This window comes from Scaptodrosophila lebanonensis, unplaced genomic scaffold, assembly GCF_003285725.1.
Source record: "Scaptodrosophila lebanonensis strain 11010-0011.00,11010-0021.00 unplaced genomic scaffold, SlebRS2 tig00000105-arrow-arrow-pilon, whole genome shotgun sequence".
NCBI classification, from domain to species: domain Eukaryota; kingdom Metazoa; phylum Arthropoda; class Insecta; order Diptera; family Drosophilidae; genus Scaptodrosophila; species Scaptodrosophila lebanonensis.
Window position 1 is genome coordinate 155,872 of NW_022060570.1, and position 144,179 is coordinate 300,050.

At 36.6% G+C, this 144,179-nt stretch overlaps 5 protein-coding genes and 7 long non-coding RNA genes across 12 annotated transcripts; all 12 read left to right on the forward strand.

Annotated features, from left to right (window-relative positions):
• The first annotated feature begins 14,938 nt into the window (after positions 1–14,938).
• Positions 14,939–15,424, forward strand: LOC115628143 (zinc finger CCHC domain-containing protein 13-like). Its single transcript, XM_030524115.1, has 2 exons — positions 14,939–15,196; positions 15,262–15,424. Exons 1-2 carry the CDS (start codon positions 15,023–15,025, stop codon positions 15,268–15,270), a joined length of 183 nt encoding a protein of 60 aa, XP_030379975.1. The 5' UTR covers positions 14,939–15,022; the 3' UTR covers positions 15,271–15,424.
• Positions 15,425–22,282: 6,858 nt separating this feature from the next.
• LOC115628140 lies at positions 22,283–22,699 on the forward strand. The gene is made up of 2 exons (XR_003995762.1): positions 22,283–22,471; positions 22,537–22,699. It is a non-coding gene; the product is annotated as an uncharacterized LOC115628140 (long non-coding RNA).
• A 5,513-nt stretch (positions 22,700–28,212) lies between these two features.
• LOC115628134 (zinc finger CCHC domain-containing protein 13-like) lies at positions 28,213–28,629 on the forward strand. The gene is made up of 2 exons (XM_030524111.1): positions 28,213–28,401; positions 28,467–28,629. The coding sequence occupies exons 1-2, from the start codon at positions 28,228–28,230 to the stop codon at positions 28,473–28,475; spliced, it is 183 nt and encodes a 60-aa protein (XP_030379971.1). The 5' UTR covers positions 28,213–28,227; the 3' UTR covers positions 28,476–28,629.
• A 2,737-nt stretch (positions 28,630–31,366) lies between these two features.
• LOC115628135 (zinc finger CCHC domain-containing protein 13-like) lies at positions 31,367–31,852 on the forward strand. Its single transcript, XM_030524112.1, has 2 exons — positions 31,367–31,624; positions 31,690–31,852. The coding sequence occupies exons 1-2, from the start codon at positions 31,451–31,453 to the stop codon at positions 31,696–31,698; spliced, it is 183 nt and encodes a 60-aa protein (XP_030379972.1). The 5' UTR covers positions 31,367–31,450; the 3' UTR covers positions 31,699–31,852.
• A 2,717-nt stretch (positions 31,853–34,569) lies between these two features.
• LOC115628137 (zinc finger CCHC domain-containing protein 13-like) lies at positions 34,570–35,055 on the forward strand. Its single transcript, XM_030524113.1, has 2 exons — positions 34,570–34,827; positions 34,893–35,055. The coding sequence occupies exons 1-2, from the start codon at positions 34,654–34,656 to the stop codon at positions 34,899–34,901; spliced, it is 183 nt and encodes a 60-aa protein (XP_030379973.1). The 5' UTR covers positions 34,570–34,653; the 3' UTR covers positions 34,902–35,055.
• A 2,800-nt stretch (positions 35,056–37,855) lies between these two features.
• On the forward strand, positions 37,856–38,258 carry LOC115628139. Its single transcript, XR_003995761.1, has 2 exons — positions 37,856–38,030; positions 38,096–38,258. It is a non-coding gene; the product is annotated as an uncharacterized LOC115628139 (long non-coding RNA).
• Positions 38,259–41,065: 2,807 nt separating this feature from the next.
• LOC115628138 lies at positions 41,066–41,468 on the forward strand. The gene is made up of 2 exons (XR_003995760.1): positions 41,066–41,240; positions 41,306–41,468. It is a non-coding gene; the product is annotated as an uncharacterized LOC115628138 (long non-coding RNA).
• A 2,650-nt stretch (positions 41,469–44,118) lies between these two features.
• LOC115628132 lies at positions 44,119–44,671 on the forward strand. Its single transcript, XR_003995758.1, has 2 exons — positions 44,119–44,443; positions 44,509–44,671. It is a non-coding gene; the product is annotated as an uncharacterized LOC115628132 (long non-coding RNA).
• A 2,328-nt stretch (positions 44,672–46,999) lies between these two features.
• Positions 47,000–47,402, forward strand: LOC115628141. Its single transcript, XR_003995763.1, has 2 exons — positions 47,000–47,174; positions 47,240–47,402. It is a non-coding gene; the product is annotated as an uncharacterized LOC115628141 (long non-coding RNA).
• Positions 47,403–49,511: 2,109 nt separating this feature from the next.
• LOC115628133 lies at positions 49,512–50,064 on the forward strand. The gene is made up of 2 exons (XR_003995759.1): positions 49,512–49,836; positions 49,902–50,064. It is a non-coding gene; the product is annotated as an uncharacterized LOC115628133 (long non-coding RNA).
• A 5,880-nt stretch (positions 50,065–55,944) lies between these two features.
• LOC115628144 lies at positions 55,945–56,322 on the forward strand. Its single transcript, XR_003995764.1, has 2 exons — positions 55,945–56,094; positions 56,160–56,322. It is a non-coding gene; the product is annotated as an uncharacterized LOC115628144 (long non-coding RNA).
• A 3,003-nt stretch (positions 56,323–59,325) lies between these two features.
• Positions 59,326–59,736, forward strand: LOC115628142 (zinc finger CCHC domain-containing protein 13-like). Its single transcript, XM_030524114.1, has 2 exons — positions 59,326–59,508; positions 59,574–59,736. Exons 1-2 carry the CDS (start codon positions 59,335–59,337, stop codon positions 59,580–59,582), a joined length of 183 nt encoding a protein of 60 aa, XP_030379974.1. The 5' UTR covers positions 59,326–59,334; the 3' UTR covers positions 59,583–59,736.
• The last annotated feature ends 84,443 nt before the right edge of the window (positions 59,737–144,179 follow it).

The window sequence follows — 144,179 nt, forward strand, 5'->3', positions numbered from 1 at the left end:
CTAGTTTAGAACTAGATTTAGCTACTACTTGTTGCTTCTCAGATTCCGACATGGTAGAGATTAACCAAAATAAACTCTAAACAAGTTGCAAATCAAAGAAAATGAAAGCCGAACTTTCCTAACAGCCCTCGCAAATAACAACGCGCTAAAACAGCAAGAGACAAACTGAAATGCACGCAGATTACGTACACACGCACTCAATACAGTATGCACGCAAGCAAAGTAGCAGTCCAAGCGACCGCACAAACAACAACGAAATCTGCAAGCAGTCTCAGCTGTACTCAGAAAATAGGCGTCGATTACCGCAAGCACGCTTGTAGGCAACGCTAATCCAAACGGGTAGCGGGGGGAAGTTCGTTGGCCCAGCGACAAGTGTAGCCGAAAAAGGGCGCGCACAAAGGAGAGAGCGACAAAAATTGCGCTAGCGGCGCAAGCAACAACAAAGGCTATGTTTCTATGTATGCAGCTGATGCATCAAATCTTCACCAAAAAACCAACACAATAGAACCAAAATAACTTCAAAATATTTGTTTTCTATGTTAAAAATCAGCTTAACAGCCCTTTTTTAATTATTGTTGTTTGTTTTGCCTCGAGGTTTTGTTAATAATTATGTTTATGAGGGTGTATAATGTGTTAAATTGTGCAAGGTATGACGTATGTATGTATATAATATGTATTTGTGTATGTAATGTGGTTGCACAAATAATTTAAGTGCCAAAAATTGAGCCCGCATAAGCATACACGTACTATATATACATATGTATGTATGTACGTATGTGACTAGGTTTAGACAACTTTCGCTTGCACAAATTTGCAGCAATTAAACTTCTTAGAGTTTTATGTTCAATTGTTGGCACAGAATACCTGTAAGCTCTCAAAGGAGTCCACTGAAACTTCCCTGGATTCCGAGCGACGATCACCCATTAGCCAAGCCAAACGATGCGCAAGTAGGGCAGACAGCAGCTCCACAATACAAACGAGCAGCTGTAGTTGATTGTATCCAGAACACCAAGCTCCAAATCCAAATAAATGTACCAGGATGGTATCCAATCGACACCAGCCTCAAACAAACGAAAAGTTTTCACACGACCGCGCACAAAAACCAAGCCACAAAGACCGCAAACAAACGAGGAAATAATCTTCTGAAAACCGATGTCCCTGCTCGGGCGCCAATGAAAAATCGCTAGCTTTTTAGCGATTGCAAATAACAATATTTAACTAGTTATAAATGACACGCGGTATTCTTTCGATTATTAATATGGCTTTTAATGGCTTGGATAATTGTACAACGAGGTTCAACGTGCGAGAATTACTTAGCAAGTGATTTGCCTGCTGCCGCTACAAGTCAGCGGGCCGGCATAAGACAAGTAATGCACAAAGAGAGCGCAGTAGAGAGCGCAGTAAAGGGCGCGATAGAGAGCGCAAAGAAAAACGCTTAGAAGCTAAGTAGGGTGCTCCAACAGGTATAACAGTAAATACATACATTGTGACACTTTGTCATAATAATCATAAATATACAAATACACAAAAGACTTTTTTAATTGTGTAATCATACCAGCGCATATGTAATACGATCCACCGCTTATAAACAAGCCGATCGTAGAAATGCTGGGCGTGCACTTTGCAGCTCAAGTGGTCAAATATATATATAACACATGCACTCCTTCTGCATACATATGAACACAATAATATAAACATACAAATATGTAGATACTAGCAGGTATTGCCCGTCTTAACCCGGCTCAATATAATGTTTCCAATTGTATTTATTTTGTGTGTGCATAACCTACCCATATGTTTTCACCTTAAAGGTTACCAGTAGGAAGACATTTAAGGTATTTAAATGAACATTTTCTGTTCTTGACAAAAAATTGTTCAATAGTCCGTTACATTTTTGTTCTTGCCAAACTATTTCGTTAAACGAACATGACCAATATAACTAATATTTTTTAAAGCTCGTTTTCCCCCCTTTGGAGCTAGAATTTTCAAAAAGCCTTTCTTAGTGTGCTCCTACACTATGATGGATACTATGAAAGGATTCTTGAGTCCAAATTTAAATTAACATTTGAGTCTTTTCGTGTCATATTTAGTCAATACGGTCACGCACAAACTCGGAATATGAAACACGGCTGCCGTGCAGCCATGAGCCACGATCAAAAAGCACTGGCACCGATACCATCAAAATATCGAAGTTTGAATGCAATAAGCAGAATATTTAAATAATAAAATCGAATTATTTATAGAGATCAATAAGAACAAATCATATACATACATACATACATCTGCCCGCAATGCGAAGCAGAATATGCGTAGCTCCGATATTCGGTTTCTGCTTTACTATCGCTTACGCAGTCGTTGCTTAGCAATGGTAACTGTAAACTTTTGGCGTTTTACCTTTGCAATTAACATTAAATGGTCAAAACGAAAGAAGAAGAGCGAGCTAATGACTTGCAGTTGTTGTTGTTTTTAGAGCATTATTTTATTTACAATCAAACAACTGTGTTCGATTGCCCAATGTATATATTAATACGAATGTACATACATACATGCTATATTCATACACAGGCACACATAGACACGAACTGTTGCTTGTTGTTATGTGATGTCCCCAACTATTTGATATTTGTTGTTGCTGCATAAAGCTATTAATGAAAACACTAATGCCAAATGCACTACACAAAGACAAAATTACTTTTAACAAGAGAGAACGCTACAGTCGAGCAAGCCCGACAGTGTAATACCCTGTACCCAGGTAAACTTCCGTCACTGAGTTATATGCGCCCATAGCAGCAGCAAAAAGAGGAAGAAGAAGAGCGAACTTGTTGCTGCAGTTTGTGGGGGTTTTACTGGCGAGAATTTGTTTCGCTAATAACTTTTCTTAGAATTGACCGAATTGCATACAATTTTGAACAACAGTAGACAATTATATATAAATTATGTGTGCAAAGTTTGGTTTAGGTAGCATTTGAAATGTGGACGCTATTCTGCAGCGGGGGAAGGGGGGAAAAATTAAAAAAACAAAAATAAACTCGTCCTTACTCGGACCTAGGAGAATCTGGATGCCAACTTTGGTTATTCTAGCTTTTATAGTTTCTGAGATCCTCGCGTTCATCCAGACGGACAGACGGACGGACATGTCTAGATCGATTTCTCTCATCATGCTGATCAAGAATATATATACTTTATGGGGTCGGAGATGCTTCCTTCTGTATGTTACATACTTTGCACAAACCTAATATACCCTTTTTACCCTACGGGTACAGGGTATAATAACTATCTTTTCCACGTCTCTGGCGCTGAGTATTTATACTCAAGTAAAATAATAATAAGTAAAATCGCTGCTCATGCGCTGCCTCTGTCGGCAGCGCTGCCCGCAGCTGTTGTTGTTGTTGCTGCTTTGGTTCAACTTTGTGCTGCATACACGCATATAAACACGCATCGGTAAGTGATGTAAATGTATGCTGTTAAAACTGAACATAAACATGTATTCTAATTTAATTAATTATTAAATTAATTCCATTTTTTAATACAAAAAAATAATTATTGAATTGAATTATTTGGGTTTTTATATTTCATCACTTTTTAAAAAAAAAAAGTTTGTGTTATTAATGTTGTCCGATAGATTTCAAATTTGGTAATCAACATTACCATATCTACAAATTGGCATTCAACGATTTTCGGAATATAGAAATATGTTTTTTACTTGCCGAATGTAGCAACAATAAATAACAAAGAGCGGAAAATATCAAACAGTTGGGGACATCACAAACACACTTACACAGTGACACACTCACAGACACAAACAGAGATGGGCAGAGATCGGTGCTCGGTGGACACGAGTGCACAAAGTCTATCTTAAAACATTGTGTTATGTACATACATGTATTTTATTGTTGAAAAAAGCAAGGGATTTGGAGCGCATAGCCAAAAAATAACACTGTTAATTTGCATAAAATAAATTAATATTTTATGAAAAAGTAATATCATGTACATATATCATATATCGGGTCTTGGAAATTGGACTACCATATAAACATGTATACAAGCATAAATTAAATATCGACATTCTCCTAATTTTTCAATTTACAAAGAAAAATTTGTGTATCCATTCACTGTGCATACGGATTCGTGATGCCCATCGATACATGCCCATCTCTAGCACCTCTGCTGATCGCATATTTACAAGCGATTTACCGTTTGTCTTAAAAGGTTCAGAAAAAACGTTCCAAATGTATTCTGAAGAATTATTTCGATTTACAAAAGCAGCAACACGTCTTTTACACTCAAAACATTCATATTCAAAAAACACATATGAATAAGTGTTCAACAGTACAATTGAATACATACACTTATATCTATATATATGTAGGTTTGAAATACAAATTAGTTTATTTGGGATATTGTCTTGTAGTGTACATAAGTTTTAAAGTTACATGAACAACACTTCAAACTGGCCTTGGCAACAACTATTGTCTTTTTTAATACTCAACAAGAACACTCACTGTCTACACACAGCCACTCCACTCAAGCGAATGAATTATTCTCCTCTTGTGTTCGATTCTTAAGCCTATCGATGTGGTCTCCAATATTTCCGTAGTGTCGAAATCAACCAAGAGACGACGTAGTATGATTATGTTTAATAGTTTTTAATAATATAGGTTTATTTAGATGTAATAACAATGTTTGTTTGTGTAATTATTATATATAAGTACTTTAATGAATAACTTTATATATATGTATGTAATTAGGCTTCACTGATACGTGCGTAGCCCACGAGATTCTGGCACCGACTGAATAATTGCTCGCTCTTTTTTAGCATTTTGCTCTCTCGGCTCTCGCGGTAGAGGTTTTACAAGGACCTTCTCCATCTCCTACTTTCTCCACCTCATATCTGCCATGATTATGAATCTTTACAATCTTATACGGACCTAGATATTTTCCCTTAAGCTTCAACCCTACTCCATACTGAGTACGCTTAATCGCCACTAGATCATCAATCTTGTATCGCTTTTCTCCTTTCCTTTTCCCATCAAATGATCGTTTATTCTCTTTTTGCAATACCTTTATATTTTCTCTTGATTCTTTCCTTACTTGTTCACGTTCGTCATCTAACTCCTCTATAAGTGATTGCTGTACTAACTACTTAATTTCTGAATTTCCTGAACAACGCATGTCACAACCTGTCAAAATTTTAAACGGGGTTATCTTTGTACTTCTTGGTTCGGTATTATTTATTAGTTGTTGTACTCTACCTACGTGCTTGTACCAACAACATGGGTTTTCTAAGCTCAGCTTTGACAACATAGGCACTACTATTCTGTGCATTCGTTCGACTTGTCCATTGCCGCGTGGTACTCCTGTTGTTATCAAACAATGCTAAATCTTTTGCCTAACACAGTATTCTTGGAACATATTAGCTGTGAAAGCTGCACCTCTATCTGACACAATTCTATACGGGTTACCAAAAATAACAGCCGGTCGTTCTAAGCGATTGATAACTTCTTCGACTCCTGTGCTACGGGTTGGATACAACCAGACATATTTGGAAAATCCATCGACAATTACTAAAATGTTATTATATCTTTTCTTGGTTAGCTCCATTGGACCTACGTGATCAATATGATACGTTACCAATGGTTTATCACCTTTCTCTATCGTAGCTAGATATCCTTCTTGCCTACCAGCCTTTGAATTAACCAAAATGCACTCGACACAATTTCCAACTACTACACTCACTTTCTCTCTCAGCTTTGGAATAAAATAAAATTTCTCCACTAAATGAACAAATTTTCTAAAATACTATGTCAATCCAAGAAAACGTTGTACATCTTTTTTATCATGTGGTATTGTAAAATTTGCTACCGCACTCGTTTTCTCCTCACTTGGCCTAATAGTGCTGTTTTCTATAATGTACCCTAAGAAGTTAACCTTGTTCTGCAAAACCCGACATTTACTCCAATTAATTCTCAACCCATTCCTTGCCGCAACTTCAAGTACTTTTTCCAATTTCTGCAACCCTTCATCAACATCCTTACTAGTTATGATAATATCATCCATATACACGATTGCATCACCATAATTAATTAATTCGCGCATAACAGACATAATAAAACGAGTGAACACTGCGGGAGAATTTGAAATGCCAAACGGTACATACAAAAATTCATACTGCCCTTTCTGTGTTACAAAGGATGTATATTTTTGCGACTCTTCCTCAACTGGTACGTGGAAATAACCATTAGTCAAACCTAACGAAGTAAAAATGTGAGCCCCTTGTAACTTCTCTATAACGCTGTCCATTTGTACCATTGGAAAGTTATCACGCACTATCTTTTCATTCAATTTACGATAATCACAGCAAAGCCGTTTCTTTCCGTTTATCTTTGCCACCAGTACAATAGGTGAAGCATATTCTGAAGTACTCGGCTTTATAATTTTCTCCGCGAGCCATTCTTCTATTTGGTCATCGACTATTTGCTGCTCACATGGCATGTTGGTAAACTGGCAACTCATCTGTCAGACATATTTTCATTTTTACTGGACAATTTATATTTCTCTTCGGATTATACCCATTTATCATTCGCTTCACGTCGCTCTTTTCCATCTCTGATAAATCTGATAAAACAACATCTATATTATCATCACTTTGCTCTGAGCTCAACATGCATAAGCTTTTAAATTCCTTCATCAGTTCACTACATGACCCTTTTGCGTTCTGTTCACCATATATTTTGCATTCTTCATTACCTGCTGGTCTGCGTACAAACTCTGTTCCATTTTTCGTTACTTTCATGTTTATATTTTCCAGTATTGTTCTGCCTAAGATAGCTTCAAATGCCATGTCTTCGTCAGCAATGACGTGAAATTCAACACTCATTTCGATGCCATCTATCTGCACTGGGATTGTCAAACTACCAAATGTAACTATCTGACTCTCACCAAATCCAGTCAAACATTTTTCGGGACCTTTCAAGTTATCGACTCCTAATTTTACAAAAACGTTACGACGCAACAAACACAAATCTGCTCCTGTATCTACAAGTCCTTTAAAAATAACCCTTGAGTGCACTACAGACTTCAATTCCAGTCCGGAAGAGGTAAATATGCTTACTGGCTTTACTTTATCCTGAACAAGGTTTGTTAATTATACTCTGTACATGAAATGTACAAGAGTATATTAGGTTTGCGGGAGCTGAAAAATGTAACAGGCAGAAGGAGGCGTGGCAGACCCCACAAAGTATATATATTCTTGATCAGCATGACGAGACGAGTCGATCTAGCCCTGTCTGTTTGTCTTTCCGTCTGTCCGCCCGTATGAACACCTAGATCTCAGAGACTATAAGAGATAGAGACACCAAATTTTGGACAAAGACGCGTATGTGTGTATTCTATACGAGTTTGTTTTATTTTTTTGATTTTCCCCCCCACTTCCCCCCTATGGGGGTTTTCCCGATTTTCCATTCGTATAATCGCCTATATCTCGGAGACTATAAGACCTAGGAACACCAAATTTTAGTCCCAGATGCCTTATGTGAATACGCAGAAAATGTATATTTTGAATTCCCCTCCCTCCCCCCTCTACCATGCAAATCGTAACTCCCGTAATTCTTGGAATTTCGAATTTTTGAAATACTCCCAGTTGGTTATTATGTGTCCGTATGCCAAATTTCATTATGATAGACCGATTTAACAAGAAGTTATAGCCATAAATATATTTGCTGATGCAGCGCTGCTCAAGCGCTGCCCGCGGCTGTTGTTGATGTTGCTGTTTGGTTGACTGCGAAAATGCTTACACAGACACGAATAGATGCGCATAGGCATACATACACTCACACAGACGCAATTGATATGTAAATGTGCAATTATACACCCTTTACGTGAGTTCGAATACCGAGAGAGGTAAAATCGATCAAATTTTTTTTTTATTTTCTTAATATTTTTATTTTCTATAATTATTGTAAACATATGTACAGAGTATTTCAAAGTCGGGACACCCGACTTTAGCTTTTTTACTTGTTTTTCTTGCTTTGGTTGTACTTGAACTTTACATTGGGCCGCTCTATGCCCCGGTTGATTACACGGAAAACATTTAAACTCATTTCTTGGACAATCTTTTCGTTGATGCGACTCATCACCACACTTGAAACATTTCTTAACTGGTTCTGAACCTTTTCCTGAGTCTTTCTCATTTCTGTCGACCTGCGAGCCATAATTGGTTAACTGCTTAAATGGCCCTCGCATTTTCTGATACGTTTCGATCTGCATCTTCAACTGCTTCATGTTTCTAGCCTGATACAAAATTGCTTTATTTGCTCTCGAGTCTGGAATACCATTTATAAAATATTCTATTAAGCTTTCATCTTCGAAATCAATCGGCTTAGCTATTTCCATCAGAGAATACAAATACTCATGCAATGTTTCGCCCTTCTTCTGATGACGTCTATTAAGTTTGCGATGTATTTCTGCTGATGATACCCTTACACCAAATTCATCGCACAATGCGGCTTTCAAAGAACTCCAATCTCGAATATCGCGCTAGCTACGTATAAACAAATTTGCTGCACCACTAAGTAACTGCTTTGCATAAATGAACAACTGTAACTGACTCCACTCTACCGTGAGTGCACATTCCTCCAGTTCTTCTATCCACTGATTAATGTCTGGGGAATTTGAACCAGAAAATTGTATTACGCTACCTTCTACGTCCTTCAATGTAAACCATGACCTAGTCAAGCCTAGAGCTTGCGGGTTCTGAACTAATTCATTTCTACCTTGATTCGATCCATTTCCATTCACCGTTGTGTACGACTCCTCATCTTCCTCGCTAGCATTTCTTTCCTCATTATTCGCCGAAAGACCAGCAAGACGAGCAAGCAGCCGATTCTGCAATTCTGATTTCCGACCGCTTGAACTAAGTACAATTTCAGTTAATTTTGCGCGCAAATCCACCACGAGCAATGCCAAGATCTCGTCTCTATTCATTTTTCAGCTTTAAAAACAAGATAGAACGCTACAGTCGAGCAAGCCCGACAGTAAAATAACCTGTACTCTCCACAAAAACGAAAAATTAAAAAAAAAAATGTTAATAAAATTAAATTATTAAAAAAAATGAATGAATTAATTAATTAAAATAACTAATTAAATTAAATTAGAATACATGTTTATGATCAGTTTAAACAGCATACATTTACATCACGTACCTATGCGTGTATGTATACAAAGTTGAACAAAAGCAGCAACAACAACAACAGCTGCGGGCAGCGCTGCCGACAGAGCCGCAGGCTATAACTTTCTTCAGAATTGACCTATCATGATGAAATTTAGCACACGGACACATTAGTACTAACTGGATGTACCTACAAATTTGATTTTACAATTCTGAGAATTACGGAAGTTATAAGAAAAAATACGAATTGCAGGGTAGTGGGGGGGGGGGGGTGTATCAGAAAAAATAAACAAACTCGTTCTGCCTAGGGGTTATAGGAACCTTGATACCAATTTTGGTTATCCTAGCTCTTGTACTTACTGAGATCCTTGCGCTCATACAGACAGACGGTCAGACAGACATGGCTATATCGACTCGTCTTCTCATCCTGATCAAGAATATATATACTTTGTGGGGTCTGCCACGCCTCCTTCTGTGTGTTACATACATGCGCACAAAACTAGTATAGCCTTTCACCCTTTGGGTACAGGCTATAAAAACAAAAATCAAGTTATTTTTCAGCAGATATTCACCACCTCCATTTGTGTTGAATACGTCAACTGCCACCGCTGCCAAGTTTCTGCTCTCTTCGCTTCTTAAGCCTTTTGCCGCCGCTTCTATTACACGCTTCTTCTTTATCAGTTCACCACAGCACTAACACACCAGCCTCTTCCTTGCGTTGTCTGTATACACACAAATCGTCGTGTCTCTTTCAGTAACGGTAAATGCTTCTCCTTTATCGTCTTCTTCGTTGCCGTTTGAGTCGGTTTCTCGTCGCTTCTGTTTCTTGGAATTTCACAATGTCACCAGAAATTATCAGCACTATTGCTATCTCGCTCTCTTAAATGTTATTGCATTACAAATTTTTGCATACTTTCAGCAACAAATTTTAACTTTGTAACTTTTACATTTACAAAAGTTCACAGCCACTACAGCACCGTTACAATTACACACATGTCTTTTTATCACACTTGTTATTAAGAATCAATTCAAATCGCGGTTGAGCCCCCAAAATGTGGTCTACAATATTTCCGTAGTGTCGAAAACAACCAAGAGACGACGTAGTATTATTATGTTTAAGAGTTTTTAATATTATAGGTTTATTTAGATGTAATAACAATGTTTGTTTGTGTGTGTGTATGTTTGTGTAATTATTATATATAAGTACTTTAATGAATAACTTTATATATATGTATGTATGTAATTAGGCTTCACTGATACGTGCGTAGCTCACGAGATTCTGGCACCGACTGACTAATTGCTCGCTCTCTTTTAGCATTTTGCTCTCTCGGCTCTCGTCGTAACGACGGCCACTTCGCGTTGCACGTTCGGTTGCTTGCTCTTCTGGAACTTTCCCGATTCCTACATCGATACTCGCCGATGCCATATTAGACCAGGGCATTCTATTCCCGCCTTATTCCCCACATCCTACATTCGGCCTTCCTGACAACACCATTTTTTTTACAAACTCTGCTGCTGTTGTTGTTAAGTTTGGTCCCTCCCGATTGCCAACTTTTTGAACTTCATAGCGTCCAAGAAACTTTGGTCTTAACTTCATGCCTGTGCCATATTGTGTTCTTTTAATCCAGTTCCAGTTCTCTTATACCAGTTCCCCTACTTTATAAGTTTCTTGGACTTGGAAGGACAATTCTATGAATGCGTTCTACCTGTCCGTTACCTCTAGGCATACCTGTTGTAATGTGTAGGAGTTGGATGCCCTCATTCTCACAATATTGTTTAAATACATTTGATGTAAACGCTGTGCCTCTATCAGTAACTACTCTTTTGGGGTTACCAAAAATATACGCCTGTTTTTGGAGCTTATCTATGACTTCATCTGTTCCCGTCGACTTAGTGGGGTAAAGCCAAACAAATTTCGAAAAGGCGTCTACCACTGTTAAAATATGTATATTTTTTTTGTACTCGTGAGAGGACCGGCGTGATCTATATGATATGTTCCCAATGGATCTTGGTACTAAAAGTCCTTCTTTTTTGCCTCGTTTTGCATCTGATATAAGACATTCAACACAACTACGGACCACTTTGCCTACTCTTTCTTGCATATTGTAAAAAAAATATTGTTTACTCAGCAAGTCGACAGTCTTCTTTGTGCCTAAATGGCCCTCGCGGCCAACTCGCACTGGTACATCGTCTTTCTTAACTGTCATCGCAAAAGCATTGCAGTCCGTCACAATTTTGAATTTTATGCCTAATAGGTATATTCACCACTTTTTGATTGCTGTTATAACTGCCACGATTTCCAATTCGTAAGAACTGTACTTTTCTACGCACGGATTTGTTTTCTTGCTTATAAATTCTATCGTGTGGAAGACTTGATCTTCTGAGCCCATCTGCATCAAAAGCAACGAGGCCCTTTTGATCTAACTCAATTTTTCTATTATTCCCTTTTGGATTGTCTCTACGAAGCATGTCTGTTAACGGCTTGGCCTCTAGTGCATAGTTTTTAATGAAGCGTAAATGTGATGTGAGACCCAAGAATCGTTGAAGAGCATTTTTGCTTTTAGGTACTGGGAAATTTACTACCGCATCAATTTTGTCCCGTGTTGGCGAAATGGTTGCGTTTTCAATAACATACCCTAAAAATTGAATTTTCTTTCTGAGATACTGTCCTTTTTCCCATTTTATACGTAAACCAGCCCTACCTGCGACTTGCAACAACTCTTTTACCATTTCTATACCCTCATTCTCGTCCCTTGATGGAATAATTATGTCGTCCATGTAAATAATTATTTTCTTCGCTTGCAACAGATCTCTAAGTACAACGCTAATATATCGACAGACTACAGCTGGTGAATTTGTAATACCAAAGGGTACGTGTGTGAACTCGTACTTTCCATTGTGGGTTCCGTTTGTAAGATCTAGTGTGGTAAACACTTTCGAACTCTGTAAGCGATCTAACTCGTCATCAATGAGCGCCATTGGAAAATTGTCTTTTTTAATTTTTAAGTTTAGCTTCCTATAGTCGCAGCAGAACCTCTTCGACCCATCTTTTTTCGACACTAGCACAACTGGAGCAGCATATTCTGAAGAGCTTGGTACTCATCCCTCATCTAACCATTGCTGAACTTGTTTTTCAATAATCATTCTGTTTCTAGAACTATCTTCATTTTAACTGGTGACTTAATGACCTTTTTGGGAGAGTAATTGTTTATCAACCCCTCTACTACAAACTTCTGTTCTTCCTTCAGGTGACTTAAATCGACCCTGTCTGACCTCTACATCAGTTGTGAAATACCCTATAGTAGTTAATTCGCCCTTGCCTATGCCTCGTAATTGTTTACTGTCCTGCACCAAATTCACTCCTTCCAATCTTCCCACTAAATCTTCTCTCATAAGACACAAATCGCAGCCAGTATCGACCATCGCTAAAAACGGCATGTCCTTGATGACAAACTGTTTATAGGTTAAGCCTCTTCTCACTGATTCCAATCCGGCAAATCTTTTTTTACTTTCTGTTCACAATTTTTGGCGAGGTGGCCCGGCTTGTTGCAATTATAGCATGTTGATGGTTCCTTGCATTCCCTTGCCTGATGACCTTCTTTATTGCATTTAAAGCATCTCTTAGTATTGTAAACAAATCATTACTATTTAAATCAAATTAATATTGTATAGTATATACTTGGACATTGTGCAATAAATTATAAATCACTAAAATTAAGAATAATTATACATACTAAAAAATACTACGTTAAATTAAAATAATACATAAGCAAACAATATGGTAACGCCTGTAAAAAGAACAAGCTGGCAACTCAAAATGATAAAAAAGGGGAGTTGAGTTTGGAAAGCAGAAGCGTACGCATGTAAGGAAGGAGAGCTGCTTACAAAAAAAAACGGAAATTAATTAATAAACTGAAATAAAGTATAAGAAAAATCATAAAAGAACCATAAGGGCAAAGCTTTTTATTCACCCTTACAATAATCAGAAATGGTGCAGAATCAAATAAACAATCGCCTACTCAACGCCAAAACGCATTTATAAAAAGAAAATAATGAAAATGATGAGTGACAAGGATTTTGACAATTACGCCGCCGACGGCCTAAGACGGCTGTTAAAAACATATAACTGTCCAACGAATGGAAATAAATCTGAATTAATTCAGAGACTGATCGATGCCCAAAAGAATGACGAAATATTGCGAAATAAGCACAGCAAGACAACATGTTTAGCGAATAAATTCTGAGTAATTACCATAGCCAAACACCGTTAAGCAAATACAATGATATGAGTGACATCGTCATAGTAAACGAAAAAGGCACAAACGAAAATGATAAAAGCAACGATATTAAGACCAGGGATGACAAAGTAAATAAGTTTTCCAACACAGAAACACCGAAACGAGATAATACGGAAACTACAACAAGCAACAACAAAAACAAGATAGAACGCTACAGTCGAGCAAGCCCGACAGTAAAATACTCTCCACAAAAAGGAAAAATTAAATTATTAAAAAAAATGAATGAATTAATTAATTAAAATAATTAATTAAATTAAATTAGAACACATGTTTATGTTCAGTTTAAACAGCATACATTTACATCACGTACCTATGCGTGTTTATATGCGTGTATGTATGCAGCACAAAGTTGAACAAAAGCAGCAACATCAACAACAGCTGCGGGCAGCGCTGCCGACAGAGCTGCAGGCAGCGCATGAGCAGCGATTTTACTTATGGCTATAACTTTCTTCAGAATTGACCTATCACGATGAAATTTGGCACACGGACACATTAGTACTAACTGGATGTACCTACCAAATTTTAAAATTCCAAGAATTACGGAAGTTATAAGAAAAAATACGAATTGCGGGGGAGTGGGGGGTGTATCAGAAAAAATAAACAAACTCGTTCTGCCTAGGGCTTATAGGAACCTTGATACCAATTTTGGTTATCCTAGCTCTTGTACTTACTGAGATCCTTGCGCTCATACAGACAGACGGACAGACAGACAGACGGACATGGCTATATCGACTCGTCTTCTCATCCCGAACAAGAATATATATACTTTGTGGGGTCTGCCACGCCTCCTTCTGTGTGTTACATACATGCGCACAAAACTAGTATAGCCTTTCACCCTTTGGGTACAGGCTATAATAACATTGTAAGAGCGAAATCTGAAAAAGAGGATTTATTGCTAAGGGAGATAGAGGTATTAAAACGAGAACAACAAGCCACAATGCGCGAAAACGAAATATTACAATTATTGATCAACAACAGTGCAGCATCATGCAAAAGCATTCCCTTTACACAACTCAAGGAATTAGTGTCTGAATTTGATCCAATGGGAGGTGACACAGACATTCAATTGTTCAAGCAGCAGATTTTTCCGGTACGATCTATGTATAATTTGGACGAAAACAACGTACGTGCACTCATCGCCAACCGTCTCAAAGGCAAAGCCGTAAAATGGTTGCAAATCCGAATCGATTTGATGACAATCCCAATCAACGAATTGCTCAATGAGATGGAAACTGTTTTTCAAAACAGAGAAAGTCTCCTATCACTTAAACGTAAGTTTGAAAAGAAGACCTGGCAACTTAATGAGTCTTTCCAAGAATATTTTTACGAAAAATTAAGATTATCAACTAAATTAAACGTCGACAAAATTGAGTTACTCGAGCATATAATTGATGGCATTCCAAACTATAATCTACGTACTCAAACCCGTATGCAACGTTTTAAAAATACAACGGAACTACTTGATGCTTTCAAAAGCATACAACTGAAACCAGATTACACACACAAGATGGATAACAAGTAGAATATCGAGCCTTTAGCCAACGCAAATAGTCGTGAAATGGTCGTCAAATGCTTCAACTGTAACTCCAAAGGACATATGGCCCCTGAATGTCGCAAGCCCAAAAGAACACCTGGAGCGTGTTTCGTTTGCAATGAAATGGGCCACATTTCAATAAACTGTAGCAAACGCAACGACTTGGAACTACGAGAAAATATGAAAACCAGCAACAAAGTATGTAAGACTTATAGAGTACTTATTTATCAACAATACTAATGACATCATTAAACACCCTTTAGAAACACTAATTGACACTGGAAGCCCTATCAGTTTAATATGTGAGGAGAAGGTACCCAAGAAACTTATTGAAGACTATTCTTTTGTTCAAAATTATTACGGAATAAATAAAAGTAAACTTATAATCATTGGAGTAATAAAATAAAGAGAATAAATAAAAGAGAATACGTTTGAACAAAATCTTTCCATTTGTCAAAACGAGGTCACGGTTATATGCAACATACGCAAACAATTAGAAGAAAAAGAAAGCAATCTGTATGAAATGAGAAACGGACTAATTTTCCGCAAATTCAAAGGCAGAATACTATTTTATGTACCTAATAATATGGAACGAAACATTTTAACACTTTATCATGACCAAATGGGACACAGAGAGTGTGAAAAAGTATACAATGCAATAACAAAGTTCCCATAAAAACACAAAAAGGACAAAAAAGACATGTACTACTAGCAGTGGATGCCTTTTCGAAGTTTGTTAAACTGTATGAAACAAAATCTACGGACTCTAAAAGTACAATTTAACATTTATCCGATTATTTCAAAGCATATAGCAGACCCAAGACTATAGTTTCTGACCGTGGAAGTGCATTCACTTCAAAGGATTTCGAAGAATTTTTATTGGCTAACAACGTAAAACACATAAAAGTAGCAACAGGTTCTCCACAAGCGAATGGACAAGTGGAACGTATAAATAAATGTTTAGGACCAATGTTGGCTAAATTAACAAGTGCTGGAACCACAAAATCATTAGTTAATATACTTCCAGAAATAGAGTTTGTCTTAAACAACACTTTGCACAAAAGCACGGGCACCACCCCAAGTGAGTTATTATTCGGAGTAAGTCAAAGAGGAATTATCATAGACTTCTTAAAAGAACAGCTAGACGACAGAAAACAAAATAGAAATCTTATTGAAAGTAGGTCCAAGGCTAGAGAAATTATGGAAAAAAGTCAAAAGTACAATGAACTATATAAAAACAAGATAGAACGCTACAGTCGAGCAAGCAAATAGCCTGTACTCTCCACAAAAAGGAAAAATTTAAAAAAAAAAAAAAAAATTAAAAGAAAATTAAAAAAATGAATGAATTAATTAATTAAAATAATTAATTAAATAAAATTAGAATACATGATTATGTTCAGATTAAACAGCATACATTTACATCACGTACCTATGCGTGTTTATATGCGTGTATTTATGCAGCACAAAGTTAAACCAAAGCAGCAACAACAACAACAGCTGCGGGCAGCGCTGCCGACAGAGGCAGCGCATGAGCAGCGATTTTACTTATGGCTATAACTTTCTTCAGAATTGACCTATAATGATGAAATTTAGCACACGGACACATTAGTACTAACTGGATGTACCTACCAAAATTGAATTTCAGGCGAGTGGGGGGGGGGGGGGGTGTATCAGAAAAAATAAACAAACTCGTTCTGCCTAGGGGTTATAGGAACCTTGATACCAATTTTGGTTATCCTAGCTCTTGTACTTACTGAGATCCTTGCGCTCATACAGACAGACGGACAGACGGTCAGACGGACATGGCTATATCGACTCGTCTTCTCATCCTGATCAAGAATATATATACTTTGTAGGGTCTGCCACGCCTCCTTCTGTGTGTTACATACATGCGCACAAAACTAGTATAGCCTTTCACCCTTTGGGTACAGGCTATAAAAACAAAAATCAAGTTATTTTTCAGCAGATATTCACCACCTCCATTTGTGTTGAATACGTCAACTGCCACCGCTGCCAAGTTTCTGCTCTCTTCGCTTCTTAAGCCTTTTGCCGCCGCTTCTATTACACGCTTCTTCTTTATCAGTTCACCACAGCACTAACACACCAGCCTCTTCCTTGCGTTGTCTGTATACACACAAGTCGTCGTGTCTCTTTCAGTAACGGTAAATGCTTCTCCTTTATCGTCTTCTTCGTTGCCGTTTGAGTCGGTTTCTCGTCGCTTCTGTTTCTTGGAATTTCACAATGTCACCAGAAATTATCAGCACTATTGCTATCTCGCTCTCTTAAATGTTATTGCATTACAAATTTTTGCATACTTTCAGGAACAAATTTTAACTTTGTAACTTTTACATTTACAAAAGTTCACAGCCACTACAGCACCGTTACAATTACACACATGTCTTTTTATCACACTTGTTATTAAGAATCAATTCAAATCGCGGTTGAGCCCCCAAAATGTGGTCTACAATATTTCCGTAGTGTCGAAAACAACCAAGAGACGACGTAGTATTATTATGTTTAAGAGTTTTTAATATTATAGGTTTATTTAGATGTAATAACAATGTTTGTTTGTGTGTGTGTATGTTTGTGTAATTATTATATATAAGTACTTTAATGAATAACTTTATATATATGTATGTAATTAGGCTTCACTGATACGTGCGTAGCTCACGAGATTCTGGCACCGACTGACTAATTGCTCGCTCTCTTTTAGCATTTTGCTCTCTCGGCTCTCGTCGTAACGACGGCCACTTCGCGTTGCACGTTCGGTTGCTTGCTCTTCTGGAACTTTCCCGATTCCTACATCGATACTCGCCGATGCCATATTAGACCGGGGCATTCTATTCCCGCCTTATTCCCCACATCCTACATTCGGCCTTCCTGACAACACCATTTTTTTTACAAACTCTGCGGCTGTTGTTGTTAAGTTTGGTCCCTCCCGATTGCCAACTTTTTGAACTTCATAGCGCCCATGTTTCATTATCTTCGTTATCTTATACGGTCCAAGAAACTTTGGTCTTAACTTCATGCCTGTGCCATATTGTGTTCTTTTAATCCAGTTCCAGTTCTCTTATACCAGTTCCCCTACTTTATAAGTTTCTTGGACTTGGAAGGACAATTCTATGAATGCGTTCTACCTGTCCGTTACCCCTAGGCATACCTGTTGTAATGTGTAGGAGTTGGATGCCCTCATTCTCACAATATTGTTTAAATACATTTGATGTAAACGCTGTGCCTCTATCAGTAACTACTCTTTTGGGGTTACCAAAAATATACGCCTGTTTTTGGAGCTTATCTATGACTTCATCTGTTCCCGTCGACTTAGTGGGGTAAAGCCAAACAAATTTCGAAAAGGCGTCTACCACTGTTAAAATATGTATATTTTTTTTGTACTCGTGAGAGGACCGGCGTGATCTATATGATATGTTCCCAATGGATCTTGGGCCTTGTCAATAGGTACTAAAAGTCCTTCTTTTTTGCCTCGTTTTGCATCTGATATAAGACATTCAACACAACTACGGACCACTTTGCCTACTCTTTCTTGCATATTGTAAAAAAAATATTGTTTACTCAGCAAGTCGACAGTCTTCTTTGTGCCTAAATGGCCCTCGCGGCCAACTCGCACTGGTACATCGTCTTTCTTAACTGTCATCGCAAAAGCATTGCAGTCCGTCACAATTTTGAATTTTATGCCTAATAGGTATATTCACCACTTTTTGATTGCTGTTATAACTGCCACGATTTCCAATTCGTAAGAACTGTACTTTTCTACGCACGGATTTGTTTTCTTGCTTATAAATTCTATCGTGTGGAAGACTTGATCTTCTGAGCCCATCTGCATCAAAAGCAACGAGGCCCTTTTGATCTAACTCAATTTTTCTATTATTCCCTTTTGGATTGTCTCTACGAAGCATGTCTGTTAACGGCTTGGCCTCTAGTGCATAGTTTTTAATGAAGCGTAAATGTGATGTGAGACCCAAGAATCGTTGAAGAGCATTTTTGCTTTTAGGTACTGGGAAATTTACTACCGCATCAATTTTGTCCCGTGTTGGCGAAATGGTTGCGTTTTCAATAACATACCCTAAAAATTGAATTTTCTTTCTGAGATACTGTCCTTTTTCCCATTTTATACGTAAACCAGCCCTACCTGCGACTTGCAACAACTCTTTTACCATTTCTATACCCTCATTCTCGTCCCTTGATGGAATAATTATGTCGTCCATGTAAATAATTATTTTCTTCGCTTGCAACAGATCTCTAAGTACAACGCTAATATATCGACAGACTACAGCTGGTGAATTTGTAATACCAAAGGGTACGTGTGTGAACTCGTACTTTCCATTGTGGGTTCCGTTTGTAAGATCTAGTGTGGTAAACACTTTCGAACTCTGTAAGCGATCTAACTCGTCATCAATGAGCGCCATTGGAAAATTGTCTTTTTTAATTTTTAAGTTTAGCTTCCTATAGTCGCAGCAGAACCTCTTCGACCCATCTTTTTTCGACACTAGCACAACTGGAGCAGCATATTCTGAAGAGCTTGGTACTCATCCCTCATCTAACCATTGCTGAACTTGTTTTTCAATAATCATTCTGTTTCTAGAACTATCTTCATTTTAACTGGTGACTTAATGACCTTTTTGGGAGAGTAATTGTTTATCAACCCCTCTACTACAAACTTCTGTTCTTCCTTCAGGTGACTTAAATCGACCCTGTCTGACCTCTACATCAGTTGTGAAATACCCTATAGTAGTTAATTCGCCCTTGCCTATGCCTCGTAATTGTTTACTGTCCTGCACCAAATTCACTCCTTCCAATCTTCCCACTAAATCTTCTCTCATAAGACACAAATCGCAGCCAGTATCGACCATCGCTAAAAACGGCATGTCCTTGATGACAAACTGTTTATAGGTTAAGCTTCTTCTCACTGATTCCAATCCGGCAAATCTTTTTTCCTTTCTGTTCACAATTTTTGGCGAGGTGGCCCGGCTTGTTGCAATTATAGCATGTTGATGGTTCCTTGCATTCCCTTGCCTGATGACCTTCTTTATTGCATTTAAAGCATCTCTTAGTATTGTAAACAAATCATTACTATTTAAATCAAATTAATATTGTATAGTATATACTTGGACATTGTGCAATAAATTATAAATCACTAAAATTAAGAATAATTATACATACTAAAAAATACTACGTTAAATTAAAATAATACATAAGCAAACAATATGGTAACGCCTGTAAAAAGAACAAGCTGGCAACTCAAAATGATAAAGAAGGGGAGTTGAGTTTGGAAAGCAGAAGCGTACGCATGTAAGGAAGGAGAGCTGCTTACAAAAAAAAACGGAAATTAATTAATAAACTGAAATAAAGTATAAGAAAAATCATAAAAGAACCATAAGGGCAAAGCTTTTTATTCACCCTTACAATAATCAGAAATGGTGCAGAATCAAATAAACAATCGCCTACTCAACGCCAAAACGCATTTATAAAAAGAAAATAATGAAAATGATGAGTGACAAGGATTTTGACAATTACGCCGCCGACGGCCTAAGACGGCTGTTAAAAACATATAACTGTCCAACGAATGGAAATAAATCTGAATTAATTCAGAGACTGATCGATGCCCAAAAGAATGACGAAATATTGCGAAATAAGCACAGCAAGACAACATGTTTAGCGAATAAATTCTGAGTAATTACCATAGCCAAACACCGTTAAGCAAATACAATGATATGAGTGACATCGTCATAGTAAACGAAAAAGGCACAAACGAAAATGATAAAAGCAACGATATTAAGACCAGGGATGACAAAGTAAATAAGTTTTCCAACACAGAAACACCGAAACGAGATAATACGGAAACTACAACAAGCAACAACAAAAACAAGATAGAACGCTACAGTCGAGCAAGCCCGACAGTAAAATACTCTCCACAAAAAGGAAAAATTAAATTATTAAAAAAATGAATGAATTAATTAATTAAAATAATTAATTAAATTAAATTAGAATACATGTTTATGTTCAGTTTAAACAGCATACATTTACATCACGTACCTATGCGTGTTTATATGCGTGTATGTATGCAGCACAAAGTTGAACAAAAGCAGCAACATCAACAACAGCTGCGGGCAGCGCTGCCGACAGAGCTGCAGGCAGCGCATGAGCAGCGATTTTACTTATGGCTATAACTTTCTTCAGAATTGACCTATCACGATGAAATTTGGCACACGGACACATTAGTACTAACTGGATGTACCTACCAAATTTTAAAATTCCAAGAATTACGGAAGTTATAAGAAAAAATACGAATTGCGGGGGAGTGGGGGGTGTATCAGAAAAAATAAACAAACTCGTTCTGCCTAGGGCTTATAGGAACCTTGATACCAATTTTGGTTATCCTAGCTCTTGTACTTACTGAGATCCTTGCGCTCATACAGACAGACGGACAGACAGACAGACGGACATGGCTATATCGACTCGTCTTCTCATCCCGATCAAGAATATATATACTTTGTGGGGTCTGCCACGCCTCCTTCTGTGTGTTACATACATGCGCACAAAACTAGTATAGCCTTTCACCCTTTGGGTACAGGCTATAATAACATTGTAAGAGCGAAATCTGAAAAAGAGGATTTATTGCTAAGGGAGATAGAGGTATTAAAACGAGAACAACAAGCCACAATGCGCGAAAACGAAATATTACAATTATTGATCAACAACAGTGCAGCATCATGCAAAAGCATTCCCTTTACACAACTCAAGGAATTAGTGTCTGAATTTGATCCAATGGGAGGTGACACAGACATTCAATTGTTCAAGCAGCAGATTTTTCCGGTACGATCTATGTAGAATTTGGACGAAAACAACGTACGTGCACTCATCGCCAACCGTCTCAAAGGCAAAGCCGTAAAATGGTTACAAATCCGAATCGATTTGATGACAATCCCAATCAACGAATTGCTCAATGAGATGGAAACTGTTTTTCAAAACAGAGAAAGTCTCCTATCACTTAAACGTAAGTTTGAAAAGAAGACCTGGCAACTTAATGAGTCTTTCCAAGAATATTTTTACGAAAAATTAAGATTATCAACTAAATTAAACGTCGGCAAAATTGAGTTACTCGAGCATATAATTGATGGCATTCCAAACTATAATCTACGTACTCAAACCCGTATGCAACGTTTTAAAAATACAACGGAACTACTTGATGCTTTCAAAAGCATACAATTGAAACCAGATTACACACACAAGATGGATAACAAGTAGAATATCGAGCCTTTAGCCAACGCAAATAGTCGTGAAATGGTCGTCAAATGCTTCAACTGTAACTCCAAAGGACATATGGCCCCTGAATGTCGCAAGCCCAAAAGAACACCTGGAGCGTGTTTCGTTTGCAATGAAATGGGCCACATTTCAATAAACTGTAGCAAACGCAACGACTTGGAACTACGAGAAAATATGAAAACCAGCAACAAAGTATGTAAGACTTATATAGTATTTATTTATCAACAATACTAATGACATCATTAAACACCCTTTAGAAACACTAATTGACACTGGAAGCCCTATCAGTTTAATATGTGAGGAGAAGGTACCCAAGAAACTTATTGAAGACTATTCTTTTGTTCAAAATTATTACGGAATAAATAAAAGTAAACTTATAATCATTGGAGTAATAAAATAAAGAGAATAAATAAAAGAGAATACGTTTGAACAAAATCTTTCCATTTGTCAAAACGAGGACACGGTTATATGCAACATACGCAAACAATTAGAAGAAAAAGAAAACAATCTGTATGAAATGAGAAACGGACTAATTTTCCGCAAATTCAAAGGCAAAATACTATTTTATGTACCTAATAATATGGAACGAAACATTTTAACACTTTATCATGACCAAATGGGACACAGAGAGTGTGAAAAAGTATACAATGCAATAACAAAGTTCCCATAAAAACACAAAAAGGACAAAAAAGACATGTACTACTAGCAGTGGATGCCTTTTCGAAGTTTGTTAAACTGTATGAAACAAAATCTACGGACTCTAAAAGTACAATTTAACATTTATCCGATTATTTCAAAGCATATAGCAGACCCAAGACTATAGTTTCTGACCGTGGAAGTGCATTCACTTCAAAGGATTTCGAAGAATTTTTATTGGCTAACAACGTAAAACACATAAAAGTAGCAACAGGTTCTCCACAAGCGAATGGACAAGTGGAACGTATAAATAAATGTTTAGGACCAATGTTGGCTAAATTAACAAGTGCTGGAACCACAAAATCATTAGATAATATACTTCCAGAAATAGAGTTTGCCTTAAACAACACTTTGCACAAAAGCACGGGCACCACCCCAAGTGAGTTATTATTCGGAGTAAGTCAAAGAGGAATTATCATAGACTTCTTAAAAGAACAGCTAGACGACAGAAAACAAAATAGAAATCTTATTGAAAGTAGGTCCAAGGCTAGAGAAATTATGGAAAAAAGTCAAAAGTACAATGAACTATATAAAAACAAGATAGAACGCTACAGTCGAGCAAGCAAATAGCCTGTACTCTCCACAAAAAGGAAAAATTTAAAAAAAAAAAAAAAAAATTAAAAGAAAATTAAAAAAATGAATGAATGAATTAATTAAAATAATTAATTAAATTAAATTAGAATACATGATTATGTTCAGATTAAACAGCATACATTTACATCACGTACCTATGCGTGTTTATATGCGTGTATGTATGCAGCACAAAGTTAAACCAAAGCAGCAACAACAACAACAGCTGCGGGCAGCGCTGCCGACAGAGGCAGCGCATGAGCAGCGATTTTACTTATGGCTATAACTTTCTTCAGAATTGACCTATAATGATGAAATTTAGCACACGGACACATTAGTACTAACTGGATGTACCTACCAAAATTGATTTTTAAATTCTGAGAATTACGGAAGTTATAAGAAAAAATACGAATTGCCGGGGAGTGGGGGGGTGTATCAGAAAAAATAAACAAACTCGTTCTGCCTAGGGGTTATAGGAACCTTGATACCAATTTTGGTTATCCTAGCTCTTGTACTTACTGAGATCCTTGCGCTCATACAGACAGACGGACAGACGGTCAGACGGACATGGCTATATCGACTCGTCTTCTCATCCTGATCAAGAATATATATACTTTGTGGGGTCTGCCACGCCTCCTTCTGTGTGTTACATACATGCGCACAAAACTAGTATAGCCTTTCACCCTTTGGGTACAGGCTATAAAAACAAAAATCAAGTTATTTTTCAGCAGATATTCACCACCTCCATTTGTGTTGAATACGTCAACTGCCACCGCTGCCAAGTTTCTGCTCTCTTCGCTTCTTAAGCCTTTTGCCGCCGCTTCTATTACACGCTTCTTCTTTATCAGTTCACCACAGCACTAACACACCAGCCTCTTCCTTGCGTTGTCTGTATACACACAAGTCGTCGTGTCTCTTTCAGTAACGGTAAATGCTTCTCCTTTATCGTCTTCTTCGTTGCCGTTTGAGTCGGTTTCTCGTCGCTTCTGTTTCTTGGAATTTCACAATGTCACCAGAAATTATCAGCACTATTGCTATCTCGCTCTCTTAAATGTTATTGCATTACAAATTTTTGCATACTTTCAGGAACAAATTTTAACTTTGTAACTTTTACATTTACAAAAGTTCACAGCCACTACAGCACCGTTACAATTACACACATGTCTTTTTATCACACTTGTTATTAAGAATCAATTCAAATCGCGGTTGAGCCCCCAAAATGTGGTCTACAATATTTCCGTAGTGTCGAAAACAACCAAGAGACGACGTAGTATTATTATGTTTAAGAGTTTTTAATATTATAGGTTTATTTAGATGTAATAACAATGTTTGTTTGTGTGTGTGTATGTTTGTGTAATTATTATATATAAGTACTTTAATGAATAACTTTATATATATGTATGTAATTAGGCTTCACTGATACGTGCGTAGCTCACGAGATTCTGGCACCGACTGACTAATTGCTCGCTCTCTTTTAGCATTTTGCTCTCTCGGCTCTCGTCGTAACGACGGCCACTTCGCGTTGCACGTTCGGTTGCTTGCTCTTCTGGAACTTTCCCGATTCCTACATCGATACTCGCCGATGCCATATTAGACCAGGGCATTCTATTCCCGCCTTATTCCCCACATCCTACATTCGGCCTTCCTGACAACACCATTTTTTTTACAAACTCTGCGGCTGTTGTTAAGTTTGGTCCCTCCCGATTGCCAACTTTTTGAACTTCATAGCGCCCATGTTTCATTATCTTCGTTATCTTATACGGTCCAAGAAACTTTGGTCTTAACTTCATGCCTGTGCCATATTGTGTTCTTTTAATCCAGTTCCAGTTCTCTTATACCAGTTCCCCTACTTTATAAGTTTCTTGGACTTGGAAGGACAATTCTATGAATGCGTTCTACCTGTCCGTTACCCCTAGGCATACCTGTTGTAATGTGTAGGAGTTGGATGCCCTCATTCTCACAATATTGTTTAAATACATTTGATGTAAACGCTGTGCCTCTATCAGTAACTACTCTTTTGGGGTTACCAAAAATATACGCCTGTTTTTGGAGCTTATCTATGACTTCATCTGTTCCCGTCGACTTAGTGGGGTAAAGCCAAACAAATTTCGAAAAGGCGTCTACCACTGTTAAAATATGTATATTTTTTTTGTACTCGTGAGAGGACCGGCGTGATCTATATGATATGTTCCCAATGGATCTTGGGCCTTGTCAATAGGTACTAAAAGTCCTTCTTTTTTGCCTCGTTTTGCATCTGATATAAGACATTCAACACAACTACGGACCACTTTGCCTACTCTTTCTTGCATATTGTAAAAAAAATATTGTTTACTCAGCAAGTCGACAGTCTTCTTTGTGCCTAAATGGCCCTCGCGGCCAACTCGCACTGGTACATCGTCTTTCTTAACTGTCATCGCAAAAGCATTGCAGTCCGTCACAATTTTGAATTTTTAATGAAGCGTAAATGTGATGTGAGACCCAAGAATCGTTGAAGAGCATTTTTGCTTTTAGGTACTGGGAAATTTACTACCGCATCAATTTTGTCCCGTGTTGGCGAAATGGTTGCGTTTTCAATAACATACCCTAAAAATTGAATTTTCTTTCTGAGATACTGTCCTTTTTCCCATTTTATACGTAAACCAGCCCTACCTGCGACTTGCAACAACTCTTTTAGCATTTCTATACCCTCATTCTCGTCCCTTGTTGGAATAATTATGTCGTCCATGTAAATAATTATTTTCTTCGCTTGCAACAGATCTCTAAGTACAACGCTAATATATCGACAGACTACAGCTGGTGAATTTGTAATACCAAAGGGTACGTGTGTGAACTCGTACTTTCCATTGTGGGTTCCGTTTGTAAGATCTAGTGTGGTAAGAAAATGATGAGTGACAAGGATTTTGACAATTACGCCGCCGACGGCCTAAGACGGCTGTTAAAAACATATAACTGTCCAACGAATGGAAATAAATCTGAATTAATTCAGAGACTGATCGATGCCCAAAAGAATGACGAAATATTGCGAAATAAGCACAGCAAGACAACATGTTTAGCGAATAAATTCTGAGTAATTACCATAGCCAAACACCGTTAAGCAAATACAATGATATGAGTGACATCGTCATAGTAAACGAAAAAGGCACAAACGAAAATGATAAAAGCAACGATATTAAGACCAGGGATGACAAAGTAAATAAGTTTTCCAACACAGAAACACCGAAACGAGATAATACGGAAACTACAACAAGCAACAACAAAAACAAGATAGAACGCTACAGTCGAGCAAGCCCGACAGTAAAATACTCTCCACAAAAAGGAAAAATTAAATTATTAAAAAAAATGAATGAATTAATTAATTAAAATAATTAATTAAATTAAATTAGAATACATGTTTATGTTCAGTTTAAACAGCATACATTTACATCACGTACCTATGCGTGTTTATATGCGTGTATGTATGCAGCACAAAGTTGAACCAAAGCAGCAACATCAACAACAGCTGCGGGCAGCGCTGCCGACAGAGCTGCAGGCAGCGCATGAGCAGCGATTTTACTTATATAACTTATAACTTTCTTCAGAATTGACCTATCACGATGAAATTTGGCACACGGACACATTAGTACTAACTGGATGTACCTACCAAATTTTAAAATTCCAAGAATTACGGAAGTTATAAGAAAAAATACGAATTGCGGGGGAGTGGGGGGTGTATCAGAAAAAATAAACAAACTCGTTCTGCCTAGGGCTTATAGGAACCTTGATACCAATTTTGGTTATCCTAGCTCTTGTACTTACTGAGATCCTTGCGCTCATACAGACAGACGGACAGACAGACAGACGGACATGGCTATATCGACTCGTCTTCTCATCCTGATCAAGAATATATATACTTTGTGGGGTCTGCCACGCCTCCTTCTGTGTGTTACATACATGCGCACAAAACTAGTATAGCCTTTCACCCTTTGGGTACAGGCTATAATAACATTGTAAGAGCGAAATCTGAAAAAGAGGATTTATTGCTAAGGGAGATAGAGGTATTAAAACGAGAACAACAAGCCACAATGCGCGAAAACGAAATATTACAATTATTGATCAACAACAGTGCAGCATCATGCAAAAGCATTCCCTTTACACAACTCAAGGAATTAGTGTCTGAATTTGATCCAATGGGAGGTGACACAGACATTCAATTGTTCAAGCAGCAGATTTTTCCGGTACGATCTATGTATAATTTGGACGAAAACAACGTACGTGCACTCATCGCCAACCGTCTCAAAGGCAAAGCCGTAAAATGGTTACAAATCCGAATCGATTTGATGACAATCCCAATCAACGAATTGCTCAATGAGATGGAAACTGTTTTTCAAAACAGAGAAAGTCTCCTATCACTTAAACGTAAGTTTGAAAAGAAGACCTGGCAACTTAATGAGTCTTTCCAAGAATATTTTTACGAAAAATTAAGATTATCAACTAAATTAAACGTCGACAAAATTGAGTTACTCGAGCATATAATTGATGGCATTCCAAACTATAATCTACGTACTCAAACCCGTATGCAACGTTTTAAAAATACAACGGAACTACTTGATGCTTTCAAAAGCATACAATTGAAACCAGATTACACACACAAGATGGATAACAAGTAGAATATCGAGCCTTTAGCCAACGCAAATAGTCGTGAAATGGTCGTCAAATGCTTCAACTGTAACTCCAAAGGACATATGGCCCCTGAATGTCGCAAGCCCAAAAGAACACCTGGAGCGTGTTTCGTTTGCAATGAAATGGGCCACATTTCAATAAACTGTAGCAAACGCAACGACTTGGAACTACGAGAAAATATGAAAACCAGCAACAAAGTATGTAAGACTTATAGAGTACTTATTTATCAACAATACTAATGACATCATTAAACACCCTTTAGAAACACTAATTGACACTGGAAGCCCTATCAGTTTAATATGTGAGGAGAAGGTACCCAAGAAACTTATTGAAGACTATTCTTTTGTTCAAAATTATTACGGAATAAATAAAAGTAAACTTATAATCATTGGAGTAATAAAATAAAGAGAATAAATAAAAGAGAATACGTTTGAACAAAATCTTTCCATTTGTCAAAACGAGGACACGGTTATATGCAACATACGCAAACAATTAGAAGAAAAAGAAAGCAATCTGTATGAAATGAGAAACGGACTAATTTTCCGCAAATTCAAAGGCAGAATACTATTTTATGTACCTAATAATATGGAACGAAACATTTTAACACTTTATCATGACCAAATGGGACACAGAGAGTGTGAAAAAGTATACAATGCAATAACAAAGTTCCCATAAAAACACAAAAAGGACAAAAAAGACATGTACTACTAGCATTGGATGCCTTTTCGAAGTTTGTTAAACTGTATGAAACAAAATCTACGGACTCTAAAAGTACAATTTAACATTTATCCGATTATTTCAAAGCATATAGCAGACCCAAGACTATAGTTTCTGACCGTGGAAGTGCATTCACTTCAAAGGATTTCGAAGAATTTTTATTGGCTAACAACGTAAAACACATAAAAGTAGCAACAGGTTCTCCACAAGCGAATGGACAAGTGGAACGTATAAATAAATGTTTAGGACCAATGTTGGCTAAATTAACAAGTGCTGGAACCACAAAATCATTAGATAATATACTTTCAGAAATAGAGTTTGCCTTAAACAACACTTTGCACAAAAGCACGGGCACCACCCCAAGTGAGTTATTATTCGGAGTAAGTCAAAGAGGAATTATCATAGACTTCTTAAAAGAACAGCTAGACGACAGAAAACAAGATAGAAATCTTATTGAAAGTAGGTCCAAGGCTAGAGAAATTATGGAAAAAAGTCAAAAGTACAATGAACTATATAAAAACAAGATAGAACGCTACAGTCGAGCAAGCAAATAGCCTGTACTCTCCACAAAAAGGAAAAATTAAAAAAAAAAAAAAAAAAATTAAAAGAAAATTAAACAAGAGGGAACGCTACAGTCGAGCAAGCCCGACAGTGTAATACCCTGTACCCAGGTAAACTTCCGTCACTGAGTTATATGCGCCCATAGCAGCAGCAAAAAGAGGAAGAAGAAGAGCGAACTTGTTGCTGCAGTTTGTGGGGGTTGTACTGGGGAGAATTTGTTTTGCTAATAACTTTTCTTAGAATTGACCAAATTGAATAAAATTTTATACAACAGTAGACAATTATATATTAATTATGTGTGCAAAGTTTGGTTTAGGTAGCATTTGAAATGTGGACGCTATTGACGAAATTCTGTAGCGGGGGAAGGGGGGGAAAATTAAAAACAAAAACATAAACTCGTCCTTACTCGGACCTAGGAGAAGCTGGATGCCAACTTTGGTTATTCTAGCTTTTATAGTTTCTGAGATCCTCGCGTTCATCCAGACGGACGGACAGACGGACGGACAGACGGACGGACATGTCTAGATCGATTTCTCTCGTCATGCTGATCTAGAATATATATACTTTATGGGGTCGGAGATGCTTCCTTCTGTATGTTACATACTTTGCACAAACCTAATATACCCTTTTTACCCTACGGGTACAGGGTATAAAAAATGAATGAATTAATTAATTAAAATAATTAATTAAATTAAATTAGAATACATGTTTATGTTCAGATTAAACAGCATACATTTACATCACGTACCTATGCGTGTTTATATGCGTGTATGTATGCAGCACAAAGTTAAACCAAAGCAGCAACAACAACAACAGCTGCGGGCAGCGCTGCCGACAGAGGCAGCGCATGAGCAGCGATTTTACTTATGGCTATAACTTTCTTCAGAATTGACCTATCATGATGAAATTTAGCACACGGACACATTAGTACTAACTGGATGTACCTACCAAAATTGATTTTTAAATTCCGAGAATTACGGAAGTTATAAGAAAAAATACGAATTGCGGGGGAGTGGGGGGTGTATCAGAAAAAATAAACAAACTCGTTCTGCCTAGGGCTTATAGGAACCTTGATACCAATTTTGGTTATCCTAGCTCTTGTACTTACTGAGATCCTTGCGCTCATACAGACAGACGGACAGACGGTCAGACGGACATGGCTATATCGACTCGTCTTCTCATCCTGATCAAGAATATATATACTTTGTGGGGTCTGCCACACCTCCTTCTGTGTGTTACATACATGCGCACAAAACTAGTATAGCCTTTCACCCTTTGGGTACAGGCTATAATAACATTGTAAGAGCGAAATCTGAAAAAGAGGATTTATTGCTAAGGGAGATAGAGGTATTAAAACGAGAACAACAAGCCACAATGCGCGAAAACGAAATATTACAATTATTGATCAACAACAGTGCAGCATCATGCAAAAGCATTCCCTTTACACAACTCAAGGAATTAGTGTCTGAATTTGATCCAATGGGAGGTGACACAGACATTCAATTGTTCAAGCAGCAGATTTTTCCGGTACGATCTATGTATAATTTCGCCAACCGTCTCAAAGGCAAAGCCGTAAAATGGTTACAAATCCGAATCGATTTGATGACAATCCCAATCAACGAATTGCTCAATGAGATGGAAACTGTTTTTCAAAACAGAGAAAGTCTCCTATCACTTAAACGTAAGTTTGAAAAGAAGACCTGGCAACTTAATGAGTCTTTCCAAGAATATTTTTACGAAAAATTAAGATTATCAACTAAATTAAACGTCGACAAAATTGAGTTACTCGAGCATATAATTGATGGCATTCCAAACTATAATTTACGTACTCAAACCCGTATGCAACGTTTTAAAAATACAACGGAACTACTTGATGCTTTCAAAAGCATACAACTGAAACCAGATTACACACACAAGATGGATAACAAGTAGAATATCGAGCCTTTAGCCAACGCAAATAGTCGTGAAATGGTCGTCAAATGCTTCAACTGTAACTCCAAAGGACATATGGCCCCTGAATGTCGCAAGCCCAAAAGAACACCTGGAGCGTGTTTCGTTTGCAATGAAATGGGCCACATTTCAATAAACTGTAGCAAACGCAACGACTTGGAACTACGAGAAAATATGAAAACCAGCAACAAAGTATGTAAGACTTATAGAGTACTTATTTATCAACAATACTAATGACATCATTAAACACCCTTTAGAAACACTAATTGACACTGGAAGCCCTATCAGTTTAATATGTGAGGAGAAGGTACCCAAGAAACTTATTGAAGACTATTCTTTTGTTCAAAATTATTACGGAATAAATAAAAGTAAACTTATAATCATTGGAGTAATAAAATAAAGAGAATAAATAAAAGAGAATACGTTTGAACAAAATCTTTCCATTTGTCAAAACGAGGACACGGTTATATGCAACATACGCAAACAATTAGAAGAAAAAGAAAGCAATCTGTATGAAATGAGAAACGGACTAATTTTCCGCAAATTCAAAGGCAGAATACTATTTTATGTACCTAATAATATGGAACGAAACATTTTAACACTTTATCATGACCAAATGGGACACAGAGAGTGTGAAAAAGTATACAATGCAATAACAAAGTTCCCATAAAAACACAAAAAGGACAAAAAAGACATGTACTACTAGCAGTGGATGCCTTTTCGAAGTTTGTTAAACTGTATGAAACAAAATCTACGGACTCTAAAAGTACAATTTAACATTTATCCGATTATTTCAAAGCATATAGCAGACCCAAGACTATAGTTTCTGACCGTGGAAGTGCATTCACTTCAAAGGATTTCGAAGAATTTTTATTGGCTAACAACGTAAAACACATAAAAGTAGCAACAGGTTCTCCACAAGCGAATGGACAAGTGGAACGTATAAATAAATGTTTAGGACCAATGTTGGCTAAATTAACAAGTGCTGGAACCACAAAATCATTAGATAATATACTTCCAGAAATAGAGTTTGCCTTAAACAACACTTTGCACAAAAGCACGGGCACCACCCCAAGTGAGTTATTATTCGGAGTAAGTCAAAGAGGAATTATCATAGACTTCTTAAAAGAACAGCTAGACGACAGAAAACAAAATAGAAATCTTATTGAAAGTAGGTCCAAGGCTAGAGAAATTATGGAAAAAAGTCAACAGTACAATGAACTATATAAAAACAAGATAGAACGCTACAGTCGAGCAAGCAAATAGCCTGTACTCTCCACAAAAAGGAAAAATTTAAAAAAAAAATTAAAAGAAAATTAAGCAAGAGGGAACGCTACAGTCGAGCAAGCCCGACAGTGTAATACCCTGTACCCAGGTAAACTTCCGTCACTGAGTTATATGCGCCCATAGCAGCAGCAAAAAGAGGAAGAAGAAGAGCGAACTTGTTGCTGCAGTTTGTGGGGGTTGTACTGGGGAGAATTTGTTTTGCTAATAACTTTTCTTAGAATTGACCAAATTGAATAAAATTTTATACAACAGTAGACAATTATATATTAATTATGTGTGCAAAGTTTGGTTTAGGTAGCATTTGAAATGTGGACGCTATTGACGAAATTCTGTAGCGGGGGAAGGGGGGGAAAATTAAAAACAAAAACATAAACTCGTCCTTACTCGGACCTAGGAGAAGCTGGATGCCAACTTTGGTTATTCTAGCTTTTATAGTTTCTGAGATCCTCGCGTTCATCCAGACGGACGGACAGACGGACGGACATGTCTAGATCGATTTCTCTCGTCATGCTGATCTAGAATATATATACTTTATGGGGTCGGAGATGCTTCCTTCTGTATGTTACATACTTTGCACAAACCTAATATACCCTTTTTACCCTACGGGTACAGGGTATAAAAAATGAATGAATGAATTAATTAAAATAATTAATTAAATTAAATTAGAATACATGTTTATGTTCAGATTAAACAGCATACATTTACATCACGTACCTATGCGTGTTTATATGCGTGTATGTATGCAGCACAAAGTTAAACCAAAGCAGCAACAACAACAACAGCTGCGGGCAGCGCTGCCGACAGAGGCAGCGCATGAGCAGCGATTTTACTTATGGCTATAACTTTCTTCAGAATTGACCTATCATGATGAAATTTAGCACACGGACACATTAGTACTAACTGGATGTACCTACCAAAATTGATTTTTAAATTCCGAGAATTACGGAAGTTATAAGAAAAAATACGAATTGCGGGGGAGTGGGGGGTGTATCAGAAAAAATAAACAAACTCGTTCTGCCTAGGGCTTATAGGAACCTTGATACCAATTTTGGTTATCCTAGCTCTTGTACTTACTGAGATCCTTGCGCTCATACAGACAGACGGACAGACGGTCAGACGGACATGGCTATATCGACTCGTCTTCTCATCCTGATCAAGAATATATATACTTTGTGGGGTCTGCCACACCTCCTTCTGTGTGTTACATACATGCGCACAAAACTAGTATAGCCTTTCACCCTTTGGGTACAGGCTATAATAACATTGTAAGAGCGAAATCTGAAAAAGAGGATTTATTGCTAAGGGAGATAGAGGTATTAAAACGAGAACAACAAGCCACAATGCGCGAAAACGAAATATTACAATTATTGATCAACAACAGTGCAGCATCATGCAAAAGCATTCCCTTTACACAACTCAAGGAATTAGTGTCTGAATTTGATCCAATGGGAGGTGACACAGACATTCAATTGTTCAAGCAGCAGATTTTTCCGGTACGATCTATGTATAATTTCGCCAACCGTCTCAAAGGCAAAGCCGTAAAATGGTTACAAATCCGAATCGATTTGATGACAATCCCAATCAACGAATTGCTCAATGAGATGGAAACTGTTTTTCAAAACAGAGAAAGTCTCCTATCACTTAAACGTAAGTTTGAAAAGAAGACCTGGCAACTTAATGAGTCTTTCCAAGAATATTTTTACGAAAAATTAAGATTATCAACTAAATTAAACGTCGACAAAATTGAGTTACTCGAGCATATAATTGATGGCATTCCAAACTATAATTTACGTACTCAAACCCGTATGCAACGTTTTAAAAATACAACGGAACTACTTGATGCTTTCAAAAGCATACAACTGAAACCAGATTACACACACAAGATGGATAACAAGTAGAATATCGAGCCTTTAGCCAACGCAAATAGTCGTGAAATGGTCGTCAAATGCTTCAACTGTAACTCCAAAGGACATATGGCCCCTGAATGTCGCAAGCCCAAAAGAACACCTGGAGCGTGTTTCGTTTGCAATGAAATGGGCCACATTTCAATAAACTGTAGCAAACGCAACGACTTGGAACTACGAGAAAATATGAAAACCAGCAACAAAGTATGTAAGACTTATAGAGTACTTATTTATCAACAATACTAATGACATCATTAAACACCCTTTAGAAACACTAATTGACACTGGAAGCCCTATCAGTTTAATATGTGAGGAGAAGGTACCCAAGAAACTTATTGAAGACTATTCTTTTGTTCAAAATTATTACGGAATAAATAAAAGTAAACTTATAATCATTGGAGTAATAAAATAAAGAGAATAAATAAAAGAGAATACGTTTGAACAAAATCTTTCCATTTGTCAAAACGAGGACACGGTTATATGCAACATACGCAAACAATTAGAAGAAAAAGAAAGCAATCTGTATGAAATGAGAAACGGACTAATTTTCCGCAAATTCAAAGGCAGAATACTATTTTATGTACCTAATAATATGGAACGAAACATTTTAACACTTTATCATGACCAAATGGGACACAGAGAGTGTGAAAAAGTATACAATGCAATAACAAAGTTCCCATAAAAACACAAAAAGGACAAAAAAGACATGTACTACTAGCAGTGGATGCCTTTTCGAAGTTTGTTAAACTGTATGAAACAAAATCTACGGACTCTAAAAGTACAATTTAACATTTATCCGATTATTTCAAAGCATATAGCAGACCCAAGACTATAGTTTCTGACCGTGGAAGTGCATTCACTTCAAAGGATTTCGAAGAATTTTTATTGGCTAACAACGTAAAACACATAAAAGTAGCAACAGGTTCTCCACAAGCGAATGGACAAGTGGAACGTATAAATAAATGTTTAGGACCAATGTTGGCTAAATTAACAAGTGCTGGAACCACAAAATCATTAGATAATATACTTCCAGAAATAGAGTTTGCCTTAAACAACACTTTGCACAAAAGCACGGGCACCACCCCAAGTGAGTTATTATTCGGAGTAAGTCAAAGAGGAATTATCATAGACTTCTTAAAAGAACAGCTAGACGACAGAAAACAAAATAGAAATCTTATTGAAAGTAGGTCCAAGGCTAGAGAAATTATGGAAAAAAGTCAACAGTACAATGAACTATATAAAAACAAGATAGAACGCTACAGTCGAGCAAGCAAATAGCCTGTACTCTCCACAAAAAGGAAAAATTTAAAAAAAAAATTAAAAGAAAATTAAGCAAGAGGGAACGCTACAGTCGAGCAAGCCCGACAGTGTAATACCCTGTACCCAGGTAAACTTCCGTCACTGAGTTATATGCGCCCATAGCAGCAGCAAAAAGAGGAAGAAGAAGAGCGAACTTGTTGCTGCAGTTTGTGGGGGTTGTACTGGGGAGAATTTGTTTTGCTAATAACTTTTCTTAGAATTGACCAAATTGAATAAAATTTTATACAACAGTAGACAATTATATATTAATTATGTGTGCAAAGTTTGGTTTAGGTAGCATTTGAAATGTGGACGCTATTGACGAAATTCTGTAGCGGGGGAAGGGGGGGAAAATTAAAAACAAAAACATAAACTCGTCCTTACTCGGACCTAGGAGAAGCTGGATGCCAACTTTGGTTATTCTAGCTTTTATAGTTTCTGAGATCCTCGCGTTCATCCAGACGGACGGACAGACGGACGGACATGTCTAGATCGATTTCTCTCGTCATGCTGATCTAGAATATATATACTTTATGGGGTCGGAGATGCTTCCTTCTGTATGTTACATACTTTGCACAAACCTAATATACCCTTTTTACCCTACGGGTACAGGGTATAAAAAATGAATGAATGAATTAATTAAAATAATTAATTAAATTAAATTAGAATACATGTTTATGTTCAGATTAAACAGCATACATTTACATCACGTACCTATGCGTGTTTATATGCGTGTATGTATGCAGCACAAAGTTAAACCAAAGCAGCAACAACAACAACAGCTGCGGGCAGCGCTGCCGACAGAGGCAGCGCATGAGCAGCGATTTTACTTATGGCTATAACTTTCTTCAGAATTGACCTATCATGATGAAATTTAGCACACGGACACATTAGTACTAACTGGATGTACCTACCAAAATTGATTTTTAAATTCCGAGAATTACGGAAGTTATAAGAAAAAATACGAATTGCGGGGGAGTGGGGGGTGTATCAGAAAAAATAAACAAACTCGTTCTGCCTAGGGCTTATAGGAACCTTGATACCAATTTTGGTTATCCTAGCTCTTGTACTTACTGAGATCCTTGCGCTCATACAGACAGACGGACAGACGGTCAGACGGACATGGCTATATCGACTCGTCTTCTCATCCTGATCAAGAATATATATACTTTGTGGGGTCTGCCACACCTCCTTCTGTGTGTTACATACATGCGCACAAAACTAGTATAGCCTTTCACCCTTTGGGTACAGGCTATAATAACATTGTAAGAGCGAAATCTGAAAAAGAGGATTTATTGCTAAGGGAGATAGAGGTATTAAAACGAGAACAACAAGCCACAATGCGCGAAAACGAAATATTACAATTATTGATCAACAACAGTGCAGCATCATGCAAAAGCATTCCCTTTACACAACTCAAGGAATTAGTGTCTGAATTTGATCCAATGGGAGGTGACACAGACATTCAATTGTTCAAGCAGCAGATTTTTCCGGTACGATCTATGTATAATTTCGCCAACCGTCTCAAAGGCAAAGCCGTAAAATGGTTACAAATCCGAATCGATTTGATGACAATCCCAATCAACGAATTGCTCAATGAGATGGAAACTGTTTTTCAAAACAGAGAAAGTCTCCTATCACTTAAACGTAAGTTTGAAAAGAAGACCTGGCAACTTAATGAGTCTTTCCAAGAATATTTTTACGAAAAATTAAGATTATCAACTAAATTAAACGTCGACAAAATTGAGTTACTCGAGCATATAATTGATGGCATTCCAAACTATAATTTACGTACTCAAACCCGTATGCAACGTTTTAAAAATACAACGGAACTACTTGATGCTTTCAAAAGCATACAATTGAAACCAGATTACACACACAAGATGGATAACAAGTAGAATATCGAGCCTTTAGCCAACGCAAATAGTCGTGAAATGGTCGTCAAATGCTTCAACTGTAACTCCAAAGGACATATGGCCCCTGAATGTCGCAAGCCCAAAAGAACACCTGGAGCGTGTTTCGTTTGCAATGAAATGGGCCACATTTCAATAAACTGTAGCAAACGCAACGACTTGGAACTACGAGAAAATATGAAAACCAGCAACAAAGTATGTAAGACTTATAGAGTACTTATTTATCAACAATACTAATGACATCATTAAACACCCTTTAGAAACACTAATTGACACTGGAAGCCCTATCAGTTTAATATGTGAGGAGAAGGTACCCAAGAAACTTATTGAAGACTATTCTTTTGTTCAAAATTATTACGGAATAAATAAAAGTAAACTTATAATCATTGGAGTAATAAAATAAAGAGAATAAATAAAAGAGAATACGTTTGAACAAAATCTTTCCATTTGTCAAAACGAGGACACGGTTATATGCAACATACGCAAACAATTAGAAGAAAAAGAAAGCAATCTGTATGAAATGAGAAACGGACTAATTTTCCGCAAATTCAAAGGCAGAATACTATTTTATGTACCTAATAATATGGAACGAAACATTTTAACACTTTATCATGACCAAATGGGACACAGAGAGTGTGAAAAAGTATACAATGCAATAACAAAGTTCCCATAAAAACACAAAAAGGACAAAAAAGACATGTACTACTAGCAGTGGATGCCTTTTCGAAGTTTGTTAAACTGTATGAAACAAAATCTACGGACTCTAAAAGTACAATTTAACATTTATCCGATTATTTCAAAGCATATAGCAGACCCAAGACTATAGTTTCTGACCGTGGAAGTGCATTCACTTCAAAGGATTTCGAAGAATTTTTATTGGCTAACAACGTAAAACACATAAAAGTAGCAACAGGTTCTCCACAAGCGAATGGACAAGTGGAACGTATAAATAAATGTTTAGGACCAATGTTGGCTAAATTAACAAGTGCTGGAACCACAAAATCATTAGATAATATACTTCCAGAAATAGAGTTTGCCTTAAACAACACTTTGCACAAAAGCACGGGCACCACCCCAAGTGAGTTATTATTCGGAGTAAGTCAAAGAGGAATTATCATAGACTTCTTAAAAGAACAGCTAGACGACAGAAAACAAAATAGAAATCTTATTGAAAGTAGGTCCAAGGCTAGAGAAATTATGGAAAAAAGTCAACAGTACAATGAACTATATAAAAACAAGATAGAACGCTACAGTCGAGCAAGCAAATAGCCTGTACTCTCCACAAAAAGGAAAAATTAAAAAAAAAAAAAAAAAATTAAAAGAAAATTAAACAAGAGGGAACGCTACAGTCGAGCAAGCCCGACAGTGTAATACCCTGTACCCAGGTAAACTTCCGTCACTGAGTTATATGCGCCCATAGCAGCAGCAAAAAGAGGAAGAAGAAGAGCGAACTTGTTGCTGCAGTTTGTGGGGGTTGTACTGGGGAGAATTTGTTTTGCTAATAACTTTTCTTAGAATTGACCAAATTGAATAAAATTTTATACAACAGTAGACAATTATATATTAATTATGTGTGCAAAGTTTGGTTTAGGTAGCATTTGAAATGTGGACGCTATTGACGAAATTCTGTAGCGGGGGAAGGGGGGGAAAATTAAAAACAAAAACATAAACTCGTCCTTACTCGGACCTAGGAGAAGCTGGATGCCAACTTTGGTTATTCTAGCTTTTATAGTTTCTGAGATCCTCGCGTTCATCCAGACGGACGGACAGACGGACGGACATGCCTAGATCGATTTCTCTCGTCATGCTGATCTAGAATATATATACTTTATGGGGTCGGAGATGCTTCCTTCTGTATGTTACATACTTTGCACAAACCTAATATACCCTTTTTACCCTACGGGTACAGGGTATAAAAAATGAATGAATTAATTAATTAAAATAATTAATTAAATTAAATTAGAATACATGTTTATGTTCAGATTAAACAGCATACATTTACATCACGTACCTATGCGTGTTTATATGCGTGTATGTATGCAGCACAAAGTTAAACCAAAGCAGCAACAACAACAACAGCTGCGGGCAGCGCTGCCGACAGAGGCAGCGCATGAGCAGCGATTTTACTTATGGCTATAACTTTCTTCAGAATTGACCTATCATGATGAAATTTAGCACACGGACACATTAGTACTAACTGGATGTACCTACCAAAATTGATTTTTAAATTCCGAGAATTACGGAAGTTATAAGAAAAAATACGAATTGCGGGGGAGTGGGGGGTGTATCAGAAAAAATAAACAAACTCGTTCTGCCTAGGGCTTATAGGAACCTTGATACCAATTTTGGTTATCCTAGCTCTTGTACTTACTGAGATCCTTGCGCTCATACAGACAGACGGACAGACGGTCAGACGGACATGGCTATATCGACTCGTCTTCTCATCCTGATCAAGAATATATATACTTTGTGGGGTCTGCCACACCTCCTTCTGTGTGTTACATACATGCGCACAAAACTAGTATAGCCTTTCACCCTTTGGGTACAGGCTATAATAACATTGTAAGAGCGAAATCTGAAAAAGAGGATTTATTGCTAAGGGAGATAGAGGTATTAAAACGAGAACAACAAGCCACAATGCGCGAAAACGAAATATTACAATTATTGATCAACAACAGTGCAGCATCATGCAAAAGCATTCCCTTTACACAACTCAAGGAATTAGTGTCTGAATTTGATCCAATGGGAGGTGACACAGACATTCAATTGTTCAAGCAGCAGATTTTTCCGGTACGATCTATGTATAATTTCGCCAACCGTCTCAAAGGCAAAGCCGTAAAATGGTTACAAATCCGAATCGATTTGATGACAATCCCAATCAACGAATTGCTCAATGAGATGGAAACTGTTTTTCAAAACAGAGAAAGTCTCCTATCACTTAAACGTAAGTTTGAAAAGAAGACCTGGCAACTTAATGAGTCTTTCCAAGAATATTTTTACGAAAAATTAAGATTATCAACTAAATTAAACGTCGACAAAATTGAGTTACTCGAGCATATAATTGATGGCATTCCAAACTATAATTTACGTACTCAAACCCGTATGCAACGTTTTAAAAATACAACGGAACTACTTGATGCTTTCAAAAGCATACAATTGAAACCAGATTACACACACAAGATGGATAACAAGTAGAATATCGAGCCTTTAGCCAACGCAAATAGTCGTGAAATGGTCGTCAAATGCTTCAACTGTAACTCCAAAGGACATATGGCCCCTGAATGTCGCAAGCCCAAAAGAACACCTGGAGCGTGTTTCGTTTGCAATGAAATGGGCCACATTTCAATAAACTGTAGCAAACGCAACGACTTGGAACTACGAGAAAATATGAAAACCAGCAACAAAGTATGTAAGACTTATAGAGTACTTATTTATCAACAATACTAATGACATCATTAAACACCCTTTAGAAACACTAATTGACACTGGAAGCCCTATCAGTTTAATATGTGAGGAGAAGGTACCCAAGAAACTTATTGAAGACTATTCTTTTGTTCAAAATTATTACGGAATAAATAAAAGTAAACTTATAATCATTGGAGTAATAAAATAAAGAGAATAAATAAAAGAGAATACGTTTGAACAAAATCTTTCCATTTGTCAAAACGAGGACACGGTTATATGCAACATACGCAAACAATTAGAAGAAAAAGAAAGCAATCTGTATGAAATGAGAAACGGACTAATTTTCCGCAAATTCAAAGGCAGAATACTATTTTATGTACCTAATAATATGGAACGAAACATTTTAACACTTTATCATGACCAAATGGGACACAGAGAGTGTGAAAAAGTATACAATGCAATAACAAAGTTCCCATAAAAACACAAAAAGGACAAAAAAGACATGTACTACTAGCATTGGATGCCTTTTCGAAGTTTGTTAAACTGTATGAAACAAAATCTACGGACTCTAAAAGTACAATTTAACATTTATCCGATTATTTCAAAGCATATAGCAGACCCAAGACTATAGTTTCTGACCGTGGAAGTGCATTCACTTCAAAGGATTTCGAAGAATTTTTATTGGCTAACAACGTAAAACACATAAAAGTAGCAACAGGTTCTCCACAAGCGAATGGACAAGTGGAACGTATAAATAAATGTTTAGGACCAATGTTGGCTAAATTAACAAGTGCTGGAACCACAAAATCATTAGATAATATACTTCCAGAAATAGAGTTTGCCTTAAACAACACTTTGCACAAAAGCACGGGCACCACCCCAAGTGAGTTATTATTCGGAGTAAGTCAAAGAGGAATTATCATAGACTTCTTAAAAGAACAGCTAGACGACAGAAAACAAAATAGAAATCTTATTGAAAGTAGGTCCAAGGCTAGAGAAATTATGGAAAAAAGTCAACAGTACAATGAACTATATAAAAACAAGATAGAACGCTACAGTCGAGCAAGCAAATAGCCTGTACTCTCCACAAAAAGGAAAAATTTAAAAAAAAAATTAAAAGAAAATTAAACAAGAGGGAACGCTACAGTCGAGCAAGCCCGACAGTGTAATACCCTGTACCCAGGTAAACTTCCGTCACTGAGTTATATGCGCCCATAGCAGCAGCAAAAAGAGGAAGAAGAAGAGCGAACTTGTTGCTGCAGTTTGTGGGGGTTGTACTGGGGAGAATTTGTTTTGCTAATAACTTTTCTTAGAATTGACCAAATTGAATAAAATTTTATACAACAGTAGACAATTATATATTAATTATGTGTGCAAAGTTTGGTTTAGGTAGCATTTGAAATGTGGACGCTATTGACGAAATTCTGTAGCGGGGGAAGGGGGGGAAAATTAAAAACAAAAACATAAACTCGTCCTTACTCGGACCTAGGAGAAGCTGGATGCCAACTTTGGTTATTCTAGCTTTTATAGTTTCTGAGATCCTCGCGTTCATCCAGACGGACGGACAGACGGACGGACATGTCTAGATCGATTTCTCTCGTCATGCTGATCTAGAATATATATACTTTATGGGGTCGGAGATGCTTCCTTCTGTATGTTACATACTTTGCACAAACCTAATATACCCTTTTTACCCTACGGGTACAGGGTATAAAAAATGAATGAATTAATTAATTAAAATAATTAATTAAATTAAATTAGAATACATGTTTATGTTCAGATTAAACAGCATACATTTACATCACGTACCTATGCGTGTTTATATGCGTGTATGTATGCAGCACAAAGTTAAACCAAAGCAGCAACAACAACAACAGCTGCGGGCAGCGCTGCCGACAGAGGCAGCGCATGAGCAGCGATTTTACTTATGGCTATAACTTTCTTCAGAATTGACCTATCATGATGAAATTTAGCACACGGACACATTAGTACTAATGGATGTACCTACCAAAATTGATTTTTAAATTCCGAGAATTACGGAAGTTATAAGAAAAAATACGAATTGCGGGGGAGTGGGGGGGTGTATCAGAAAAAATAAACAAACTCGTTCTGCCTAGGGCTTATAGGAACCTTGATCCCAATTTTGGTTATCCTAGCTCTTGTACTTACTGAGATCCTTGCGCTCATACAGACAGACGGACAGACGGTCAGACGGACATGGCTATATCGACTCGTCTTCTCATCCTGATCAAGAATATATATACTTTGTGGGGTCTGCCACACCTCCTTCTGTGTGTTACATACATGCGCACAAAACTAGTATAGCCTTTCACCCTTTGGGTACAGGCTATAATAACATTGTAAGAGCGAAATCTGAAAAAGAGGATTTATTGCTAAGGGAGATAGAGGTATTAAAACGAGAACAACAAGCCACAATGCGCGAAAACGAAATATTACAATTATTGATCAACAACAGTGCAGCATCATGCAAAAGCATTCCCTTTACACAACTCAAGGAATTAGTGTCTGAATTTGATCCAATGGGAGGTGACACAGACATTCAATTGTTCAAGCAGCAGATTTTTCCGGTACGATCTATGTATAATTTCGCCAACCGTCTCAAAGGCAAAGCCGTAAAATGGTTACAAATCCGAATAGATTTGATGACAATCCCAATCAACGAATTGCTCAATGAGATGGAAACTGTTTTTCAAAACAGAGAAAGTCTCCTATCACTTAAACGTAAGTTTGAAAAGAAGACCTGGCAACTTAATGAGTCTTTCCAAGAATATTTTTACGAAAAATTAAGATTATCAACTAAATTAAACGTCGACAAAATTGAGTTACTCGAGCATATAATTGATGGCATTCCAAACTATAATCTACGTACTCAAACCCGTATGCAACGTTTTAAAAATACAACGGAACTACTTGATGCTTTCAAAAGCATACAATTGAAACCAGATTACACACACAAGATGGATAACAAGTAGAATATCGAGCCTTTAGCCAACGCAAATAGTCGAGAAATGGTCGTCAAATGCTTCAACTGTAACTCCAAAGGACATATGGCCCCTGAATGTCGCAAGCCCAAAAGAACACCTGGAGCGTGTTTCGTTTGCAATGAAATGGGCCACATTTCAATAAACTGTAGCAAACGCAACGACTTGGAACTACGAGAAAATATGAAAACCAGCAACAAAGTATGTAAGACTTATAGAGTACTTATTTATCAACAATACTAATGACATCATTAAACACCCTTTAGAAACACTAATTGACACTGGAAGCCCTATCAGTTTAATATGTGAGGAGAAGGTACCCAAGAAACTTATTGAAGACTATTCTTTTGTTCAAAATTATTACGGAATAAATAAAAGTAAACTTATAATCATTGGAGTAATAAAATAAAGAGAATAAATAAAAGAGAATACGTTTGAACAAAATCTTTCCATTTGTCAAAACGAGGACACGGTTATATGCAACATACGCAAACAATTAGAAGAAAAAGAAAGCAATCTGTATGAAATGAGAAACGGACTAATTTTCCGCAAATTCAAAGGCAGAATACTATTTTATGTACCTAATAATATGGAACGAAACATTTTAACACTTTATCATGACCAAATGGGACACAGAGAGTGTGAAAAAGTATACAATGCAATAACAAAGTTCCCATAAAAACACAAAAAGGACAAAAAAGACATGTACAACTAGCAGTGGATGCCTTTTCGAAGTTTGTTAAACTGTATGAAACAAAATCTACGGACTCTAAAAGTACAATTTAACATTTATCCGATTATTTCAAAGCATATAGCAGACCCAAGACTATAGTTTCTGACCGTGGAAGTGCATTCACTTCAAAGGATTTCGAAGAATTTTTATTGGCTAACAACGTAAAACACATAAAAGTAGCAACAGGTTCTCCACAAGCGAATGGACAAGTGGAACGTATAAATAAATGTTTAGGACCAATGTTGGCTAAATTAACAAGTGCTGGAACCACAAAATCATTAGATAATATACTTCCAGAAATAGAGTTTGCCTTAAACAACACTTTGCACAAAAGCACGGGCACCACCCCAAGTGAGTTATTATTCGGAGTAAGTCAAAGAGGAATTATCATAGACTTCTTAAAAGAACAGCTAGACGACAGAAAACAAAATAGAAATCTTATTGAAAGTAGGTCCAAGGCTAGAGAAATTATGGAAAAAAGTCAAAAGTACAATGAACTATATAAAAACAAGATAGAACGCTACAGTCGAGCAAGCCCGACAGTAAAATAGCCTGTACTCTCCACAAAAAGGAAAAATTTAAAAAAAAAAAAATTAAAAGAAAATTAAAAAAATGAATGAATTAATTAATTAAAATAATTAATTAAATTAAATTAGAATACATGTTTATGTTCAGATTAAACAGCATACATTTACATCACGTACCTATGCGTGTTTATATGCGTGTATGTATGCAGCACAGAGTTAAACCAAAGCAGCAACAACAACAACAGCTGCGGGCAGCGCTGCCGACAGAGGCAGCGCATGAGCAGCGATTTTACTTATGGCTATAACTTTCTTCAGAATTGACCTATCATGATGAAATTTAGCACACGGACACATTAGTACTAACTGGATGTACCTACCAAAATTGATTTTTAAATTCCGAGAATTACGGAAGTTATAAGAAAAAATACGAATTGAGGGGGGGGGGGGGGGGGTGTATCAGAAAAAATAAACAAACTCGTTCTGCCTAGGGGTTATAGGAACCATGATACCAATTTTGGTTATCCTAGCTCTTGTACTTACTGAGATCCTTGCGCTCATACAGACAGACGGACAGACGGTCAGACGGACATGGCTATATCGACTCGTCTTCTCATCCTGATCAAGAATATATATACTTTGTGGGGTCTGCCACACCTCCTTCTGTGTGTTACATACATGCGCACAAAACTAGTATAGCCTTTCACCCTTTGGGTACAGGCTATAATAACATTGTAAGAGCGAAATCTGAAAAAGAGGATTTATTGCTAAGGGAGATAGAGGTATTAAAACGAGAACAACAAGCCACAATGCGCGAAAACGAAATATTACAATTATTGATCAACAACAGTGCAGCATCATGCAAAAGCATTCCCTTTACTCAACTCAAGGAATTAGTGTCTGAATTTGATCCAATGGGAGGTGACACAGACATTCAATTGTTCAAGCAGCAGATTTTTCCGGTACGATCTATGTATAATTTGGACGAAAACAACGTACGTGCACTCATCGCCAACCGTCTCAAAGGCAAAGCCGTAAAATGGTTACAAATCCGAATCGAAACAACGTACGTGCACTCATCGCCAACCGTCTCAAAGGCAAAGCCGTAAAATGGTTACAAATCCGAATCGATTTGATGACAATCCCAATCAACGAATTGCTCAATGAGATGGAAACTGTTTTTCAAAACAGAGAAAGTCTCCTATCACTTAAACGTAAGTTTGAAAAGAAGACCTGGCAACTTAATGAGTCTTTCCAAGAATATTTTTACGAAAAATTAAGATTATCAACTAAATTAAACGTCGACAAAATTGAGTTACTCGAGCATATAATTGATGGCATTCCAAACTATAATTTACGTACTCAAACCCGTATGCAACGTTTTAAAAATACAACGGAACTACTTGATGCTTTCAAAAGCATACAATTGAAACCAGATTACACACACAAGATGGATAACAAGTAGAATATCGAGCCTTTAGCCAACGCAAATAGTCGTGAAATGGTCGTCAAATGCTTCAACTGTAACTCCAAAGGACATATGGCCCCTGAATGTCGCAAGCCCAAAAGAACACCTGGAGCGTGTTTCGTTTGCAATGAAATGGGCCACATTTCAATAAACTGTAGCAAACGCAACGACTTGGAACTACGAGAAAATATGAAAACCAGCAACAAAGTATGTAAGACTTATAGAGTACTTATTTATCAACAATACTAATGACATCATTAAACACCCTTTAGAAACACTAATTGACACTGGAAGCCCTATCAGTTTAATATGTGAGGAGAAGGTACCCAAGAAACTTATTGAAGACTATTCTTTTGTTCAAAATTATTACGGAATAAATAAAAGTAAACTTATAATCATTGGAGTAATAAAATAAAGAGAATAAATAAAAGAGAATACGTTTGAACAAAATCTTTCCATTTGTCAAAACGAGGACACGGTTATATGCAACATACGCAAACAATTAGAAGAAAAAGAAAGCAATCTGTATGAAATGAGAAACGGACTAATTTTCCGCAAATTCAAAGGCAGAATACTATTTTATGTACCTAATAATATGGAACGAAACATTTTAACACTTTATCATGACCAAATGGGACACAGAGAGTGTGAAAAAGTATACAATGCAATAACAAAGTTCCCATAAAAACACAAAAAGGACAAAAAAGACATGTACTACTAGCAGTGGATGCCTTTTCGAAGTTTGTTAAACTGTATGAAACAAAATCTACGGACTCTAAAAGTACAATTTAACATTTATCCGATTATTTCAAAGCATATAGCAGACCCAAGACTATAGTTTCTGACCGTGGAAGTGCATTCACTTCAAAGGATTTCGAAGAATTTTTATTGGCTAACAACGTAAACCACATAAAAGTAGCAACAGGTTCTCCACAAGCGAATGGACAAGTGGAACGTATAAATAAATGTTTAGGACCAATGTTGGCTAAATTAACAAGTGCTGGAACCACAAAATCATTAGATAATATACTTCCAGAAATAGAGTTTGCCTTAAACAACACTTTGCACAAAAGCACGGGCACCACCCCAAGTGAGTTATTATTCGGAGTAAGTCAAAGAGGAATTATCATAGACTTCTTAAAAGAACAGCTAGACGACAGAAAACAAAATAGAAATCTTATTGAAAGTAGGTCCAAGGCTAGAGAAATTATGGAAAAAAGTCAAAAGTACAATGAACTATATAAAAACAAGATAGAACGCTACAGTCGAGCAAGCCCGACAGTAAAATAGCCTGTACTCTCAACAAAAAAGAAAAATTAAAAAAAAAAAAATTAAAAAAAAAAAAATTAAATTATTAAAAAAAAATGAATGAATGAATTAATTAATTAAATTAAATGAGAATACATGTTTATGTTCAGTTTTAACAGCATACATTTACATCACGTACCTATGCGTGTTTATATGCGTGTATGTATGCAGCACAAAGTTGAACCAAAGCAGCAACAACAACAACAGCTGCGGGCAGCGCTGCCGACAGAGGCAGCGCATGAGCAGCGATTTTACTTATGGCTATAACTTTCTTCAGAATTGACCTATCACGATGAAATTTAGCACACGGACACATTAGTACTAACTGGATGTACCTACCAAAATTGATTTTTAAATTCCGAGAATTACGGAAGTTATAAGAAAAAATACGAATTGCGGGGGAGTGGGGGGGTGTATCAGAAAAAATAAACAAACTCGTTCTGCCTAGGGGTTATAGGAACCATGATACCAATTTTGGTTATCCTAGCTCTTGTACTTACTGAGATCCTTGCGCTCATACAGACAGACGGACAGACGGTCAGACGGACATGGCTATATCGACTCGTCTTCTCATCCTGATCAAGAATATATATACTTTGTGGGGTCTGCCACGCCTCCTTCTGTGTGTTACATACATGCGCACAAAACTAGTATAGCCTTTCACCCTTTGGGTACAGGCTATAATAACATTGTAAGAGCGAAATCTGAAAAAGAGGATTTATTGCTAAGGGAGATAGAGGTATTAAAACGAGAACAACAAGCCACAATGCGCGAAAACGAAATATTACAATTATTGATCAACAACAGTGCAGCATCATGCAAAAGCATTCCCTTTACACAACTCAAGGAATTAGTGTCTGAATTTGATCCAATGGGAGGTGACACAGACATTCAATTGTTCAAGCAGCAGATTTTTCCGGTACGATCTATGTATAATTTGGACGAAAACAACGTACGTGCACTCATCGCCAACCGTCTCAAAGGCAAAGCCGTAAAATGGTTACAAATCCGAATCGATTTGATGACAATCCCAATCAACGAATTGCTCAATGAGATGGAAACTGTTTTTCAAAACAGAGAAAGTCTCCTATCACTTAAACGTAAGTTTGAAAAGAAGACCTGGCAACTTAATGAGTCTTTCCAAGAATATTTTTACGAAAAATTAAGATTATCAACTAAATTAAACGTCGACAAAATTGAGTTACTCGAGCATATAATTGATGGCATTCCAAACTATAATCTACGTACTCAAACCCGTATGCAACGTTTTAAAAATACAACGGAACTACTTGATGCTTTCAAAAGCATACAATTGAAACCAGATTACACACACAAGATGGATAACAAGTAGAATATCGAGCCTTTAGCCAACGCAAATAGTCGAGAAATGGTCGTCAAATGCTTCAACTGTAACTCCAAAGGACATATGGCCCCTGAATGTCGCAAGCCCAAAAGAACACCTGGAGCGTGTTTCGTTTGCAATGAAATGGGCCACATTTCAATAAACTGTAGCAAACGCAACGACTTGGAACTACGAGAAAATATGAAAACCAGCAACAAAGTATGTAAGACTTATAGAGTACTTATTTATCAACAATACTAATGACATCATTAAACACCCTTTAGAAACACTAATTGACACTGGAAGCCCTATCAGTTTAATATGTGAGGAGAAGGTACCCAAGAAACTTATTGAAGACTATTCTTTTGTTCAAAATTATTACGGAATAAATAAAAGTAAACTTATAATCATTGGAGTAATAAAATAAAGAGAATAAATAAAAGAGAATACGTTTGAACAAAATCTTTCCATTTGTGAAAACGAGGACACGGTTATATGCAACATACGCAAACAATTAGAAGAAAAAGAAAGCAATCTGTATGAAATGAGAAACGGACTAATTTTCCGCAAATTCAAAGGCAGAATACTATTTTATGTACCTAATAATATGGAACGAAACATTTTAACACTTTATCATGACCAAATGGGACACAGAGAGTGTGAAAAAGTATACAATGCAATAACAAAGTTCCCATAAAAACACAAAAAGGACAAAAAAGACATGTACAACTAGCAGTGGATGCCTTTTCGAAGTTTGTTAAACTGTATGAAACAAAATCTACGGACTCTAAAAGTACAATTTAACATTTATCCGATTATTTCAAAGCATATAGCAGACCCAAGACTATAGTTTCTGACCGTGGAAGTGCATTCACTTCAAAGGATTTCGAAGAATTTTTATTGGCTAACAACGTAAAACACATAAAAGTAGCAACAGGTTCTCCACAAGCGAATGGACAAGTGGAACGTATAAATAAATGTTTAGGACCAATGTTGGCTAAATTAACAAGTGCTGGAACCACAAAATCATTAGATAATATACTTCCAGAAATAGAGTTTGCCTTAAACAACACTTTGCACAAAAGCACGGGCACCACCCCAAGTGAGTTATTATTCGGAGTAAGTCAAAGAGGAATTATCATAGACTTCTTAAAAGAACAGCTAGACGACAGAAAACAAAATAGAAATCTTATTGAAAGTAGGTCCAAGGCTAGAGAAATTATGGAAAAAAGTCAAAAGTACAATGAACTATATAAAAACAAGATAGAACGCTACAGTCGAGCAAGCCCGACAGTAAAATAGCCTGTACTCTCCACAAAAAGGAAAAATTAAAAAAAAAAAAAAAAAAAAAATTAAAAGAAAATTAAAAACATGAATGAATTAATTAATTAAAATAATTAATTAAATTAAATTAGAATACATGTTTATGTTCAGATTAAACAGCATACATTTACATCACGTACCTATGCGTGTTTATATGCGTGTATGTATGCAGCACAGAGTTAAACCAAAGCAGCAACAACAACAACAGCTGCGGGCAGCGCTGCCGACAGAGGCAGCGCATGAGCAGCGATTTTACTTATGGCTATAACTTTCTTCAGAATTGACCTATCATGATGAAATTTAGCACACTGACACATTAGTACTAACTGGATGTACCTAAATGTACCTAAATTGATTTTTAAATTCCGAGAATTACGGAAGTTATAAGAAAAAATACGAATTTCAGGCGAGTGGGGGGGGGGGGGGTGTATCAGAAAAAATAAACAAACTCGTTCTGCCTAGGGGTTATAGGAACCATGATACCAATTTTGGTTATCCTAGCTCTTGTACTTACTGAGATCCTTGCGCTCATACAGACAGACGGACAGACGGTCAGACGGACATGGCTATATCGACTCGTCTTCTCATCCTGATCAAGAATATATATACTTTGTGGGGTCTGCCACGCCTCCTTCTGTGTGTTACATACATCCGCACAAAACTAGTATAGCCTTTCACCCTTTGGGTACAGGCTATAATAACATTGTAAGAGCGAAATCTGAAAAAGAGGATTTATTGCTAAGGGAGATAGAGGTATTAAAACGAGAACAACAAGCCACAATGCGCGAAAACGAAATATTACAATTATTGATCAACAACAGTGCAGCATCATGCAAAAGCATTCCCTTTACACAACTCAAGGAATTAGTGTCTGAATTTGATCCAATGGGAGGTGACACAGACATTCAATTGTTCAAGCAGCAGATTTTTCCGGTACGATCTATGTATAATTTGGACGAAAACAACGTACGTGCACTCATCGCCAACCGTCTCAAAGGCAAAGCCGTAAAATGGTTACAAATCCGAATCGAAACAACGTACGTGCACTCATCGCCAACCGTCTCAAAGGCAAAGCCGTAAAATGGTTACAAATCCGAATCGATTTGATGACAATCCCAATCAACGAATTGCTCAATGAGATGGAAACTGTTTTTCAAAACAGAGAAAGTCTCCTATCACTTAAACGTAAGTTTGAAAAGAAGACCTGGCAACTTAATGAGTCTTTCCAAGAATATTTTTACGAAAAATTAAGATTATCAACTAAATTAAACGTCGACAAAATTGAGTTACTCGAGCATATAATTGATGGCATTCCAAACTATAATCTACGTACTCAAACCCGTATGCAACGTTTTAAAAATACAACGGAACTACTTGATGCTTTCAAAAGCATACAATTGAAACCAGATTACACACACAAGATGGATAACAAGTAGAATATCGAGCCTTTAGCCAACGCAAATAGTCGAGAAATGGTCGTCAAATGCTTCAACTGTAACTCCAAAGGACATATGGCCCCTGAATGTCGCAAGCCCAAAAGAACACCTGGAGCGTGTTTCGTTTGCAATGAAATGGGCCACATTTCAATAAACTGTAGCAAACGCAACGACTTGGAACTACGAGAAAATATGAAACCAGCAACAAAGTATGTAAGACTTATAGAGTACTTATTTATCAACAATACTAATGACATCATTAAACACCCTTTAGAAACACTAATTGACACTGGAAGCCCTATCAGTTTAATATGTGAGGAGAAGGTACCCAAGAAACTTATTGAAGACTATTCTTTTGTTCAAAATTATTACGGAATAAATAAAAGTAAACTTATAATCATTGGAGTAATAAATAAAGAGAATAAATAAAAGAGAATACGTTTGAACAAAATCTTTCCATTTGTGAAAACGAGGACACGGTTATATGCAACATACGCAAACAATTAGAAGAAAAAGAAAGCAATCTGTATGAAATGAGAAACGGACTAATTTTCCGCAAATTCAAAGGCAGAATACTATTTTATGTACCTAATAATATGGAACGAAACATTTTAACACTTTATCATGACCAAATGGGACACAGAGAGTGTGAAAAAGTATACAATGCAATAACAAAGTTCCCATAAAAACACAAAAAGGACAAAAAAGACATGTACAACTAGCAGTGGATGCCTTTTCGAAGTTTGTTAAACTGTATGAAACAAAATCTACGGACTCTAAAAGTACAATTTAACATTTATCCGATTATTTCAAAGCATATAGCAGACCCAAGACTATAGTTTCTGACCGTGGAAGTGCATTCACTTCAAAGGATTTCGAAGAATTTTTATTGGCTAACAACGTAAAACACATAAAAGTAGCAACAGGTTCTCCACAAGCGAATGGACAAGTGGAACGTATAAATAAATGTTTAGGACCAATGTTGGCTAAATTAACAAGTGCTGGAACCACAAAATCATTAGATAATATACTTCCAGAAATAGAGTTTGCCTTAAACAACACTTTGCACAAAAGCACGGGCACCACCCCAAGTGAGTTATTATTCGGAGTAAGTCAAAGAGGAATTATCATAGACTTCTTAAAGAACAGCTAGACGACAGAAAACAAAATAGAAATCTTATTGAAAGTAGGTCCAAGGCTAGAGAAATTATGGAAAAAAGTCAAAAGTACAATGAACTATATAAAAACAAGATAGAACGCTACAGTCGAGCAAGCCCGACAGTAAAATAGCCTGTACTCTCCACAAAAAGGAAAAATTAAAAAAAAAAAAAAAAAAAAATTAAAAGAAAATTAAAAACATGAATGAATTAATTAATTAAAATAATTAATTAAATTAAATTAGAATACATGTTTATGTTCAGATTAAACAGCATACATTTACATCACGTACCTATGCGTGTTTATATGCGTGTATGTATGCAGCACAGAGTTAAACCAAAGCAGCAACAACAACAACAGCTGCGGGCAGCGCTGCCGACAGAGGCAGCGCATGAGCAGCGATTTTACTTATGGCTATAACTTTCTTCAGAATTGACCTATCATGATGAAATTTAGCACACTGACACATTAGTACTAACTGGATGTACCTAAATGTACCTAAATTGATTTTTAAATTCCGAGAATTACGGAAGTTATAAGAAAAAATACGAATTTCAGGCGAGTGGGGGGGGGGGGGGGTGTATCAGAAAAAATAAACAAACTCGTTCTGCCTAGGGGTTATAGGAACCATGATACCAATTTTGGTTATCCTAGCTCTTGTACTTACTGAGATCCTTGCGCTCATACAGACAGACGGACAGACGGTCAGACGGACATGGCTATATCGACTCGTCTTCTCATCCTGATCAAGAATATATATACTTTGTGGGGTCTGCCACGCCTCCTTCTGTGTGTTACATACATGCGCACAAAACTAGTATAGCCTTTCACCCTTTGGGTACAGGCTATAATAACATTGTAAGAGCGAAATCTGAAAAAGAGGATTTATTGCTAAGGGAGATAGAGGTATTAAAACGAGAACAACAAGCCACAATGCGCGAAAACGAAATATTACAATTATTGATCAACAACAGTGCAGCATCATGCAAAAGCATTCCCTTTACACAACTCAAGGAATTAGTGTCTGAATTTGATCCAATGGGAGGTGACACAGACATTCAATTGTTCAAGCAGCAGATTTTTTCCGGTACGATCTATGTATAATTTGGACGAAAAAACGTACGTGCACTCATCGCCAACCGTCTCAAAGGCAAAGCCGTAAAATGGTTACAAATCCGAATCGAAACAACGTACGTGCACTCATCGCCAACCGTCTCAAGGCAAAGCCGTAAAATGGTTACAAATCCGAATCGATTTGATGACAATCCCAATCAACGAATTGCTCAATGAGATGGAAACTGTTTTTCAAAACAGAGAAAGTCTCCTATCACTTAAACGTAAGTTTGAAAAGAAGACCTGGCAACTTAATGAGTCTTTCCAAGAATATTTTTACGACCAATTTTGGTTATCCTAGCTCTTGTACTTACTGAGATCCTTGCGCTCATACAGACAGACGGACAGACGGTCAGACGGACATGGCTATATCGACTCGTCTTCTCATCTGATCAAGAATATATATACTTTGTGGGGTCTGCCACGCCTCCTTCTGTGTGTTACATACATGCGCACAAAAACTAGTATAGCCTTTCACCCTTTGGGTACAGGCTATAATAACATTGTAAGAGCGAAATCTGAAAAAGAGGATTTATTGCTAAGGGAGATAGAGGTATTAAAACGAGAACAACAAGCCACAATGCGCGAAAACGAAATATTACAATTATTGATCAACAACAGTTGCAGCATCATGCAAAAGCATTCCCTTTACACAACTCAAGGAATTAGTGTCTGAATTTGATCCAATGGGAGGTGACACAGACATTTCAATTGTTCAAGCAGCAGATTTTTCCGGTACGATCTATGTATAATTTGGACGAAAACAACGTACGTGCACTCATCGCCAACCGTCTCAAAGGCAAAGCCGTAAAATGGTTACAATCCGAATCGAAACAACGTACGTGCACTCATCGCCAACCGTCTCAAGGCAAAGCCCGTAAAATGGTTACAAATCCGAATCGATTTGATGACAATCCCAATCAACGAATTGCTCAATGAGATGGAAACTGTTTTTCAAAACAGAGAAAGTCTCCTATCACTTAAACGTAAGTTTGAAAAGAAGACCTGGCAACTTAATGAGTCTTTCCAAGAATATTTTTACGAAAAATTAAGATTATCAACTAAATTAAACGTCGACAAAATTGAGTTACTCGAGCATATAATTGATGGCATTCCAAACTATAATCTACGTACTCAAACCCGTATGCAACGTTTTAAAAATACAACGGAACTACTTGATGCTTTCAAAAGCATACAATTGAAACCAGATTACACACACAAGATGGATAACAAGTAGAATATCGAGCCTTTAGCCAACGCAAATAGTCGTGAAATGGTCGTCAAATGCCTCAACTGTAACTCCAAAGGACATATGGCCCCTGAATGTCGCAAGCCCAAAAGAACACCTGGAGCGTGTTTCGTTTGCAATGAAATGGGCCACATTTCAATAAACTGTAGCAAACGCAACGACTTGGAACTACGAGAAAATATGAAAACCAGCAACAAAGTATGTAAGACTTATAGAGTACTTATTTATCAACAATACTAATGACATCATTAAACACCCTTTAGAAACACTAATTGACACTGGAAGCCCTATCAGTTTAATATGTGAGGAGAAGGTACCCAAGAAACTTATTGAAGACTATTCTTTTGTTCAAAATTATTACGGAATAAATAAAAGTAAACTTATAATCATTGGAGTAATAAAATAAAGAGAATAAATAAAAGAGAATACGTTTGAACAAAATCTTTCCATTTGTCAAAACGAGGACACGGTTATATGCAACATACGCAAACAATTAGAAGAAAAAGAAAGCAATCTGTATGAAATGAGAAACGGACTAATTTTCCGCAAATTCAAAGGCAGAATACTATTTTATGTACCTAATAATATGGAACGAAACATTTTAACACTTTATCATGACCAAATGGGACACAGAGAGTGTGAAAAAGTATACAATGCAATAACAAAGTTCCCATAAAAACACAAAAAGGACAAAAAAGACATGTACAACTAGCAGTGGATGCCTTTTCGAAGTTTGTTAAACTGTATGAAACAAAATCTACGGACTCTAAAAGTACAATTTAACATTTATCCGATTATTTCAAAGCATATAGCAGACCCAAGACTATGGTTTCTGACCGTGGAAGTGCATTCACTTCAAAGGATTTCGAAGAATTTTTATTGGCTAACAACGTAAACCACATAAAAGTAGCAACAGGTTCTCCACAAGCGAATGGACAAGTGGAACGTATAAATAAATGTTTAGGACCAATGTTGGCTAAATTAACAAGTGCTGGAACCACAAAATCATTAGATAATATACTTCCAGAAATAGAGTTTGCCTTAAACAACACTTTGCACAAAAGCACGGGCACCACCCCAAGTGAGTTATTATTCGGAGTAAGTCAAAGAGGAATTATCATAGACTTCTTAAAAGAACAGCTAGACGACAGAAAACAAAATAGAAATCTTATTGAAAGTAGGTCCAAGGCTAGAGAAATTATGGAAAAAAGTCAAAAGTACAATGAACTATATAAAAACAAGATAGAACGCTACAGTCGAGCAAGCCCGACAGTAAAATAGCCTGTACTCTCCACAAAAAGGAAAAATTAAAAAAAAAAAAAAAAATTTAAAAGAAAATTAAAACAAGATAGAACGCTACAGTCGAGCAAGCCCGACAGTAAAATAGCCTGTACTCTCAACAAAAAAGAAAAATTAAAAAAAAAAAAATTAAAAAAAAAAATTAAATTATTAAAAAAAATGAATGAATGAATTAATTAATTAAATTAAATGAGAATACATGTTTATGTTCAGTTTTAACAGCATACATTTACATCACGTACCTATGCGTGTTTATATGCGTGTATGTATGCAGCACAAAGTTGAACCAAAGCAGCAACAACAACAACAGCTGCGGGCAGCGCTGCCGACAGAGGCAGCGCATGAGCAGCGATTTTACTTATGGCTATAACTTTCTTCAGAATTGACCTATCATGATGAAATTTAGCATACGGACACATTAGTACTAACTGGATGTACCTACCAAAATTGATTTCAAAATTCCGAGAATTACGGAAGTTATAAGAAAAAACACGAATTGCGGGGGAGTGGGGGGGTGCATCGAAAAAAAACTCAAACTCGTACTTTCTCGGTCTTAGGAGAATATGGAAACCAAGTTTGGTTATTCTAGCTCTTATACTTTCTGAGATCCTTGCGTTCATACGGACAGACGGACAGACAGACGGACAGACGGACGGACGGACAAGGCTATATCGACTCGGCTTCTCATCCTGATCAAGAATATATATACTTTGTGGGGTCTGCCATGCCTCCTTCTGTGTGTTACATACATGCGCACAAAACTAGTATAGCCTTTCACCCTTTGGGTACAGGCTATAAAAAATGAATGAATGAATTAATTAAAATAATTAATTAAATTAAATTAGAATACATGTTTATGTTCAGATTAAACAGCATACATTTACATCACGTACCTATGCGTGTTTATATGCGTGTATGTATGCAGCACAAAGTTAAACCAAAGCAGCAACAACAACAACAGCTGCGGGCAGCGCTGCCGACAGAGGCAGCGCATGAGCAGCGATTTTACTTATGGCTATAACTTTCTTCAGAATTGACCTATAATGATGAAATTTAGCACACGGACACATTAGTACTAACTGGATGTACCTACCAAAATTGATTTTTAAATTCCGAGAATTACGGAAGTTATAAGAAAAAATACGAATTGCGGGGGAGTGGGGGGTGTATCAGAAAAAATAAACAAACTCGTTCTGCCTAGGGGTTATAGGAACCATGATACCAATTTTGGTTATCCTAGCTCTTGTACTTACTGAGATCCTTGCGCTCATACAGACAGACGGACAGACGGTCAGACGGACATGGCTATATCGACTCGTCTTCTCATCCTGATCAAGAATATATATACTTTGTGGGGTCTGCCACGCCTCCTTCTGTGTGTTACATACATGCGCACAAAACTAGTATAGCCTTTCACCCTTTGGGTACAGGCTATAATAACATTGTAAGAGCGAAATCTGAAAAAGAGGATTTATTGCTAAGGGAGATAGAGGTATTAAAACGAGAACAACAAGCCACAATGCGCGAAAACGAAATATTACAATTATTGATCAACAACAGTGCAGCATCATGCAAAAGCATTCCCTTTACACAACTCAAGGAATTAGTGTCTGAATTTGATCCAATGGGAGGTGACACAGACATTCAATTGTTCAAGCAGCAGATTTTTCCGGTACGATCTATGTATAATTTGGACGAAAACAACGTACGTGCACTCATCGCCAACCGTCTCAAAGGCAAAGCCGTAAAATGGTTACAAATCCGAATCGATTTGATGACAATCCCAATCAACGAATTGCTCAATGAGATGGAAACTGTTTTTCAAAACAGAGAAAGTCTCCTATCACTTAAACGTAAGTTTGAAAAGAAGACCTGGCAACTTAATGAGTCTTTCCAAGAATATTTTTACGAAAAATTAAGATTATCAACTAAATTAAACGTCGACAAAATTGAGTTACTCGAGCATATAATTGATGGCATTCCAAACTATAATCTACGTACTCAAACCCGTATGCAACGTTTAAAAATACAACGGAACTACTTGATGCTTTCAAAAGCATACAATTGAAACCAGATTACACACACAAAATGGATAACAAGTAGAATATCGAGCCTTTAGCCAACGCAAATAGTCGAGAAATGGTCGTCAAATGCTTCAACTGTAACTCCAAAGGACATATGGCCCCTGAATGTCGCAAGCCCAAAAGAACACCTGGAGCGTGTTTCGTTTGCAATGAAATGGGCCACATTTCAATAAACTGTAGCAAACGCAACGACTTGGAACTACGAGAAAATATGAAAACCAGCAACAAAGTATGTAAGACTTATAGAGTACTTATTTATCAACAATACTAATGACATCATTAAACACCCTTTAGAAACACTAATTGACACTGGAAGCCCTATCAGTTTAATATGTGAGGAGAAGGTACCCAAGAAACTTATTGAAGACTATTCTTTTGTTCAAAATTATTACGGAATAAATAAAAGTAAACTTATAATCATTGGAGTAATAAAATAAAGAGAATAAATAAAAGAGAATACGTTTGAACAAAATCTTTCCATTTGTCAAAACGAGGACACGGTTATATGCAACATACGCAAACAATTAGAAGAAAAAGAAAGCAATCTGTATGAAATGAGAAACGGACTAATTTTCCGCAAATTCAAAGGCAGAATACTATTTTATGTACCTAATAATATGGAACGAAACATTTTAACACTTTATCATGACCAAATGGGACACAGAGAGTGTGAAAAAGTATACAATGCAATAACAAAGTTCCCATAAAAACACAAAAAGGACAAAAAAGACATGTACTACTAGCAGTGGATGCCTTTTCGAAGTTTGTTAAACTGTATGAAACAAAATCTACGGACTCTAAAAGTACAATTTAACATTTATCCGATTATTTCAAAGCATATAGCAGACCCAAGACTATAGTTTCTGACCGTGGAAGTGCATTCACTTCAAAGGATTTCGAAGAATTTTTATTGGCTAACAACGTAAAACACATAAAAGTAGCAACAGGTTCTCCACAAGCGAATGGACAAGTGGAACGTATAAATAAATGTTTAGGACCAATGTTGGCTAAATTAACAAGTGCTGGAACCACAAAATCATTAGATAATATACTTCCAGAAATAGAGTTTGCCTTAAACAACACTTTGCACAAAAGCACGGGCACCACCCCAAGTGAGTTATTATTCGGAGTAAGTCAAAGAGGAATTATCATAGACTTCTTAAAAGAACAGCTAGACGACAGAAAACAAAATAGAAATCTTATTGAAAGTAGGTCCAAGGCTAGAGAAATTATGGAAAAAAGTCAACAGTACAATGAACTATATAAAAACAAGATAGAACGCTACAGTCGAGCAAGCAAATAGCCTGTACTCTCCACAAAAAGGAAAAATTTAAAAAAAAAATTAAAAGAAAATTAAACAAGAGGGAACGCTACAGTCGAGCAAGCCCGACAGTGTAATACCCTGTACCCAGGTAAACTTCCGTCACTGAGTTATATGCGCCCATAGCAGCAGCAAAAAGAGGAAGAAGAAGAGCGAACTTGTTGCTGCAGTTTGTGGGGGTTGTACTGGGGAGAATTTGTTTTGCTAATAACTTTTCTTAGAATTGACCAAATTGAATAAAATTTTATACAACAGTAGACAATTATATATTAATTATGTGTGCAAAGTTTGGTTTAGGTAGCATTTGAAATGTGGACGCTATTGACGAAATTCTGTAGCGGGGGAAGGGGGGGAAAATTAAAAACAAAAACATAAACTCGTCCTTACTCGGACCTAGGAGAAGCTGGATGCCAACTTTGGTTATTCTAGCTTTTATAGTTTCTGAGATCCTCGCGTTCATCCAGACGGACGGACAGACGGACGGACATGTCTAGATCGATTTCTCTCGTCATGCTGATCTAGAATATATATACTTTATGGGGTCGGAGATGCTTCCTTCTGTATGTTACATACTTTGCACAAACCTAATATACCCTTTTTACCCTACGGGTACAGGGTATAAAAAATGAATGAATTAATTAATTAAAATAATTAATTAAATTAAATTAGAATACATGTTTATGTTCAGATTAAACAGCATACATTTACATCACGTACCTATGCGTGTTTATATGCGTGTATGTATGCAGCACAAAGTTAAACCAAAGCAGCAACAACAACAACAGCTGCGGGCAGCGCTGCCGACAGAGGCAGCGCATGAGCAGCGATTTTACTTATGGCTATAACTTTCTTCAGAATTGACCTATAATGATGAAATTTAGCACACGGACACATTAGTACTAACTGGATGTACCTACCAAAATTGATTTTTAAATTCCGAGAATTACGGAAGTTATAAGAAAAAATACGAATTGCGGGGGAGTGGGGGGTGTATCAGAAAAAATAAACAAACTCGTTCTGCCTAGGGGTTATAGGAACCATGATACCAATTTTGGTTATCCTAGCTCTTGTACTTACTGAGATCCTTGCGCTCATACAGACAGACGGACAGACGGTCAGACGGACATGGCTATATCGACTCGTCTTCTCATCCTGATCAAGAATATATATACTTTGTGGGGTCTGCCACGCCTCCTTCTGTGTGTTACATACATGCGCACAAAACTAGTATAGCCTTTCACCCTTTGGGTACAGGCTATAAAAACAAACGTAGAATCCATAAAAAATATAGAAAAAAATTTAAAAAATTTTATAAGCATACCCGGAGCATGCAAAAAAAATAATTCCAAAATATATAGGACCGTACAAAGTTAATGATATACTACCAAATAACAGATATGTTGTATCATATGTCGAAGGATTTCAATTAGCACAGGTGCCTTACAAAAGAATCTGGGAGCCAATATGAAACCATGGATGAATATGGAAAATCATACGTCAGAAAAAGTAAGTGAAAAGTCAGATTCAGTGGAAGAAATTGAAAGTTATATGTCAGAAAAAGTAAGTGAAAAGTCAGATTCAGAGGAAGAAATTGAAAGTTATGTGTCAGAAAAAGTAAGTGAAAAGTCAGATTCAGAGGAAGAAATTGAAAGTTATATGTCAGAAAAAGTAAGTGAAAAGCCAGATTCAGAGGAAGAAACAGAATATTATATGTCAGATAAAGCGAGTGAAAAATTAGATAAAAAAGAAGAAAAAGAAAAGACAATGTCAAGTAAGGGAAGAATAAAATCAGGAAATAGGAATACTAAACCAATATTAGAAAAGAAAGATAATGTAGCGCAAAATGTAGTAAAAGAAGTCGAAGCTGGTGAACCAACAAAATCAATCAAAGGATCAATAGTAGATATAGGAAATCCTAAACCTGAGTCAGAATATGAATCTTACAATTCAGACGAAGAAAGTGAAAAGGCTAGTTTAAAAAACAGGTGCAAAAAATCTAAAAAAAAAATACGAGACACTGTAAATAGTTCCTTGCTATACAGCTAGAAACTATTCACTATCAGAGTGTAGCCTCTGTGCCGTGTAGAGCATCTATGAGAGAACAAAAAAGGAAACAAACTAATGCTTAAATTTCCAATTTCATTCTGATTTTATTTCTGAAATTCCTTCAGTATTTATACAATTTTTGTCTTATTTACTAGGTTTTTCCTTATAATTCAATATTTGACACTTTCTTATTTTCTAAACATTGTACTTACTCTAATTTTACATTTTTCGTCTTATTCCATCCTAACGGTGTCAAGTGGATTTCCCCTCCATATGTATATTCCAAGCCTTTCTTAAACGCAGTGTGCACCCACCCTTAAACGCTGTCGCGGTCCTATTTGCCTATGCATGGTCCTTGTTACCTACTATGCGTTGGTCTGTACCTGCATGCGGCTATTTTTAGACCGAGATTTGTTGTTTAGCCTACCTACTGCTTGTGCTCCCTATGCTAACTTCTGAGCTCTTGTTCACTTTTGTGAACATCTTGCGCAGGGCAAACCTAACTGTAGCTGGCGACTAAAACTATGTTCACCTTTGTGAACAGCTACTATGGGCTCAGAGGACTTTTCCAATTCGAAAGAGGCTAATTGTGTGCCTATTTCCTCACAATGATTGAAGTTGCCTTCTTTCTCAGTCTTTTCTTTTGGCACTTTCCAAAAACACCTAAATTTAGGAAACTCTATCGTTTCCTTTAAGGCCTTTTCTGAGACTTCATTTATAACATCAAACTTAGGAACATCTATCTCTTCAGTAGCTTTCTTTGAGACTTCCCAAAACTTTTCTAAGTTCACTGTTACGGCTTCTATTCTATCTGCCTGTGGGGTTTTAACTGGCGCTGATAAAATCCATCCTAAGTTCGTTTTTTGTGCTAGGATAGACCCATCTTGTCTTACTCCTTGCATTATTATTTCTGGCAACATATTGCTGCCTATCAAAATGTCGATCCTACTTTTCTTATTAAATAGCGGATCTGCTAGCATTTCATTCTGCCTTTGGCTTTTGTTATATTCGAAGCTAGATTGTGGTTGTGGATTTAATATCCGAGGCATTACTAATGCTTCCGACTCAATCACCACTGGGCTAGGAAATCTTGGCCTAATTTTTATATTTATCAGTGAGTTTGAGACTCCAGCCAAGGATCGCAAGGATTGCAAGGATCGTTGTTGTTGATGCCTTTGCAATCTAATGGATGTCCTATAAGTTTCCAATATGGGCATGTTGTTTGTGGGTAGTTCCTACTTGTTTCTTTTGGATAACTCCTGAACGGTTCTTCAAAAACCTTTTGTTTGAATGTCTTTGTTTGCATTGTTTGTATTGTTCGAGAAACTCCAAAACCTCTTCTAAGGTTTGGATTTCTTTTGTTCTCCTAGTGTACTGTTCATACTGTTGTAGTCCTGCCCTATCGAATTTTCTTAAAACTATCCTAGCCCATACTATATCTGCTTCTTTTATTCCTGTATCCATGCCGTTTATGGCATGAATACATTAATAAATGTTTAGGACCAATGTTGGCTAAATTGACAAGTGCTGGAACCACAAAATCATTAGATAATATACTTCCAGAAATAGAGTTTGCCTTAAACAACACTTTGCACAAAATCACGGGCACCACCCCAAGTGAGTTATTATTCGGAGTAAGTCAAAGAGGAATTATCATAGACTTCTTAAAAGAACAGCTAGACGACAGAAAACAAAATAGAAATCTTATTGAAAGTAGGTCCAAGGCTAGAGAAATTATGGAAAAAAGTCAAAAGTACAATGAACTATATAAAAACAAGATAGAACGCTACAGTCGAGCAAGCCCGACAGTAAAATAGCCTGTACTCTCCACAAAAAGAAAAAATTTAAAAAAAAATAAAAAAAAAATTTAAAAAAAATTAAAAAAATGAATGAATTAATTAATTAAAATAATTAATTAAATTAAATTAGAATACATGTTTATGTTCAGATTAAACAGCATACATTTACATCACGTACCTATGCGTGTTTATATGCGTGTATGTATGCAGCACAAAGTTAAACCAAAGCAGCAACAACAACAACAGCTGCGGGCAGCGCTGCCGACAGAGGCAGCGCATGAGCAGCGATTTTACTTATGGCTATAACTTTCTTCAGAATTGACCTATCATGATGAAATTTAGCACACGGACACATTAGTACTAACTGGATGTACCTACCAAAATTGATTTTTAAATTCCGAGAATTACGGAAGTTATAAGAAAAAATACGAATTGCGGGGGAGTGGGGGGGTGTATCAGAAAAAATAAACAAACTCGTTCTGCCTAGGGGTTATAGGAACCATGATACCAATTTTGGTTATCCTAGCTCTTGTACTTACTGAGATCCTTGCGCTCATACAGACAGACGGACAGACGGTCAGACGGACATGGCTATATCGACTCGTCTTCTCATCCTGATCAAGAATATATATACTTTGTGGGGTCTGCCACACCTCCTTCTGTGTGTTACATACATGCGCACAAAACTAGTATAGCCTTTCACCCTTTGGGTACAGGCTATAAAAACAAACGTAGAATCCATAAAAAATATAGAAAAGGAGACTATGTAGCTTTAAAAAATTTTATAAGCATACCCGGAGCATGCAAAAAAAATAATTCCAAAATATATAGGACCGTACAAAGTTAATGATATACTACCAAATAACAGATATGTTGTATCATATGTCGAAGGATTTCAATTAGCACAGGTGCCTTACAAAGGAATCTGGGAGCCAATATGAAACCATGGATGAATATGGAAAATCATACGTCAGAAAAAGTAAGTGAAAAGTCAGATTCAGTGGAAGAAATTGAAAGTTATGTGTCAGAAAAAGTAAGTGAAAAGTCAGATTCAGAGGAAGAAATTGAAAGTTATGTGTCAGAAAAAGTAAGTGAAAAGTCAGATTCAGAGGAAGAAATTGAAAGTTATATGTCAGAAAAAAGTAAGTGAAAAGCCAGATTCAGAGGAAGAAACAGAATATTATATGTCAGATAAAGCGAGTGAAAAATTAGATAAAAAGAAGAAAAAGAAAAGACAATGTCAAGTAAGGGAAGAATAAAATCAGGAAATAGGAATACTAAACCAATATTAGAAAAGAAAGATAATGTAGCGCAAAATGTAGTAAAGAAGTCGAAGCTGGTGAACCAACAAAATCAATCAAAGGATCAATAGTAGATATAGGAAATCCTAAACCTGAGTCAGAATATGAATCTTACAATTCAGACGAAGAAAGTGAAAAGGCTAGTTTAAAAAACAGGTGCAAAAAATCTAAAAAAAAAATACGAGACACTGTAAATAGTTCCTTGCTATACAGCTAGAAAACTGTTCACTATCAGAGTGTAGCCTCTGTGCCGTGTAGAGCATCTATGAGAGAACAAAAAAGGAAACAAACTAATGCTTAAATTTCCAATTTCATTCTGATTTTATTTCTGAAATTCCTTCAGTATTTATACAATTTTTGTCTTATTTACTAGGTTTTTCCTTATAATTCAATATTTGACTCTTTCTTATTTTCTAAACATTGTACTTACTCTAATTTTACATTTTTCGTCTTATTCCATCCTAACGGTGTCAAGTGGATTTCCCCTCCATATGTATATTCCAAGCCTTTCTTAAACGCAGTGTGCACCCACCCTTAAACGCTGTCGCGGTCCTATTTGCCTATGCATGGTCCTTCTTACCTACTATGCGTTGGTCTGTACCTGCATGCGGCTATTTTTAGACCGAGATTTGTTGTTTAGCCTACCTACTGCTTGTGCTCCCTATGCTAACTTCTGAGCTCTTGTTCACTTTTGTGAACATCTTGCGCAGGGCAAACATAACTGTAGCTGGCGACTAAAACTATGTTCACCTTTGTGAACAGCTACTATGGGCTCAGAGGACTTTTCCAATTCGAAAGAGGCTAATTGTATGCCTATTTCCTCACAATGATTGAAGTTGCCTTCTTTCTCAGTCTTTTCTTTTGGCACTTTCCAAAAACACCTAAATTTAGGAAACTCTATCGTTTCCTTTAAGGCCTTTTCTGAGACTTCATTTATAACATCAAACTTAGGAACATCTATCTCTTCAGTAGCTTTCTTTGAGACTTCCCAAAACTTTTCTAAGTTCACTGTTACGGCTTCTATTCTATCTGCCTGTGGGGTTTTAACTGGCGCTGATAAAATCCATCCTAAGTTCGTTTTTTGTGCTAGGATAGACCTATCTTGTCTTACTCCTTGCATTATTATTTCTGGCAACATATTGCTGCCTATCAAAATGTCGATCCTACTTTTCTTATTAAATAGCGGATCTGCTAGCATTTTATTCTGCCTTTGGCTTTTGTTATATTCGAAGCTAGATTGTGGTTGTGGATTTAATATCCGAGGCATTACTAATGCTTCCGACTCAATCACCACTGGGCTAGGAAATCTTGGCCTAATTTTTATATTTATCAGTGAGTTTGAGACTCCAGCCAAGGATCGCAAGGATTGCAAGGATCGTTGTTGTTGATGCCTTTGCAATCTAATGGATGTCCTATAAGTTTCCAATATGGGCATGTTGTTTGTGGGTAGTTCCTACTTGTTTCTTTTGGATAACTCCTGAACGGTTCTTCAAAAACCTTTTGTTTGAATGTCTTTGTTTGCATTGTTTGTATTGTTCGAGAAACTCCAAAACCTCTTCTAAGGTTTGGATTTCTTTTGTTCTCCTAGTGTACTGTTCATACTGTTGTAGTCCTGCCCTATCGAATTTTCTTAAAACTATCCTAGCCCATACTATATCTGCTTCTTTTATTCCTGTATCCATGCCGTTTATGGCATGAATACATTAAATAAATGTTTAGGACCAATGTTGGCTAAATTAACAAGTGCTGGAACCACAAAATCATTAGATAATATACTTCCAGAAATAGAGTTTGCCTTAAACAACACTTTGCACAAAAGCACGGGCACCACCCCAAGTGAGTTATTATTCGGAGTAAGTCAAAGAGGAATTATCATAGACTTCTTAAAAGAACAGCTAGACGACAGAAAACAAAATAGAAATCTTATTGAAAGTAGGTCCAAGGCTAGAGAAATTATGGAAAAAAGTCAAAAGTACAATGAACTATATAAAAATAAGATAGAACGCTACAGTCGAGCAAGCCCGACAGTAAAATAGCCTGTACTCTCCACAAAAAGAAAAAATTAAAAAAAAAATAAAAAAAAAATTTAAAAAAAATGAATGAATTAATTAATTAAAATAATTAATTAAATTAAATTAGAATACATGTTTATGTTCAGATTAAACAGCATACATTTACATCACGTACCTATGCGTGTTTATATGCGTGTATGTATGCAGCACAAAGTTAAACCAAAGCAGCAACAACAACAACAGCTGCGGGCAGCGCAGCCGACAGAGGCAGCGCATGAGCAGCGATTTTACTTATGGCTATAACTTTCTTCAGAATTGACCTATCATGATGAAATTTAGCACACGGACACATTAGTACTAACTGGATGTACCTACCAAAATTGATTTTTAAATTCCGAGAATTACGGAAGTTATAAGAAAAAATACGAATTGTGGGGGAGTGGGGGGGTGTATCAGAAAAAATAAACAAACTCGTTCTGCCTAGGGCTTATAGGAACCTTGATACCAATTTTGGTTATCCTAGCTCTTGTACTTACTGAGATCCTTGCGCTCATACAGACAGACGGACAGACGGTCAGACGGACATGGCTATATCGACTCGTCTTCTCATCCTGATCAAGAATATATATACTTTGTGGGGTCTGCCACGCCTCCTTCTGTGTGTTACATACATGCGCACAAAACTAGTATAGCCTTTCACCCTTTGGGTACAGGCTATAAAAACAAACGTAGAATCCATAAAAAATATAGAAAAGGAGACTATGTAGCTTTAAAAAATTTATAAGCATACCCGGAGCATGCAAAAAAAATAATTCCAAAATATATAGGACCGTACAAAGTTAATGATATACTACCAAATAACAGATATGTTGTATCATATGTCGAAGGATTTCAATTAGCACAGGTGCCTTACAAAGGAATCTGGGAGCCAATATGAAACCATGGATGAATATGGAAAATCATACGTCAGAAAAAGTAAGTGAAAAGTCAGATTCAGTGGAAGAAATTGAAAGTTATGTGTCAGAAAAAGTAAGTGAAAAGTCAGATTCAGAGGAAGAAATTGAAAGTTATGTGTCAGAAAAAGTAAGTGAAAAGTCAGATTCAGAGGAAGAAATTGAAAGTTATATGTCAGAAAAAGTAAGTGAAAAGCCAGATTCAGAGGAAGAAACAGAATATTATATGTCAGATAAAGCGAGTGAAAAATTAGATAAAAAAGAAGAAAAAGAAAAGACAATGTCAAGTAAGGGAAGAATAAAATCAGGAAATAGGAATACTAAACCAATATTAGAAAAGAAAGATAATGTAGCGCAAAATGTAGTGAAAGAAGTCGAAGCTGGTGAACCAACAAAATCAATCAAAGGATCAATAGTAGATATAGGAAATCCTAAACCTGAGTCAGAATATGAATCTTACAATTCAGACGAAGAAAGTGAAAAGGCTAGTTTAAAAAACAGGTGCAAAAAATCTAAAAAAAAAATACGAGACACTGTAAATAGTTCCTTGCTATACAGCTAGAAACTGTTCACTATCAGAGTGTAGCCTCTGTGCCGTGTAGAGCATCTATGAGAGAACAAAAAAGGAAACAAACTAATGCTTAAATTTCCAATTTCATTCTGATTTTATTTCTGAAATTCCTTCAGTATTTATACAATTTTTGTCTTATTTACTAGGTTTTTCCTTATAATTCAATATTTGACTCTTTCTTATTTTCTAAACATTGTACTTACTCTAATTTTACATTTTTCGTCTTATTCCATCCTAACGGTGTCAAGTGGATTTCCCCTCCATATGTATATTCCAAGCCTTTCTTAAACGCAGTGTGCACCCACCCTTAAACGCTGTCGCGGTCCTATTTGCCTATGCATGGTCCTTCTTACCTACTATTCGTTGGTCTGTACCTGCATGCGGCTATTTTTAGACCGAGATTTGTTGTTTAGCCTACCTACTGCTTGTGCTCCCTATGCTAACTTCTGAGCTCTTGTTCACTTTTGTGAACATCTTGCGCAGGGCAAACATAACTGTAGCTGGCGACTAAAACTATGTTCACCTTTGTGAACAGCTACTATGGGCTCAGAGGACTTTTCCAATTCGAAAGAGGCTAATTGTATGCCTATTTCCTCACAATGATTGAAGTTGCCTTCTTTCTCAGTCTTTTCTTTTGGCACTTTCCAAAAACACCTAAATTTAGGAAACTCTATCGTTTCCTTTAAGGCCTTTTCTGAGACTTCATTTATAACATCAAACTTAGGAACATCTATCTCTTCAGTAGCTTTCTTTGAGACTTCCCAAAACTTTTCTAAGTTCACTGTTACGGCTTCTATTCTATCTGCCTGTGGGGTTTTAACTGGCGCTGATAAAATCCATCCTAAGTTCGTTTTTTGTGCTAGGATAGACCTATCTTGTCTTACTCCTTGCATTATTATTTCTGGCAACATATTGCTGCCTATCAAAATGTCGATCCTACTTTTCTTATTAAATAGCGGATCTGCTAGCATTTCATTCTGCCTTTGGCTTTTGTTATATTCGAAGCTAGATTGTGGTTGTGGATTTAATATCCGAGGCATTACTAATGCTTCCGACTCAATCACCACTGGGCTAGGAAATCTTGGCCTAATTTTTATATTTATCAGTGAGTTTGAGACTCCAGCCAAGGATCGCAAGGATTGCAAGGATCGTTGTTGTTGATGCCTTTGCAATCTAATGGATGTCCTATAAGTTTCCAATATGGGCATGTTGTTTGTGGGTAGTTCCTACTTGTTTCTTTTGGATAACTCCTGAACGGTTCTTCAAAAACCTTTTGTTTGAATGTCTTTGTTTGCATTGTTTGTATTGTTCGAGAAACTCCAAAACCTCTTCTAAGGTTTGGATTTCTTTTGTTCTCCTAGTGTACTGTTCATACTGTTGTAGTCCTGCCCTATCGAATTTTCTTAAAACTATCCTAGCCCATACTATATCTGCTTCTTTTATTCCTGTATCCATGCCGTTTATGGCATGAATACATTAAATAAATGTTTAGGACCAATGTTGGCTAAATTAACAAGTGCTGGAACCACAAAATCATTAGATAATATACTTCCAGAAATAGAGTTTGCCTTAAACAACACTTTGCACAAAATCACGGGCACCACCCCAAGTGAGTTATTATTCGGAGTAAGTCAAAGAGGAATTATCATAGACTTCTTAAAAGAACAGCTAGACGACAGAAAACAAAATAGAAATCTTATTGAAAGTAGGTCCAAGGCTAGAGAAATTATGGAAAAAAGTCAAAAGTACAATGAACTATATAAAAATAAGATAGAACGCTACAGTCGAGCAAGCCCGACAGTAAAATAGCCTGTACTCTCCACAAAAAGAAAAAATTAAAAAAAAAATAAAAAAAAAATTTAAAAAAAATGAATGAATTAATTAATTAAAATAATTAATTAAATTAAATTAGAATACATGTTTATGTTCAGATTAAACAGCATACATTTACATCACGTACCTATGCGTGTTTATATGCGTGTATGTATGCAGCACAAAGTTAAACCAAAGCAGCAACAACAACAACAGCTGCGGGCAGCGCTGCCGACAGAGGCAGCGCATGAGCAGCGATTTTACTTATGGCTATAACTTTCTTCAGAATTGACCTATCATGATGAAATTTAGCACACGGACACATTAGTACTAACTGGATGTACCTACCAAAATTGATTTTTAAATTCCGAGAATTACGGAAGTTATAAGAAAAAATACGAATTGTGGGGGAGTGGGGGGGGTGTATCAGAAAAAATAAACAAACTCGTTCTGCCTAGGGCTTATAGGAACCTTGATACCAATTTTGGTTATCCTAGCTCTTGTACTTACTGAGATCCTTGCGCTCATACAGACAGACGGACAGACGGTCAGACGGACATGGCTATATCGACTCGTCTTCTCATCCTGATCAAGAATATATATACTTTGTGGGGTCTGCCACGCCTCCTTCTGTGTGTTACATACATGCGCACAAAACTAGTATAGCCTTTCACCCTTTGGGTACAGGCTATAAAAACAAACGTAGAATCCATAAAAAATATAGAAAAGGAGACTATGTAGCTTTAAAAAATTTTATAAGCATACCCGGAGCATGCAAAAAAAATAATTCCAAAATATATAGGACCGTACAAAGTTAATGATATACTACCAAATAACAGATATGTTGTATCATATGTCGAAGGATTTCAATTAGCACAGGTGCCTTACAAAGGAATCTGGGAGCCAATATGAAACCATGGATGAATATGGAAAATCATACGTCAGAAAAAGTAAGTGAAAAGTCAGATTCAGTGGAAGAAATTGAAAGTTATATGTCAGAAAAAGTAAGTGAAAAGTCAGATTCAGAGGAAGAAATTGAAAGTTATGTGTCAGAAAAAGTAAGTGAAAAGTCAGATTCAGAGGAAGAAATTGAAAGTTATATGTCAGAAAAAGTAAGTGAAAAGCCAGATTCAGAGGAAGAAACAGAATATTATATGTCAGATAAAGCGAGTGAAAAATTAGATAAAAAAGAAGAAAAAGAAAAGACAATGTCAAGTAAGGGAAGAATAAAATCAGGAAATAGGAATACTAAACCAATATTAGAAAAGAAAGATAATGTAGCGCAAAATGTAGTAAAAGAAGTCGAAGCTGGTGAACCAACAAAATCAATCAAAGGATCAATAGTAGATATAGGAAATCCTAAACCTGAGTCAGAATATGAATCTTACAATTCAGACGAAGAAAGTGAAAAGGCTAGTTTAAAAAACAGGTGCAAAAAATCTAAAAAAAAAAATACGAGACACTGTAAATAGTTCCTTGCTATACAGCTAGAAACTGTTCACTATCAGAGTGTAGCCTCTGTGCCGTGTAGAGCATCTATGAGAGAACAAAAAAGGAAACAAACTAATGCTTAAATTTCCAATTTCATTCTGATTTTATTTCTGAAATTCCTTCAGTATTTATACAATTTTTGTCTTATTTACTAGGTTTTTCCTTATAATTCAATATTTGACTCTTTCTTATTTTCTAAACATTGTACTTACTCTAATTTTACATTTTTCGTCTTATTCCATCCTAACGGTGTCAAGTGGATTTCCCCTCCATATGTATATTCCAAGCCTTTCTTAAACGCAGTGTGCACCCACCCTTAAACGCTGTCGCGGTCCTATTTGCCTATGCATGGTCCTTCTTACCTACTATTCGTTGGTCTGTACCTGCATGCGGCTATTTTTAGACCGAGATTTGTTGTTTAGCCTACCTACTGCTTGTGCTCCCTATGCTAACTTCTGAGCTCTTGTTCACTTTTGTGAACATCTTGCGCAGGGCAAACATAACTGTAGCTGGCGACTAAAACTATGTTCACCTTTGTGAACAGCTACTATGGGCTCAGAGGACTTTTCCAATTCGAAAGAGGCTAATTGTATGCCTATTTCCTCACAATGATTGAAGTTGCCTTCTTTCTCAGTCTTTTCTTTTGGCACTTTCCAAAAACACCTAAATTTAGGAAACTCTATCGTTTCCTTTAAGGCCTTTTCTGAGACTTCATTTATAACATCAAACTTAGGAACATCTATCTCTTCAGTAGCTTTCTTTGAGACTTCCCAAAACTTTTCTAAGTTCACTGTTACGGCTTCTATTCTATCTGCCTGTGGGGTTTTAACTGGCGCTGATAAAATCCATCCTAAGTTCGTTTTTTGTGCTAGGATAGACCTATCTTGTCTTACTCCTTGCATTATTATTTCTGGCAACATATTGCTGCCTATCAAAATGTCGATCCTACTTTTCTTATTAAATAGCGGATCTGCTAGCATTTCATTCTGCCTTTGGCTTTTGTTATATTCGAAGCTAGATTGTGGTTGTGGATTTAATATCCGAGGCATTACTAATGCTTCCGACTCAATCACCACTGGGCTAGGAAATCTTGGCCTAATTTTTATATTTATCAGTGAGTTTGAGACTCCAGCCAAGGATCGCAAGGATTGCAAGGATCGTTGTTGTTGATGCCTTTGCAATCTAATGGATGTCCTATAAGTTTCCAATATGGGCATGTTGTTTGTGGGTAGTTCCTACTTGTTTCTTTTGGATAACTCCTGAACGGTTCTTCAAAAACCTTTTGTTTGAATGTCTTTGTTTGCATTGTTTGTATTGTTCGAGAAACTCCAAAACCTCTTCTAAGGTTTGGATTTCTTTTGTTCTCCTAGTGTACTGTTCATACTGTTGTAGTCCTGCCCTATCGAATTTTCTTAAAACTATCCTAGCCCATACTATATCTGCTTCTTTTATTCCTGTATCCATGCCGTTTATGGCATGAATACATTAAATAAATGTTTAGGACCAATGTTGGCTAAATTAACAAGTGCTGGAACCACAAAATCATTAGATAATATACTTCCAGAAATAGAGTTTGCCTTAAACAACACTTTGCACAAAATCACGGGCACCACCCCAAGTGAGTTATTATTCGGAGTAAGTCAAAGAGGAATTATCATAGACTTCTTAAAAGAACAGCTAGACGACAGAAAACAAAATAGAAATCTTATTGAAAGTAGGTCCAAGGCTAGAGAAATTATGGAAAAAAGTCAAAAGTACAATGAACTATATAAAAATAAGATAGAACGCTACAGTCGAGCAAGCCCGACAGTAAAATAGCCTGTACTCTCCACAAAAAGAAAAAATTAAAAAAAAAATAAAAAAAAAATTTAAAAAAAATGAATGAATTAATTAATTAAAATAATTAATTAAATTAAATTAGAATACATGTTTATGTTCAGATTAAACAGCATACATTTACATCACGTACCTATGCGTGTTTATATGCGTGTATGTATGCAGCACAAAGTTAAACCAAAGCAGCAACAACAACAACAGCTGCGGGCAGCGCTGCCGACAGAGGCAGCGCATGAGCAGCGATTTTACTTATGGCTATAACTTTCTTCAGAATTGACCTATCATGATGAAATTTAGCACACGGACACATTAGTACTAACTGGATGTACCTACCAAAATTGATTTTTAAATTCCGAGAATTACGGAAGTTATAAGAAAAAATACGAATTGTGGGGGAGTGGGGGGGTGTATCAGAAAAAATAAACAAACTCGTTCTGCCTAGGGCTTATAGGAACCTTGATACCAATTTTGGTTATCCTAGCTCTTGTACTTACTGAGATCCTTGCGCTCATACAGACAGACGGACAGACGGTCAGACGGACATGGCTATATCGACTCGTCTTCTCATCCTGATCAAGAATATATATACTTTGTGGGGTCTGCCACGCCTCCTTCTGTGTGTTACATACATGCGCACAAAACTAGTATAGCCTTTCACCCTTTGGGTACAGGCTATAAAAACAAACGTAGAATCCATAAAAAATATAGAAAAGGAGACTATGTAGCTTTAAAAAATTTTATAAGCATACCCGGAGCATGCAAAAAAAATAATTCCAAAATATATAGGACCGTACAAAGTTAATGATATACTACCAAATAACAGATATGTTGTATCATATGTCGAAGGATTTCAATTAGCACAGGTGCCTTACAAAGGAATCTGGGAGCCAATATGAAACCATGGATGAATATGGAAAATCATACGTCAGAAAAAGTAAGTGAAAAGTCAGATTCAGTGGAAGAAATTGAAAGTTATATGTCAGAAAAAGTAAGTGAAAAGTCAGATTCAGAGGAAGAAATTGAAAGTTATGTGTCAGAAAAAGTAAGTGAAAAGTCAGATTCAGAGGAAGAAATTGAAAGTTATATGTCAGAAAAAGTAAGTGAAAAGCCAGATTCAGAGGAAGAAACAGAATATTATATGTCAGATAAAGCGAGTGAAAAATTAGATAAAAAAGAAGAAAAAGAAAAGACAATGTCAAGTAAGGGAAGAATAAAATCAGGAAATAGGAATACTAAACCAATATTAGAAAAGAAAGATAATGTAGCGCAAAATGTAGTAAAAGAAGTCGAAGCTGGTGAACCAACAAAATCAATCAAAGGATCAATAGTAGATATAGGAAATCCTAAACCTGAGTCAGAATATGAATCTTACAATTCAGACGAAGAAAGTGAAAAGGCTAGTTTAAAAAACAGGTGCAAAAAATCTAAAAAAAAAAATACGAGACACTGTAAATAGTTCCTTGCTATACAGCTAGAAACTGTTCACTATCAGAGTGTAGCCTCTGTGCCGTGTAGAGCATCTATGAGAGAACAAAAAAGGAAACAAACTAATGCTTAAATTTCCAATTTCATTCTGATTTTATTTCTGAAATTCCTTCAGTATTTATACAATTTTTGTCTTATTTACTAGGTTTTTCCTTATAATTCAATATTTGACTCTTTCTTATTTTCTAAACATTGTACTTACTCTAATTTTACATTTTTCGTCTTATTCCATCCTAACGGTGTCAAGTGGATTTCCCCTCCATATGTATATTCCAAGCCTTTCTTAAACGCAGTGTGCACCCACCCTTAAACGCTGTCGCGGTCCTATTTGCCTATGCATGGTCCTTCTTACCTACTATTCGTTGGTCTGTACCTGCATGCGGCTATTTTTAGACCGAGATTTGTTGTTTAGCCTACCTACTGCTTGTGCTCCCTATGCTAACTTCTGAGCTCTTGTTCACTTTTGTGAACATCTTGCGCAGGGCAAACATAACTGTAGCTGGCGACTAAAACTATGTTCACCTTTGTGAACAGCTACTATGGGCTCAGAGGACTTTTCCAATTCGAAAGAGGCTAATTGTATGCCTATTTCCTCACAATGATTGAAGTTGCCTTCTTTCTCAGTCTTTTCTTTTGGCACTTTCCAAAAACACCTAAATTTAGGAAACTCTATCGTTTCCTTTAAGGCCTTTTCTGAGACTTCATTTATAACATCAAACTTAGGAACATCTATCTCTTCAGTAGCTTTCTTTGAGACTTCCCAAAACTTTTCTAAGTTCACTGTTACGGCTTCTATTCTATCTGCCTGTGGGGTTTTAACTGGCGCTGATAAAATCCATCCTAAGTTCGTTTTTTGTGCTAGGATAGACCTATCTTGTCTTACTCCTTGCATTATTATTTCTGGCAACATATTGCTGCCTATCAAAATGTCGATCCTACTTTTCTTATTAAATAGCGGATCTGCTAGCATTTCATTCTGCCTTTGGCTTTTGTTATATTCGAAGCTAGATTGTGGTTGTGGATTTAATATCCGAGGCATTACTAATGCTTCCGACTCAATCACCACTGGGCTAGGAAATCTTGGCCTAATTTTTATATTTATCAGTGAGTTTGAGACTCCAGCCAAGGATCGCAAGGATTGCAAGGATCGTTGTTGTTGATGCCTTTGCAATCTAATGGATGTCCTATAAGTTTCCAATATGGGCATGTTGTTTGTGGGTAGTTCCTACTTGTTTCTTTTGGATAACTCCTGAACGGTTCTTCAAAAACCTTTTGTTTGAATGTCTTTGTTTGCATTGTTTGTATTGTTCGAGAAACTCCAAAACCTCTTCTAAGGTTTGGATTTCTTTTGTTCTCCTAGTGTACTGTTCATACTGTTGTAGTCCTGCCCTATCGAATTTTCTTAAAACTATCCTAGCCCATACTATATCTGCTTCTTTTATTCCTGTATCCATGCCGTTTATGGCATGAATACATTAAATAAATGTTTAGGACCAATGTTGGCTAAATTAACAAGTGCTGGAACCACAAAATCATTAGATAATATACTTCCAGAAATAGAGTTTGCCTTAAACAACACTTTGCACAAAATCACGGGCACCACCCCAAGTGAGTTATTATTCGGAGTAAGTCAAAGAGGAATTATCATAGACTTCTTAAAAGAACAGCTAGACGACAGAAAACAAAATAGAAATCTTATTGAAAGTAGGTCCAAGGCTAGAGAAATTATGGAAAAAAGTCAAAAGTACAATGAACTATATAAAAATAAGATAGAACGCTACAGTCGAGCAAGCCCGACAGTAAAATAGCCTGTACTCTCCACAAAAAGAAAAAATTAAAAAAAAAATAAAAAAAAAATTTAAAAAAAATGAATGAATTAATTAATTAAAATAATTAATTAAATTAAATTAGAATACATGTTTATGTTCAGATTAAACAGCATACATTTACATCACGTACCTATGCGTGTTTATATGCGTGTATGTATGCAGCACAAAGTTAAACCAAAGCAGCAACAACAACAACAGCTGCGGGCAGCGCTGCCGACAGAGGCAGCGCATGAGCAGCGATTTTACTTATGGCTATAACTTTCTTCAGAATTGACCTATCATGATGAAATTTAGCACACGGACACATTAGTACTAACTGGATGTACCTACCAAAATTGATTTTTAAATTCCGAGAATTACGGAAGTTATAAGAAAAAATACGAATTGTGGGGGAGTGGGGGGTGTATCAGAAAAAATAAACAAACTCGTTCTGCCTAGGGCTTATAGGAACCTTGATACCAATTTTGGTTATCCTAGCTCTTGTACTTACTGAGATCCTTGCGCTCATACAGACAGACGGACAGACGGTCAGACGGACATGGCTATATCGACTCGTCTTCTCATCCTGATCAAGAATATATATACTTTGTGGGGTCTGCCACGCCTCCTTCTGTGTGTTACATACATGCGCACAAAACTAGTATAGCCTTTCACCCTTTGGGTACAGGCTATAAAAACAAACGTAGAATCCATAAAAAATATAGAAAAGGAGACTATGTAGCTTTAAAAAATTTTATAAGCATACCCGGAGCATGCAAAAAAAATAATTCCAAAATATATAGGACCGTACAAAGTTAATGATATACTACCAAATAACAGATATGTTGTATCATATGTCGAAGGATTTCAATTAGCACAGGTGCCTTACAAAGGAATCTGGGAGCCAATATGAAACCATGGATGAATATGGAAAATCATACGTCAGAAAAAGTAAGTGAAAAGTCAGATTCAGTGGAAGAAATTGAAAGTTATATGTCAGAAAAAGTAAGTGAAAAGTCAGATTCAGAGGAAGAAATTGAAAGTTATGTGTCAGAAAAAGTAAGTGAAAAGTCAGATTCAGAGGAAGAAATTGAAAGTTATATGTCAGAAAAAGTAAGTGAAAAGCCAGATTCAGAGGAAGAAACAGAATATTATATGTCAGATAAAGCGAGTGAAAAATTAGATAAAAAAGAAGAAAAAGAAAAGACAATGTCAAGTAAGGGAAGAATAAAATCAGGAAATAGGAATACTAAACCAATATTAGAAAAGAAAGATAATGTAGCGCAAAATGTAGTAAAAGAAGTCGAAGCTGGTGAACCAACAAAATCAATCAAAGGATCAATAGTAGATATAGGAAATCCTAAACCTGAGTCAGAATATGAATCTTACAATTCAGACGAAGAAAGTGAAAAGGCTAGTTTAAAAAACAGGTGCAAAAAATCTAAAAAAAAAAATATGAGACACTGTAAATAGTTCCTTGCTATACAGCTAGAAACTATTCACTATCAGAGTGTAGCCTCTGTGCCGTGTAGAGCATCTATGAGAGAACAAAAAAGGAAACAAACTAATGCTTAAATTTCCAATTTCATTCTGATTTTATTTCTGAAATTCTTTCAGTATTTATACAATTTTTGTCTTATTTACTAGGTTTTTCCTTATAATTCAATATTTGACTCTTTCTTATTTTCTAAACATTGTACTTACTCTAATTTTACATTTTTCGTCTTATTCCATCCTAACGGTGTCAAGTGGATTTCCCCTCCATATGTATATTCCAAGCCTTTCTTAAACGCAGTGTGCACCCACCCTTAAACGCTGTCGCGGTCCTATTTGCCTATGCATGGTCCTTCTTACCTACTATGCGTTGGTCTGTACCTGCATGCGGCTATTTTTAGACCGAGATTTGTTGTTTAGCCTACCTACTGCTTGTGCTCCCTATTCTAACTTCTGAGCTCTTGTTCACTTTTGTGAACATCTTGCGCAGGGCAAACCTAACTGTAGCTGGCGACTAAAACTATGTTCACCTTTGTGAACAGCTACTATGGGCTCAGAGGACTTTTCCAATTCGAAAGAGGCTAATTGTATGCCTATTTCCTCACAATGATTGAAGTTGCCTTCTTTCTCAGTCTTTTCTTTTGGGACTTTCCAAAAACACCTAAATTTAGGAAACTCTATCGTTTCCTTGAAGGCCTTTTCTGAGACTTCATTTATAACATCAAACTTAGGAACATCTATCTCTTCAGTAGCTTTCTTTGAGACTTCCCAAAACTTTTCTAAGTTCACTGTTACGGCTTCTATTCTATCTGCCTGTGGGGTTTTAACTGGCGCTGATAAAATCCATCCTAAGTTCGTTTTTTGTGCTAGGATAGAACCATCTTGTCTTACTCCTTGCATTATTATTTCTGGCAACATATTGCTGCCTATCAAAATGTCGATCCTACTTTTCTTATTAAATAGCGGATCTGCTAGCATTTCATTCTGCCTTTGGCTTTTGTTATATTCGAAGCTAGATTGTGGTTGTGGATTTAATATCCGAGGCATTACTAATGCTTCCGACTCAATCACCACTGGGCTAGGAAATCTTGGCCTAATTATACTCTGTACATGAAATGTACAAGAGTATATTAGGTTTGCGGGAGCTGAAAAATGTAACAGGCAGAAGGAGGCGTGGCAGACCCCACAAAGTATATATATTCTTGATCAGCATGACGAGACGAGTCGATCTAGCCCTGTCTGTCTGTCTGTCCGTCTGTCCGTCTGTCCGTCCGTATGAACACCTGGATCTCAGAGACTATAAGAGATAGAGACACCAAATTTTGCACAAAGATGCGTTATGTGTGTATTCTATACGAGTTTGTTTTATTTTTTTGATTTTCCCCCCCACTTCCCCCCTATGGGGGTTTTCCCGATTTTCCATTCGTATAATCGCCTATATCTCGGAGACTATAAGACCTAGGAACACCAAATTTTAGTCCCAGATGCCTTATGTGAATACGCAGAAAATGTATATTTTGGAATTCCCCTCCCTCCCCCCTCTACCCCGCAAATCGTAACTCCCGTAATTCTTGGAATTTCGAACTAAAATTTTGGAAATACCCCCAGTTGGTTATTATGTGTCCGTATGCCAAATTTCATTATGATAGACCGATTTATCAAGAAGTTATAGCCATAAATATATTTGCTGATGCAGCGCTGCTGCAGCGCTGCTCAAGCGCTGCCCGCGGCTGTTGTTGACTGCGAAAATGCTTACACAGACACGAATTGATGCGCATAGGCATACATACACTCACACAGACGCAATTGCTATGTAAATGTTCAATTATACACCCTTTACGTGAGTTCGAATACCGAGAGAGGTAAAATCGATCACATTTTTTTTTTTATTTTCTTAATTTTTTTATTTTCTATAGTTATTGTAAACATATGTACAGAGTATTTCAAAGTCGGGACACCCGACTTTAGCTTTTTTACTTGTTTTTATATTTATCAGTGAGTTTGAGACTCCAGCCAAGGATCGCAAGGATTGCAAGGATCGTTGTTGTTGATGCCTTTGCAATCTAATGGATGTCCTATAAGTTTCCAATATGGGCATGTTGTTTGTGGGTAGTTCCTACTTGTTTCTTTTGGATAACTCCTGAACGGTTCTTCAAAAACCTTTTGTTTGAATGTCTTTGTTTGCATTGTTTGTATTGTTCGAGAAACTCCAAAACCTCTTCTAAGGTTTGGATTTCTTTTGTTCTCCTAGTGTACTGTTCATACTGTTGTAGTCCTGCCCTATCGAATTTTCTTAAAACTATCCTAGCCCATACTATATCTGCTTCTTTTATTCCTGTATCCATGCCGTTTATGGCATGAATACATTAAATAAATGTTTAGGACCAATGTTGGCTAAATTAACAAGTGCTGGAACCACAAAATCATTAGATAATATACTTCCAGAAATAGAGTTTGCCTTAAACAACACTTTGCACAAAATCACGGGCACCACCCCAAGTGAGTTATTATTCGGAGTAAGTCAAAGAGGAATTATCATAGACTTCTTAAAAGAACAGCTAGACGACAGAAAACAAAATAGAAATCTTATTGAAAGTAGGTCCAAGGCTAGAGAAATTATGGAAAAAAGTCAAAAGTACAATGAACTATATAAAAACAAGATAGAACGCTACAGTCGAGCAAGCCCGACAGTAAAATAGCCTGTACTCTCCACAAAAAGAAAAAATTAAAAAAAAAAAATTAAAAAAAAATTTAAAAAAAATTTAAAAAAATGAATGAATTAATTAATTAAAATAATTAATTAAATTAAATTAGAATACATGTTTATGTTCAGATTAAACAGCATACATTTACATCACGTACCTATGCGTGTTTATATGCGTGTATGTATGCAGCACAAAGTTAAACCAAAGCAGCAACAACAACAACAGCTGCGGGCAGCGCTGCCGACAGAGGCAGCGCATGAGCAGCGATTTTACTTATGGCTATAACTTTCTTCAGAATTGACCTATCATGATGAAATTTAGCACACGGACACATTAGTACTAACTGGATGTACCTACCAAAATTGATTTTTAAATTCCGAGAATTACGGAAGTTATAAGAAAAAATACGAATTGTGGGGGAGTGGGGGGGTGTATCAGAAAAAATAAACAAACTCGTTCTGCCTAGGGCTTATAGGAACCTTGATACCAATTTTGGTTATCCTAGCTCTTGTACTTACTGAGATCCTTGCGCTCATACAGACAGACGGACAGACGGTCAGACGGACATGGCTATATCGACTCGTCTTCTCATCCTGATCAAGAATATATATACTTTGTGGGGTCTGCCACGCCTCCTTCTGTGTGTTACATACATGCGCACAAAACTAGTATAGCCTTTCACCCTTTGGGTACAGGCTATAAAAACAAACGTAGAATCCATAAAAAATATAGAAAAGGAGACTATGTAGCTTTAAAAAATTTTATAAGCATACCCGGAGCATGCAAAAAAAATAATTCCAAAATATATAGGACCGTACAAAGTTAATGATATACTACCAAATAACAGATATGTTGTATCATATGTCGAAGGATTTCAATTAGCACAGGTGCCTTACAAAGGAATCTGGGAGCCAATATGAAACCATGGATGAATATGGAAAATCATACGTCAGAAAAAGTAAGTGAAAAGTCAGATTCAGTGGAAGAAATTGAAAGTTATATGTCAGAAAAAGTAAGTGAAAAGTCAGATTCAGAGGAAGAAATTGAAAGTTATATGTCAGAAAAAGTAAGTGAAAAGTCAGATTCAGAGGAAGAAATTGAAAGTTATATGTCAGAAAAAGTAAGTGAAAAGCCAGATTCAGAGGAAGAAACAGAATATTATATGTCAGATAAAGCGAGTGAAAAATTAGATAAAAAAGAAGAAAAAGAAAAGACAATGTCAAGTAAGGGAAGAATAAAATCAGGAAATAGGAATACTAAACCAATATTAGAAAAGAAAGATAATGTAGCGCAAAATGTAGTAAAAGAAGTCGAAGCTGGTGAACCAACAAAATCAATCAAAGGATCAATAGTAGATATAGGAAATCCTAAACCTGAGTCAGAATATGAATCTTACAATTCAGACGAAGAAAGTGAAAAGGCTAGTTTAAAAAACAGGTGCAAAAAATCTTAAAAAAAAATACGAGACACTGTAAATAGTTCCTTGCTATACAGCTAGAAACTATTCACTATCAGAGTGTAGCCTCTGTGCCGTGTAGAGCATCTATGAGAGAACAAAAAAGGAAACAAACTAATGCTTAAATTTCCAATTTCATTCTGATTTTATTTCTAAAATTCCTTCAGTATTTATACAATTTTTGTCTTATTTACTAGGTTTTTCCTTATGTACTAATAATTCAATATTTGACTCTTTCTTATTTTCTAAACATTGTACTTACTCTAATTTTACATTTTTCGTCTTGTTCCATCCTAACGGTGTCAGGTGGATTTCCCCTCCATATGTATATTCCAAGCCTTTCTTAAACGCAGTGTGCACCCACCCTTAAACGCTGTCGCGGTCCTATTTGCCTATGCATGTTCCTTGTTACCTACTATGCGTTGGTCTGTACCTGCATGCGGCTATTTTTAGACCGAGATTTGTTGTTTAGCCTAACTACTGCTTGTGCTCCCTATGCTAACTTCTGAGCTCTTGTTCACTTTTGTGAACATCTTGCGCAGGGCAAACCTAACTGTAGCTGGCGACTAAAACTATGTTCACCTTTGTGAACAGCTACTATGGGCTCAGAGGACTTTTCCAATTCGAAAGAGGCTAATTGTATGCCTATTTCCTCACAATGATTGAAGTTGCCTTCTTTCTCAGTCTTTTCTTTTGGGACTTTCCAAAAACACCTAAATTTAGGAAACTCTATCGTTTCCTTGAAGGCCTTTTCTGAGACTTCATTTATAACATCAAACTTAGGAACATCTATCTCTTCAGTAGCTTTCTTTGAGACTTCCCAAAACTTTTCTAAGTTCACTGTTACGGCTTCTATTCTATCTGCCTGTGGGGTTTTAACTGGCGCTGATAAAATCCATCCAATCCTAGCCCATACTATATCTGCTTCTTTTATTCCTGTATCCATGCCGTTTATGGCATGAATACATTGCCTAGCAGGGCATGGACACTTTTCTCCGACTCACTATTCATTGTGGGCTGATCTAATAGTTTGTCCATGTGGTAGGAGAATATTTGTCGCCTATTTTCGTACCTATCTTTCAAAATATGTAATTTTCCCTTGAGATTGGTAAATGCTGTATTAGGAAATTCGCCTCCCCCCTAACTAGCTCTTTTAACCTTATAAGTTCTTGTTGTTGTGCACCAAGTTTCCAAACATATCTGAAAAGGCTGTCCACTGTGCTATATTTCCGAAAAAGGGATGAATTTCAATTTCTTTTAATTTCAATATGCTTTTGTCTTCATACCTCCTCCAACATTTGCCCTATTTCGTTCTCAGTGCTAAAGGGGTCTTTTTCCAAGGTTTTTATACTCTACTTTATTTCCTCAAACTTTCCATCTAAGAATTTCTTCGCTTCCGGCGCCTCTAGTCCTACGTGAAAATCTCCACTAATCTATCTGCCAAACCTTTCAGCCTTGGCTATTACCGTATTTCTTTTCTTTTCCCACCTATGCCTGGCTTCGTCTTGAAATGGGGATGTGGTTGAGATATATACATATATATATATATATATATATCTGCGTTCAAGAAAGGCTTGGAATATACATATGGAGGGGAAATCCACTTGACACCGTTAGGATAGAATAAGACGAAAAATGTAAAATTAGAGTATGTACAATGTTTAGAAAATAAGAAAGAGTCAAATATTGAATTATTAGTACATAAGGAAAAACCTAGTAAATTAGACAAAAATTGTATAAATACTGAAGGAATTTCAGAAATAAAATCAGAATGAAATTGGAAATTTAAGCATTGGTTTGTTTCCTTTTTTGTTCTCTCAGAGATGCTCTACACGGGATAAAGTGTAGCCTCTGATAGTGAATAGTTTCTAGCTGTATAGCAAGGAACTATTTACATTTTGGTCCTTCGAGCAAGGAAACGGCGAGGTCGGCAATAGCGGGCCCATCCGATCTAGATACCGAAAAGATGTCAGAAGCAAAAAATGAAAAATTAAGGCGAAAAAGCCGAACCATAAAGGCCATAGCCGTTAAAGTAGGAAGGAAAAGAATACCAAGTCTAGTAAAGACGAAAGTAAAATCGTTTGCCAAACTTCTGATAAGTTTGGGCCGATAAAGAGGGTCAAGAATAGCGGTTCCCAAAGATCCCTTACAAGGTTTGGGCCGTCGAAGGACGAATAAGCGAGAGGCCATAGAAGACAGCAGGTTCAAGCCCATAGAAGGTTTGGACCAAAGAAGCGCAAAGCCGAAGAAGACGACAAGAGCCAAACCTCTACCAGGTTTGGCCCAAGAGTCAGAAAACCCAGGAAGCCACTGACGAACGTCAAATTGCTTATATGGAAGAATTTGACCGAGTATTTAATAGAATTATTAAGGTCGCGAGGCCATATATAGAAGCTGCAGCGGAACCCAATGCAGGACCACAAAAGAAATAGAAAATCGAAAGTACAGCCCGAAGCCCAAAAGAAAGAAGTAAAACCAGGCAATCAGCAAAGAGTTAGGAATCAGTTGCGAGAGCTATACAAATTAGCTCAAATTTCAATAGGACAGGAACAAAAGAAGTACCTGTTTAAAAGATAACAGGAGTAAAAAGAAAAAGGAGCAAAAAAGAACTGATATTAAGAAAAATTAAGAACATTTCAAAATTAATATTAAGAAAAATAGAAATAAGAAGAAATAAATAAATAATAACACAAAAATTTTTTTGTTGTCGAAAATAATAATACCAAAGTTGACAAGATGGTGTTCACAAGGGATCAATTAAAAGATCTCTTAATAGAGCAGCAGACGATTTATAGGGAGATAGAAAATATAACGAATTTAGGAGAGAAAGCGATGTGTGAAAATTCACAGCACTTAGCAGAGCTAGAGAAGCTCTGGGAAAAATTCGAAAAAAGGCATGAAATCCTAGAGGACAACAAGAAAAGTCTTGGCGAGGTAGACTATTTCCAAAAGAGCGTGTGGGCGAACGTGATGAAGGTTAAAGGGGATATAATGACTTGCCTAGCTAGGTACAAACCTAAAAAACAAGTACCATCAGCTCCAATGGAGACGAGCATGTCAGCCACATCCCCATTTCAAGACGAAGCCAGGCATAGGTGGGAAAAGAAAAGAAATACGGTAATAGCCAAGGCCGAAAGGTTTGGCAGATAGATTAGTGGAGATTTTCACGTAGGACTAGAGGCGCCGGAAGCGAAGAAATTCTTAGATGGAAAGTTTGAGGAAATAAAGTAGAGTATAAAAACCTTGGAAAAAGACCCCTTTAGCACTGAGAACGAAATAGGGCAAATGTTGGAGGAGGTAGAAGGACTTTTTTTTACGTAAAATGAAAGAAATTAATGAAGACAAAAGCATATTGAAATTAAAAGAAATTGAAATTCATCCCTTTTTCGGAAATATAGCACAGTGGACAGCTTTTTCAGATATGTTTGGAAACTTGGTGCACAACAACAAGAACTTATAAGGTTAAAAGAGCTAGTTAGGGGGGAGGCGAATTTCCTAATACAGCATTTACCAATCTCAAGGGAAAATTACATATTTTGAAAGATAGGTACGAAAATAGGCGACAAATATTCTCCTACCACATGGACAAACTATTAGATCAGCCCACAATGAATAGTGAGTCGGAGAAAAGTGTCCATGCCCTGCTAGGCAATGTATTCATGCCATAAACGGCATGGATACATGAATAAAAGAAGCAGATATAGTATGGGCTAGGATAGTTTTAAGAAAATTCGATAGGGCAGGACTACAACAGTATGAACAGTACACTAGGAGAACAAAAGAAATCCAAACCTTAGAAGAGGTTTTGGAGTTTCTCGAACAATACAAACAATGCAAACAAAGACATTCAAACAAAAGGTTTTTGAAGAACCGTTCAGGAGTTATCCAAAAGAAACAAGTAGGAACTACCCACAAACAACATGCCCATATTGGAAACTTATAGGACATCCATTAGATTGCAAAGGCATCAACAACAACGATCCTTGCAATCCTTGCGATCCTTGGCTGGAGTCTCAAACTCACTGATAAATATAAAAATTAGGCCAAGATTTCCTAGCCCAGTGGTGATTGAGTCGGAAGCATTAGTAATGCCTCGGATATTAAATCCACAACCACAATCTAGCTTCGAATATAACAAAAGCCAAAGGCAGAATGAAATGCTAGCAGATCCGCTATTTAATAAGAAAAGTAGGATCGACATTTTGATAGGCAGCAATATGTTGCCAGAAATAATAATGCAAGGAGTAAGACAAGATGGTTCTATCCTAGCACAAAAAGGTTTTTCCTTATGTACTAATAATTCAATATTTGACTCTTTCTTATTTTCTAAACATTGTACTTACTCTAATTTTACATTTTTCGTCTTATTCTATCCTAACGGTGTCAAGTGGATTTCCCCTCCATATGTATATTCCAAGCCTTTCTTGAACGCAGTGTGCACCCACCCTTAAACGGTGTCGCAGTCCTATTTGCCTATGCATATATATATATATATATATATATATATATATATATATATATATATATATATATATATATATATATATATATATATATATATGAATTATTATTACAATAAATATATTGTTTGACATATGTTCGCTGCATACGGCAGGCCACTTGCTGTCAAAAATACCAGAAAAAAAAAATGAAAATAACTTAAAGTTTGATTTTTAAAGTTCCTTTAAATAATCAATTTTGCCGACCTAATTATTTTGCCTGTGTATATATTTGCTTCATTTATTGCTGCACATATGCACATTAAATTAAATTTTTATTCTTGATTTTTATTTACCACTTTATATGTATCTATATATCTATACATTATTATTATACCTTTATACGTTATTAAGAAAAGTTGGAATTATTTATATTTCTTTTGTTAAAGTGATAAAATGAATTCAGATCCGCTTAGCCGCTACACCCACCATCAGCTCGGCCCAGAGTAGTAGCGATATACGTTGCATGCTACAGTAATTAATAATATATTAATGTTATTTGGCGCCCAACGTGGGGCCAATTTTGGTCACGATTTTGGCCAAATCGTAACCTCGTTGGTTCCCATTCTCTTAAGTGATAGGTCAGTAACATCAGACCACATTTTTGTTATTTTGGTTGAATATTTTAGTCCTTCTCTTGTCCGAGTTATTGAAGAATTTAGCATATTGATTGAATTAGCTAAAAATTGATCAATTATCTTATGTGTTTAGACAAGACTCGCTGGATATGTCATAGCTTCAGATAGCAATGACTCCGCTGTCTAATACTGTTTAAGCCATTTAATCCTTGTGCTGCTGCAAAACTTGGGAGCCAATGTTGTCTATTGGTTTTACGTGGAGTACTGAGCTACGGCCATTCCATTGGCGCAAACAGTTGAACAGCTTCACCCTTCGGTTCCATGATGGAAGTTACTTCACTTTAAATACTAAGTGAGTCGCCTAGGCAACCAATCCCCTCCCAACTTTTTCTTTTAATTTCATTTCTGAGCTTCAGTTTGGAATCGAAACTGTCAGGTGATCGAATTGTTGTCTTTTGCCATTTCAATCCAAAGACGTGTTTAAACAAACTAGCTTTCTACCAGGATCCGGGTAAACTAAAGTATACTTTGCTAGGCGTGTGTAGGATAGGGTGGGAAACTACTCCACATAGGCAAAGTAGTGCTACTGTTTAGTTGATCCTCCTCCTTTATTTTTCCTTTTATTTACCTTTCATAGACTGTCGTTCAAAGAAACACATAAAGGTTCTAACATACCTAATAAATGCAAACCAATCGCATGGCTTCAAATATCTTCTGTGAAAATTTTGGAATAGTTTTATTTTGAATCGATTTGAATAGTTAATAATTAGTATCGTATATTTTATTCGTTATATAGAACAAATTAAAAAGAAATTTGAAAATGCCTTTAGCCCGCAGTCCAGAAAATTTGCTTTTGATTTACAATATTAACCAAAACTGCTTCATTTGTTCTGAAGTAATTGCTCATCAGACCCAGCTTCTGAATACAACTTGTGGCCATACTTTTCATAAGGCTTGTTTTAATACAGAAGTAGGCTCAGCAGGAATTTGTCCCGTGTGTAGGCAGTCTCTGAATCCAACCGAGGCCAGTTCGCTAAGTAACCTTACTACGGACCGTAATACACCTTCTTGTTCAAAGCAACATCAAACTAGGTCGCAAACAAAAAAACAACAACACACTTCCCAAAACATGCCGAATCCAGCTCGTCATCCAAATTTGAATATAGAAGAGTCGGGAAATCAGGCCGAAAATGTGTCTGTTGATCGTCGCGTGCTATCAGAAAGGATTGCTGAAGCTGTTACAGCTGCTATGGCTCAACACGCTCAACAGTTAACCCAGGTTATTGTTTCTGGCTTTCAAAGCTTGTCCGCTGCCACGGCTAACTCCAGCCCTCATGTACAAATGACGTCGTTGCCAGCGGTAGAACAGCAACCATTTCAACCATTGTTGGGTCTGTCACAATCACAAGAGCATGTACAAGCACAACCCGTACTTGGGAGTGAACGAACAGCAACTCATAGTGCAGTAAACTTTGATTTACGTCCAGATCGTATCAGTCAGATCATGGCAAATTGGAAGATTCGGTTCTCAAATAAAGCGTCAATGACGATAGACGATATTATATACCGAGTTGAAGCCTTGACGAATCAGACATTAGATGGTAACCTTGAATTGACTGCTCGATACGCAAGTAATCTCTTTGAAGGCAACGCTAGCGAATGGTTTTGGCGTTACCATAAAAGTGTTTCGCTAGTTCGTTGGCATGATTTGTGCGTTGCCTTACGTGGCCAGTTTAGGGATAATAGAACTGACCGCGATATACGTGCTGAGATTGAGCAACGCAAGCAACGTCATAATGAGTCATTTGATGATTTTTATAATGTTATTGCTGCGTTGGCAGACAAACAGTCACATCCAATTGAAGAGTTTACACTGTTAGAAATAATTCGTGCAAATTTACTCCCCGAAATTCAGCACGAGATTCTTTATGAATCTGCCTCGACAATGGCAGCTTTGCGACAACTTGTACGCAAGCGGGAAATTTTTATAAAAACTCTTCCCAAGGCCCAAACGGTCACGCAACGATTTTTGCCTCGTCGGCAAGTGAGTGCTTTAGATGTGGAAGTAGATTCGCAAATAGCTTCAGATATGTCGGAGGTAGAAGATTATGAAGTGTTGGCACTGGGAGCGTCCTGCTGGAATTGTGGTAGCCAGGGTCATAGGTATCAAGAATGCGTTGCTGAACGGCGTGTATTTTGTTACGGTTGTGGCAAAGCCGATACTTATAAGCCCAGTTGTCGAAAGTGCAATTCGCCCATAGCAAAAAACCAGCGGTCGCGTGCACCATTGACAAGTGCACGCAAACAAGTTGCTTCGATTGCAACCAACACCGATTAGTACAATTAGTTGATTTGAAGCACCAATCTATTCACAGGAATTCAGATTTTGATGATTCCCGTTTCGATACAAATAACCCGAATATGTATATTTTTCGTTCTCGTCAAAGAAGAATCGCCTTTAATAAACGTCGAAAATCAGTTCAATTTGAACGGGATGATGCCTTTGAAATTATTCGACATCAGGCAAAGAACTCTATGATCGCTCAACGCATCTGATTAACTTCAAACTTAGTTTGTATACTCTCAGAACAATTCCAAGAAAAACTGTATACTTTGTTTTTTGATATTTTTTTTTGGGCCTAAAATATGGGAGTTTTCCTGTAAAAAAATGTTGGGGCACAAAAGAAAACCGCGTTAACAGCCCACACTGTAAAAGCTAGGATGCTGAAATTTGGACTCAAGTGTCCTTTCACAGTCTAGGTGCCCATTAAGAAGGGATTGTGGAAAATTCGAGTTCCAAAGGTGGGAAAACGAGCTCCAAAGTTTGTTTGAAAAATCTACAGTTTTCATCTGATTAACTTCAAACTTAGTTTAAATACTATCAGAACAATTCCAAGAAAAACTGTATACTTTGTTTTTTGATATTTTTGTTGGGGCCTAAAATATGGGAGTTTTCTGTAAAAAAATGTTGGGGCACAAAAGCATACCGCGTCAACAGCCCACACGGTAAAAGCTAGGATGCTGAAATTTGGGCTCAAGTATCCTATCATGGTGTAGATGCGCACTAAGAAGGGTTTTTGGAAAATTCGAGTTCGAAAGACGGGAAATACGATCTCCAAAGTTTGTTTGAAAAATCTGCAGTTTTCATCTGATTAACTTCAAACTTAGTTTGTATACTCTCAGAACAATTGAAAGAAAAACTGTATACTTGGTTTTTTGATATTTTTTTTGGGGCCTAAAATATGGGGGTTTTCCTGTAAAAAAATGTTGGGGCACAAAAGCAAACCGCGTCAACAGCCCACACTGTAAAAGCTAGGATGCTGAAATTTGGACTCAAGTGTCCTTTCACAGTCTAGGTGCCCATTAAGAAGGGATTGTGGAAAATTCGAGTTCCAAAGGTGGGAAAACGAGCTCCAAAGTTTGTTTGAAAAATCTACAGTTTTCATCTGATTAACTTCAAACTTAGTTTAAATACTATCAGAACAATTCCAAGAAAAACTGTATACTTTGTTTTTTGATATTTTTTTTGGGGCCTAAAATATGGGAGTTTTCCTGTAAAAAAATGTTGGGGCACAAAAGCAAACCGCGTCAACAGCCCACACGGTAAAAGCTAGGATGCTGAAATTTGGGCTCAAGTATCCTATCATGGTGTAGATGCGCACTAAGAAGGGTTTTTGGAAAATTTGAGTTCGAAAGACGAGAAATACGATCTCCAAAGTTTGTTTGAAAAATCTACAGTTTTCATCTGATTAACTTCAAACTTAGTTTGTATACTCTCAGAACAATTGAAAGAAAAACTGTATACTTGGTTTTTTGATATTTTTTTTGGGGCCTAAAATATGGGAGTTTTCCTGTAAAAAATTTTGGGGCACAAAAGCATACCGCGTCAACAGCCCACACGGTAAAAGCTAGGATGCAGAAATTTGGGCTCAAGTATCCTATCATGGTGTAGATGCGCACTAAGAAGGGATTTTGGAAAATTCGAGTTCGAAAGAGGGGAAAACGATCTCCAAAGTTTGTATGAAAAATCTTCAGTTTTCATCTGATTAACTTTAAACTTAGTTTCTATACTATCAGAACAATTCCAAGAAAAACTGTATACTTTGTTTTTTGATATTTTTTTTTGGGCCTAAAATATGGGAGTTTTCCTGTAAAAAAATGTTGGGGCACAAAAGCATACCGCGTCAACAGCCCACACGGTAAAAGCTAGGATGCTGAAATTTGGGCTCAAGTGTCGTATCATGGTGTAGATGCGCACTAAGAAGGGATTTTGGAAAATTCGAGTTCGAAAGAGGGGAAAACGATCTCCAAAGTTTGTTTGCAAAATCTACAGTTTTCATCTGATTAACTTCAAACTTAGTTTGTATACTCTCAGAACAATTGAAAGAAAAACTGTGTACTTGGTTTTTTGATATTTTTTTTGGGCCTAAAATATGGGAGTTTTCCTGTAAAAAATGTTGGGGCACAAAAGAAAACCGCGTTAACAGCCCACACTGTAAAAGCTAGGATGCTGAAATTTGGACTCAAGTGTCCTTTCACAGTCTAGGTGCCCATTAAGAAGGGATTTTGGAAAATTCGAGTTCCAAAGGGGGGAAAACGAGCTCCAAAGTTTGTATGAAAAATCTACAGTTTTCATCTGATTAACTTCAAACTTAGTTTAAATACTATCAGAACAATTCCAAGAAAAACTGTATACTTTGTTTTTTGATATTTTTGTTGGGGCCTAAAATATGGGAGTTTTCTGTAAAAAAATGTTGGGGCACAAAAGCATACCGCGTCAACAGCCCACACGGTAAAAGCTAGGATGCTGAAATTTGGGCTCAAGTATCCTATCATGGTGTAGATGCGCACTAAGAAGGGATTTTGGAAAATTCGAGTTCGAAAGAGGGGAAAACGATCTCCAAAGTTTGTATGAAAAATCTTCAGTTTTCATCTGATTAAATTTAAACTTAGTTTCTATACTATCAGAACAATTCCAAGAAAAACTGTATACTTTGTTTTTTGATATTTTATTTGGGGCCTAAAATATGGGAGTTTTCTGTAAAAAAATGTTGGGGCACAAAAGCATACCGCGTCAACAGCCCACACGGTAAAAGCTAGGATGCTGAAATTTGGGCTCAAGTATCCTATCATGGTGTAGATGCGCACTAAGAAGGGATTTTGGAAAATTCGAGTTCGAAAGAGGGGAAAACGATCTCCAAAGTTTGTTTGAAAAATCTACAGTTTTCATCTGATTAACTTCAAACTTAGTTTGTATACTATCAGAACAATTCCAAGAAAAACTGTATACTTTGTTTTTTGATATTTTTTTTTGGGCCTAAAATATGGGAGTTTTCCTGTAAAAAAATGTTGGGGCACAAAAGCAAACCGCGTCAACAGCCCACACGGTAAAAGGTAGGATGCTGAAATTTGGGCTCAAGTATCCTATCATGGTGTAGATGCGCACTAAGAAGGGATTTTGGAAAATTCGAGTTCGAAAGAGGGGAAAACGATCTCCAAAGTTTGTTTGAAAAATCTACAGTTTTCATCTGATTAACTTCAAACTTAGTTTGTATACTCTCAGAACAATTGAAAGAAAAACTGTATACTTGGTTTTTTGATATTTTTTTGGGCCTAAAATATGGGAGTTTTCCTGTAAAAAATGTTGGGGCACAAAAGAAAACCGCGTTAACAGCCCACACTGTAAAAGCTAGGATGCTGAAATTTGGACTCAAGTGTCCTTTCACAGTCTAGGTGCCCATTAAGAAGGGATTGTGGAAAATTCGAGTTCCAAAGGGGGGAAAACGAGCTCCAAAGTTTGTATGAAAAATCTTCAGTTTTCATCTGATTAACTTTAAACTTAGTTTCTATACTATCAGAACAATTCCAAGAAAAACTGTATACTTTGTTTTTTGATATTTTTGTTGGGGCCTAAAATATGGGAGTTTTCTGTAAAAAAATGTTGGGGCACAAAAGCATACCGCGTCAACAGCCCACACGGTAAAAGCTAGGATGCTGAAATTTGGGCTCAAGTATCCTATCATGGTGTAGATGCGCACTAAGAAGAGATTTTGGAAAATTCGAGTTCGAAAGAGGGGAAAACGATCTCCACAGTTTGTATGAAAAATCTTCAGTTTTCATCTGATTAACTTCAAACTTAGTTTTTATACTATCAGAACAATTCCAAGAAAAACTGTATACTTGGTTTTTTGATATTTTATTTGGGGCCTAAAATATGGGAGTTTTCTGTAAAAAAAATGTTGGGGCACAAAAGCATACCGCGTCAACAGCCCACACGGTAAAAGCTAGGATGCTGAAATTTGGGCTCAAGTATCCTATCATGGTGTAGATGCGCACTAAGAAGGGATTTTGTAAAACTCGAGTTCGAAAGAGGGGAAAACGATCTCCAAAGTTTGTTTGAAAAATCTACAGTTTTCATCTGATTAACTTCAAACTTAGTTTGTATACTCTCAGAACAATTGAAAGAAAAACTGTATACTTTGTTTTTTGATAATTTTTTTTGGGGCCTAAAATATGGGGGTTTTCCTGTAAAAAAATGTTGGGGCACAAAAGCAAACCGCGTCAACAGCCCACACGGTAAAAGCTAGGATGCTGAAATTTGGGCTCAAGTATCCTATCATGGTGTAGATGCGCACTAAGAAGGGATTTTGGAAAATTCGAGTTCGAAAGAGGGGAAAACGATCTCCAAAGTTTGTATGAAAAATCTTCAGTTTTCATCTGATTAACTTTAAACTTAGTTTCTATACTATCAGAACAATTCCAAGAAAAACTGTATACTTTGTTTTTTGATATTTTTTTTTGGGCCTAAAATATGGGAGTTTTCCTGTAAAAAAATTTTGGGGCACAAAAGCAAACCGCGTCAACAGCCCACACGGTAAAAGGTAGGATGCTGAAATTTGGGCTCAAGTATCCTATCATGGTGTAGATGCGCACTAAGAAGGGATTTTGTAAAACTCGAGTTCGAAAGAGGGGAAAACGATCTCCAAAGTTTGTTTGAAAAATCTACAGTTTTCATCTGATTAACTTCAAACTTAGTTTGTATACTCTCAGAACAATTGAAAGAAAAACTGTATACTTTGTTTTTTGATATTTTTTTGGGGGCCTAAAATATGGGGGTTTTCCTGTAAAAAAATGTTGGGGCACAAAAGCAAACCGCGTCAACAGCCCACACGGTAAAAGCTAGGATGCTGAAATTTGGGCTCAAGTATCCTATCATGGTGTAGATGCGCACTAAGAAGGGATTTTGGAAAATTCGAGTTCGAAAGAGGGGAAAACGATCTCCAAAGTTTGTTTGAAAAATCTACAGTTTTCATCTGATTAACTTCAAACTTAGTTTGTATACTCTCAGAACAATTGAAAGAAAAACTGTATACTTGGTTTTTTGATATTTTTTTTGGGGCCTAAAATATGGGGGTTTTCCTGTAAAAAAATGTTGGGGCACAAAAGCAAACCGCGTCAACAGCCCACACTGTAAAAGCTAGGATGCTGAAATTTGGACTCAAGTGTCCTTTCACAGTCTAGGTGCCCATTAAGAAGGGATTGTGGAAAATTCGAGTTCCAAAGGTGGGAAAACGAGCTCCAAAGTTTGTTTGAAAAATCTACAGTTTTCATCTGATTAACTTCAAACTTAGTTTGTATACTCTCAGAACAATTGAAAGAAAAACTGTATACTTGGTTTTTTGATATTTTTTTGGGGCCTAAAATATGGGGGTTTTCCTGTAAAAAATTTTGGGGCACAAAAGCATACCGCGTCAACAGCCCACACGGTAAAAGCTAGGATGCAGAAATTTGGGCTCAAGTATCCTATCATGGTGTAGATGCGCACTAAGAAGGGATTTTGGAAAATTCGAGTTCGAAAGAGGGGAAAACGATCTCCAAAGTTTGTATGAAAAATCTTCAGTTTTCATCTGATTAACTTTAAACTTAGTTTCTATACTATCAGAACAATTCCAAGAAAAACTGTATACTTTGTTTTTTGATATTTTTTTTTGGGCCTAAAATATGGGAGTTTTCCTGTAAAAAAATGTTGGGGCACAAAAGCAAACCGCGTCAACAGCCCACACGGTAAAAGCTAGGATGCTGAAATTTGGGCTCAAGTGTCGTATCATGGTGTAGATGCGCACTAAGAAGGGATTTTGGAAAATTCGAGTTCGAAAGAGGGGAAAACGATCTCCAAAGTTTGTTTGCAAAATCTACAGTTTTCATCTGATTAACTTCAAACTTAGTTTGTATACTCTCAGAACAATTGAAAGAAAAACTGTGTACTTGGTTTTTTGATATTTTTTTTGGGCCTAAAATATGGGAGTTTTCCTGTAAAAAATGTTGGGGCACAAAAGAAAACCGCGTTAACAGCCCACACTGTAAAAGCTAGGATGCTGAAATTTGGACTCAAGTGTCCTTTCACAGTCTAGGTGCCCATTAAGAAGGGATTTTGGAAAATTCGAGTTCCAAAGGGGGGAAACGAGCTCCAAAGTTTGTATGAAAAATCTTCAGTTTTCATCTGATTAACTTTAAACTTAGTTTCTATACTATCAGAACAATTCCAAGAAAAACTGTATACTTTGTTTTTTGATATTTTTTTTTGGGCCTAAAATATGGGAGTTTTCTGTAAAAAAATGTTGGGGCACAAAAGCATACCGCGTCAACAGCCCACACGGTAAAAGCTAGGATGCTGAAATTTGGGCTCAAGTATCCTATCATGGTGTAGATGCGCACTAAGAAGAGATTTTGGAAAATTCGAGTTCGAAAGAGGGGAAAACGATCTCCAAAGTTTGTATGAAAAATCTTCAGTTTTCATCTGATTAAATTTAAACTTAGTTTCTATACTATCAGAACAATTCCAAGAAAAACTGTATACTTTGTTTTTTGATATTTTATTTGGGGCCTAAAATATGGGAGTTTTCTGTAAAAAAATGTTGGGGCACAAAAGCATACCGCGTCAACAGCCCACACGGTAAAAGCTAGGATGCTGAAATTTGGGCTCAAGTATCCTATCATGGTGTAGATGCGCACTAAGAAGGGATTTTGTAAAACTCGAGTTCGAAAGAGGGGAAAACGATCTCCAAAGTTTGTTTGAAAAATCTACAGTTTTCATCTGATTAACTTCAAACTTAGTTTGTATACTCTCAGAACAATTGAAAAAAAACTGTATACTTTGTTTTTTGATATTTTTTTTGGGGCCTAAAATATGGGGGTTTTCCTGTAAAAAAATGTTGGGGCACAAAAGCAAACCGCGTCAACAGCCCACACAGTAAAAGCTAGGATGCTGAAATTTGGGCTCAAGTATCCTATCATGGTGTAGATGCGCACTAAGAAGGGATTTTGGAAAATTCTAGTTCGAAAGAGGGGAAAACGATCTCCAAAGTTTGTATGAAAAATCTTCAGTTTTCATCTGATTAACTTTAAACTTAGTTTCTATACTATCAGAACAATTCCAAGAAAAACTGTATACTTTGTTTTTTGATATTTTTTTTTGGGCCTAAAATATGGGAGTTTTCCTGTAAAAAAATGTTGGGGCACAAAAGCAAACCGCGTCAACAGCCCACACGGTAAAAGGTAGGATGCTGAAATTTGGGCTCAAGTATCCTATCATGGTGTAGATGCGCACTAAGAAGGGATTTTGGAAAATTCGAGTTCGAAAGAGGGGAAAACGATCTCCAAAGTTTGTTTGAAAAATCTACAGTTTTCATCTGATTAACTTCAAACTTAGTTTGTATACTCTCAGAACAATTGAAAGAAAAACTGTATACTTGGTTTTTTGATATTTTTTTGGGCCTAAAATATGGGAGTTTTCCTGTAAAAAATGTTGGGGCACAAAAGAAAACCGCGTTAACAGCCCACACTGTAAAAGCTAGGATGCTGAAATTTGGACTCAAGTGTCCTTTCACAGTCTAGGTGCCCATTAAGAAGGGATTGTGGAAAATTCGAGTTCCAAAGGGGGGAAAACGAGCTCCAAAGTTTGTATGAAAAATCTTCAGTTTTCATCTGATTAACTTTAAACTTAGTTTCTATACTATCAGAACAATTCCAAGAAAAACTGTATACTTTGTTTTTTGATATTTTTGTTGGGGCCTAAAATATGGGAGTTTTCTGTAAAAAAATGTTGGGGCACAAAAGCATACCGCGTCAACAGCCCACACGGTAAAAGCTAGGATGCTGAAATTTGGGCTCAAGTATCCTATCATGGTGTAGATGCGCACTAAGAAGAGATTTTGGAAAATTCGAGTTCGAAAGAGGGGAAAACGATCTCCAAAGTTTGTATGAAAAATCTTCAGTTTTCATCTGATTAAATTTAAACTTAGTTTCTATACTATCAGAACAATTCCAAGAAAAACTGTATACTTTGTTTTTTGATATTTTATTTGGGGCCTAAAATATGGGAGTTTTCTGTAAAAAAATGTTGGGGCACAAAAGCATACCGCGTCAACAGCCCACACGGTAAAAGCTAGGATGCTGAAATTTGGGCTCAAGTATCCTATCATGGTGTAGATGCGCACTAAGAAGGGATTTTGTAAAACTCGAGTTCGAAAGAGGGGAAAACGATCTCCAAAGTTTGTTTGAAAAATCTACAGTTTTCATCTGATTAACTTCAAACTTAGTTTGTATACTCTCAGAACAATTGAAAGAAAAACTGTATACTTTGTTTTTTGATAATTTTTTTTGGGGCCTAAAATATGGGGGTTTTCCTGTAAAAAAATGTTGGGGCACAAAAGCAAACCGCGTCAACAGCCCACACGGTAAAAGCTAGGATGCTGAAATTTGGGCTCAAGTATCCTATCATGGTGTAGATGCGCACTAAGAAGGGATTTTGGAAAATTCTAGTTCGAAAGAGGGGAAAACGATCTCCAAAGTTTGTTTGAAAAATCTACAGTTTTCATCTGATTAACTTCAAACTTAGTTTGTATACTCTCAGAACAATTCCAAGAAAAACTGTATACTTTGTTTTTTGATATTTTTTTTTGGGCCTAAAATATGGGAGTTTTCCTGTAAAAAAATGTTGGGGCACAAAAGCAAACCGCGTCAACAGCCCACACGGTAAAAGGTAGGATGCTGAAATTTGGGCTCAAGTATCCTATCATGGTGTAGATGCGCACTAAGAAGGGATTTTGTAAAACTCGAGTTCGAAAGAGGGGAAAACGATCTCCAAAGTTTGTTTGAAAAATCTACAGTTTTCATCTGATTAACTTCAAACTTAGTTTGTATACTCTCAGAACAATTGAAAGAAAAACTGTATACTTTGTTTTTTGATATTTTTTTGGGGGCCTAAAATATGGGTGTTTTCCTGTAAAAAAATGTTGGGGCACAAAAGCAAACCGCGTCAACAGCCCACACGGTAAAAGCTAGGATGCTGAAATTTGGGCTCAAGTATCCTATCATGGTGTAGATGCGCACTAAGAAGGGATTTTGGAAAATTCGAGTTCGAAAGAGGGGAAAACGATCTCCAAAGTTTGTTTGAAAAATCTACAGTTTTCATCTGATTAACTTCAAACTTAGTTTGTATACTCTCAGAACAATTGAAAGAAAAACTGTATACTTGGTTTTTTGATATTTTTTTTGGGGCCTAAAATATGGGAGTTTTCCTGTAAAAAATGTTGGGGCACAAAAGAAAACCGCGTCAACAGCCCACACGGTAAAAGCTAGGATGCTGAAATTTGGGCTCAAGTGTCCTTTCACAGTCTAGGTGCCCATTAAGAAGGGATTTTGGAAAATTCGAGTTCCAAAGGGGGGGAAAACGAGCTCCAAAGTTTGTTTGAAAAATCTACAGTTTTCATCTGATTAACTTCAAACTTAGTTTGTATACTCTCAGAACAATTGAAAGAAAAACTGTATACTTGGTTTTTTGATATTTTTTTGGGGCCTAAAATATGGGGGTTTTCCTGTAAAAAAATGTTGGGGCACAAAAGCAAACCGCGTCAACAGCCCACACGGTAAAAGCTAGGATGCTGAAATTTGGGCTCAAGTATCGTATCATGGTGTAGATGCGCACTAAGAAGGGATTTTGGAAAATTCGAGTTCGAAAGAGGGGAAAACGATCTCCAAAGTTTGTATGAAAAATCTTCAGTTTTCATCTGATTAAATTTAAACTTAGTTTCTATACTATCAGAACAATTCCAAGAAAAACTGTATACTTTGTTTTTTGATATTTTATTTGGGGCCTAAAATATGGGAGTTTTCTGTAAAAAAATGTTGGGGCACAAAAGCAAACCGCGTCAACAGCCCACACGGTAAAAGCTAGGATGCTGAAATTTGGGCTCAAGTATCCTATCATGGTGTAGATGCGCACTAAGAAGGGATTTTGTAAAACTCGAGTTCGAAAGAGGGGAAAGCGATCTCCAAAGTTTGTTTGAAAAATCTACAGTTTTCATCTGATTAACTTCAAACTTAGTTTGTATACTCTCAGAACAATTGAAAAAAAACTGTATACTTTGTTTTTTGATATTTTTTTTGGGGCCTAAAATATGGGGGTTTTCCTGTAAAAAAATGTTGGGGCACAAAAGCAAACCGCGTCAACAGCCCACACAGTAAAAGCTAGGATGCTGAAATTTGGGCTCAAGTATCCTATCATGGTGTAGATGCGCACTAAGAAGGGATTTTGGAAAATTCTAGTTCGAAAGAGGGGAAAACGATCTCCAAAGTTTGTATGAAAAATCTTCAGTTTTCATCTGATTAACTTTAAACTTAGTTTGTATACTCTCAGAACAATTGAAAGAAAAACTGTATACTTGGTTTTTTGATATTTTTTTGGGGCCTAAAATATGGGGGTTTTCCTGTAAAAAAATGTTGGGGCACAAAAGCATACCGCGTCAACAGCCCACACGGTAAAAGCTAGGATGCTGAAATTTGGGCTCAAGTATCCTATCATGGTGTAGATGCGCACTAAGAAGGGATTTTGTAAAACTCGAGTTCGAAAGAGGGGAAAACGATCTCCAAAGTTTGTTTGAAAAATCTACAGTTTTCATCTGATTAACTTTAAACTTAGTTTCTATACTATCAGAACAATTCCAAGAAAAACTGTATACTTTGTTTTTTGATAATTTTTTTTGGGCCTAAAATATGGGAGTTTTCCTGTAAAAAAATGTTGGGGCACAAAAGCAAACCGCGTCAACAGCCCACACGGTAAAAGCTAGGATGCTGAAATTTGGGCTCAAGTATCCTATCATGGTGTAGATGCGCACTAAGAAGGGATTTTGGAAAATTCTAGTTCGAAAGAGGGGAAAACGATCTCCAAAGTTTGTATGAAAAATCTTCAGTTTTCATCTGATTAAATTTAAACTTAGTTTCTATACTATCAGAACAATTCCAAGAAAAACTGTATACTTTGTTTTTTGATATTTTATTTGGGGCCTAAAATATGGGAGTTTTCTGTAAAAAAATGTTGGGGCACAAAAGCATACCGCGTCAACAGCCCACACGGTAAAAGCTAGGATGCTGAAATTTGGGCTCAAGTATCCTATCATGGTGTAGATGCGCACTAAGAAGGGATTTTGTAAAACTCGAGTTCGAAAGAGGGGAAAACGATCTCCAAAGTTTGTTTGAAAAATCTACAGTTTTCATCTGATTAACTTCAAACTTAGTTTGTATACTCTCAGAACAATTGAAAGAAAAACTGTATACTTTGTTTTTTGATAATTTTTTTTGGGGCCTAAAATAGGGGGGTTTTCCTGTAAAAAAATGTTGGGGCACAAAAGCAAACCGCGTCAACAGCCCACACGGTAAAAGCTAGGATGCTGAAATTTGGGCTCAAGTATCCTATCATGGTGTAGATGCGCACTAAGAAGGGATTTTGGAAAATTCTAGTTCGAAAGAGGGGAAAACGATCTCCAAAGTTTGTATGAAAAATCTTCAGTTTTCATCTGATTAAATTTAAACTTAGTTTCTATACTATCAGAACAATTCCAAGAAAAACTGTATACTTTGTTTTTTGATATTTTATTTGGGGCCTAAAATATGGGAGTTTTCTGTAAAAAAATGTTGGGGCACAAAAGCATACCGCGTCAACAGCCCACACGGTAAAAGCTAGGATGCTGAAATTTGGGCTCAAGTATCCTATCATGGTGTAGATGCGCACTAAGAAGGGATTTTGTAAAACTCGAGTTCGAAAGAGGGGAAAACGATCTCCAAAGTTTGTTTGAAAAATCTACAGTTTTCATCTGATTAACTTCAAACTTAGTTTGTATACTCTCAGAACAATTGAAAAAAAACTGTATACTTTGTTTTTTGATATTTTTTTTGGGGCCTAAAATATGGGGGTTTTCCTGTAAAAAAATGTTGGGGCACAAAAGCAAACCGCGTCAACAGCCCACACAGTAAAAGCTAGGATGCTGAAATTTGGGCTCAAGTATCCTATCATGGTGTAGATGCGCACTAAGAAGGGATTTTGGAAAATTCTAGTTCGAAAGAGGGGAAAACGATCTCCAAAGTTTGTATGAAAAATCTTCAGTTTTCATCTGATTAACTTTAAACTTAGTTTCTATACTATCAGAACAATTCCAAGAAAAACTGTATACTTTGTTTTTTGATATTTTTTTTTGGGCCTAAAATATGGGAGTTTTCCTGTAAAAAAATGTTGGGGCACAAAAGCAAACCGCGTCAACAGCCCACACGGTAAAAGGTAGGATGCTGAAATTTGGGCTCAAGTATCCTATCATGGTGTAGATGCGCACTAAGAAGGGATTTTGGAAAATTCGAGTTCGAAAGAGGGGAAAACGATCTCCAAAGTTTGTTTGAAAAATCTACAGTTTTCATCTGATTAACTTCAAACTTAGTTTGTATACTCTCAGAACAATTGAAAGAAAAACTGTATACTTGGTTTTTTGATATTTTTTTGGGCCTAAAATATGGGAGTTTTCCTGTAAAAAATGTTGGGGCACAAAAGAAAACCGCGTTAACAGCCCACACTGTAAAAGCTAGGATGCTGAAATTTGGACTCAAGTGTCCTTTCACAGTCTAGGTGCCCATTAAGAAGGGATTGTGGAAAATTCGAGTTCCAAAGGGGGGAAAACGAGCTCCAAAGTTTGTATGAAAAATCTTCAGTTTTCATCTGATTAACTTTAAACTTAGTTTCTATACTATCAGAACAATTCCAAGAAAAACTGTATACTTTGTTTTTTGATATTTTTGTTGGGGCCTAAAATATGGGAGTTTTCTGTAAAAAAATGTTGGGGCACAAAAGCATACCGCGTCAACAGCCCACACGGTAAAAGCTAGGATGCTGAAATTTGGGCTCAAGTATCCTATCATGGTGTAGATGCGCACTAAGAAGGGATTTTGTAAAACTCGAGTTCGAAAGAGGGGAAAACGATCTCCAAAGTTTGTTTGAAAAATCTACAGTTTTCATCTGATTAACTTTAAACTTAGTTTCTATACTATCAGAACAATTCCAAGAAAAACTGTATACTTTGTTTTTTGATAATTTTTTTTGGGCCTAAAATATGGGAGTTTTCTTGTAAAAAAATGTTGGGGCACAAAAGCAAACCGCGTCAACAGCCCACACGGTAAAAGCTAGGATGCTGAAATTTGGGCTCAAGTATCCTATCATGGTGTAGATGCGCACTAAGAAGGGATTTTGGAAAATTCTAGTTCGAAAGAGGGGAAAACGATCTCCAAAGTTTGTATGAAAAATCTTCAGTTTTCATCTGATTAAATTTAAACTTAGTTTCTATACTATCAGAACAATTCCAAGAAAAACTGTATACTTTGTTTTTTGATATTTTATTTGGGGCCTAAAATATGGGAGTTTTCTGTAAAAAAATGTTGGGGCACAAAAGCATACCGCGTCAACAGCCCACACGGTAAAAGCTAGGATGCTGAAATTTGGGCTCAAGTATCCTATCATGGTGTAGATGCGCACTAAGAAGGGATTTTGTAAAACTCGAGTTCGAAAGAGGGGAAAACGATCTCCAAAGTTTGTTTGAAAAATCTACAGTTTTCATCTGATTAACTTCAAACTTAGTTTGTATACTCTCAGAACAATTGAAAGAAAAACTGTATACTTTGTTTTTTGATAATTTTTTTTGGGGCCTAAAATAGGGGGGTTTTCCTGTAAAAAAATGTTGGGGCACAAAAGCAAACCGCGTCAACAGCCCACACGGTAAAAGCTAGGATGCTGAAATTTGGGCTCAAGTATCCTATCATGGTGTAGATGCGCACTAAGAAGGGATTTTGGAAAATTCTAGTTCGAAAGAGGGGAAAACGATCTCCAAAGTTTGTATGAAAAATCTTCAGTTTTCATCTGATTAAATTTAAACTTAGTTTCTATACTATCAGAACAATTCCAAGAAAAACTGTATACTTTGTTTTTTGATATTTTATTTGGGGCCTAAAATATGGGAGTTTTCTGTAAAAAAATGTTGGGGCACAAAAGCATACCGCGTCAACAGCCCACACGGTAAAAGCTAGGATGCTGAAATTTGGGCTCAAGTATCCTATCATGGTGTAGATGCGCACTAAGAAGGGATTTTGTAAAACTCGAGTTCGAAAGAGGGGAAAACGATCTCCAAAGTTTGTTTGAAAAATCTACAGTTTTCATCTGATTAACTTCAAACTTAGTTTGTATACTCTCAGAACAATTGAAAAAAAACTGTATACTTTGTTTTTTGATATTTTTTTTGGGGCCTAAAATATGGGGGTTTTCCTGTAAAAAAATGTTGGGGCACAAAAGCAAACCGCGTCAACAGCCCACACAGTAAAAGCTAGGATGCTGAAATTTGGGCTCAAGTATCCTATCATGGTGTAGATGCGCACTAAGAAGGGATTTTGGAAAATTCTAGTTCGAAAGAGGGGAAAACGATCTCCAAAGTTTGTATGAAAAATCTTCAGTTTTCATCTGATTAACTTTAAACTTAGTTTCTATACTATCAGAACAATTCCAAGAAAAAACTGTATACTTTGTTTTTTGATATTTTATTTGGGGCCTAAAATATGGGAGTTTTCTGTAAAAAAATGTTGGGGCACAAAAGCATACCGCGTCAACAGCCCACACGGTAAAAGCTAGGATGCTGAAATTTGGGCTCAAGTATCCTATCATGGTGTAGATGCGCACTAAGAAGGGATTTTGTAAAACTCGAGTTCGAAAGAGGGGAAAGCGATCTCCAAAGTTTGTTTGAAAAATCTACAGTTTTCATCTGATTAACTTCAAACTTAGTTTGTATACTCTCAGAACAATTGAAAAAAAACTGTATACTTGGTTTTTTGATATTTTTTTGGGGCCTAAAATATGGGGGTTTTCCTGTAAAAAAATGTTGGGGCACAAAAGCATACCGCGTCAACAGCCCACACGGTAAAAGCTAGGATGCTGAAATTTGGGCTCAAGTATCCTATCATGGTGTAGATGCGCACTAAGAAGGGATTTTGTAAAACTCGAGTTCGAAAGAGGGGAAAACGATCTCCAAAGTTTGTTTGAAAAATCTACAGTTTTCATCTGATTAACTTTAAACTTAGTTTCTATACTATCAGAACAATTCCAAGAAAAACTGTATACTTTGTTTTTTGATAATTTTTTTTGGGCCTAAAATATGGGAGTTTTCCTGTAAAAAAATGTTGGGGCACAAAAGCAAACCGCGTCAACAGCCCACACGGTAAAAGCTAGGATGCTGAAATTTGGGCTCAAGTATCCTATCATGGTGTAGATGCGCACTAAGAAGGGATTTTGGAAAATTCTAGTTCGAAAGAGGGGAAAACGATCTCCAAAGTTTGTATGAAAAATCTTCAGTTTTCATCTGATTAAATTTAAACTTAGTTTCTATACTATCAGAACAATTCCAAGAAAAACTGTATACTTTGTTTTTTGATATTTTATTTGGGGCCTAAAATATGGGAGTTTTCTGTAAAAAAATGTTGGGGCACAAAAGCATACCGCGTCAACAGCCCACACGGTAAAAGCTAGGATGCTGAAATTTGGGCTCAAGTATCCTATCATGGTGTAGATGCGCACTAAGAAGGGATTTTGTAAAACTCGAGTTCGAAAGAGGGGAAAACGATCTCCAAAGTTTGTTTGAAAAATCTACAGTTTTCATCTGATTAACTTCAAACTTAGTTTGTATACTCTCAGAACAATTGAAAGAAAAACTGTATACTTTGTTTTTTGATAATTTTTTTTGGGGCCTAAAATAGGGGGGTTTTCCTGTAAAAAAATGTTGGGGCACAAAAGCAAACCGCGTCAACAGCCCACACGGTAAAAGCTAGGATGCTGAAATTTGGGCTCAAGTATCCTATCATGGTGTAGATGCGCACTAAGAAGGGATTTTGGAAAATTCTAGTTCGAAAGAGGGGAAAACGATCTCCAAAGTTTGTATGAAAAATCTTCAGTTTTCATCTGATTAAATTTAAACTTAGTTTCTATACTATCAGAACAATTCCAAGAAAAACTGTATACTTTGTTTTTTGATATTTTATTTGGGGCCTAAAATATGGGAGTTTTCTGTAAAAAAATGTTGGGGCACAAAAGCATACCGCGTCAACAGCCCACACGGTAAAAGCTAGGATGCTGAAATTTGGGCTCAAGTATCCTATCATGGTGTAGATGCGCACTAAGAAGGGATTTTGTAAAACTCGAGTTCGAAAGAGGGGAAAACGATCTCCAAAGTTTGTTTGAAAAATCTACAGTTTTCATCTGATTAACTTCAAACTTAGTTTGTATACTCTCAGAACAATTGAAAAAAAACTGTATACTTTGTTTTTTGATATTTTTTTTGGGGCCTAAAATATGGGGGTTTTCCTGTAAAAAAATGTTGGGGCACAAAAGCAAACCGCGTCAACAGCCCACACAGTAAAAGCTAGGATGCTGAAATTTGGGCTCAAGTATCCTATCATGGTGTAGATGCGCACTAAGAAGGGATTTTGGAAAATTCTAGTTCGAAAGAGGGGAAAACGATCTCCAAAGTTTGTATGAAAAATCTTCAGTTTTCATCTGATTAACTTTAAACTTAGTTTCTATACTATCAGAACAATTCCAAGAAAAACTGTATACTTTGTTTTTTGATATTTTTTTTTGGGCCTAAAATATGGGAGTTTTCCTGTAAAAAAATGTTGGGGCACAAAAGCAAACCGCGTCAACAGCCCACACGGTAAAAGGTAGGATGCTGAAATTTGGGCTCAAGTATCCTATCATGGTGTAGATGCGCACTAAGAAGGGATTTTGGAAAATTCGAGTTCGAAAGAGGGGAAAACGATCTCCAAAGTTTGTTTGAAAAATCTACAGTTTTCATCTGATTAACTTCAAACTTAGTTTGTATACTCTCAGAACAATTGAAAGAAAAACTGTATACTTGGTTTTTTGATATTTTTTTGGGCCTAAAATATGGGAGTTTTCCTGTAAAAAATGTTGGGGCACAAAAGAAAACCGCGTTAACAGCCCACACTGTAAAAGCTAGGATGCTGAAATTTGGACTCAAGTGTCCTTTCACAGTCTAGGTGCCCATTAAGAAGGGATTGTGGAAAATTCGAGTTCCAAAGGGGGGAAAACGAGCTCCAAAGTTTGTATGAAAAATCTTCAGTTTTCATCTGATTAACTTTAAACTTAGTTTCTATACTATCAGAACAATTCCAAGAAAAACTGTATACTTTGTTTTTTGATATTTTTGTTGGGGCCTAAAATATGGGAGTTTTCTGTAAAAAAATGTTGGGGCACAAAAGCATACCGCGTCAACAGCCCACACGGTAAAAGCTAGGATGCTGAAATTTGGGCTCAAGTATCCTATCATGGTGTAGATGCGCACTAAGAAGAGATTTTGGAAAATTCGAGTTCGAAAGAGGGGAAAACGATCTCCAAAGTTTGTATGAAAAATCTTCAGTTTTCATCTGATTAAATTTAAACTTAGTTTCTATACTATCAGAACAATTCCAAGAAAAACTGTATACTTTGTTTTTTGATATTTTATTTGGGGCCTAAAATATGGGAGTTTTCTGTAAAAAAAATGTTGGGGCACAAAAGCATACCGCGTCAACAGCCCACACGGTAAAAGCTAGGATGCTGAAATTTGGGCTCAAGTATCCTATCATGGTGTAGATGCGCACTAAGAAGGGATTTTGTAAAACTCGAGTTCGAAAGAGGGGAAAACGATCTCCAAAGTTTGTTTGAAAAATCTACAGTTTTCATCTGATTAACTTCAAACTTAGTTTGTATACTCTCAGAACAATTGAAAGAAAAACTGTATACTTTGTTTTTTGATAATTTTTTTTGGGGCCTAAAATATGGGGGTTTTCCTGTAAAAAAATGTTGGGGCACAAAAGCAAACCGCGTCAACAGCCCACACGGTAAAAGCTAGGATGCTGAAATTTGGGCTCAAGTATCCTATCATGGTGTAGATGCGCACTAAGAAGGGATTTTGGAAAATTCTAGTTCGAAAGAGGGGAAAACGATCTCCAAAGTTTGTATGAAAAATCTTCAGTTTTCATCTGATTAACTTTAAACTTAGTTTCTATACTATCAGAACAATTCCAAGAAAAACTGTATACTTTGTTTTTTGATATTTTTTTTTTGGGCCTAAAATATGGGAGTTTTCCTGTAAAAAAATGTTGGGGCACAAAAGCAAACCGCGTCAACAGCCCACACGGTAAAAGGTAGGATGCTGAAATTTGGGCTCAAGTATCCTATCATGGTGTAGATGCGCACTAAGAAGGGATTTTGTAAAACTCGAGTTCGAAAGAGGGGAAAACGATCTCCAAAGTTTGTTTGAAAAATCTACAGTTTTCATCTGATTAACTTCAAACTTAGTTTGTATACTCTCAGAACAATTGAAAGAAAAACTGTATACTTTGTTTTTTGATATTTTTTTGGGGGCCTAAAATATGGGGGTTTTCCTGTAAAAAAATGTTGGGGCACAAAAGCAAACCGCGTCAACAGCCCACACGGTAAAAGCTAGGATGCTGAAATTTGGGCTCAAGTATCCTATCATGGTGTAGATGCGCACTAAGAAGGGATTTTGGAAAATTCGAGTTCGAAAGAGGGGAAAACGATCTCCAAAGTTTGTTTGAAAAATCTACAGTTTTCATCTGATTAACTTCAAACTTAGTTTGTATACTCTCAGAACAATTGAAAGAAAAACTGTATACTTGGTTTTTTGATATTTTTTTTGGGGCCTAAAATATGGGAGTTTTCCTGTAAAAAATGTTGGGGCACAAAAGAAAACCGCGTCAACAGCCCACACGGTAAAAGCTAGGATGCTGAAATTTGGGCTCAAGTGTCCTTTCACAGTCTAGGTGCCCATTAAGAAGGGATTTTGGAAAATTCGAGTTCCAAAGGGGGGAAAACGAGCTCCAAAGTTTGTTTGAAAAATCTACAGTTTTCATCTGATTAACTTCAAACTTAGTTTGTATACTCTCAGAACAATTGAAAGAAAAACTGTATACTTGGTTTTTTGATATTTTTTTGGGGCCTAAAATATGGGGGTTTTCCTGTAAAAAAATGTTGGGGCACAAAAGCAAACCGCGTCAACAGCCCACACGGTAAAAGCTAGGATGCTGAAATTTGGGCTCAAGTATCGTATCATGGTGTAGATGCGCACTAAGAAGGGATTTTGGAAAATTCGAGTTCGAAAGAGGGGAAAACGATCTCCAAAGTTTGTATGAAAAATCTTCAGTTTTCATCTGATTAAATTTAAACTTAGTTTCTATACTATCAGAACAATTCCAAGAAAAACTGTATACTTTGTTTTTTGATATTTTATTTGGGGCCTAAAATATGGGAGTTTTCTGTAAAAAAATGTTGGGGCACAAAAGCATACCGCGTCAACAGCCCACACGGTAAAAGCTAGGATGCTGAAATTTGGGCTCAAGTATCCTATCATGGTGTAGATGCGCACTAAGAAGGGATTTTGTAAAACTCGAGTTCGAAAGAGGGGAAAACGATCTCCAAAGTTTGTTTGAAAAATCTACAGTTTTCATCTGATTAACTTCAAACTTAGTTTGTATACTCTCAGAACAATTGAAAAAAAACTGTATACTTTGTTTTTTGATATTTTTTTTGGGGCCTAAAATATGGGGGTTTTCCTGTAAAAAAATGTTGGGGCACAAAAGCAAACCGCGTCAACAGCCCACACAGTAAAAGCTAGGATGCTGAAATTTGGGCTCAAGTATCCTATCATGGTGTAGATGCGCACTAAGAAGGGATTTTGGAAAATTCGAGTTCGAAAGAGGGGAAAACGATCTCCAAAGTTTGTTTGAAAAATCTACAGTTTTCATCTGATTAACTTCAAACTTAGTTTGTATACTCTCAGAACAATTGAAAGAAAAACTGTATACTTGGTTTTTTGATATTTTTTTGGGCCTAAAATATGGGAGTTTTCCTGTAAAAAATGTTGGGGCACAAAAGAAAACCGCGTTAACAGCCCACACTGTAAAAGCTAGGATGCTGAAATTTGGACTCAAGTGTCCTTTCACAGTCTAGGTGCCCATTAAGAAGGGATTGTGGAAAATTCGAGTTCCAAAGGGGGGAAAACGAGCTCCAAAGTTTGTATGAAAAATCTTCAGTTTTCATCTGATTAACTTTAAACTTAGTTTCTATACTATCAGAACAATTCCAAGAAAAACTGTATACTTTGTTTTTTGATATTTTTGTTGGGGCCTAAAATATGGGAGTTTTCTGTAAAAAAATGTTGGGGCACAAAAGCATACCGCGTCAACAGCCCACACGGTAAAAGCTAGGATGCTGAAATTTGGGCTCAAGTATCCTATCATGGTGTAGATGCGCACTAAGAAGAGATTTTGGAAAATTCGAGTTCGAAAGAGGGGAAAACGATCTCCAAAGTTTGTATGAAAAATCTTCAGTTTTCATCTGATTAAATTTAAACTTAGTTTCTATACTATCAGAACAATTCCAAGAAAAACTGTATACTTTGTTTTTTGATAATTTTTTTTGGGCCTAAAATATGGGAGTTTTCCTGTAAAAAAATGTTGGGGCACAAAAGCAAACCGCGTCAACAGCCCACACGGTAAAAGCTAGGATGCTGAAATTTGGGCTCAAGTATCCTATCATGGTGTAGATGCGCACTAAGAAGGGATTTTGTAAAACTCGAGTTCGAAAGAGGGGAAAACGATCTCCAAAGTTTGTTTGAAAAATCTACAGTTTTCATCTGATTAACTTCAAACTTAGTTTGTATACTCTCAGAACAATTGAAAGAAAAACTGTATACTTTGTTTTTTGATAATTTTTTTTGGGGCCTAAAATATGGGGGTTTTCCTGTAAAAAAATGTTGGGGCACAAAAGCAAACCGCGTCAACAGCCCACACGGTAAAAGCTAGGATGCTGAAATTTGGGCTCAAGTATCCTATCATGGTGTAGATGCGCACTAAGAAGGGATTTTGGAAAATTCTAGTTCGAAAGAGGGGAAAACGATCTCCAAAGTTTGTATGAAAAATCTTCAGTTTTCATCTGATTAACTTTAAACTTAGTTTCTATACTATCAGAACAATTCCAAGAAAAACTGTATACTTTGTTTTTTGATATTTTTTTTTGGGCCTAAAATATGGGAGTTTTCCTGTAAAAAAATGTTGGGGCACAAAAGCAAACCGCGTCAACAGCCCACACGGTAAAAGGTAGGATGCTGAAATTTGGGCTCAAGTATCCTATCATGGTGTAGATGCGCACTAAGAAGGGATTTTGTAAAACTCGAGTTCGAAAGAGGGGAAAACGATCTCCAAAGTTTGTTTGAAAAATCTACAGTTTTCATCTGATTAACTTCAAACTTAGTTTGTATACTCTCAGAACAATTGAAAGAAAAACTGTATACTTTGTTTTTTGATAATTTTTTTTGGGGCCTAAAATATGGGGGTTTTCCTGTAAAAAAATGTTGGGGCACAAAAGCAAACCGCGTCAACAGCCCACACGGTAAAAGCTAGGATGCTGAAATTTGGGCTCAAGTATCCTATCATGGTGTAGATGCGCACTAAGAAGGGATTTTGGAAAATTCTAGTTCGAAAGAGGGGAAAACGATCTCCAAAGTTTGTATGAAAAATCTTCAGTTTTCATCTGATTAACTTTAAACTTAGTTTCTATACTATCAGAACAATTCCAAGAAAAACTGTATACTTTGTTTTTTGATATTTTTTTTTGGGCCTAAAATATGGGAGTTTTCCTGTAAAAAAATGTTGGGGCACAAAAGCAAACCGCGTCAACAGCCCACACGGTAAAAGGTAGGATGCTGAAATTTGGGCTCAAGTATCCTATCATGGTGTAGATGCGCACTAAGAAGGGATTTTGTAAAACTCGAGTTCGAAAGAGGGGAAAACGATCTCCAAAGTTTGTTTGAAAAATCTACAGTTTTCATCTGATTAACTTCAAACTTAGTTTGTATACTCTCAGAACAATTGAAAGAAAAACTGTATACTTTGTTTTTTGATATTTTTTTGGGGGCCTAAAATATGGGGGTTTTCCTGTAAAAAAATGTTGGGGCACAAAAGCAAACCGCGTCAACAGCCCACACGGTAAAAGCTAGGATGCTGAAATTTGGGCTCAAGTATCCTATCATGGTGTAGATGCGCACTAAGAAGGGATTTTGGAAAATTCGAGTTCGAAAGAGGGGAAAACGATCTCCAAAGTTTGTTTGAAAAATCTACAGTTTTCATCTGATTAACTTCAAACTTAGTTTGTATACTCTCAGAACAATTGAAAGAAAAACTGTATACTTGGTTTTTTGATATTTTTTTTGGGGCCTAAAATATGGGAGTTTTCCTGTAAAAAATGTTGGGGCACAAAAGAAAACCGCGTCAACAGCCCACACGGTAAAAGCTAGGATGCTGAAATTTGGGCTCAAGTGTCCTTTCACAGTCTAGGTGCCCATTAAGAAGGGATTTTGGAAAATTCGAGTTCCAAAGGGGGGAAAACGAGCTCCAAAGTTTGTTTGAAAAATCTACAGTTTTCATCTGATTAACTTCAAACTTAGTTTGTATACTCTCAGAACAATTGAAAGAAAAACTGTATACTTTGTTTTTTGATATTTTTTTGGGGCCTAAAATATGGGGGTTTTCCTGTAAAAAAATGTTGGGGCACAAAAGCAAACCGCGTCAACAGCCCACACGGTAAAAGCTAGGATGCTGAAATTTGGGCTCAAGTATCGTATCATGGTGTAGATGCGCACTAAGAAGGGATTTTGGAAAATTCGAGTTCGAAAGAGGGGAAAACGATCTCCAAAGTTTGTATGAAAAATCTTCAGTTTTCATCTGATTAAATTTAAACTTAGTTTCTATACTATCAGAACAATTCCAAGAAAAACTGTATACTTTGTTTTTTGATATTTTATTTGGGGCCTAAAATATGGGAGTTTTCTGTAAAAAAATGTTGGGGCACAAAAGCATACCGCGTCAACAGCCCACACGGTAAAAGCTAGGATGCTGAAATTTGGGCTCAAGTATCCTATCATGGTGTAGATGCGCACTAAGAAGGGATTTTGTAAAACTCGAGTTCGAAAGAGGGGAAAACGATCTCCAAAGTTTGTTTGAAAAATCTACAGTTTTCATCTGATTAACTTCAAACTTAGTTTGTATACTCTCAGAACAATTGAAAAAAAACTGTATACTTTGTTTTTTGATATTTTTTTTGGGGCCTAAAATATGGGGGTTTTCCTGTAAAAAAATGTTGGGGCACAAAAGCAAACCGCGTCAACAGCCCACACAGTAAAAGCTAGGATGCTGAAATTTGGGCTCAAGTATCCTATCATGGTGTAGATGCGCACTAAGAAGGGATTTTGGAAAATTCGAGTTCGAAAGAGGGGAAAACGATCTCCAAAGTTTGTTTGAAAAATCTACAGTTTTCATCTGATTAACTTCAAACTTAGTTTGTATACTCTCAGAACAATTGAAAGAAAAACTGTATACTTGGTTTTTTGATATTTTTTTGGGCCTAAAATATGGGAGTTTTCCTGTAAAAAATGTTGGGGCACAAAAGAAAACCGCGTTAACAGCCCACACTGTAAAAGCTAGGATGCTGAAATTTGGACTCAAGTGTCCTTTCACAGTCTAGGTGCCCATTAAGAAGGGATTGTGGAAAATTCGAGTTCCAAAGGGGGGAAAACGAGCTCCAAAGTTTGTATGAAAAATCTTCAGTTTTCATCTGATTAACTTCAAACTTAGTTTCTATACTATCAGAACAATTCCAAGAAAAACTGTATACTTTGTTTTTTGATATTTTTGTTGGGGCCTAAAATATGGGAGTTTTCTGTAAAAAAATGTTGGGGCACAAAAGCATACCGCGTCAACAGCCCACACGGTAAAAGCTAGGATGCTGAAATTTGGGCTCAAGTATCCTATCATGGTGTAGATGCGCACTAAGAAGAGATTTTGGAAAATTCGAGTTCGAAAGAGGGGAAAACGATCTCCAAAGTTTGTATGAAAAATCTTCAGTTTTCATCTGATTAAATTTAAACTTAGTTTCTATACTATCAGAACAATTCCAAGAAAAACTGTATACTTTGTTTTTTGATATTTTATTTGGGGCCTAAAATATGGGAGTTTTCTGTAAAAAAAATGTTGGGGCACAAAAGCATACCGCGTCAACAGCCCACACGGTAAAAGCTAGGATGCTGAAATTTGGGCTCAAGTATCCTATCATGGTGTAGATGCGCACTAAGAAGGGATTTTGTAAAACTCGAGTTCGAAAGAGGGGAAAACGATCTCCAAAGTTTGTTTGAAAAATCTACAGTTTTCATCTGATTAACTTCAAACTTAGTTTGTATACTCTCAGAACAATTGAAAGAAAAACTGTATACTTTGTTTTTTGATATTTTTTTGGGGGCCTAAAATATGGGGGTTTTCCTGTAAAAAAATGTTGGGGCACAAAAGCAAACCGCGTCAACAGCCCACACGGTAAAAGCTAGGATGCTGAAATTTGGGCTCAAGTATCCTATCATGGTGTAGATGCGCACTAAGAAGGGATTTTGGAAAATTCTAGTTCGAAAGAGGGGAAAACGATCTCCAAAGTTTGTATGAAAAATCTTCAGTTTTCATCTGATTAACTTTAAACTTAGTTTCTATACTATCAGAACAATTCCAAGAAAAACTGTATACTTTGTTTTTTGATATTTTTTTTTGGGCCTAAAATATGGGAGTTTTCTGTAAAAAAATGTTGGGGCACAAAAGCATACCGCGTCAACAGCCCACACGGTAAAAGCTAGGATGCTGAAATTTGGGCTCAAGTATCCTATCATGGTGTAGATGCGCACTAAGAAGAGATTTTGGAAAATTCGAGTTCGAAAGAGGGGAAAACGATCTCCAAAGTTTGTATGAAAAATCTTCAGTTTTCATCTGATTAAATTTAAACTTAGTTTCTATACTATCAGAACAATTCCAAGAAAAACTGTATACTTTGTTTTTTGATATTTTATTTGGGGCCTAAAATATGGGAGTTTTCTGTAAAAAAAATGTTGGGGCACAAAAGAAAACCGCGTCAACAGCCCACACGGTAAAAGCTAGGATGCTGAAATTTGGGCTCAAGTGTCCTTTCACAGTCTAGGTGCCCATTAAGAAGGGATTTTGGAAAATTCGAGTTCCAAAGGGGGGAAAACGAGCTCCAAAGTTTGTTTGAAAAATCTACAGTTTTCATCTGATTAACTTCAAACTTAGTTTGTATACTCTCAGAACAATTGAAAGAAAAACTGTATACTTGGTTTTTTGATATTTTTTTGGGGCCTAAAATATGGGGGTTTTCCTGTAAAAAAATGTTGGGGCACAAAAGCAAACCGCGTCAACAGCCCACACGGTAAAAGCTAGGATGCTGAAATTTGGGCTCAAGTATCGTATCATGGTGTAGATGCGCACTAAGAAGGGATTTTGGAAAATTCGAGTTCGAAAGAGGGGAAAACGATCTCCAAAGTTTGTATGAAAAATCTTCAGTTTTCATCTGATTAAATTTAAACTTAGTTTCTATACTATCAGAACAATTCCAAGAAAAACTGTATACTTTGTTTTTTGATATTTTATTTGGGGCCTAAAATATGGGAGTTTTCTGTAAAAAAATGTTGGGGCACAAAAGCATACCGCGTCAACAGCCCACACGGTAAAAGCTAGGATGCTGAAATTTGGGCTCAAGTATCCTATCATGGTGTAGATGCGCACTAAGAAGGGATTTTGTAAAACTCGAGTTCGAAAGAGGGGAAAACGATCTCCAAAGTTTGTTTGAAAAATCTACAGTTTTCATCTGATTAACTTCAAACTTAGTTTGTATACTCTCAGAACAATTGAAAAAAAACTGTATACTTTGTTTTTTGATATTTTTTTTGGGGCCTAAAATATGGGGGTTTTCCTGTAAAAAAATGTTGGGGCACAAAAGCAAACCGCGTCAACAGCCCACACAGTAAAAGCTAGGATGCTGAAATTTGGGCTCAAGTATCCTATCATGGTGTAGATGCGCACTAAGAAGGGATTTTGGAAAATTCGAGTTCGAAAGAGGGGGAAAACGATCTCCAAAGTTTGTTTGAAAAATCTACAGTTTTCATCTGATTAACTTCAAACTTAGTTTGTATACTCTCAGAACAATTGAAAGAAAAACTGTATACTTGGTTTTTTGATATTTTTTTGGGCCTAAAATATGGGAGTTTTCCTGTAAAAAATGTTGGGGCACAAAAGAAAACCGCGTTAACAGCCCACACTGTAAAAGCTAGGATGCTGAAATTTGGACTCAAGTGTCCTTTCACAGTCTAGGTGCCCATTAAGAAGGGATTGTGGAAAATTCGAGTTCCAAAGGGGGGAAAACGAGCTCCAAAGTTTGTATGAAAAATCTTCAGTTTTCATCTGATTAACTTTAAACTTAGTTTCTATACTATCAGAACAATTCCAAGAAAAACTGTATACTTTGTTTTTTGATATTTTTGTTGGGGCCTAAAATATGGGAGTTTTCTGTAAAAAAATGTTGGGGCACAAAAGCATACCGCGTCAACAGCCCACACGGTAAAAGCTAGGATGCTGAAATTTGGGCTCAAGTATCCTATCATGGTGTAGATGCGCACTAAGAAGAGATTTTGGAAAATTCGAGTTCGAAAGAGGGGAAAACGATCTCCAAAGTTTGTATGAAAAATCTTCAGTTTTCATCTGATTAAATTTAAACTTAGTTTCTATACTATCAGAACAATTCCAAGAAAAACTGTATACTTTGTTTTTTGATATTTTATTTGGGGCCTAAAATATGGGAGTTTTCTGTAAAAAAAATGTTGGGGCACAAAAGCATACCGCGTCAACAGCCCACACGGTAAAAGCTAGGATGCTGAAATTTGGGCTCAAGTATCCTATCATGGTGTAGATGCGCACTAAGAAGGGATTTTGTAAAACTCGAGTTCGAAAGAGGGGAAAACGATCTCCAAAGTTTGTTTGAAAAATCTACAGTTTTCATCTGATTAACTTCAAACTTAGTTTGTATACTCTCAGAACAATTGAAAGAAAAACTGTATACTTTGTTTTTTGATATTTTTTTGGGGGCCTAAAATATGGGGGTTTTCCTGTAAAAAAATGTTGGGGCACAAAAGCAAACCGCGTCAACAGCCCACACGGTAAAAGCTAGGATGCTGAAATTTGGGCTCAAGTATCCTATCATGGTGTAGATGCGCACTAAGAAGGGATTTTGGAAAATTCTAGTTCGAAAGAGGGGAAAACGATCTCCAAAGTTTGTATGAAAAATCTTCAGTTTTCATCTGATTAACTTTAAACTTAGTTTCTATACTATCAGAACAATTCCAAGAAAAACTGTATACTTTGTTTTTTGATATTTTTTTTTGGGCCTAAAATATGGGAGTTTTCTGTAAAAAAATGTTGGGGCACAAAAGCATACCGCGTCAACAGCCCACACGGTAAAAGCTAGGATGCTGAAATTTGGGCTCAAGTATCCTATCATGGTGTAGATGCGCACTAAGAAGAGATTTTGGAAAATTCGAGTTCGAAAGAGGGGAAAACGATCTCCAAAGTTTGTATGAAAAATCTTCAGTTTTCATCTGATTAAATTTAAACTTAGTTTCTATACTATCAGAACAATTCCAAGAAAAACTGTATACTTTGTTTTTTGATATTTTATTTGGGGCCTAAAATATGGGAGTTTTCTGTAAAAAAAATGTTGGGGCACAAAAGAAAACCGCGTCAACAGCCCACACGGTAAAAGCTAGGATGCTGAAATTTGGGCTCAAGTGTCCTTTCACAGTCTAGGTGCCCATTAAGAAGGGATTTTGGAAAATTCGAGTTCCAAAGGGGGGAAAACGAGCTCCAAAGTTTGTTTGAAAAATCTACAGTTTTCATCTGATTAACTTCAAACTTAGTTTGTATACTCTCAGAACAATTGAAAGAAAAACTGTATACTTGGTTTTTTGATATTTTTTTGGGGCCTAAAATATGGGGGTTTTCCTGTAAAAAAATGTTGGGGCACAAAAGCAAACCGCGTCAACAGCCCACACGGTAAAAGCTAGGATGCTGAAATTTGGGCTCAAGTATCGTATCATGGTGTAGATGCGCACTAAGAAGGGATTTTGGAAAATTCGAGTTCGAAAGAGGGGAAAACGATCTCCAAAGTTTGTATGAAAAATCTTCAGTTTTCATCTGATTAAATTTAAACTTAGTTTCTATACTATCAGAACAATTCCAAGAAAAACTGTATACTTTGTTTTTTGATATTTTATTTGGGGCCTAAAATATGGGAGTTTTCTGTAAAAAAATGTTGGGGCACAAAAGCATACCGCGTCAACAGCCCACACGGTAAAAGCTAGGATGCTGAAATTTGGGCTCAAGTATCCTATCATGGTGTAGATGCGCACTAAGAAGGGATTTTGTAAAACTCGAGTTCGAAAGAGGGGAAAACGATCTCCAAAGTTTGTTTGAAAAATCTACAGTTTTCATCTGATTAACTTCAAACTTAGTTTGTATACTCTCAGAACAATTGAAAAAAAACTGTATACTTTGTTTTTTGATATTTTTTTTGGGGCCTAAAATATGGGGGTTTTCCTGTAAAAAAATGTTGGGGCACAAAAGCAAACCGCGTCAACAGCCCACACAGTAAAAGCTAGGATGCTGAAATTTGGGCTCAAGTATCCTATCATGGTGTAGATGCGCACTAAGAAGGGATTTTGGAAAATTCGAGTTCGAAAGAGGGGAAAACGATCTCCAAAGTTTGTTTGAAAAATCTACAGTTTTCATCTGATTAACTTCAAACTTAGTTTGTATACTCTCAGAACAATTGAAAGAAAAACTGTATACTTGGTTTTTTGATATTTTTTTGGGCCTAAAATATGGGAGTTTTCCTGTAAAAAATGTTGGGGCACAAAAGAAAACCGCGTTAACAGCCCACACTGTAAAAGCTAGGATGCTGAAATTTGGACTCAAGTGTCCTTTCACAGTCTAGGTGCCCATTAAGAAGGGATTGTGGAAAATTCGAGTTCCAAAGGGGGGAAAACGAGCTCCAAAGTTTGTATGAAAAATCTTCAGTTTTCATCTGATTAACTTTAAACTTAGTTTCTATACTATCAGAACAATTCCAAGAAAAACTGTATACTTTGTTTTTTGATATTTTTGTTGGGGCCTAAAATATGGGAGTTTTCTGTAAAAAAATGTTGGGGCACAAAAGCATACCGCGTCAACAGCCCACACGGTAAAAGCTAGGATGCTGAAATTTGGGCTCAAGTATCCTATCATGGTGTAGATGCGCACTAAGAAGAGATTTTGGAAAATTCGAGTTCGAAAGAGGGGAAAACGATCTCCAAAGTTTGTATGAAAAATCTTCAGTTTTCATCTGATTAAATTTAAACTTAGTTTCTATACTATCAGAACAATTCCAAGAAAAACTGTATACTTTGTTTTTTGATATTTTATTTGGGGCCTAAAATATGGGAGTTTTCTGTAAAAAAAATGTTGGGGCACAAAAGCATACCGCGTCAACAGCCCACACGGTAAAAGCTAGGATGCTGAAATTTGGGCTCAAGTATCCTATCATGGTGTAGATGCGCACTAAGAAGGGATTTTGTAAAACTCGAGTTCGAAAGAGGGGAAAACGATCTCCAAAGTTTGTTTGAAAAATCTACAGTTTTCATCTGATTAACTTCAAACTTAGTTTGTATACTCTCAGAACAATTGAAAGAAAAACTGTATACTTTGTTTTTTGATATTTTTTTGGGGGCCTAAAATATGGGGGTTTTCCTGTAAAAAAATGTTGGGGCACAAAAGCAAACCGCGTCAACAGCCCACACGGTAAAAGCTAGGATGCTGAAATTTGGGCTCAAGTATCCTATCATGGTGTAGATGCGCACTAAGAAGGGATTTTGGAAAATTCTAGTTCGAAAGAGGGGAAAACGATCTCCAAAGTTTGTATGAAAAATCTTCAGTTTTCATCTGATTAACTTTAAACTTAGTTTCTATACTATCAGAACAATTCCAAGAAAAACTGTATACTTTGTTTTTTGATATTTTTTTTTGGGCCTAAAATATGGGAGTTTTCTGTAAAAAAATGTTGGGGCACAAAAGCATACCGCGTCAACAGCCCACACGGTAAAAGCTAGGATGCTGAAATTTGGGCTCAAGTATCCTATCATGGTGTAGATGCGCACTAAGAAGAGATTTTGGAAAATTCGAGTTCGAAAGAGGGGAAAACGATCTCCAAAGTTTGTATGAAAAATCTTCAGTTTTCATCTGATTAAATTTAAACTTAGTTTCTATACTATCAGAACAATTCCAAGAAAAACTGTATACTTTGTTTTTTGATATTTTATTTGGGGCCTAAAATATGGGAGTTTTCTGTAAAAAAAATGTTGGGGCACAAAAGCATACCGCGTCAACAGCCCACACGGTAAAAGCTAGGATGCTGAAATTTGGGCTCAAGTATCCTATCATGGTGTAGATGCGCACTAAGAAGGGATTTTGTAAAACTCGAGTTCGAAAGAGGGGAAAACGATCTCCAAAGTTTGTTTGAAAAATCTACAGTTTTCATCTGATTAACTTCAAACTTAGTTTGTATACTCTCAGAACAATTGAAAGAAAAACTGTATACTTTGTTTTTTGATAATTTTTTTTGGGGCCTAAAATATGGGGGTTTTCCTGTAAAAAAATGTTGGGGCACAAAAGCAAACCGCGTCAACAGCCCACACGGTAAAAGCTAGGATGCTGAAATTTGGGCTCAAGTATCCTATCATGGTGTAGATGCGCACTAAGAAGGGATTTTGGAAAATTCTAGTTCGAAAGAGGGGAAAACGATCTCCAAAGTTTGTATGAAAAATCTTCAGTTTTCATCTGATTAACTTTAAACTTAGTTTCTATACTATCAGAACAATTCCAAGAAAAACTGTATACTTTGTTTTTTGATATTTTTTTTTGGGCCTAAAATATGGGAGTTTTCCTGTAAAAAAATGTTGGGGCACAAAAGCAAACCGCGTCAACAGCCCACACGGTAAAAGGTAGGATGCTGAAATTTGGGCTCAAGTATCCTATCATGGTGTAGATGCGCACTAAGAAGGGATTTTGTAAAACTCGAGTTCGAAAGAGGGGAAAACGATCTCCAAAGTTTGTTTGAAAAATCTACAGTTTTCATCTGATTAACTTCAAACTTAGTTTGTATACTCTCAGAACAATTGAAAGAAAAACTGTATACTTTGTTTTTTGATATTTTTTTGGGGGCCTAAAATATGGGGGTTTTCCTGTAAAAAAATGTTGGGGCACAAAAGCAAACCGCGTCAACAGCCCACACGGTAAAAGCTAGGATGCTGAAATTTGGGCTCAAGTATCCTATCATGGTGTAGATGCGCACTAAGAAGGGATTTTGGAAAATTCGAGTTCGAAAGAGGGGAAAACGATCTCCAAAGTTTGTTTGAAAAATCTACAGTTTTCATCTGATTAACTTCAAACTTAGTTTGTATACTCTCAGAACAATTGAAAGAAAAACTGTATACTTGGTTTTTTGATATTTTTTTTGGGGCCTAAAATATGGGAGTTTTCCTGTAAAAAATGTTGGGGCACAAAAGAAAACCGCGTCAACAGCCCACACGGTAAAAGCTAGGATGCTGAAATTTGGGCTCAAGTGTCCTTTCACAGTCTAGGTGCCCATTAAGAAGGGATTTTGGAAAATTCGAGTTCCAAAGGGGGGAAAACGAGCTCCAAAGTTTGTTTGAAAAATCTACAGTTTTCATCTGATTAACTTCAAACTTAGTTTGTATACTCTCAGAACAATTGAAAGAAAAACTGTATACTTGGTTTTTTGATATTTTTTTGGGGCCTAAAATATGGGGGTTTTCCTGTAAAAAAATGTTGGGGCACAAAAGCAAACCGCGTCAACAGCCCACACGGTAAAAGCTAGGATGCTGAAATTTGGGCTCAAGTATCGTATCATGGTGTAGATGCGCACTAAGAAGGGATTTTGGAAAATTCGAGTTCGAAAGAGGGGAAAACGATCTCCAAAGTTTGTATGAAAAATCTTCAGTTTTCATCTGATTAAATTTAAACTTAGTTTCTATACTATCAGAACAATTCCAAGAAAAACTGTATACTTTGTTTTTTGATATTTTATTTGGGGCCTAAAATATGGGAGTTTTCTGTAAAAAAATGTTGGGGCACAAAAGCATACCGCGTCAACAGCCCACACGGTAAAAGCTAGGATGCTGAAATTTGGGCTCAAGTATCCTATCATGGTGTAGATGCGCACTAAGAAGGGATTTTGTAAAACTCGAGTTCGAAAGAGGGGAAAACGATCTCCAAAGTTTGTTTGAAAAATCTACAGTTTTCATCTGATTAACTTCAAACTTAGTTTGTATACTCTCAGAACAATTGAAAAAAAACTGTATACTTTGTTTTTTGATATTTTTTTTGGGGCCTAAAATATGGGGGTTTTCCTGTAAAAAAATGTTGGGGCACAAAAGCAAACCGCGTCAACAGCCCACACAGTAAAAGCTAGGATGCTGAAATTTGGGCTCAAGTATCCTATCATGGTGTAGATGCGCACTAAGAAGGGATTTTGGAAAATTCGAGTTCGAAAGAGGGGGAAAACGATCTCCAAAGTTTGTTTGAAAAATCTACAGTTTTCATCTGATTAACTTCAAACTTAGTTTGTATACTCTCAGAACAATTGAAAGAAAAACTGTATACTTGGTTTTTTGATATTTTTTTGGGCCTAAAATATGGGAGTTTTCCTGTAAAAAATGTTGGGGCACAAAAGAAAACCGCGTTAACAGCCCACACTGTAAAAGCTAGGATGCTGAAATTTGGACTCAAGTGTCCTTTCACAGTCTAGGTGCCCATTAAGAAGGGATTGTGGAAAATTCGAGTTCCAAAGGGGGGAAAACGAGCTCCAAAGTTTGTATGAAAAATCTTCAGTTTTCATCTGATTAACTTTAAACTTAGTTTCTATACTATCAGAACAATTCCAAGAAAAACTGTATACTTTGTTTTTTGATATTTTTGTTGGGGCCTAAAATATGGGAGTTTTCTGTAAAAAAATGTTGGGGCACAAAAGCATACCGCGTCAACAGCCCACACGGTAAAAGCTAGGATGCTGAAATTTGGGCTCAAGTATCCTATCATGGTGTAGATGCGCACTAAGAAGAGATTTTGGAAAATTCGAGTTCGAAAGAGGGGAAAACGATCTCCAAAGTTTGTATGAAAAATCTTCAGTTTTCATCTGATTAAATTTAAACTTAGTTTCTATACTATCAGAACAATTCCAAGAAAAACTGTATACTTTGTTTTTTGATATTTTATTTGGGGCCTAAAATATGGGAGTTTTCTGTAAAAAAAATGTTGGGGCACAAAAGCATACCGCGTCAACAGCCCACACGGTAAAAGCTAGGATGCTGAAATTTGGGCTCAAGTATCCTATCATGGTGTAGATGCGCACTAAGAAGGGATTTTGTAAAACTCGAGTTCGAAAGAGGGGAAAACGATCTCCAAAGTTTGTTTGAAAAATCTACAGTTTTCATCTGATTAACTTCAAACTTAGTTTGTATACTCTCAGAACAATTGAAAGAAAAACTGTATACTTTGTTTTTTGATAATTTTTTTTGGGGCCTAAAATATGGGGGTTTTCCTGTAAAAAAATGTTGGGGCACAAAAGCAAACCGCGTCAACAGCCCACACGGTAAAAGCTAGGATGCTGAAATTTGGGCTCAAGTATCCTATCATGGTGTAGATGCGCACTAAGAAGGGATTTTGGAAAATTCTAGTTCGAAAGAGGGGAAAACGATCTCCAAAGTTTGTATGAAAAATCTTCAGTTTTCATCTGATTAACTTTAAACTTAGTTTCTATACTATCAGAACAATTCCAAGAAAAACTGTATACTTTGTTTTTTGATATTTTTTTTTGGGCCTAAAATATGGGAGTTTTCCTGTAAAAAAATGTTGGGGCACAAAAGCAAACCGCGTCAACAGCCCACACGGTAAAAGGTAGGATGCTGAAATTTGGGCTCAAGTATCCTATCATGGTGTAGATGCGCACTAAGAAGGGATTTTGTAAAACTCGAGTTCGAAAGAGGGGAAAACGATCTCCAAAGTTTGTTTGAAAAATCTACAGTTTTCATCTGATTAACTTCAAACTTAGTTTGTATACTCTCAGAACAATTGAAAGAAAAACTGTATACTTTGTTTTTTGATATTTTTTTGGGGGCCTAAAATATGGGGGTTTTCCTGTAAAAAAATGTTGGGGCACAAAAGCAAACCGCGTCAACAGCCCACACGGTAAAAGGTAGGATGCTGAAATTTGGGCTCAAGTATCCTATCATGGTGTAGATGCGCACTAAGAAGGGATTTTGGAAAATTCGAGTTCGAAAGAGGGGAAAACGATCTCCAAAGTTTGTTTGAAAAATCTACAGTTTTCATCTGATTAACTTCAAACTTAGTTTGTATACTCTCAGAACAATTGAAAGAAAAACTGTATACTTGGTTTTTTGATATTTTTTTTGGGGCCTAAAATATGGGAGTTTTCCTGTAAAAAATGTTGGGGCACAAAAGAAAACCGCGTCAACAGCCCACACGGTAAAAGCTAGGATGCTGAAATTTGGGCTCAAGTGTCCTTTCACAGTCTAGGTGCCCATTAAGAAGGGATTTTGGAAAATTCGAGTTCCAAAGGGGGGAAAACGAGCTCCAAAGTTTGTTTGAAAAATCTACAGTTTTCATCTGATTAACTTCAAACTTAGTTTGTATACTCTCAGAACAATTGAAAGAAAAACTGTATACTTGGTTTTTTGATATTTTTTTGGGGCCTAAAATATGGGGGTTTTCCTGTAAAAAAATGTTGGGGCACAAAAGCAAACCGCGTCAACAGCCCACACGGTAAAAGCTAGGATGCTGAAATTTGGGCTCAAGTATCGTATCATGGTGTAGATGCGCACTAAGAAGGGATTTTGGAAAATTCGAGTTCGAAAGAGGGGAAAACGATCTCCAAAGTTTGTATGAAAAATCTTCAGTTTTCATCTGATTAAATTTAAACTTAGTTTCTATACTATCAGAACAATTCCAAGAAAAACTGTATACTTTGTTTTTTGATATTTTATTTGGGGCCTAAAATATGGGAGTTTTCTGTAAAAAAATGTTGGGGCACAAAAGCATACCGCGTCAACAGCCCACACGGTAAAAGCTAGGATGCTGAAATTTGGGCTCAAGTATCCTATCATGGTGTAGATGCGCACTAAGAAGGGATTTTGTAAAACTCGAGTTCGAAAGAGGGGAAAACGATCTCCAAAGTTTGTTTGAAAAATCTACAGTTTTCATCTGATTAACTTCAAACTTAGTTTGTATACTCTCAGAACAATTGAAAAAAAACTGTATACTTTGTTTTTTGATATTTTATTTGGGGCCTAAAATATGGGAGTTTTCTGTAAAAAAATGTTGGGGCACAAAAGCATACCGCGTCAACAGCCCACACGGTAAAAGCTAGGATGCTGAAATTTGGGCTCAAGTATCCTATCATGGTGTAGATGCGCACTAAGAAGGGATTTTGTAAAACTCGAGTTCGAAAGAGGGGAAAACGATCTCCAAAGTTTGTTTGAAAAATCTACAGTTTTCATCTGATTAACTTCAAACTTAGTTTGTATACTCTCAGAACAATTGAAAAAAAACTGTATACTTTGTTTTTTGATATTTTTTTTGGGGCCTAAAATATGGGGGTTTTCCTGTAAAAAAATGTTGGGGCACAAAAGCAAACCGCGTCAACAGCCCACACAGTAAAAGCTAGGATGCTGAAATTTGGGCTCAAGTATCCTATCATGGTGTAGATGCGCACTAAGAAGGGATTTTGGAAAATTCTAGTTCGAAAGAGGGGAAAACGATCTCCAAAGTTTGTATGAAAAATCTTCAGTTTTCATCTGATTAACTTTAAACTTAGTTTGTATACTCTCAGAACAATTGAAAGAAAAACTGTATACTTGGTTTTTTGATATTTTTTTGGGGCCTAAAATATGGGGGTTTTCCTGTAAAAAAATGTTGGGGCACAAAAGCATACCGCGTCAACAGCCCACACGGTAAAAGCTAGGATGCTGAAATTTGGGCTCAAGTATCCTATCATGGTGTAGATGCGCACTAAGAAGGGATTTTGTAAAACTCGAGTTCGAAAGAGGGGAAAACGATCTCCAAAGTTTGTTTGAAAAATCTACAGTTTTCATCTGATTAACTTTAAACTTAGTTTCTATACTATCAGAACAATTCCAAGAAAAACTGTATACTTTGTTTTTTGATAATTTTTTTTGGGCCTAAAATATGGGAGTTTTCCTGTAAAAAAATGTTGGGGCACAAAAGCAAACCGCGTCAACAGCCCACACGGTAAAAGCTAGGATGCTGAAATTTGGGCTCAAGTATCCTATCATGGTGTAGATGCGCACTAAGAAGGGATTTTGGAAAATTCTAGTTCGAAAGAGGGGAAAACGATCTCCAAAGTTTGTATGAAAAATCTTCAGTTTTCATCTGATTAAATTTAAACTTAGTTTCTATACTATCAGAACAATTCCAAGAAAAACTGTATACTTTGTTTTTTGATATTTTATTTGGGGCCTAAAATATGGGAGTTTTCTGTAAAAAAATGTTGGGGCACAAAAGCATACCGCGTCAACAGCCCACACGGTAAAAGCTAGGATGCTGAAATTTGGGCTCAAGTATCCTATCATGGTGTAGATGCGCACTAAGAAGGGATTTTGTAAAACTCGAGTTCGAAAGAGGGGAAAACGATCTCCAAAGTTTGTTTGAAAAATCTACAGTTTTCATCTGATTAACTTCAAACTTAGTTTGTATACTCTCAGAACAATTGAAAGAAAAACTGTATACTTTGTTTTTTGATAATTTTTTTTGGGGCCTAAAATAGGGGGGTTTTCCTGTAAAAAAATGTTGGGGCACAAAAGCAAACCGCGTCAACAGCCCACACGGTAAAAGCTAGGATGCTGAAATTTGGGCTCAAGTATCCTATCATGGTGTAGATGCGCACTAAGAAGGGATTTTGGAAAATTCTAGTTCGAAAGAGGGGAAAACGATCTCCAAAGTTTGTATGAAAAATCTTCAGTTTTCATCTGATTAAATTTAAACTTAGTTTCTATACTATCAGAACAATTCCAAGAAAAACTGTATACTTTGTTTTTTGATATTTTATTTGGGGCCTAAAATATGGGAGTTTTCTGTAAAAAAATGTTGGGGCACAAAAGCATACCGCGTCAACAGCCCACACGGTAAAAGCTAGGATGCTTAAATTTGGGCTCAAGTATCCTATCATGGTGTAGATGCGCACTAAGAAGGGATTTTGTAAAACTCGAGTTCGAAAGAGGGGAAAACGATCTCCAAAGTTTGTTTGAAAAATCTACAGTTTTCATCTGATTAACTTCAAACTTAGTTTGTATACTCTCAGAACAATTGAAAAAAAACTGTATACTTTGTTTTTTGATATTTTTTTTGGGGCCTAAAATATGGGGGTTTTCCTGTAAAAAAATGTTGGGGCACAAAAGCAAACCGCGTCAACAGCCCACACAGTAAAAGCTAGGATGCTGAAATTTGGGCTCAAGTATCCTATCATGGTGTAGATGCGCACTAAGAAGGGATTTTGGAAAATTCTAGTTCGAAAGAGGGGAAAACGATCTCCAAAGTTTGTATGAAAAATCTTCAGTTTTCATCTGATTAACTTTAAACTTAGTTTCTATACTATCAGAACAATTCCAAGAAAAACTGTATACTTTGTTTTTTGATATTTTTGTTGGGGCCTAAAATATGGGGGTTTTCCTGTAAAAAAATGTTGGGGCACAAAAGAAAACCGCGTTAACAGCCCACACTGTAAAAGCTAGGATGCTGATATTTGGACTCAAGTGTCCTTTCACAGTCTAGGTGCCCATTAAGAAGGGATTTTGGAAAATTCGAGTTCCAAAGGGGGGAAAACGAGCTCCAAAGTTTGTTTGAAAAATCTACAGTTTTCATCTGATTAACTTCAAACTTAGTTTGTATACTCTCAGAACAATTGAAAGAAAAACTGTATACTTGGTTTTTTGATATTTTTTTTGGGGCCTAAAATATGGGAGTTTTCTGTAAAAAAATGTTGGGGCACAAAAGCATACCGCGTCAACAGCCCACACGGTAAAAGCTAGGATGCTGAAATTTGGGCTCAAGTATCCTATCATGGTGTAGATGCGCACTAAGAAGGGATTTTGGAAAACTCGAGTTCGAAAGAGGGGAAAACGATCTCCAAAGTTGGTTTGAAAAATCTACAGTTTTTTTAGCCGATCGCCATAAAACTTGGTTTCTGAAATCAATAAAGGAATACAAAGAAAACTGCATACTCGGTTTTTTAAATTTTTTGTTGGAGCTTGAATTATTGGGGTTTTCTTGGGGCACAAAAGGAAAAGCTAGGATGCTGAAATTTGGGCTCAAGTAAACGATCTCCAAAGTTGGTTTGAAAAATTTACAGTTTTTTTAGCCGATCGCCATAAAACTTGGTTTCTGAAATCAATAAAGGAATACAAAGAAAACTGCATACTCGGTTTTTTAAATTTTTTGTTGGAGCTTGAATTATTGGGGTTTTCTTGGGGCACAAAAGGAAAAGCTAGGATACTGAAATTTGGGCTCAAGTATCCTATCATGGTGTAGATGCGCACTAAGAAGGGATTTTGTAAAACTCGAGTTCGAAAGAGGGGAAAACGATCTCCAAAGTTTGGTGGAAAAAAATAAACAGTTTTCATCTGATTAACTTCAAACTTAGTCAAATACTATCAGAACAATTCCAAGAAAAACTGTATACTTTGTTTTTTGATATTTTTTTTGGGGCCTAAAATATGGGAGTTTTCCTGTAAAAAAATGTTGGGGCACAAAAGCAAACCGCGTCAACAGCCCACACGGTAAAAGCTAGGATGCTGAAATTTGGGCTCAAGTATCGTATCATGGTGTAGATGCGCACTAAGAAGGGATTTTGGAAAAATTCGAGTTCGAAAGGGGGGAAAACGAGCTCCAAAGCTCGTATGAAAAATCTACAGTTTTCATCTGATTAACTTTAACCTTAGTTTAAATAATATCAGAACAATTCCAAGAAAAACTGTATACTTTGTTTTTTGATATTTTTTGGGGCCTAAAATATGGGAGTTTTCTGTAAAAAAAATGTTGGGGCACAAAAGCATACAACGTCAACAGCACACACTGTAAAAGGTAGGATGCTGAAATTTGGGCTCAAGTATCCTATCATGGTGTAGATGCGCACTAAGAAGGGATTTTGGAAAATTCGAGTTCGAAAGAGGGGAAAACGATCTCCAAAGTTTGTTTGAAGAATCCGCATTTTTTTTAGCCGATCGCCATAAAACTTGGTTTCTGGAATCAATAAAGGAATACAAAGAAAACTGCATACTCGGTTTTTTAAATTTTTTGTTGGAGCTTGAATTATTGGGGTTTTCTTGGGGCACAAAAGGAAAAGCTAGGATGCTGAAATTTGGGCTCAAGTATCCTATCATGGTGTAGATGCGCACTAAGAAGGGATTTTGTAAAACTCGAGTTCGAAAGAGGGGAAAACGATCTCCAAAGTTTATTTGAAAAATCTACAGTTTTCATCTGATTAACTTCAAACTTAGTTTGTATACTCTCAGAACAATTGAAAAAAAACTGTATACTTTGTTTTTTGATATTTTTTTGTTTGGGGCTTAAAATATGGGAGTTTTCCTGTAAAAAAATGTTGGGGCACAAAAGCAAACCGCGTCAACAGCCCACACGGTAAAAGCTAGGATGCTGAAATTTGGGCTCAAGTATCGTATCATGGTGTAGATGCGCACTAAGAAGGGATTTTGGAAAATTCTAGTTCGAAAGAGGGGAAAACGATCTCCAAAGTTTGTATGAAAAATCCTCAGTTTTCATCTGATTAACTTTAAACTTAGTTTCTATACTATCAGAACAATTCCAAGAAAAACTGTATACTTTGTTTTTTGATATTTTTTTTGGGGCCTAAAATATGGGAGTTTTCCTGTAAAAAATTTTGGGGCGCAAAAGAAAACCGCGTTAACAGCCCACACGGTAAAAGCTAGGATGCTGAAATTTGGGCTCAAATATCCTATCATGGTGTAAATGCGCACTAAGAAGGGATTTTGGAAAAATTCGAGTTCGAAAGGGGGGAAAACGAGCTCCAAAGCTCGTATGAAAAATCTACAGTTTTCATCTGATTAACTTCAAACTTAGTTTGTATACTCTCAGAACAATTCCAAGAAAAACTGTATACTTTGTTTTTTGATATTTTTTTTGGGGCCTAAAATATGGGAGTTTTCTGTAAAAAAAATGTTGGGGCACAAAAGCATACCCCGTCAACAGCCCAAACTGTAAAAGGTAGGATGCTGAAATTTGGGCTCAAGTATCCTATCATGGTGTAGATGCGCACGAAGAAGGGATTTTGGAAAATTCGAGTTCGAAAGAGGGGAAAACGATCTCCAAAGTTTGTTTGAAGAATCCGCATTTTTTTTAGCCGATCGCCATAAAACTTGGTTTCTGAAATCAATAAAGGAATACAAAGAAAACTGCATACTCGGTTTTTTAAATTTTTTGTTGGAGCTTGAATTATTGGGTTTCTTGGGGCACAAAAGGAAAAGCTAGGATGCTGAAATTTGGGCTCAAGTAAACGATCTCCAAAGTTGGTTTGAAAAATTTACAGTTTTTTTAGCCGATCGCCATAAAACTTGGTTTCTGAAATCAATAAAGGAATACAAAGAAAACTGCATACTCGGTTTTTTAAATTTTTTGTTGGAGCTTGAATTATTGGGGTTTTCTTGGGGCACAAAAGGAAAAGCTAGGATGCTGAAATTTGGGCTCAAGTATCCTATCATGGTGTAGATGCGCACTAAGAAGGGTTTTTGGAAAATTCGAGTTCGAAAGACGGGAAATACGATCTCCAAAGTTTGTTTGAAAAATCTACAGTTTTCATCTGATTAACTTCAAACTTAGTTTGTATACTCTCAGAACAATTGAAAGAAAAACTGTATACTTTGTTTTTTGATATTTTTTTTGGAGCCTAAAATATGGGAGTTTTCCTGTAAAAAATGTTGGGGCACAAAAGAAAACCGCGTTAACAGCCCACACTGTAAAAGCTAGGATGCTGATATTTGGACTCAAGTGTCCTTTCACAGTCTAGGTGCCCATTAAGAAGGGATTTTGGAAAATTCGAGTTCCAAAGGGGGGAAAACGAGCTCCAAAGTTTGTTTGAAAAATCTACAGTTTTCATCTGATTAACTTCAAACTTAGTTTGTATACTCTCAGAACAATTGAAAGAAAAACTGTATACTTGGTTTTTTGATATTTTTTTTGGGGCCTAAAATATGGGAGTTTTCTGTAAAAAAATGTTGGGGCACAAAAGCATACCGCGTCAACAGAAGAAGAAGGGATTTTGGAAAACTCGAGTTCGAAAGAGGGGAAAACGATCTCCAAAGTTGGTTTGAAAAATCTACAGTTTTTTTAGCCGATCGCCATAAAACTTGGTTTCTGAAATCAATAAAGGAGTACAAAGAAAACTGCATACTCGGTTTTTTAAATTTTTTGTTGGAGCTTGAATTATTGGGGTTTTCTTGGGGCACAAAAGGAAAAGCTAGGATGCTGAAATTTGGGCTCAAGTAAACGATCTCCAAAGTTGGTTTGAAAAATTTACAGTTTTTTTAGCCGATCGCCATAAAACTTGGTTTCTGAAATCAATAAAGGAATACAAAGAAAACTGCATACTCGGTTTTTTAAATTTTTTGTTGGAGCTTGAATTATTGGGGTTTTCTTGGGGCACAAAAGGAAAAGCTAGGATGCTGAAATTTGGGCTCAAGTATCCTATCATGGTGTAGATGCGCACTAAGAAGGGATTTTGTAAAACTCGAGTTCGAAAGAGGGGAAAACGATCTCCAAAGTTTGTTTGAAAAATCTACAGTTTTCATCTGATTAACTTCAAACTTAGTTTTTATACTCTCAGAACAATTGAAAGAAAAACTGTATACTTGGTTTTTTGATATTTTTTTTGGGGCCTAAAATATGGGAGTTTTCTGTAAAAAAATGTTGGGGCACAAAAGCATACCGCGTCAACAGCCCACACGGTAAAAGCTAGGATGCTGAAATTTGGGCTCAAGTATCCTATCATAGTGTAGATGCGCACTAAGAAGAGATTTTGTAAAACTCGAGTTCGAAAGAGGGGAAAACGATCTCCAAAGTTTGTTTGAAAAATCTACAGTTTTCATCTGATTAACTTCAAACTTAGTTTGTATACTCTCAGAACAATTGAAAGAAAAACTGTATACTTTGTTTTTTGATATTTTTTTTGGGGCCTAAAATATGGGGGTTTTCCTGTAAAAAAATGTTGGGGCACAAAAGCAAACTGCGTCAACAGCCCACACGGTAAAAGCTAGGATGCTGAAATTTGGGCTCAAGTATCCTATCATGGTGTAGATGCGCACTAAGAAGGGATTTTGGAAAATTCGAGTTCGAAAGAGGGGAAAACGATCTCCAAAGTTTGTATGAAAAATCTTCAGTTTTCATCTGATTAACTTTAAACTTAGTTTCTATACTATCAGAACAATTCCAAGAAAAACTGTATACTTTGTTTTTTGATATTTTTTTTTGGGCCTAAAATATGGGAGTTTTCCTGTAAAAAAATGTTGGGGCACAAAAGCAAACCGCGTCAACAGCCCACACGGTAAAAGGTAGGATGCTGAAATTTGGGCTCAAGTATCCTATCATGGTGTAGATGCGCACTAAGAAGGGATTTTGGAAAATTCGAGTTCGAAAGAGGGGAAAACGATCTCCAAAGTTTGTTTGAAGAATCCGCATTTTTTTTAGCCGATCGCCATAAAACTTGGTTTCTGAAATCAATAAAGGAATACAAAGAAAACTGCATACTCGGTTTTTTAAATTTTTTGTTGGAGCTTGAATTATTGGGGTTTTCTTGGGGCACAAAAGGAAAAGCTAGGATGCTGAAATTTGGGCTCAAGTATCCTATCATGGTGTAGATGCGCACTAAGAAGGGTTTTTGGAAAATTCGAGTTCGAAAGACGGGAAATACGATCTCCAAAGTTTGTTTGAAAAATCTACAGTTTTCATCTGATTAACTTCAAACTTAGTTTGTATACTCTCAGAACAATTGAAAGAAAAACTGTATACTTTGTTTTTTGATATTTTTTTTTGGAGCCTAAAATATGGGAGTTTTCCTGTAAAAAATGTTGGGGCACAAAAGAAAACCGCGTTAACAGCCCACACTGTAAAAGCTAGGATGCTGATATTTGGACTCAAGTGTCCTTTCACAGTCTAGGTGCCCATTAAGAAGGGATTTTGGAAAATTCGAGTTCCAAAGGGGGGGAAAACGAGCTCCAAAGTTTGTTTGAAAAATCTACAGTTTTCATCTGATTAACTTCAAACTTAGTTTGTATACTCTCAGAACAATTGAAAGAAAAACTGTATACTTGGTTTTTTGATATTTTTTTTGGGGCCTAAAATATGGGAGTTTTCTGTAAAAAAATGTTGGGGCACAAAAGCATACCGCGTCAACAGCCCACACGGTAAAAGCTAGGATGCTGAAATTTGGGCTCAAGTATCCTATCATGGTGTAGATGCGCACGAAGAAGGGATTTTGGAAAACTCGAGTTCGAAAGAGGGGAAAACGATCTCCAAAGTTGGTTTGAAAAATCTACAGTTTTTTTAGCCGATCGCCATAAAACTTGGTTTCTGAAATCAATAAAGGAATACAAAGAAAACTGCATACTCGGTTTTTTAAATTTTTTGTTGGAGCTTGAATTATTGGGGTTTTCTTGGGGCACAAAAGGAAAAGCTAGGATGCTGAAATTTGGGCTCAAGTAAACGATCTCCAAAGTTGGTTTGAAAAATTTACAGTTTTTTTAGCCGATCGCCATAAAACTTGGTTTCTGAAATCAATAAAGGAATACAAAGAAAACTGCATACTCGGTTTTTTAAATTTTTTGTTGGAGCTTGAATTATTGGGGTTTTCTTGGGGCACAAAAGGAAAAGCTAGGATGCTGAAATTTGGGCTCAAGTATCCTATCATGGTGTAGATGCGCACTAAGAAGGGATTTTGTAAAACTCGAGTTCGAAAGAGGGGGAAAACGAGCTCCAAAGTTTGTTTGAAAAATCTACAGTTTTCATCTGATTAACTTCAAACTTAGTCAAATACTATCAGAACAATTCCAAGAAAAACTGTATACTTTGTTTTTTGATATTTTTTTTGGGGCCTAAAATATGGGAGTTTTCCTGTAAAAAAATGTTGGGGCACAAAAGCAAACCGCGTCAACAGCCCACACGGTAAAAGCTAGGATGCTGAAATTTGGGCTCAAGTATCGTATCATGGTGTAGATGCGCACTAAGAAGGGATTTTGGAAAAATTCGAGTTCGAAAGGGGGGAAAACGAGCTCCAAAGTTTGTTTGAAGAATCCGCATTTTTTTTAGCCGATCGCCATAAAACTTGGTTTCTGAAATCAATAAAGGAATACAAAGAAAACTGCATACTCGGTTTTTTAAATTTTTTGTTGGAGCTTGAATTATTGGGGTTTTCTTGGGGCACAAAAGGAAAAGCTAGGATGCTGAAATTTGGGCTCAAGTATCCTATCATGGTGTAGATGCGCACTAAGAAGGGTTTTTGGAAAATTCGAGTTCGAAAGACGGGAAATACGATCTCCAAAGTTTGTTTGAAAAATCTACAGTTTTCATCTGATTAACTTCAAACTTAGTTTGTATACTCTCAGAACAATTGAAAGAAAAACTGTATACTTTGTTTTTTGATATTTTTTTTTGGAGCCTAAAATATGGGAGTTTTCCTGTAAAAAATGTTGGGGCACAAAAGAAAACCGCGTTAACAGCCCACACTGTAAAAGCTAGGATGCTGATATTTGGACTCAAGTGTCCTTTCACAGTCTAGGTGCCCATTAAGAAGGGATTTTGGAAAATTCGAGTTCCAAAGGGGGGAAAACGAGCTCCAAAGTTTGTTTGAAAAATCTACAGTTTTCATCTGATTAACTTCAAACTTAGTTTGTATACTCTCAGAACAATTGAAAGAAAAACTGTATACTTGGTTTTTTGATATTTTTTTTGGGGCCTAAAATATGGGAGTTTTCTGTAAAAAAATGTTGGGGCACAAAAGCATACCGCGTCAACAGCCCACACGGTAAAAGCTAGGATGCTGAAATTTGGGCTCAAGTATCCTATCATGGTGTAGATGCGCACGAAGAAGGGATTTTGGAAAACTCGAGTTCGAAAGAGGGGAAAACGATCTCCAAAGTTGGTTTGAAAAATCTACAGTTTTTTTAGCCGATCGCCATAAAACTTGGTTTCTGAAATCAATAAAGGAATACAAAGAAAACTGCATACTCGGTTTTTTAAATTTTTTGTTGGAGCTTGAATTATTGGGGTTTTCTTGGGGCACAAAAGGAAAAGCTAGGATGCTGAAATTTGGGCTCAAGTAAACGATCTCCAAAGTTGGTTTGAAAAATTTACAGTTTTTTTAGCCGATCGCCATAAAACTTGGTTTCTGAAATCAATAAAGGAATACAAAGAAAACTGCATACTCGGTTTTTTAAATTTTTTGTTGGAGCTTGAATTATTGGGGTTTTCTTGGGGCACAAAAGGAAAAGCTAGGATGCTGAAATTTGGGCTCAAGTATCCTATCATGGTGTAGATGCGCACTAAGAAGGGATTTTGTAAAACTCGAGTTCGAAAGAGGGGAAAACGATCTCCAAAGTTTGTTTGAAAAATCTACAGTTTTCATCTGATTAACTTCAAACTTAGTCAAATACTATCAGAACAATTCCAAGAAAAACTGTATACTTTGTTTTTTGATATTTTTTTTGGGGCCTAAAATATGGGAGTTTTCCTGTAAAAAAATGTTGGGGCACAAAAGCAAACCGCGTCAACAGCCCACACGGTAAAAGCTAGGATGCTGAAATTTGGGCTCAAGTATCGTATCATGGTGTAGATGCGCACTAAGAAGGGATTTTGGAAAAATTCGAGTTCGAAAGGGGGGGAAAACGAGCTCCAAAGCTCGTATGAAAAATCTACAGTTTTCATCTGATTAACTTCAACCTTAGTTTAAATAATATCAGAACAATTCCAAGAAAAACTGTATACTTTGTTTTTTGATATTTTTTTGGGGACTAAAATATGGGAGTTTTCTGTAAAAAAATGTTGGGGCACAAAAGCATACAACGTCAACAGCACACACTGTAAAAGGTAGGATGCTGAAATTTGGGCTCAAGTATCCTATCATGGTGTAGATGCGCACTAAGAAGGGATTTTGGAAAATTCGAGTTCGAAAGAGGGGAAAACGATCTCCAAAGTTTGTTTGAAGAATCCGCATTTTTTTTAGCCGATCGCCATAAAACTTGGTTTCTGGAATCAATAAAGGAATACAAAGAAAACTGCATACTCGGTTTTTTAAATTTTTTGTTGGAGCTTGAATTATTGGGGTTTTCTTGGGGCACAAAAGGAAAAGCTAGGATGCTGAAATTTGGGCTCAAGTATCCTATCATGGTGTAGATGCGCACTAAGAAGGGATTTTGTAAAACTCGAGTTCGAAAGAGGGGAAAACGATCTCCAAAGTTTGTTTGAAAAATCTACAGTTTTCATCTGATTAACTTCAAACTTAGTTCAAATACTATCAGAACAATTCCAAGAAAAACTGTATACTTTGTTTTTTGATATTTTTTTTTTGGGGGCTTAAAATATGGGAGTTTTCCTGTAAAAAAATGTTGGGGCACAAAAGCAAACCGCGTCAACAGCCCACACGGTAAAAGCTAGGATGCTGAAATTTGGGCTCAAGTATCGTATCATGGTGTAGATGCGCACTAAGAAGGGATTTTGGAAAATTCTAGTTCGAAAGAGGGGAAAACGATCTCCAAAGTTTGTATGAAAAATCCTCAGTTTTCATCTGATTAACTTTAAACTTAGTTTCTATACTATCAGAACAATTGAAAGAAAAACTGTATACTTTGTTTTTTGATATTTTTTTTTGGGGCCTAAAATATGGGAGTTTTCCTGTAAAAAATGTTGGGGCGCAAAAGAAAACCGCGTTAACAGCCCACACGGTAAAAGCTAGGATGCTGAAATTTGGGCTCAAATATCCTATCATGGTGTAAATGCGCACTAAGAAGGGATTTTGGAAAAATTCGAGTTCGAAAGGGGGGAAAACGAGCTCCAAAGCTCGTATGAAAAATCTACAGTTTTCATCTGATTAACTTCAAACTTAGTTTAAATAATATCAGAACAATTCCAAGAAAAACTGTATACTTTGTTTTTTGATATTTTTTTGGGGCCTAAAATATGGGAGTTTTCTGTAAAAAAAATGTTGGGGCACCAAAGCATACCCCGTCAACAGCCCACACTGTAAAAGGTAGGATGCTGAAATTTGGGCTCAAGTATCCTATCATGGTGTAGATGCGCACGAAGAAGGGATTTTGGAAAATTCGAGTTCGAAAGAGGGGAAAACGATCTCCAAAGTTTGTTTGAAGAATCCGCATTTTTTTTAGCCGATCGCCATAAAACTTGGTTTCTGAAATCAATAAAGGAATACAAAGAAAACTGCATACTCGGTTTTTTAAATTTTTTGTTGGAGCTTGAATTATTGGGGTTTTCTTGGGGCACAAAAGGAAAAGCTAGGATGCTGAAATTTGGGCTCAAGTATCCTATCATGGTGTAGATGCGCACTAAGAAGGGTTTTTGGAAAATTCGAGTTCGAAAGACGGGAAATACGATCTCCAAAGTTTGTTTGAAAAATCTACAGTTTTCATCTGATTAACTTCAAACTTAGTTCAAATACTATCAGAACAATTCCAAGAAAAACTGTATACTTTGTTTTTTGATATTTTTTTTTGGGCCTAAAATATGGGAGTTTTCCTGTAAAAAATGTTGGGGCACAAAAGAAAACCGCGTTAACAGCCCACACTGTAAAAGCTAGGATGCTGATATTTGGACTCAAGTGTCCTTTCACAGTCTAGGTGCCCATTAAGAAGGGATTTTGGAAAATTCGAGTTCCAAAGGGGGGAAAACGAGCTCCAAAATTTGTTTGAAAAATCTACAGTTTTCATCTGATTAACTTCAAACTTAGTTTGTATACTCTCAGAACAATTGAAAGAAAAACTGTATACTTGGTTTTTTGATATTTTTTTTGGGGCCTAAAATATGGGAGTTTTCTGTAAAAAAATGTTGGGGCACAAAAGCATACCGCGTCAACAGCCCACACGGTAAAAGCTAGGATGCTGAAATTTGGGCTCAAGTATCCTATCATAGTGTAGATGCGCACTAAGAAGGGATTTTGTAAAACTCGAGTTCGAAAGAGGGGAAAACGATCTCCAAAGTTTGTTTGAAAAATCTACAGTTTTCATCTGATTAACTTCAAACTTAGTTTGTATACTCTCAGAACAATTGAAAGAAAAACTGTATACTTTGTTTTTTGATATTTTTTTTGGGGCCTAAAATATGGGGGTTTTCCTGTAAAAAAATGTTGGGGCACAAAAGCAAACCGCGTCAACAGCCCACACGGTAAAAGCTAGGATGCTGAAATTTGGGCTCAAGTATCCTATCATGGTGTAGATGCGCACTAAGAAGGGATTTTGGAAAATTCGAGTTCGAAAGAGGGGAAAACGATCTCCAAAGTTTGTATGAAAAATCTTCAGTTTTCATCTGATTAACTTTAAACTTAGTTTCTATACTATCAGAACAATTCCAAGAAAAACTGTATACTTTGTTTTTTGATATTTTTTTTTGGGCCTAAAATATGGGAGTTTTCCTGTAAAAAAATGTTGGGGCACAAAAGCAAACCGCGTCAACAGCCCACACGGTAAAAGGTAGGATGCTGAAATTTGGGCTCAAGTATCCTATCATGGTGTAGATGCGCACTAAGAAGGGATTTTGGAAAATTCGAGTTCGAAAGAGGGGGAAAACGATCTCCAAAGTTTGTTTGAAGAATCCGCATTTTTTTTAGCCGATCGCCATAAAACTTGGTTTCTGAAATCAATAAAGGAATACAAAGAAAACTGCATACTCGGTTTTTTAAATTTTTTGTTGGAGCTTGAATTATTGGGGTTTTCTTGGGGCACAAAAGGAAAAGCTAGGATGCTGAAATTTGGGCTCAAGTATCCTATCATGGTGTAGATGCGCACTAAGAAGGGTTTTTGGAAAATTCGAGTTCGAAAGACGGGAAATACGATCTCCAAAGTTTGTTTGAAAAATCTACAGTTTTCATCTGATTAACTTCAAACTTAGTTCAAATACTATCAGAACAATTCCAAGAAAAACTGTATACTTTGTTTTTTGATATTTTTTTTGGAGCCTAAAATATGGGAGTTTTCCTGTAAAAAATGTTGGGGCACAAAAGAAAACCGCGTTAACAGCCCACACTGTAAAAGCTAGGATGCTGATATTTGGACTCAAGTGTCCTTTCACAGTCTAGGTGCCCATTAAGAAGGGATTTTGGAAAATTCGAGTTCCAAAGGGGGGAAAACGACCTCCAAAGTTTGTTTGAAAAATCTACAGTTTTCATCTGATTAACTTCAAACTTAGTTTGTATACTCTCAGAACAATTGAAAGAAAAACTGTATACTTGGTTTTTTGATATTTTTTTTGGGGCCTAAAATATGGGAGTTTTCTGTAAAAAAATGTTGGGGCACAAAAGCATACCGCGTCAACAGCCCACACGGTAAAAGCTAGGATGCTGAAATTTGGGCTCAAGTATCCTATCATGGTGTAGATGCGCACTAAGAAGGGATTTTGGAAAACTCGAGTTCGAAAGAGGGGAAAACGATCTCCAAAGTTGGTTTGAAAAATCTACAGTTTTTTTAGCCGATCGCCATAAAACTTGGTTTCTGAAATCAATAAAGGAATACAAAGAAAACTGCATACTCGGTTTTTTAAATTTTTGTTGGAGCTTGAATTATTGGGGTTTTCTTGGGGCACAAAAGGAAAAGCTAGGATGCTGAAATTTGGGCTCAAGTATCCTATCATGGTGTAGATGCGCACTAAGAAGGGATTTTGTAAAAATCGAGTTCGAAAGAGGGGAAAACGATCTCCAAAGTTTGTTTGAAAAATCTACAGTTTCATCTGATTAACTTCAAACTTAGTTCAAATACTATCAGAACAATTCCAAGAAAAACTGTATACTTTGTTTTTTGATATTTTTTTTGGGGCCTAAAATATGGGAGTTTTCCTGTAAAAAAATGTTGGGGCACAAAAGCAAACCGCGTCAACAGCCCACACGGTAAAAGCTAGGATGCTGAAATTTGGGCTCAAGTATCGTATCATGGTGTAGATGCGCACTAAGAAGGGATTTTGGAAAAATTCGAGTTCGAAAGGGGGGAAAACGATCTCCAAAGCTCGTATGAAAAATCTACAGTTTTCATCTGATTAACTTCAACCTTAGTTTAAATAATATCAGAACAATTCCAAGAAAAACTGTATACTTTGTTTTTTGATATTTTTTTGGGGCCTAAAATATGGGAGTTTTCTGTAAAAAAAATGTTGGGGCACAAAAGCATACAACGTCAACAGCACACACTGTAAAAGGTAGGATGCTGAAATTTGGGCTCAAGTATCCTATCATGGTGTAGATGCGCACTAAGAAGGGATTTTGGAAAATTCGAGTTCGAAAGAGGGGAAAACCATCTCCAAAGTTTGTTTGAAGAATCCGCATTTTTTTAGCCGATCGCCATAAAACTTGGTTTCTGAAATCAATAAAGGAATACAAAGAAAACTGCATACTCGGTTTTTTAAATTTTTTGTTGGAGCTTGAATTATTGGGGTTTTCTTGGGGCACAAAAGGAAAAGCTAGGATGCTGAAATTTGGGCTCAAGTATCCTATCATGGTGTAGATGCGCACTAAGAAGGGATTTTGTAAAACTCGAGTTCGAAAGAGGGGAAAACGATCTCCAAAGTTTGTTTGAAAAATCTACAGTTTTCATCTGATTAACTTCAAACTTAGTTCAAATACTATCAGAACAATTCCAAGAAAAACTGTATACTTTGTTTTTTGATATTTTTTTTGGGGCTTAAAATATGGGAGTTTTCCTGTAAAAAAATGTTGGGGCACAAAAGCAAACCGCGTTAACAGCCCACACTGTAAAAGCTAGGATGCTGATATTTGGACTCAAGTGTCCTTTCACAGTCTAGGTGCCCATTAAGAAGGGATTTTGGAAAATTCGAGTTCCAAAGGGGGGAAAACGAGCTCCAAAATTTGTTTGAAAAATCTACAGTTTTCATCTGATTAACTTCAAACTTAGTTCAAATACTATCAGAACAATTCCAAGAAAAACTGTATACTTTGTTTTTTGATATTTTTTTTGGGGCCTAAAATATGGGAGTTTTCCTGTAAAAAATGTTGGGGCGCAAAAGAAAACCGCGTTAACAGGAAAACGATCTCCAAAGTTGGTTTGAAAAATCTACAGTTTTTTTAGCCGATCGCCATAAAACTTGGTTTCTGAAATCAATAAAGGAGTACAAAGAAAACTGCATACTCGGTTTTTTAAATTTTTTGTTGGAGCTTGAATTATTGGGGTTTTCTTGGGGCACAAAAGGAAAAGCTAGGATGCTGAAATTTGGGCTCAAGTAAACGATCTCCAAAGTTGGTTTGAAAAATTTACAGTTTTTTTAGCCGATCGCCATAAAACTTGGTTTCTGAAATCAATAAAGGAATACAAAGAAAACTGCATACTCGGTTTTTTAAATTTTTTGTTGGAGCTTGAATTATTGGGGTTTTCTTGGGGCACAAAAGGAAAAGCTAGGATGCTGAAATTTGGGCTCAAGTATCCTATCATGGTGTAGATGCGCACTAAGAAGGGATTTTGTAAAACTCGAGTTCGAAAGAGGGGAAAACGATCTCCAAAGTTTGTTTGAAAAATCTACAGTTTTCATCTGATTAACTTCAAACTTAGTCAAATACTATCAGAACAATTCCAAGAAAAACTGTATACTTTGTTTTTTGATATTTTTTTTGGGGCCTAAAATATGGGAGTTTTCCTGTAAAAAAATGTTGGGGCACAAAAGCAAACCGCGTCAACAGCCCACACGGTAAAAGCTAGGATGCTGAAATTTGGGCTCAAGTATCGTATCATGGTGTAGATGCGCACTAAGAAGGGATTTTGGAAAAATTCGAGTTCGAAAGGGGGGAAAACGAGCTCCAAAGCTCGTATGAAAAATCTACAGTTTTCATCTGATTAACTTCAACCTTAGTTTAAATAATATCAGAACAATTCCAAGAAAAACTGTATACTTTGTTTTTTGATATTTTTTTGGGGCCTAAAATATGGGAGTTTTCTGTAAAAAAATGTTGGGGCACAAAAGCATACAACGTCAACAGCACACACTGTAAAAGGTAGGATGCTGAAATTTGGGCTCAAGTATCCTATCATGGTGTAGATGCGCACTAAGAAGGGATTTTGGAAAATTCGAGTTCGAAAGAGGGGAAAACGATCTCCAAAGTTTGTTTGAAGAATCCGCATTTTTTTTAGCCGATCGCCATAAAACTTGGTTTCTGGAATCAATAAAGGAATACAAAGAAAACTGCATACTCGGTTTTTTAAATTTTTTGTTGGAGCTTGAATTATTGGGGTTTTCTTGGGGCACAAAAGGAAAAGCTAGGATGCTGAAATTTGGGCTCAAGTATCCTATCATGGTGTAGATGCGCACTAAGAAGGGATTTTGTAAAACTCGAGTTCGAAAGAGGGGAAAACGATCTCCAAAGTTTGTTTGAAAAATCTACAGTTTTCATCTGATTAACTTCAAACTTAGTTCAAATACTATCAGAACAATTCCAAGAAAAACTGTATACTTTGTTTTTTGATATTTTTTTTTTTGGGGCTTAAAATATGGGAGTTTTCCTGTAAAAAAATGTTGGGGCACAAAAGCAAACCGCGTCAACAGCCCACACGGTAAAAAGCTAGGATGCTGAAATTTGGGCTCAAGTATCGTATCATGGTGTAGATGCGCACTAAGAAGGGATTTTGGAAAATTCTAGTTCGAAAGAGGGGAAAACGATCTCCAAAGTTTGTATGAAAAATCCTCAGTTTTCATCTGATTAACTTTAAACTTAGTTTCTATACTATCAGAACAATTGAAAGAAAAACTGTATACTTTGTTTTTTGATATTTTTTTTGGGGCCTAAAATATGGGAGTTTTCCTGTAAAAAATGTTGGGGCGCAAAAGAAAACCGCGTTAACAGCCCACACGGTAAAAGCTAGGATGCTGAAATTTGGGCTCAAATATCCTATCATGGTGTAAATGCGCACTAAGAAGGGATTTTGGAAAAATTCGAGTTCGAAAGGGGGGAAAACGAGCTCCAAAGCTCGTATGAAAAATCTACAGTTTTCATCTGATTAACTTCAAACTTAGTTTAAATAATATCAGAACAATTCCAA

Excerpts from the sequence above, each read along its gene's own strand:
- LOC115628143 (XM_030524115.1), top strand. The coding sequence starts at position 15,023 with ATGGTCGTCAAATGCTTCAACTGTAACTCCAAAGGACATATGGCCCCT.
- LOC115628134 (XM_030524111.1), top strand. The coding sequence starts at position 28,228 with ATGGTCGTCAAATGCTTCAACTGTAACTCCAAAGGACATATGGCCCCT.
- LOC115628135 (XM_030524112.1), top strand. The coding sequence starts at position 31,451 with ATGGTCGTCAAATGCTTCAACTGTAACTCCAAAGGACATATGGCCCCT.
- LOC115628137 (XM_030524113.1), top strand. The coding sequence starts at position 34,654 with ATGGTCGTCAAATGCTTCAACTGTAACTCCAAAGGACATATGGCCCCT.
- LOC115628142 (XM_030524114.1), top strand. The coding sequence starts at position 59,335 with ATGGTCGTCAAATGCTTCAACTGTAACTCCAAAGGACATATGGCCCCT.